The sequence below is a fragment of the Mytilus galloprovincialis genome, chromosome 1, assembly GCF_965363235.1.
Source record: "Mytilus galloprovincialis chromosome 1, xbMytGall1.hap1.1, whole genome shotgun sequence".
In the NCBI taxonomy this organism is placed as follows: Eukaryota; Metazoa; Mollusca; class Bivalvia; order Mytilida; family Mytilidae; genus Mytilus; species Mytilus galloprovincialis.
The window spans coordinates 88,609,293-88,753,471 of record NC_134838.1 but is presented as its reverse complement, the minus strand read 5'-3'; the positions used below and the strand labels follow the sequence as shown (position 1 = coordinate 88,753,471).

The following is a 144,179-nucleotide window of genomic DNA, read 5'->3' as shown; positions in this document are numbered from 1 at the left end:
AACAAATATACGCAAAACACTTCATGTTCTATTTATATTAATTAAAAAAAAAATAAAAACTGTCATAATTTATTTTCTGTATATGCCTTTATAATTGCACCCAGTGTGATGACCATTAATAATAAACCAAATCTTTTCACAATTTGTTTCGCATTTCTCTCTGAGAGGACTCAATATTGCTTAGTCACCTTTGCCATTTTTTTAATTTTGATAAACATCTACATCCTGTTTATTCATTCAAATAGTAAATACAATAAATAAGCAAACAACTAAACTAAACTTTCACGAGTGTATTTGGTTTACAGTTTGATTTAGAAGAAATACCGACATAGCTAGATAATACAATCAATTATTTAATGACTAAGACAATTTTATATTAATAGTATTGTTATTTTCATTATTATTAAATACATCGAGTATCATTATTACTTAACTTATCTTGAATTAATTATATCTTATTTTTTGGATTTGTTTTTAAAAACTACCATTTTCTACATTTGAAAATGCCTGTACCAAGTCAGGAATATGACAGTTGTTGTCCATTCGTTTGATGCGTTTTATCATTTTGATTTTGCCGTTTGATTGGGGACTTTCCGTTTTGAATTTTCCTCGGAGTTCATTTTTTTTTTGTGATTTTACATTTTTACCTGTGACGTCACTTTTGTTCGTCTATCTAGTCGGGTGACATATTGGGTGTTTCGGCTGTGCTGTTTATGTGCTGACCTAGGTTGTTTCACGTGTTCGTTTTTATTATGTAGTAAGTTACGACTTCGGTGTTGACATATATATCAATTATATGGTAATTTTTATAAATTTACTGTTTGAAAAAGTATGGATTGTTCTAAAGACGAAAGATTTTCTTATCCAAGGCAGATAACCAAAGACGAAAGATTTTCTTATCCAAGGCAGATAACCATGATAACCGTAGCCGTACTTGGCACAACCTTTTGGAATTTTGGGTCATCAATGCTCTTCATCTTTGTTTAGCTTTCTTTTCTATTTTGAACTGAGCGTCACTGATGAGTGTTATGAAGACAAAAAACGTGACTGGCGTATTATTTATAAGCCTGATACCTTTAATAAATATAAACATGTCGTATTGTTCTATTGTATTGTTTATTTGTGTATTTCTCTGTCCTGTATGTTTTTCCATTTATTTGTATTTTAATCCTGTCGTGTTATGTTGTCATTTACTTTGCCATAAAAGCAGGAGTTTTGACTAGCCACAAAACCAGGTTCACCTCAACATTTTTCTTCTTAAAATGTTCTGTACCAAGTTAGGAAAATGGCGATTGTTATCTATAGTCCGTTTTTTTGTGTGTTGCATTGTGACAGTCGTTTGTTTTTTTGTTGCACTTTAGTGTTTCTGTTGTTTCGTTGTTTTCCTCTTATATTTGATGCGGTTCCCTCAGTTTTAGTTTGAAACCCGGATTTGTTATTTCACAATCGATTTATGACTTTTGAACGGCGATATACTACTATGGGAATTCGCCTTTATTTATTTCTATTTATTTTTGGAAATAGGTGTATGCTAGTATTATTTATAGTTCCGTAACTCTTTCTCCCGAGACCGGCATATTATATTAATTTAACGGAAACTTGTGTGCTGAAACCATATATAGATATAAGAAGATGTGGTATGAGTGGCAATGACACAACTCTCTATCGAAGCACAATTTATAAAAGTAAACCATTATAGGTCAAATATATATGTCTTTTAAATAATCATCTTGTTTATATTATACGTAGTTACTTGTCCAATAACCCAGAACTTAGGTAGACAACGGGAAGACAAGGAAGTCATAAGGAAAACGAACTCCCGTTACACACATGGTACGTAACTGAACGCGTGGCTATAAGCCATTTATAGATTTTTGACCTTGAAATAATAGACTGATAAATGTCAACTGTTTGACGAAATTAGACAACAAGTATCCCAGCTAACACATAATATTTTCATGATGTTATTGACTGGTTATATATATGTTTGTCAAAAATATTTACCAAAAAATATTCTAAGGCATTTTTTTTACATCAGAAATTATGCATGAATGATATTTTAACAATAATATTTCATCCCAATGTTTGATTGCTAATATAAAAACATTTTTTGTAAATATTTTGTTATAATAAATAAATAAATATTCTTTGCTGATGTTTTTAAAACGTTAAATAGACAGTTTTATAAATGAGAGCAATTGTATGTCGAGGAGATATTTCTTTGCAATACTCAATCAATATCTGACGGACATTTTTATATTACATTTAATATATTTATTTTTTAGATGTGTAAAAGAAATATTTATAAAACATTTTTGATTAATATCTATGTAAAGCATAGGTTTGATGTATAATAAAAAAAAAAATTTGATGTAACATCAATATAATTTTCTTGTCCTAATTAAAAATATAAAAAAGTTGTAATATCTAATAAATATTTCAATAACATCATAACAATATATTTTTTCTATTTTATTTAGAAAATATTTGTTAAAGACTATTTCATAAACGTTTTAAGATAAAATGTTTAATAGATATTTGTAACATGTATGATAGAAATGTTTTCCAAATTTTTGTTAGTGATATTTGAGTGAAGCACATGTTTGATATGAAAAAAGAAATATTTTATAAACATTTTTACATAATATTTCTAATTGATATTTGTAGAATGTACGACAAATGTTTTTCTAATGTTTGTAAGTGATATTTGTGTGAAGCCCATGTTTGATATGAAAAAGGAAATATTTTTTATATAATTTTTTAAATCAGATTAACATGAATGTCTCCTCATTTTTGATAGAAAAGTTTTAACAATTCTAATCTATTTTACATGAAAATTCCAATCAAATCAAAAGAAAAATTATCTAGCGAATAACGATTATGTTTGAAGAGCATTGAGGACTCAGTAAAAAAAATCAAATGATAAAGTCATACCAAATAGGACTACAATAATCTGTGCCTAGAACTAGAAAATTCTTTGTATTTTGCCTAATTCAAAGTTTAAAAAAAAGTCTTTATAAAAAAATATCATTGATATTTCATGCCAATAAAGAATAAGCCAACATTGTGCCAACAATACGCCAACGTATTAGGTACTTATTTGCCCCCTTCATACCACATAATTGAAAAATTATTTTTATATTATTCCAACTTCTAACAAAAAAAAAATGTGCTCTTCTTCTCTTTATCTAACATTTTCAAATCTGTGTACTACTAGTCATTTAAATGTATTTACCTAAATGATTGAATAATTTTATGCACAAACAAAACACATTTAAAACCAGCCCAAAACAACAAATACAATTTGAATATACATTCATTTTTTTCATCATATTTCAAGTCAACAGATGATTGACACGAGTGAATTTTCTTGCTCTCCAATTGACAGTTGTGAAACTACTGAATAGATTTATAATATTATATCTACTAGTAGGTTTTAAGAGTTGACTTATAATCATTCAATTCAATCATTCAATTGAAGGCATCAACTTTTCATTAAATGGGTATATGGTTGACAGACTATTTAAAAAAACATTTGGTAGACATCCATAAAACATATCCTAGACATGAGAGGAATATTTTGTCCAGATGTTTGAAATATGTTGTCTGGATATTTTCAATTGACACTGAATAATATCAAAATTATGTTATTTCAATATACAATCAAGATATTTAGAAATAATGCTCTTTAAACATTCAGAACAAATATTTCCAGAAAATATGCTATTCACATGAGTAAATCCAGACATATCGCGTCAAAAACATGTTTTTGAATGATATTTTGGTGCCATTTTGCAATATATTTTAAAAATATCAATAAAATGTTTTTGTGCTATAAATCGAAAGTGTTCTCGCTTTGTAGATTAATTCATTTAGAATAGCCACGTGCACCAATCAACAAATTTTACCACACACTTGCGGTCACACGTTATGAAGTATATATCGTTTAACGTTGTTGTTTACATAACTCCAGAAGATTCGGCTATTTATAAATAAAGTTACATGTGTACCAATATCATGAATATGCATGATTAATGACCAGGCAAAATCTAATTGCTAAAATAGAGAGGATACTCTACGGGATTGAAGGTAATTTACAAGGTTTGAATTGTCCTAACCAATCAATAAACTTTGATTATTCACGTCTCGTAATATCTTCCAATCAGGTCGTAACAAGCATTCACGCACTGACTGTCCATCATTCAATTCTTAATATCGTCTCCGAGGAGAAAAAAAAATGGCCAACGAAGATACAAGTATCTTGTCTTAGGAAGGGATAAATCTTACTTTGTAAAGGATCACTCTGATTTAAACAAAAAAATCTCTGAAAGTGACATTATCAAGATGCTTGATTTCTTGATTGACAACATATTTGTTACGTTCGGATGACGTGTTTTTCAACAGACTATCGGCATTCCAATGAGCACGAATTGTGCCCCTCTTCTTGCCGACTTGTTTCTTTATTATTATGAGGCTGACTTCATACAGGAACTTCTTAGGAAAAAAGATAAGAAGTTAGCAATATCCTTTAACTCTACTTTCCGCTATATAGATGATGTTCTTTCACTAAATAATTCAAATTTTGGTGTTATGTCGAACTCATCTATCCCATTGAACTAGAGATAAAGGATACAACATATACAGTTAAGTCGGCCTCATATCTTGACTTAAGTCTAGAAATTGACAATGAGGGTCGATTGAAAACAAAACTTTACGACAAAAGAGATGATTTCAGCTTTCCAATTTTGAACTTTCCATTTCTAAGTAGCAACATTCCAGCAGCACCTGCATATGGTGTATATATATCTCCCAATTGATACGATATTCCCGTGCTTGCATTTCCTATCATGATTTTCTTGATAGAGGGTTGTTACTCACAAGGAAGCTATTAAATCAAGAGTTCCAAATGGTGAAGTTGAAATCATCTCTTCGTAAATTTTACGGACGCCATCACGAGTTGGTTGACCGTTATGGAATAACCGTTTCACAAATGATATCGGATATGTTCCTTACGTCGTAACTGCAATCCCCTTCCCTTTCATGAATGTGACCTACCGAATTAAGACTATTTACCGGATTTGTTATATCATAAGCAACACGACGGGTGCCACACGTGGAGCAGGATCTGCTTACCCTTCCGGAGCACCTGAGATCACGCCTAGTTTTTGGTGGGGTTCGTGTTGTTTTTTCTTTAGTTTTCTATGTTGTGTCGTGTGTACTATTGTTTGTCTGTTTGTCCTTTTCATTTTTAGCCATGGCGTTGTCAGTTTATTTTCGATTTATGAGTTTGACTGTCCTTCTGGTATCTTTCGTCCATCTCTTTAATAAGTGTTCATCCTTGAAATATAAAACTCAAACATTTAAATTTTATCAGTGCAGTAACAACTCATTTGAAACCCCTTCCGTCACAAATAATTGGTAAACCGTTGGCTAGACCATGCAAAGCTTCAAATCTTTTAGTTTCTTTGCATACAACATTTTCTTGTCTGATCAACTGTCAGATTCTTTTCTTTAGACTTAAGACGATTTCGTTCGAGTGATTCCCTCTGGGATTTGCATTTTTGGTTAACTGCATGATCAATATACTGACTGTGCGATTTTTTCATGTGTTACCATGTCACACTAAATCTAAAAGAAGAGAGCAAGAGAAAATGTTTAAAATAAAAAACAAATGAAAAATTGAAAATCATAATTACAATTTATAATTTGGGAGTGTATGAAATTTGTTTCTGGATGAACATTCATTAGGCACTGTTTATATCATTTTTCATGTACAACGTACATTCCGAATAAAAGAAGTTATAAATATTGATGAATGTGGATTTCACCAATACTAAAGTACGATAAGTATTTGGTAGGGTACGAAATTAAGCCTTATAAAAGGTTACTCAAAGAATATCCAAACAGTGAAGCTTTTTGTGTTGGTGCTTTGAATTTAATGGCAAATGGCAAATCACAGATATCTCACAAAGTCATCAGGTCTCTAAATTGTAAAATTAATTCATATCCATTCTAAATGGTTAATTAATGTCAACTATGGCCTCTGCTTTATGAATGAAAATAAGGTCATATTAAAAATATAATATCATAAGGGTGTTAAAAGAATAATTTCATTATGAATAAAGGCACTAGTGGTATACCGCTGTTCAAAAGTCATAAATCGATTGAGAGAAAACGAATCCGGGTAACAAATTAGAACCGAGGGAAACACATTAAGCGTAAGAGTAAAACAGAGGAACAACAGGAACACAGAGGTGCAACAAAAACAAACACTAACATACATAGAAACGAACCATTTAGCAGCACCTGCGATATTCAACAAATACACCGCGCGTTTTGACCGACACTATATGTTCGAGATATATGAACATATAGTCGGTTTTACAAATGTTATAATTGTTCACCATTCTCGCTGACATATTTTTGTACTCGTATGAAATATTAAGCAAGATGTGGTTGGATTTTGTGGTTTTAAGCGTTTTTTGCGTACAAATGTATTCTGATCTTCCCATTAGTTTAATCCAGCGCAACTGAGTTTAATGTTGACGACACGTGTATCTGCTGTTCTAAATGATAAGCCTGGTATCTTTGATGATTTGTTTCGATTTTGTTCCAGTATTCTATAGGATATAATGATTGCATGTTGGTATACTGATGAGAAAAAAAAACAGTGGCGTAACTAGGTTTCAGTGTTCAATTTATCAATCATAACATCATGCGGGTATATTACTACTTTAAATCATTTAAATTTCTTGCGATGTTATTGTTACCTGCAAATCATTTCACATATAGTTTTAGAGTAAATTAGAAATGTGACTTTATGAGCATCGATTATAGAGACATTATCAACAAATACAGCGGACGTTTTGATCAACAATATATGTTTAAGATGGTTAAATGATATTTCAACAGACAGTCGATTTTACATTATGTGTTAATTGTGCACCCTTCTAGCTGACATTTCTTTTGTACTCATATGAAATAGAATGCATATAGAGCTTTCTCAAAGACAAAAGTCCATCTTGCTTAATACTTTCACCAAGTCGGAAAAACGAGAGTTGTTTTCCATTCATTTGATGTGTTTGACCTTTTGATTGTGCTATTTGATAAAGGACTTTTGTTTTGAATTTTCCTTGGAGTTCGTCATTTTTGTTATTTTATAAAATTGAGAATGGAAATGGGGAATGTGCCAAAGAGACAACAACCCGACCATAGAAAAAAAAAACAAACAAAAAACAAAAAACAACAACAACAACAACAACAGAAGGTCACCAACAGGTCTTCAATGTAGCGAGAAATTCCCGCACCCGGAGGCGTCCTTCAGCTGGCCCCTAAACAAATATATACTAGTTACTTACCTTATTTAAATATACTTATTTAGTGTTTAGTTTTCTATGTTGTTTCTTGTGTACTATTATTTGTCTGTTCATCTTTTTGTCTTTTTAATTTTTAGCCATGGCGTTGTCAGTTTATTTTCGATTTATGAGTTTGACTGTTCCTCTAGTATCGTTCGCCCCTCTTTTATAATGTACTTTCACAAAATGAACACATTTACGTGAGATATTGTATCTCATACATCCAGTGAATTTGAGATTAAAGAAAATACCAAAACCAGAAGGTCTACTTTATATCTTGATCTTTTCTTCGATATTGACACAGAGGGACGAAAGTAAAATCACAATAATACAGAACTCCGAGGAAAATTCAAAAAGGAAAGTCTCTAATCAAATGGCAAAATCAAAAGCTCAAACACATCAAACGAATGGATAACACCCTTCTATCTATGAATACGTTATTAATGAAACTTTCCATTTTTCAAATTTCCATATCCTTTGGTGTTAACATATTTCATTTTATTCAAGACTATACGGACTTCACATTAACAGGGTGGTCTACTAACAAAAAACCATATAACGGTACTCAAACAAAGTTATCGAGGAACGAATGAAATCGACATTTTTGATAATTTTCCGTTGTTTTTTTTTAAATGATGATGTTCCTTTTACACCATCTTATGGTGTTTATACATAACAATTCGTTCACTTTGATCGTGTTTGTAGTGAGTTTTTGGATTTTAATTAGCGCAGCCTATGTTTTCATGGCTAATATCAAATTATTAAAATTAATCCTTTTTCAACTGTTTTTATAGTTTGTTGTATTGTTACACCAATGTCCCAGGTTAGGGGAAGGTTTTGGCGCCACTATACCAGTTTGAACCCCGCCACATTCTATATGTGCTTGTCCCAAGTCAGGAGCCTGTAGTTCAGTGATTGATATTGGCTCTTGTCTGTCATATTTGTTTTTTGTAAATTGTTCTTTTATAAATAAGGATGTTTGTTTTCTAAATTGAATTGTTTCATATTTTTCATGTCGTAGCCTTAGATAGTCAACTATACGGTATATGACGTACTTTCATTGTTGAAGTCCGTACGGTTTTCGATAATGGCTTAGATCTACTTTATTTGAACTTTGATTGATGGTTGTCTCATTGGCAATCATACTACATCTCCTTGTCTCAACTCTCTTGTGACAGAAAATGTCACATAATCCATAACTTTCCTATTGTGTCGAATTTCTGATTGTGACACGCTTACAGTGTTATAAAAAGTAAATCACAAAATACTGAACTCAGAGAAAAAATAAATCGGAAAGTCCCTAATTACATGGCAAAATCAAATGACAAAACACTTCAAAATCGAATGGACAACACATGTTATATTCCTTACTTGGTACAGGCATTTTCAAATGTAGAAGATGGTGGATTAAACCTGGATTTATGGCGCTAAACCTCTCACTTTGTACGATAGTCTCATCAAATTCCGTTATATTTACAACGATGCGATAATTTATTGGCGGGTGATACATGCATATCAGGAGACGCTTGTCCATGGTAATATACATGTATCTGATCCCCGTACCTTTTGGAGTACATGCAATTCACGTTTTAAATTTACGTTTTTTGATTGATTTAAGCCTTCCAATTGATATGTTATCGTGTGTTTTTCTATGTTGTTATGTTATACTATTGTTTCAGAAAAAGGGAGAAGGTTTGGTACCATAAAAACGTTTAATCCCACTGCAAGTGTTTGCACCTGTCCTAAGTCAGGAATCTGATGTACAGTAGTTGTCGTTTGTTTATGTAATTTATACGTGTTTCTCGTTTCTCGTTTTTTATATAGATTAGACCGTTGGTTTTTCCGTTTGAATGGTTTTACACTAGTAATTTTGGGGCCCTTCATAGCTTGTTGTTCGATGTGAACCAAAGACTACGTGTTGAAGGCCGTACATTGACCTATAATGGTTTACTTTTATAAATTGTTATTTGGATGGCGAGTTGTCTCATTGGCACTCACGCCACATCTTCCTATATCTAATTCCCTCAGGTTGTTTGGTTTTACCTTGATATGTTGCTTATTATTAATTAATATGATGAACCTGAACATTAAATCTTCATTTTCCAAAATACATCATTTGACTGTATCAAATAATGAAAGGATTAGATTGCCCTGTTATCTTTACAAAACAGGACCAGTAGAAGTAACTGTTACTGATTTTCTCAAGTATAATGAGACATTGCAGTCAAACTTGGTACTCATTGTTAAGCATTTTACTTAGGATAGTTTTGGTAATCTCGTATTTTGTTTGCCGGTGGTGCATACACGAGAGAAAAAAAAAAAAAACTGTTGGTTAGACCGTCAACCATACGAAATAGTTCCTCTTATTCGGTTGGTTCAAAGAACTATTAAAACATATAAATTAGGAAACAGTGATGTCAAGTGCAAAAGTAAGTTCCTTGCGATTAATATAATTCTTTGTGAAAATAATATTTGGCAAAATAACATTACATTTATTTAGTCATCATTTGAATTTTATTTTATTTTGCAATGCAAGAACTAGCATGAGCTGTAGTCGTATTCTGAACTCTGGACATTAGAACAGTGGTTTTTCCAACCATACCTAAAAAATAGACCTAAAGATTAAAAATGTAGGCGTTATTTAGATTTTATTTGAAAATACAACATGTCATATTACAAATAAATAATTGAAAGGGTATTATGTTATCTTTTTACACTTGATAACAAAATAGCTATGGTAATTCAGTGTTCCTAACAGTACATATATAGCGAAATGGCCCCTTATAAGATCGTCTTCCCTATTACATTGTATTACACGTTTCAGACTCTGTTCTAATATGACGACCTATATGTCGTCATCCAGAATAATCATACTAAACTTTTAGTGCAGACGCATTAATTCAGGAAATAAGCTATTTCGGGTTACGGCCATATTAATAAAACGACACGGTTCACTCAATTTTGGCAATAAAAGTTAAACCTACGTTTACGCAGGCCAAGTTTCACATGCAATACGGTTTATTATACAAAATAAACAAATCAGTCCGTTTAAGTCAATTTTTCGATGTAAATAATAAAGAGAAAATTCCGGGAATGTCAACGAGCGTTTTCAAGCTTCGTGTGCGCCTCAGACTGTAATAAAATCAGTTGAAAATAACACTTTTATTTGAAAATGTGAGATGTTTAAATTTTTTTTTATTAAAGAATGTAATATTACTGATATTATAATATCGAGTGTGAAACGAAAAAGCAGATTGAGAAGCAGTATTGTGTGTATACATCGAAAAAATTAACGCATGTGTCGTACATGAATCGAATAGAATTCATGGCAGCTGTAGATTTGATAAAAAAAAAATATTGGTTTAGCTCGGTGTTTAGAATAATAAAGATACTTGTATTATCCAAAAGATCCGATTTCGTGACGGGATTCTCATTATAGGATCCAGGACTTAGAACTAATGAACGTCCTTGAGGAAATGTTATTAACTTATTACACTATATACCCAAACTTACCATTTGCCAAACCCTCCACAATTTTTAACCCTTACTGCACAATTTGCATCGTTTGATATGTCAGAGTTCTTGAATGCTGCAAAAAGAAAACAAATATAAAAGTTTTCATAAACTGGTCCACCGTTCATCTTAATCTTCGCTCCGAAGGATCGAGTTGGGGCCATTGTCAATTCTGTATTTATATGACAATACTGAGTTTGCCACAAAAGTAGTCCGTGTACTGTCAAAACATTGCAATACAATCATATTCAAGAAATTTAATGAAAAAAAAATGCTCAAATGAATAAATCAACAGTTGAGATGCATGTTACTCTACATGCTTAATTGAATATTTTAGACATATATTTGCATAGCGGTTGATGACATGTTGTCAACTATCAATCTACAGGAGTACAATACATATTATATCGTCACTATAAAAAAAACCCGGATATGTCATAAGGGAATTCATATTCAGTTATTAAACTGTTAAAGTCATATGAGTGACCGGTGAAAAATAATGTCAATCCAATTATTGAACCAATGCATACATATATCAAAAACTTAGTCTCCTGTGTACGATGTTATCATTTTTATCGCATACATTTCGTATGATCGTCGAAAAAATTATTTCAATGGGTCAGTGTTGTTGTGAAAATATGGCAGTTAATTAGTGGTCGTGTTTTGAAACCAAAATTTAACGATTATCCCCGGTTATAAACAATCAACAAAGAAGTATGGATATTCAGCTAAAAACGTGTATTATAGGTACAGTAAGATACAAAATTGAGAAAGGAAATGGGGAATGTGTCAAAGCGACAATAGCCCGACCATAGAGCAGACAACAGCCGAAGGCCACCAATGGGTCTTCAATGTAGCGAGAAACTCCCGCACCCGTAGTCCTTCAGCTGACCCCTTAAAATATATGTATACTAGTACAGTGATAATGGACGTCATACTAAACTCCGAATTATACACAAGAAACTAAAATTAAAAATCATACAAGACTAACAAAGGCCAGAGGCTCCTGACTTTGGACAGACGCAAAATTGCGGCGGGGTTAAACATGTTTATTAGATCTCAACCCCCCCCCCCATATACCTCTAGCCAATGCAGGAAAGGAAACGCATAACAATACGCACATTAAATTCAGTTCAAGAGAAGTCCGAGTCCGATGTCAGAAGATGTAACAAAAGAAAATAGATGAAAGAACAATAATACATAGATAACAACAGACTACTATCAGTTACCTGACATGCCAGCTCCAGACCTCAATTAAACTGATTGAAAGATTATTTCTTCATCATATGAATATCAGGCACAATCCCTCCCGTTGGGGGTTTAGTATCATACTATCATGAAATATATGAGAAGAACATAACCCGTGTCATGCCAACAACTGTTTTTTTTTTTAAATAAATGTGTTTAGTCCCGATGCAAATACCTTATAAGTGAATCAATATTAAAGCCAAACTATGCAATCTTTAATGACCTGACAACAGTATCGTTACTATATCCCTTCTTAATAAGTCTGTTTAAAGGTTTTGTAAGCTTTTGCGGTGAATACTGACATTTTTTTGCTTTGTAAAGAATATTACAATAAAAGATTGGATGTGAAATACCTGAACGTATAAGATGTCTACATGTTGAGTTATATTTACGAATTATTTCCTTATACCGATGATAAAATTTAGTAAATGTTTTGACTAGTTTGTGATATCGAAAACCCTGGTGTAATAATTTTTCAGTAATACATAAATTTCTCTCGCTAAAATCTAATACGTTGTTACATACACGAGCGAATCGTAAAAGTTGAGATATATAAACACCAGAAGATGGTAACAAGGGAACGTCACCATCTAAAAATGGATAATTAACGATAGGAAGTGAAAAATCATCTCTTTTATCATAAATTTTTGTATAAAGCTTCCCGTTAATGAAATAGATATCAAGATCGAGGAAAGGCCAGTGGTCATTGTTAGTATTAGCTTTATCTAAAGTAAGTTCAACAGGATAACTTTTTTTAGTATACATACTGAAGTCGTCATTATTGAAAGCCAATATATCATCCAAATTTCTAAAAGTATTTTTAATTTTTTGTATCATATGTTGTTTCGATGGGTCTTTGCTAATTTTAGTCATAAATTGCAACTCATAACAATACACAAACAGGTCCGCAATAAGTGGTGCACAGTTAGTCCCCATTGGAAATCCAATCCCCAAAGCGAACAAAGATTTTATCAAGTAAACATGCAAGCGCATATATAGTATCAAAGCATGTCCAATTGCCATAGTCCTTTTGTTTATTTCTAATAAAAAATGACCTGAAAGAGTTTGAAAATATGTACTCGCATTCTGACTTTTAAATGCCCAGTTAATTAGGGATGTTAATTTTTTCTTAATAAGAATATGAGGCAAAGTGGTATATAGGGTAGAACAATCAAAACTTTGAACAGATTCAAAATCACCATTATATGCATGCAATTTACGAGTTTTTGGCACTCCAAAAGTAAATAATTCCACTATTTTCAAAGGCCTTATTTGAACAATTAATTATCAGGTTTTTTATTGTACCAAGTGTACTAGTAAGTAGAATAGACAATTTAGTAGTGGAACAATGGCTTGAAGATGAAATAAATCTATATTTGTAAGGTTTTTTGTGTAGCTTTGGAAGCCAGTACATAGTTGGGACTTTCATTGTATTTGGTTCTGCTTGTAAAGAAGTAGCTAAAAGTTTGTGTTTATTACAGATGTCGTTTTCTGAAAATGAAGTCAGTTGGTATGTTGGTGAATTCGTGATTTCCTTTTGCAGAACCTCAATATAAAATTTACGTCAAGCAATAATGATATTATTAGCAGCTTTATCAGCCGGGACAAAAACAAATTCCTTGGCTAGTTATTTAAGTTTATGTTTGATACGTGAAATAGGGTTTTTATGGTTGTCCTTTGCTGAGGAATGATTTTAACTGTCGGTCGCGAACGATGTTTAGGTCTCCTGTTAAGACATGGGAAAAGGGGCCATAAGACAAGTGTATTCGGAATTACTGCAATTACATGACATAGGCGTATTTTTAATGATATTTACATCTTTACACAATGGGCTATAATTAAACTCATATTTCCGGGTAGATTTCTTGTAAATATAACAAATAAGAGGGAGTCCAGTATAATCAAAATATCCAGGAATTTGGTCTTTAACAGAATGGTCGTTAAAAATACCGGCCATATTTACAAAATCTAAACCTTTATTGACATACTTTATTTTAATAAAATGTTTTTTATGATCTTCAGGGCGATCAATCTTGGGAAACAGTTTAGAATAACAATATGCCATTATAATTTGAACGATTTTATACTTAGGACTGTAATATGAAATTGTGTTGCAATCCTCTAAAATTTTATTTATAGGTAAAGAACAGAGCTTGGTTAACAAATAATGTCTGCCGTTGTTTTTGGAAATAAAAATTAGGTCCGAAATATTTGAATGGATGGTCCGAAATTTACTTTGATTGCTATTTTTTCTACGTCGATGAGAACCATTTTTACGAACAGTTTTAGAAACTATATCCAAAATGTTAACAGAATCGGGTCCATTCGGTTTTGATGCGTTTTGTTATTTGATTTTGCCATGTGATTATGGACTTTCCGAATTGATTTTCCTCTAAGTTTAGTATTTTTGTGATTTGACCTTTCTTGATATATTACCAATTCCCATGATATTATCATTAAGAACGAGAGGGTAGACTGTCTGTAATTTTTTAATCCTATTTAATTCAATTATTTTCCGTGATCATACAAACTTTGAATCTGATTCACCAGGCTGCTTATTTAATACTTCTAATGGTTGAACTGTTAAATATTTAATAGGATGATTGTGCTTTTTAAGGTGTTAATAAATGATACTTTTAAATTTATTGGGTCTTTTAAAACGATACAGGTGTTCTTGCGTGCGTTTAGATAAATATCGTCCAGTTTCACCTATGTACTGAATACCGCATCCCGGTTTGTTTCATGTGAGTAAATTAATAATACTGTTTGTTTTTCAAGTAATATCAGTTTAAAAATTTAAAGAAAATGTGCGACCATTAAACGTGGACCTTACCGTATTGTTGGTGGAAAGACGAGGACATGTAAGTCATTTTTTGGCATGCCACTTATCGATAGAAAGGTAACCACGATTTTTGTTGTTAAAAATGTTAGCGATGGTAGTATTTTTAGATAAGCGGTTTTGAAGATTGAGACGAACCCTTTGAACGAGTTTAGTTTTTAATATTTTTCCATTTCTAAGCTTCATATTTGTTTTTTGGTATGTGGATTTTATTAGACCTTTTCAACATCTCTCGACACCTACAGTTGAGAACGACTACGACAGGTAAAATGTGATGGGTCGTCTCAAAGATAAAAAAAAAATTGAGATCATTATTGATTTTATTGCTTTCAATCATTGACAATGATAAAACTTTCCTACAGAGTCCAAATGACATGTTTTTTTAAAAATTTATTATAAAGAAAATGATAGACTTTAAGTCACATTTCATCTTTTAGACGTTTAGCTCCTAGCTGTCCTGGTTGAATTTGGAAAACGAAAACAACAAATCATGTTTTATTGTAGTTGATATTTAATTAAACAATGATTATGTCGGTTGACAAGGGCGGCACATGTCTGTTAGTTTTGGCCTTGGATGCCTCCATGATGTACTCAATACTTTGTATCATTTCAATTCACTAATTTGGTGTTCCACTTGAATTCTGTATTCACCAATCACTGATTAAATGTTGTAACATTGAAACGAGGGGTCAATTATATTTTTTTTCAAAATTCATCAAGGAAAAACTTTACCTCGAACAAGATATCTTGAAGCGGAGAGAACCGTCGTTGTGAAAAAAAAAACCCAAAAAAAACGTGATATTTTCCTTCGACCTAAAAAAATCAATATGTAATTATGTAAAAATTGAATATGTACATCAAATCAGGTGAAGATCGGTGGAAAAACACAAAGTTGGTCGTGTTCACAAGCTTTTTGAAAAAAAAAATCATAAAAGCTTTTACACCAAAATATCAAATCGTATTTGGCATGCTGCAAATATTTGGCGAAAGACTCACATAATCACAAAAGTGAAGAGAAAATGGGTTAGGATTTTGAATGATTGAAATATTTGTTTAATCAATTCAACATGAAATGTCGTGGAAATACATACGAAAAAAGAATATTATATGACAGAGACATATGTATGGTGGACGGATGTGGACGTTTCTCCTTTTCGTGTTTTCGGGGAAATCCAGAAATCGAGAAAGCAAAATCGAGAAATTGAGAAATCGGGAAATCGAGAAATCAAGAAATTGGGAAATCGAGAAATAGAGAAAGCAAAAATTCGTGTTTTGGCGTTTTTGCTTTTTTGATTTCTCGATTTCTCGATTTCCCGATCTTATCTATTTCACAATTTCTCGATTTTCCTATTTCTCGATTTCCTGATTTTCCCGATTTCTTAATTTCTCGATTTTGCTTTCTCGATTTCTCGAATTCCCAATTTCGTGTTTGCAAAATGAAAGGAGAAGTCACGAAAACGCGAAAAGGCGAAATAAATGGCCGCATCCGGACACCATACATATATTTATTTATTTATTTGGTTGATATATATTCTTAAACTATATAGTCAAAACAGTATAAAACCGCCAATCCAATATGTTACGTAATGATAATCATGATGGTTCTTGTCTTTAAGACATTTTACCTGTAAACTGTAGGTGTCATTAGTCGGTGTCGAGAGATGTTGAAAAGGTCTAGTAGAAAGGAGCAAACACTGGCGTCCAGAATATGAACCAGCACACAGTAAATTGAATAATGTAAAAACGAGAAAACAGTTCGGCTAAAGACGTCAAACGCTTTTTGTCATAAATTACCCGACAAATTTAACAAAAGATAGGGTATATCAAGGTAGCGACTGACGTCTGACTAAATAGATGAATGGGACTGAATATTAAAATATTACTTTTTGATAAATATTCCTAAAGTAATGAACATAGAGAAGTTCTCGCTCGGACACACACTCCATAATCTAGTATAATATAAGAGCATAAACCTAAAGCACGGGAAGACACTCTACTGTCTCCCCGTTATATAGTAAATCTTGGTGGCAGAGCGATGATAACGTGTGGTTTTCTATTCGCACTGGCGTATTGCGATCACCAGATTTTTACGAGAAATGTCACGTTGAGTTAACTGCATACGGAATTAATATCGACGAAGCAAGCAATTAAAAAAAAGTAAATTTCTTCGAAATTTGGACAAAAACAGAGAAAAAAGTATAGTACAAAAAATTTATAGTAAAAAGCAGGTATTTAGTTATAATAAAATTTAGCTATTTAGTTCTTTAAATAACCAACATATGCATGTTTTTAATTTGAAGTTTTAAATGACTTTAAGGTTCCGACCAATATTCAATGCATTTAAACTCTACTAGATATATTTTTACTCAATATATAAAGTTTATATAACTATTGTTGTACTTACAGTTGCAAGAGTCGGCACAGCCGTAGGTATTAACTCTCCAACACGTGGAGGAACTTGTGCCGCTTGGCCTTCCGCAAAAGTAGTTACTGTTCATCTGGAATATACCATAATCTTTCGAACCATTAGAATTTGTACCTACTGCATCATATTTGTAGTTACTTTCGTGTTTTACCAAACACAGCCCTGAAAAAGTAAACATTGATAACTTTACTATTTGTGCTGGTAAATCAATTATGAAGTTATGTAATATGAAACATGAAGAAAATATCACTGGTATTATAATAATTGACAGTACCACACCAGCGACTAACATACGTCTCCTTCTGAAAAAGACGCATAAACGTCATAAAACTACATATGAGGTAAACAGTCTGACGTTGGTACATGCACAAAATGTGATTAGGATAAGCCAGTTTTACACAAGGACAGACAGACAATGTATACAGCATGACCTGCATATGTTAGAAGAGAAAAGAAATTGTCTTATTGCAGGTAAACGCATGGTTCAAACTGAAATATACTGCGTTTATAAATTCCATGTTTTAGTCATAATGTGTCCAGGTTTATTTGTAGATGCTGCATTTTGTATGAAATTTTGAATGCAAAATTATTCAAGGAGTAAAAATTCTGAAATTCTATGTTATCACACTTAATTTTGACAGTTAAACCTATTATTCTTTTGATATTGCTCACACGTTGTCAATATAATGGAATTCTATGCGACAGTCATAGTGAGAGGTTTAGCTAGCTATGAAACCTGGTTTAATCCTCCATAATCTACAGAAGTAAATAACTACACCAAATTAGGAATATAGCAGTTGTTTCTTAATGCATTTGATGTGTTTGAGCTCTTGATTTTGTCTTGATAAGGGACTTTCCGTTTTGAATTATCCCTTGAGATTATTATTTTTTTGTTATTTTACTTCTTATTAAAAAAAATTGTTAAATTGCAGTGAATAGGGAATATGTTTTTGGTATTGTGAAAATCGTTCTCGACAATAAACTATTTTGCTTGTGTTTCAAAAAATAAATTATGGATTCAAAAATTTTCAAAACCGATACACTGTAATAAGATTTGCAATGACTTTTAACAGCTGATCATACTCACAGTCTCTAAGATCACTGTCTGGTACATTCTGATTGCGTAGTGCTTGTACAACTTGGCACTTCGTTTTGGTAGCTCCATAGGAATACCCAACTAGTGCAAAGGCAATTAAAATTGGACACAAACAATGCATCTTGTATTCACTGACCTGTAAAAACCCATGTAATAACAAAAATAATCTAGATTGTTATTTCTCGTCTCGATTTGTTAAGAGCCACATCAAAATTTGATTTTAATTTCTGGCTTATTTCTTTATTTTGCTTGAAGTTATTCGCCAAAACGGTAAAAACAATATTGTCAAAATAGTCTGCGTAGAATTTTGATTTTTTTCAATTAGCACATATAGGCAGAATCATGTAATCGACTCTTGTTTTCGTTAAGAAAATAAAATTAATATACAAAATATATCTTTATGCGGCAGTTTTACATTATAAATGCACTTGATTTGTACATTTTTCTTTAATATTTAGGCATGTTTAAAATAACATCGTTTCACTTACCTTGATGATTCTTTTAGATATAAAATCAAAGATTTTTCCAGACTATATATATTGTAAATATATCCGGTAGTGGAATTCCCCTAAACCTTTACACCGGATCACAATTGCCTTTAAGTCCCATTGGTATGTAATTTTCTTGAACAACATGATGTTGATGTAATTGATTGTTTCACTTTATCGTAGGGGTTTGGGAGGGGGTAATCATTACTGTGATGTAACCTTTTTTCTGTCTTCTTAAGTATTTAATTTCGTATTATTTTGGATAGTATCAGAAATGTTTACCACTATGGTAAATATATGTATATTCTTGTAAGATCGTAATTTATATAAGATAAGTTCAGTTTAAGATCAAATTAACTCCACAAATCAATGACCCTAGGTTTCCAAACTATATAACACTACATTATAGTTACATTATAGTTACATTTATAATACAGTAAGCACTACTTGTAATAATTACAAAGGCATAATTTTGGACCTTTAAATTGCGCATTAATTTGACTTGTTCCATGCAGTCGCAATTACATACCAGTTATATACCGACAATATAAAAATGTATGATAAAGTTATGAAAGAATTAAGTGTAAGTGATGAAGTGATGTGACGTGTTTTTCCCACTTCAACTTCGTAAAATAAAAAGAACAATAAGATATACTGGGAACAGTATTTCAAATATATGTTCCTGGATATACTAATAACATTTGAAAAACTAAAAATGTGGATTACGCCTCATTTCAACAAGTGCCGTTAAAATACAAATGAAAATAAAAGCAAAAACAAAACATCTAAAATCCTACGGAAGCCGTAAGGGGACACACAAAACGTAAGAAAATATTTTTTTTAATTCGAGATCACGATAAAACATTACCGTTTTACCGAGATCTCGATAAAAAATATATCGTTATCGAGATTTCGGATTAATAAATCGTTATCTCGGATTATTAAATCGTTATCTCGATTTATTATATCGTTATCTCGATTTATTATATCGTTATCTCGATTTCTTATATCGAGATCTCGGATTATCATATCGTGATCTCGGATTATTATATTGTTATCTCGGTTTAATATATCGTTATCTCGAGAAAACGAAACGGTTATATCGAGATCTCAGATTATTAAATGGTTATCTCGGTTTAATGTATCGAATTCTCGATAAAAAATATATCGTTATCTCGAGAAAACGAAACTGTTATATCGAGATCTCGGATTATTATATCGTTATCTCGAGAAAACGAAACTGTTATATCGAGATCTCGGATTATGAAATCGTTATCTCGGTTTTATATATCGAGATCTCGATAAAAAATATATCATTTTCTCGAGATAACAATATAATAATCCAATATCTCGATATAACAGTTTCGTTTTCTCGAGATAACGATATAATAATCCGAGATCTCGATATAGCAGTTTTGTTTTCTCGAGATAACGATATATTTTTTATCGAGATCTCGATATATTAAACCGAGATAACGATTTAATAATCCGAGATCTCGATATAACAGTTTCGTTTTCTCGAGATAACGATATATTAAACCGAGATAACAATATAATAATCCGAGATCTCGATATAATAAATCGAGATCTCAATATAATTAATCGAGATAACGATATTATAAATCGAGATAACCTACGTAATCTACATATGGGATAAGAAACTTACTTATGTAAACAGGAAATTTATAAAAATGACCATATAATTGATATGCATGTCAACACCGAATGGCTGAATATTGGGCTGGTGATACCATCGGGAACGTACACCAACAATGGCAACGACCCAGTCAGATGACGCCAGCCAGTTGGACATGTAAACCTTACAACCTTTCCATACACCAAATATATTGCTTATACTAGTAGTATCTGAGATATGAACTTGACCACCAAAACTTAACCTTGTTCACTGATCTATGAAATGAGGTCGGGGACAAGTGAAAACATTCTGACGGGCATTGATACCTTGCAAGGTACTCACATACCAACTATCCTATTACTCATGAAAAGAGAGAAATTACAAACATGTTTAACCTTTTTATTTAAGTAGTCACTGAAACATGAAAATGAGGTTATGAACAATGGACATGTGACGGATACTTCATAACGCAAGGCATCTATATTCAAAGTATGAAGCATCCAGGTCTTCCACCTTCTAAAAAATAAAGCTTTTAATAAATTGCTAAACGCCGCCGCCGGATCACTATTACTATGTCGAGCTTTCTGTGACAAAAGTCGACCGCTCGACAAAAATTATGCGATAACCCCTTTTAGTGTCTGACTACTGATATGACGAAACTGCTTAGAACTTACAGTCCATCATTAGTAGTTTTGACCCTATGTTAGTTAACACTACTATATAAAAAGAACAGAACCCTTCCTATTCGAAAAAGAAAAGTATATCATACCTTGTCTTAATGCTTTAATTTATAAATGAAAAGACCACATCTTTTCGAACTTATATATCAACGCTTTTAAAAGTTATAATTGTAAGGTTGTTTACCCCTAGAACCATACAGTTATACACAATATCGATATAACAACTGTATCGCCCGAGGGAAATGCAGGGCTTTTACTTGAAAATACTTATGTAATGTTGACCATCAAAAGAAACCAAAGATAATGTAGTGCTACCAAAGATAATTACCAAAAAAACATATTTGTTACTTAAATACTAATCTAACGGTAACCACCAACAGAAACCACAGCTGATGTAGTATGTATTTATTTAGACAAATATTGTTTGTTTTGTATAAAATTCTTAACGAACTTAATGTACTCTCTTTTTCACATGCTGAAAGTCATAAACACATGTTTTTTCATAAAAAATCCATCATTTGAATACAATTTAATGATCACGCGGTTGTTATGTCCGAATAAAACGTTAAATCAGTACCACACATATTCATTGTAAGAACGTTTTAACAATGCATATAGTGAAAATTGATCTACCTTAATTCATCATTAAAATTACAAACTGATATAATACCGATATGTAATTCTTCGGTTACAAAAATTGTTCTGTAATTTCTTATTCTAACAAGGTATTAAATAAAACTGGAAATCAACATCAAGTTTAGAAAACCTCCATTTATTTTTACCGCCTAATTTCATGATGTTAGTGCAATTATTTTTTTAATTCGATGTAACTATCTTTTTTTTCTTTTTAGTTGATTTTTTCAACCTATTTATTATGATTTAAAGACATATTGTGCATTATAACTTATCTTAAGAAATAAAATTCACAAATCCATGGACAAAAAACAAAATCGGGGCAACAAACCAAAACCGAGGGAAACGCATTAAATATAAGAGAACAACGACACAACATCAAAATGTAACACACACAGAAACGGACTAAGCACCAGACAAAATCCCATGAGAATAACAAATATAACATCAAAACCAAATACATGAATCTGGGACAGACAAGCACCGTGACACGTCTTATAGTAATGTGAACTCACACTCAAAAACAATAGAAAACAAACGACACAACGGAAACACAACGTTAAAATGCAATACACACAGAAACGAACCACAATATAACAATGGCCATATTCCCGACTTGGCACAGGAAATCCCCAAAGGAAAAAAATAGTGAGCTGAACCTGGCCTTGTGGCACGCAAAACCTCCCTCTCCTATGGCCATGCGAAACACAACACCAAAATGACAACACAACACCACAGGACCACAATACAAACAAACAGGAGAACACAATTGAACTTGTTGACTTTTGTTGGCTGTTGTTCGTGTGATTCTTTGTCAATTGTGTTCTCCAATTTATTTATATTGTAGTCCGGTGTTGTCATTTTGATGTTATATTTCACATGGCCATAAAAGTGCGAGGTTTGGCATGCCACAAAACCAGGTTCAACCCACCATTTTTTCCTTTAAAAATGCCCTGTACCAAGTCAGGAATATGGCCATTGTTATATTATAGTTCGTTTCTGTGTGTATTACATTATAACGTTGTGTCGTTTGTTTTCTCTTATTTTTGAGTGTAAATTCACATTGCGATAAGACGTGTCACGGTACTTGTCTATCCCAAATTCATGTATTTGGTTTTGATGTTATATATATATATGTTATATTTGTTATTCTCGTGGGATTTTGTCTATGTGTGTTACATTTTAGTGTTATGTCGTTGTTCTCCTCTTATATTTAATGCGTTTCCCTCGGTTTTAGTTTGTTACCCCGATTTTGTTTTTTGTCCATGGATTTATGAGTTTTGAACAGCGGTATACTACTGTTGCCTTTATTTTTCAATCTTGAAACCAAGGACTTAAACATGTACAATTTGGTCAGTGAAGTAACAACTCATTATGAAGGCCAGTTTCGTAACAGGATATTTGAGGTGCTTTTAAGTTCATGTAATTTCCTCTGATTTTTTTAAATAACAGCTAGATCTCTTGGCTGTGTGATCATTTATGTGTAACTATGCCACACTAAGTTTAAAAGCCATGAGTAACACGAAATGTGTAAAATCATAAAGCAAAAGATGGAAAATGAAAAATTGTCATATATAATTTTGGTGCGTATGATACGATTTTTCGGGATAAACATTCATTTTTAAAAACTATGTGGAGCATTATTTCATGTATATTCAGTATGGAAAGATGTTATGAAATATTGGTAATTGTGGTTGACTGGGCAGAGGGAGCATTTATTGACTTCAACTTAAGTACGAGAAATGTTTTTAGGGTACGAATTTTAGACTTATAAAAGGTCATTCATCGAATTCTCCAAATAGTTCTGGTATTTAATGATGTCGTGTTGGCGCTTTGAATTTAATTAAATCGCAAATTACATGAGAACCAACCGTCCCCTTCTTGCTGACTTGTCCATTTACTTTTCGCTATATAGCTGCTGAATAACCAGATAATTCAAAAATTGTGACTTTGTTGAATACATCTACATCTATCATTTCAAAATTGAGATAAAGAATACAATAGATGCAGATGAGTCGGCCTCATATCTTGACTTACATATATAAGTTTACAACGAGGGTCGGTTCAAAACAAATCTATTTTTCGTTAACCTCTCGTTTCACAGAAAGTTCTGACTCTTAATCTTAAAATTGATTAAAATCTAGGCCAAATGGATAATTAATGTCAAATAGGGGCTCTTTTTTTTTTTTATTGAAATGAGATCATATATAAATCGTTCTCAGAATATCATTTGGAAATAAAAGAAACATTTGTATTATATAACAATATGGGTTTGTTTTAAGAAATAAGCTCCTATCGTTTGATTTTGCCATTTGATTAAGGATTTTCCGTTTTGAATTTTCCTCAGAATCTGAGTGATATTACTTTTTTCCTACGGATAGTTTTCAATTGAAATCCCAATGAATGTCTTTTCAGCAAAACATTACATTTTGTTTTGCTACAGCAATTGTGACATGGATATACACACAATTGTGTAAAAAAAACCAAAGAAACGAAAATTAAAAGCAAAGCAAGAAACAAAAGTCATACCTTCCAGAAGTATTGGTCACCAGCATTTAGTTTCATCAACCACAATTTACTTTTTATAACAAAAATGTATAAGCAAATGTTTTATCCGTTAAACATGTGTCGTTTCTAACATTCTGTTAAAATAGGATTTACATTTTTGTTTTGTTTTGTTATGCATTTGTAATCGCTTGCAGTTTGAACATGACGTTTTTGTATAATTGTTCTATTATTTCATGCTGTATCAAATATGTTATGTAAGTTTTAAGAGGATTAGTTTCGAGCATCTGCTTTAAATGTATTTAACACAGATTCTTGCATAATATATCAACGCTATAATCTAAGAATAAATTAAATAAAAGTGCAGTACACTAAACGTTGAAAAGACAAAACGTGAAAAACCACATTATGATAAACAATAGTACACAAAACACAACATAGATTACTTAAGAATTATTTTGTTGTTTTTAGGATTCTGATAACAACGATTGTCATCTGTAAAACAGATATTCAATAACGCTCAACCAACTCGTTATGTTGTTCGTATAATTTGCAGAAGAATAGATTCACCTTCACCTCTTGGAATCGTGTTTCAATAGCTTCCCTGTTTTTATTACAAAAGTGTTTTTGTACTATTGTTTTATATTCATTTTTATTTCATCATGAATGTTCAGATGAATATGTAGCATCTACAGTATGATCGTTTTCTGAACTATGGATATTGAAACAGCGGTTCTTCTATTCATTTCTAAAACTAAAGATACGAAATAATCAGCGTCTTATTGGAATGACAAAGTGATGTATCAATAAAATGTTAGATTAGTGACCCCTTGACGTTATCGGGGTCAAATGTTAATTCTAACGGAAAAGAGGGTGCAAATATTTATGCAACTGTTAACTAAATATCACGACCTAATCACAAAGTAAAACATGTAAACAGAGCAAAATACCATGATAGGACACGATCAAATAATCTTCATAACTTAGCAATGACACATATTACAAATACAGAAACAACTGCGTACCAAATATCATTGACTAAATGCTACTGAGTGGTTCTACATAAACTGACGTGAAACTAAACTACACCAACGGGAGCAGCATGCTTTCATCTTTTTTTGAATTATTGTTTCAATAGTATTTATACCGGCTATCCATAGATCTGGACAACAATCAATTTTAATATGTGTAGTTTGTTATCGTGCAAGGTCAAATATCAGTAAAGAAAAACCGAGAGTCGCATTACAATGTCCTCTTGAAAAGAAATGATAGACCTTAACTTATCATTGCCGAAAATTAATGCAAATATGAATTCTGACAGCACTGTTTGATCGTTTGATATATTTAAGTCTTCGAATGCCGCAACTAAAAAAACCGAGACATGTATTCAATCAACGATCGATGTAAAACAGTCTGATATGGTTAATGTTACTAGCCTTACTAAAGCAATATATTATTTTAGGTACCGTCATTTGACTATGTATACAATTCCAGAGTATAGCAAAAGTAAAACAAAAATATGCCAGAATATATTTTTATTTCCTGAACACATAATCGTTTGTTACGAACCAAATCTAATGTGCAATATATTATGGATTTGTGGCCTTAAAGTTTAAATTGAATCTCCTAAAGACTCGCGTACAATGAATGATTTAGAAGCTAGAGCTGTTGAAAATGCTTCAGTTTAAAAGAAATACAACCATAAACAAATGACTTGGTGGATGCCACAGCTGCTGAAGATTTTCTTCATAGGGCACCACTAGCCTAGTAGTAAGAATTCTGTGTTGACTTGAATTATCATTGATATGATCATAATTCATAATAAATCTTCAATTTCGTACTTTATGTTTCAGTTTCTCGATTCTAACGCCTTTTGGTGAGTAGTCAATCCTGAGACTACTATAACACGTTATAGTAGTCTTAGTCAAAACGTACAAAATGTTAATCATTATATGATGTGTTTATTAAAATAAACTAAACGTTGGCACGTTTAACAAAGGAACAACACTGTCGAAAAGGGGGGGGGGGGGTGAAATATACCTGAGGGACATTCAAACTCGTATAACTCGCATGTTTTATTCGCCGTTGTCTATGTCTTTGGAAACTTTTAAATTAAGAAATAATTCATGGATGCTTGAATTTATACTTTTTTTTACCATGGGGTGATTATTTATGCTTAATAGTTTACTAAGAGTGTTAGTGAGGTATGAAGTGTCGATATATAGATCCAATTCATGGGGAAATCAGTACAAATTCAAGCCCGGATATTTTATTCATTCTCACAGGCACTTGTCTCAAAAATTCTGAGACAAGTGCCTGTGTTCATTCTAATAAGAAAAGATCGGCATTTTTTTTTGCATTCTAAGTGGCGGCAAATATTTTCTATTCCTTAGTTAAACACGATAGGGCGAAAAACAACCTTATTAAACCACGTACATACTCAAACTATTCACAACTATAATATAAGAAAATGCATGGGTATCCAACAAATTCTTGACTTCGTTTGATTATCTTTTCATATTTTGATGACCTTCCAATTCGTGTTTTACTTGTACAATATCCATGTTATTTTACGTTATAATTCGAGCCAATCGTCCAAAGGCGTCATTTGACATCGGATAACTCGTTCATTTGAAAAGGCAAACAATGTGGTAGGAGAGTGATTGGAATTGCCAAAAGACATCACGACGATGCCGATCACGGCTGACAACCAATGTATTCGTATTTACCAAGAGTGTGTACTCACGACATTTAAAGAACGTCATTTTATAATTCAAGTGTGTTAGAAGCACTTTTATAGATGGGCCAGGGAACAGGGTTACGTTTTTGTGGTCAAGTCCATATCTCAGGTACTATAAGCAATACACTAGTATAATTAAAAACCAATTGTTCAGAGAACAATTGAAAGCCTTTCCACATCAAAGAAATTTTGATAAGATAGTTTCTTCATACTGATGCGATAAATAATGGTTTAATTGTATAATGAGTGATATAAGGGAGATAATATGCTACTTCCGGTGAAAAGAATGTCACTTCCGGTCTCATATGAGGCCCAAGACCACAATTAATGATCCCGCTTTTCGTTGTCCACGAATATAGGTTCCCTTTATATTAGTGTATTTTTTCTTAATTTTTATCTTTCCCTTTCTCATACATTTCTTAGTTTTTCTGGGGTGGAAATGAAAGAAGAGAGCTGAAATAAAATTTTAGATGTTTTATTTTAACTGATTTTAATATGGAAAGAGTGATTAGGCCAGGTGCAAAAAGGTGATATTTACAGTTTTGGAACATCTCTTGACTTTTCCATAGGGGTATGGATGTGTATTGGCTAAATTTGTAAAATACAGCAGTGCAATCTTTCTGAATGTTGAATATATATTTGGACTGGAACTGTACTTTACACACACAAAAAATTTGACAAAAAGATTAGGTGCATTTTTTTTAATTCAACAAAACGTTATAAAGAACTAATAGAGAATTTAATTGTGGTCTGTGGCCATGAAAGCTTCTTTCACACTGATTCCAAAAAATATATAGTTTCTATATACTTTGGTATGTAGAATGGGAGATAATTGGCAACTTCCGGTTGGTTTGAAGTCATTTTTAGTCTTCATTAATCAGTTTATGTATCTATATGACAAAATATACGGATTCCGAGTACTTTCCTATGAAAAAATTACAAAAGACCACTTCCGGTTTTCTCAAGGTTACTTCCGGTTGTCATTTTTCAAGGTCATGTCACCTAACCTTTGTACAAGGTCAAATGGCTTTATAATGAAGTTAGTTGAAGTTATATTCAAATAAGTTCATGTCAAGACATTTCAGGGGCACTAACTCCTATAAGATGCCATTAAATTGCATAAGACTAAATGTAGCATATCTTCATTACAATAAAGCAGACATTTTGCACTTGTTCTTTTATATGTATCTTTCAAAGTGTCTGAGAAAATGCAAAAACAAGCAAAAGTCACAATTGAGAACTTGACCTTGACCTCATTATCTAAGTTAGGACATAGGTGTCTCAAATAAAAATATCCCAGGCTTTACTGTTAAGGGTTGATGAGTTGAAAACACATACCGAAAATTTAATGTGTAGGGGTAGATAACTCCTATAAAATATCATCGAATCGCTTCGATCCAAATTAGCCAAAAATTCCTGAGGATGTAACGAACAATTTGTAAAAGGAATTTTGTCGCTATCTTTTTTTGTTAGGAAGGAGATGCACACACATGATAAACAGTGAATAGGAAGATAACTCTTACAAAGGAAATGGTTTGCCTTAGCAGGGTGAAATTTAAAAGCGCATAAACTATACGATACGATATGAGAAATATCTAAGCGACATATTGCGAAACAAACATTTATCGCAAGAACAAAATTTGGCGGGAAGAAAAAAAAAATAATCAGAAGAAAAACAATAAGTCTTTCCACAGAAAAGTGGAAAGACTTAATTATTCTCATGATAAGAGAGAAATATAGGTTAAGGCAATTAAATTGTTATACTCATTAAAATTAAAAAAAACAAAACTGCATGTTTCTTTGAACATATATGCTGCATATATCTAATAAGACCTTAATGTTGCTGTCCGACTACATGATAAATACGTAATATTCCATTGTGTAATTACCATAACAATATATACCATTCTAACTGCACCAGATGCACATTTTTATAATTTTGTCTCTTCATTGAGGCCATAATAGTTGAAGTTCAAAACTTAATACAAACAATGGAGAGCTATATTAAAATTAAAAGGGATCAAAAGGGTAACATATATATAACTGGATTGAAATTGCTTTTCAAAATTTTATCAACAGCAATTTCAATAAAACAATATACAATATTGATGCCAGTACGAAAGTAATGACTTTTTGGCCGGTGATACAGTCTTGGACAAACAGTCTCCCAGCAGAGGTATCGACCCAGTGGTAGTAATAACGATAATGGTACCACTTTTCATGTACAAGATGCGAATTTCAAAAATCAATCTCCCCTCAGTGATGCTCCAGGCCAGACCATTTGAAATCCGAAAAACTTAAATTAAACAATGAAGAGCTAATAGAACTATTAAAGGGACCAAAAAGTGTCAGGCTAAATTCGGTTTAGTAATCCGAGCCATGCATGAGGAACATGAATAAAATTACATAAACTGCTTGATATCGGAATTATATATTGAAAATTTCATTTTGAAACTCAACATATACTCCTGCATTATTTACAAAAACGAAATTCAGTACAACCATAGGTCCTTTACATGTTCCTTCGTATTTTCAACCAATGATAAAAAATATGTCTCCATTAATGTAGTTGTAAGTGAAATTGAATCAGTCCTGTTCTGGCATAAACAATTCTTATGTTGGTATCTGGGATGAGTTTATTTGTCAACTTTCTCGTTTCTTAAAGAGGCACCTTCGTATCAAAGCTTTTGAAGAAAATGAAAAGAAACAGGTCCTTCTGATATACTAATATAGATGATGCCCTTTACTGAAATAGTCAAGAGTTTGGCAATGACTATTATTCCTATTAACCCCATTGAATTTGAAATAAATAAAACATCAGAAAAACATAAGGTCTGCTTTTAACTTGCACATACAAGTTGACAATGAAGATTTGTTGGCAACTAACTTTACAACAAAAAAACCCCAAAAAATTTGAATTTTCATATTAATCGTTACATTTTCTTTGCAGTGACTTTTAAGCACTGCATATAAATTATAAATCTATCAGTTGATACAATATTCCATGATTTAGTTAACTGTTTTGGAACATATGTAAAACAGTTGACCACTCATCATACCTACAAATTGGTTCCCAAATTATGACTAAACTTGATGTGACTTGTCACTTATTAGTTACAAGCAATGAGTATAAATAACTAGAGGTACAGTTACTACTTATACTTACAGAATATCAGATTGAACCAGGTTTTGTTTTTGTGTAAACTTTTATTCTTCAATGCTTGTAAATGAAATAAAATACATGTGTTAGCCAATGTGAATAGTAGTAAATGTTAGTTGTTTGATTAATACACCATTTTCTACATAAGGCAATACTTGTAGCAAGTTAGGTATATGACAGTTGTTTTCCATTCATTTGATATGTATAAGCTTTTGAATTTTCCTTAGATATGGGTATTTTTATTATGTTATTTTTACTTTCTGATATCAAATATCAAGAATATATAATTTGTATTTTAATGCATTATAATTTCTTATATACATGTTTAGTGTATGTAACCATTTAAACAAATGTTTATGACAAACAAATGTAATGTCTCAAACCAATTAGCTTACAAATATGAAGCTTTGAACCAAATATCAAGTACCTCTGAATTGAGGTAAAGCAAGTTGTAAAGAAACGTCTTCTATATTAAGCAATGTAAATTACATATATATACATTATATGTATGCAGAAAACAGGAATGAATGTGAAAATATGTAACAATGTGTAGCTTACTGATATGAATTGTATACCATATATATCACAAACTCTGCTTTTTAATTGCTGATAGAAATGCAACAGAAATATTAGACAGACATACAGATGTAGACAATTACACCCCTACTCAGTTTGAACAGGGATTTTATTAGTTCAGTCTCAAGAAAATGTTTTAAAATCAACCTGATGTTAAGACTGTATCTATAAGTTTTACTTACTCAGTCACCAAATTTAATTTGGCTCCTGAATAATTATTGGAAATCTCAAAATTTAACAAATTAACAAACATGTTTCTAAAAATTTATTTGTTTTATCCCATAAATGTCATGTAACCATATCAACAATGTAAAAAGTAAGACTACTCAGTGTATCTATAAAATATAATAAAACTTACTATCACATAAGCATAAGCAAGATCTGGTTCAACAAATCTTTTGGTTATAAAACTCCTCAGCAATGGAAATCAAGGGAAATGAAAGCAATACCTTTCATTAGAAACATTATAGAAAACTACTATTTAATTTTTAAACTGTGAGGTGGATTTTATTTAAAATAGATTTGTGTTGGAAGAATCAGTGTAAGATATAAAATATGGACAATAATACCAATTCAATTTCATTTAGGGAGTCCAGAAAATGTCTGTTCAAATTGTAGTTTTAGGATGCATTAGTTATAAAACTATTTTCAATGTAGTTGATAAATGTGTGATTCAATAAAGCCGCCCTCATAGCTTAAGGATATAATATACAGCATGAAAGTAATGATTCTTAAACAAAACACACTGAATATTCCTTATCATCAAATTTAAGGAACTTCAACATTTGCCATACAAAATTAAGCCTTGAACAAGTAATCACTTCAATTTAACATCTAATGTTCGTTATTGAGGAAGAGTTCATAAAAAGACAAAACAATATTTAACAAAAATAAAAAAAAACAAATTTAATTCATTAAACATAATATTTGGCATCTTATAATTGTGGACGGAATGAATCATTGTATAAAAAATGTCTAGTATAAAATATCTTTGACACACCACCTATTCATATAATAGTAACAATAACATGTTTATATATGTTTATCTATACACACTTACAATGTATTTATATATCATTCTAGGACATACAAGGTCATGATATCTGAGCGAGTAATTAATCAACAATAAATACACACACACACATAAAAAGACAAACATTAAGTAATGCATCTGCTTCAAGAATCTATATTAGCAACAGCCTTACTAAATATCTTTTGGAAAGTGTCATCAAATAAATTAATAACTCATTTATAATGCAATGAACAAATGCTCTGAAAGACACACATGCAGCAAAATATATAAACTACCAAAATTTAGTACAATTATTTCCAATCATAAAAGCATCAAATTATTATTTGTAAAAATTGAATGACATCTATTCTACATTATGAAATTTGTCATGTTTTAATGTATAAAATATATAAAAACATTCAAAAAGAATGTATCATTCCACTTCATATTTTCAAAGCAATGAGGTCTTCTTGTGATTTACAGAATACAGAACAATGGGCTAAAGAAGTGAGCCAACAAAAATTCAAAGAATCTTAACTAAGGGGGTATTAAAACATAAAGAACAGAGAATTATGGTCCAAATTTTTAAAAAAGAAAATGGACTCAACAATTAAAAAAAACATAATTAAAGATCCTCAGTATGGATTATAAAAAGATACTGAAATTTAATAAAACACTATTCAATATCACAATGTGGACAGTCACACTTATTGACAAAAATATAAATAATGTAAATAAAAAAAAATCCATAAACTTGATAAATTTAGTGCTTGAATATATAGATGATAATCATAATTTTTTTAATTTGTTTTAATGAAGAAGAAGAAGAAGAAATACCACAATAAAACAGGTAACAAATTGATGATAATATTAGAGATTAATGATCATCATAATGAATTGATGAGGTATTTTTAAATTGGCACATCTTGTAGAGTAGGAGTTTCTGCTCTGGAACAGAGTGCTGTATCTTCCGTCTCAATGATGCAGTCTAAGTGTAGAATCTTTATAGGGCTATTGGCACGAGGACTGCAGGGGGGTGTGCTGAAAGTATATATACATCTTAAAATATAGGTTTGAGCTGTATTTTCATGCATCAGCAGAGTCAAACCTTAAAAACATCAAATATTTGTGATTTCAAATATTTGAGGTAAGATTGATTTGACTGCGTTTCACAATAATTCTGACGATGTGCTTGAAATTCAGTCAGCAAAGAGAATAAAATATTTCTGAAATGTATAATGGTGTTGAAAGTTAAAAAAATATTAACCAGAGACTATTATTTATCTTTTAACGGTCTCACTGGTATTTAGAAAACAAAAATTAACACTTGACAAGTTTTGCACTTCCTAATCACTTTTCTGGATTTTTCTTCTTCAGGTATGCTCAAACCTTTTAAACAGTTTAGAAATTATACCATGTCTTCTTATTTTGTTTACATTTGAAAGCTAATAATGTACAAATATGTTGAAATGCTAGGGGCTATATCATCAAACTAATATTTCAAAAGTTTGACCTTTCTTCTGCTTTTTCAATTATTTGGTGCTTTGCTTTTTCTGTAAATTAATTAAGCCATATTTCACTTTTTTGTCAAAAACTAGATTATTTTTTCTCTACCTTAAAAAGCTTTACATGGTTTCACATGGAATCGCACAGTGTCATATTTGATGCAAAAATCTTTTATACCTACTAGCCCTTAAGCTCATTTCAAGAACATACTTTTACAGGTCTAAACAACTTTTTATGAACTTTCACTAGCCCAAACCTATTTTTATTTTTACAAGCCATAGGCTTAGGGCTAGCATTTTATTACAGTCTTAGACTGCAGTGAATGCCTGCTTAAAATTTGTTTGCATGTTGAAAAGATAGTTCGTTAACTTATCTATTATTTTGCAAGTTGCATTTGTTGAATTTTGTTGCAGTTCTTGTGAAAAATAAGATAAAACTGTTTAGTACCTTGCTACCTATGACATATCAACAGCACATTTATATTTTTGCAGCCAAGAAAAATACTCATTCAATAAAAGAAAAACTAATTATAGAATTGTTAGTTCTGAAAGTTTCAAGAATCATGCTTTCTAAAAAAATGTTCTCGATAGTTGCCTAATATCAAACTGTGTTGCAGAATACCTTAAATAAACATCTGTATTATATTAATACAATAATACTACAAACATGCTTACCATTGATGGATAATGAAAAACTATCTGATGAAGAAATGACAAAGGCACAGCACTCGGTACAAATTGCAGATCCCACCACCATAGAATTCACAGTCAGGCACACACCAACACAAGTTAACAATGTCAATAGGTTAAGCTAAGAAACACATCTGGTCAAATGTGACCTTAATGTTGTGCACAAATACTCTTCATGGTTTCATGTCGCTTGAATTTAAGTTCATAGCAAATAAACTGTACTCATGCTTTTTCTTAATATTCAAATATTTCAAAATATTTTTTCCGTCATAGATTTCAATTTGAGCAAGCAGCCAGTGATTATCAAATGATACTTTAAAAATTAAAAATCAATAAATTTCAGAACTGCTTTCTCAAGGCTTCAATCCAAGTTTCTTACAGATTCAAGACTATTATATCTAAAACAGTGTACTTATACAAAATAGTAAGCTATAGTTTAATCAAATCCAAATTAAAAACTATAAAATGCAGCATAAGACAGGAATATATATAATCATATTTAAAAATAGTGATTATCACAAATGAAATTAACACAGCTAAATTAAATGAAAATCATTTTAGTACAAAATTTTGCATGACTAGATGTATCTTAATGAAAGGCATTAAAATATGAGGAATAATGCAAGCATTACTACAAAATTATTATTCACTTATATTTGCTTTTAAAAAGTCAAATGCAAATTTGTCAGTATAAAAAAGCGTCATGATTTAATATGGCACAACATTATTGATGTGACTAGCTCTACCTATAAACTGTATCTTGTGGTGGCGGGTTATAGAAGTGTGATTGGCCTATCTGTGGTGATGAACCGAGCATCCGTGAAAGGTGTTGTTGATGAGGGTGATAGTAATCAGAAAGATCAGTTAATTCAGGTAGGGAGCCTTGAGGGGAACGCCAACCTAGTGAGGAAAAAAAGGAAAATTTATTAGTGTTTGTGCAAATCTCGAAAAACCCAGTAACTCAAACTTGACTTTTTTCATGATTTTCCATTCAGTATTAATTCTGTGTTATAAGGTGTCATACCACCAATTACTCCGTCAAATTTAGAACGTATGTGAAAGTAGGCCTACTCGGACAAAAAATAGTGCATTTGATGTCATTGTTCACCTAAACTAACCAACAAATTTGCAGAAATGAAACTTTTGTTGAAAGAGAAATATATTAAGACCATTTTGAGCTAAAATTTACTTGTCTATGAGTTTGCATTAAAAATTGAGGATTAATGCGCTCCATAGTATACTAATTTAAGATTTCCAGAAAACCAGGGGTTATTTTTTGGGGTACCTCCTTTTGGAAGCTCTCTTCTTTCTTATATGATTTGGAATGTATGTTGAAAATTGGCATGCAGAAAGGTGAGACCTGTACGATTCAGGATATACCTAGTTTCTATGAAGTTAAACGTAAGGTAAAATATTTAGAAAGCTGTGAAAATTGCAAAATTTGGTTGAACAGATAGGGACTTTTAATTGGTGGTATGACACCTTATAACCAATTCCTGAATTGCCTGAAACATCAAATTGAGGATTTTTTTTTACATTTATTTCAGTAAAATTTATGGGAGACTGTCAAGTTTGAGCTACCTATGCTCTGAAAAGATTTTATTTAGATGTGAAATGTGCTTTCAAAAAAAAACCTTTTAAAACTAACATGTGCATTTAGGTTATAGTATTTAGTACAATATCTTTCTTAAAAACTTTCAACTCTTTAGCATAATAATACTGGTCCACATCATTATAACATTCAAATGTTTAGATGCAATTTTAGTGTGTTTTTTTTTTATCTAGACAATTTCCAACCTTTCAATTGATATATAAAACTATAACCCCAAAAACATTCTGCTTAGTTTCCAGCAAAAGGGAAAAAATGTAATTTAATAAATTATAATAAGGGAGATAATATCAAAAGTGCCAGTGCCTGGTGAATATGAGCAAATGAGTATATAGTTGTAATACTTATCCAAAGCCAAAATCCAACATAATATGTTCTTGTCATGCATAAATATAATAACTGTAACTGTAACCAGTGCTGTCCATGTATTCCAGAAAATTAATACAAACTTATAAGACTTACAATCGAAAAATATCAGTTTTCTGAAACAATGGAATTTTTAAATACTGTTATTCAATAAAGCATTTCCTTTGACATATACACAAATAACAAGATGGAATTTAAAATGACCAACAAGACAACCTCCTCAATGGTCAGAATACTAGAATGTAAGCTTTAAAATATTTTTACAGGGAAGATATATATGGAAAAATTTATACACAAATAACAAGTTGGAAGTTAAGTTACCAACAAAGACAAGACACTTCAATGGTAAGAATACTAAAATGTAAGCTTTAAAAATAGTTTTACAGGAAAGCCATAAATGGAAAATTTCACTATTGTCAAAGTTAATTTGAAAATGTCTAATTAACTGATTTCATACTGTAAATTATAGTGAATAATAACTTTTAGATGGCTTCTTTGAAGATTAAGACATATACTTAATTCAAGTTCTCTCCCATTTGTATTTAAAAAAAAAGTCTTAAGATGTTCAGGGTTATTTCAAAATGTAGTACTTTGTTTGATTTTATGTGCTTTATTTATTTCAGACAGTGCTACCCTCTACAACACCTAAAGTTTAATAATGTATAACTTTTTACTTCCACTACTATTTTTTATTTATGATGATAATGAGTTGATGCAAGCATATACTGTGCATTCAGCCAAAACAAGTTATGATATGCAAAGAACTAAATTTATCCTCTAAACTGTATCCTACTACAACTAAATCTACCCCATTACAAACTTATGAAGTACCTTCCATTCAAATTTATGCTTTAAAACTGTAACTTGCTGAAATATGAAATTATTAAGATTAACTTCCCTTTATTTTTATATTAAATCCTGAACTGTATACTGCTCAATGTTGTTTACAACACTATTTCATACAGTCAAAATCCTGAATTGTATACTGCACAATAATGTTTACAACACTATTTCACACAGTCAAAATCCTGAACTGTATACTGCACAATAATGTTTACAACACTATTTCACACAATTAAAATCAGGAACTGTATACTGCACAGCATTGTTTACAACATTATTTCACACATTCTATACTTAATGTCGCCGGTGCTATGGTCCTAACCAATGAAATGGTTGCATGCTGTCAAATCATTTGTCAATTCTGGTGCATATGTCAAGTGTTTTTATTGTCTCCGTTCAGTGACTAAATATTTAGGAGATAACTGTATTGTATTTCAGCATCAATTGGTGATTTGATGGTCACAAATAAAGTTTACTGGCGAAGCATTAGCAGAGAGAGTAAACGGGTATTTGCGACCATCAAATCACCAATTTGATGACGTTGGAGCTTAAAATCGATATTGTTATCTCCTTTCTTATGAAACTGACTGAAAACAACGTTAAAACATGTATTCAAAATTTGTCATATATCGTCTGCGCTTGCGCATACATTCCATAGCATCAACTGTCAATTTTGGAAGTTAGTGACTTTATCCAATTAAAATGAATGTTACAAACGCTGTTGCATTAGAATGCATTAAAAAATGACTGTGCACAGATTGAAAGAAATTATTACTTCTAGGTAAAATGTTAACTCTGAAGTTTGTTCAAGACCAGCGTTAGCCTTTGAAAGTAAAGCAAGCGACTGACAAAAGAAGCAATCATGACAAAAAGTGCAGATATGAGGAGCACAGACCAGGGAGAAAATTTAAGAATGAATATAAACAACACAAGCTTAATTAATAGATTTTTGTATATGGACAGACAAAAAACTGTTTGGTCAGACACAACCTACAATACTGTCTTACCGATTGTCAGACAGAAACAACTAGAGGCTTTAAAGAGCCTGTGTCACTCACCTTGGTCTATGTGAATATTAAACAAAGGAAGCAGATGGATTCATGACAAAATTGTGTTTTGGTGATGGTGATGTGTTTGTACATCTTACTTTACTAAACAGTCTTGCTGATTACAATTATCTCTATCTATAATGAACTTGGCCCAGTAGTTTCAGTGGAAAATGTTAATAAAAATTTACAAATTTTATAAAAAATTGTTAAAAATTGACTTAAAAGGACAATAACTCCTTAGGGGGGTCAATTGACCATTTCGGTCATGTTGACTTATTTGTAAATCTTACTTTGCTGAACATTATTGCTGTTTACAGTTTATCTCTATCTATAATAATATTCAAGATAATAACCAAAAACAGCAAAATTTCCTTAAAATTACCGATTCAGGGGCAGCAACCCAACAACGGGTTGTCGGATTCATCTGAAAATTTCAGGGCAGATAAATTGTGACCTGATGAACAATTTTACCCCCATGTCAGATTTGCTCTAAATGCTTTGGTTTCTGAGTTATAAGCCAAAAACTGCATTTTACCCCTATGTTCTATTTTTAGCCGTGGCGGCCATCTTGGTTGGTTGGCCGGGTCACGCCACACATTTTTTAAACTAGATACCCCAATGATGATTGTGGTCAAGTTTGGTTAAATCTGGCCCAGTAGTTTCAGAGGAGAAGATTTTTGTAAAAGTTAATGACGACGACGGACGCCGGACGCAAAGTGATGGGAAAAGCTACACGCGTTATTCAGTGTGCACCAATTTTTTTATGTTATTTCTTCATAGACAGAAAAAATATTACAGTCATTCCTTAAATATTGGTTAATTTCAGACATAAAATCATAATTCAGAGATATAGACTTACAGATATCATATCATGGTGTACCTAAAATGTATTTAAAGTCATTTTGCTGTAATGTTTAGTACTATTAAAGAGTCCATTGTAGTCTTGTTTAGTACTATTTTTTTTAGTGAGATATTTACAGTGGTGACTTTTTAATATATAGCAGTACATCTTTTAGATGCATATACATCCCCTTGCTGGATTTTGACCTAAAATATTTCCAAACAAGAATGTGTCCCCAGTACACGGATGCCCCACTCGCACTACCATTTTCTATTGTTCAATGGACCGTGAATTTGAGGTAAAATGTTACTAAAAACTCTAATTTGGCATTAAAATTAGAAAGATCATATCATAGGGAACATGTGTACCGGTACTATGTTTTAAGTTGATTGGACTTCAACTTCATCAAAAACTGCCTTGACCAAAAACTTCAACCTGAAGCGGGACAGACGGACGAACAAATGGATGAATGAACGAACGAACGGATGCACAGACCAGAAAACATAATGCCCCTCTACTATCGTAGGTGGGGCATAAAAATATAAAACTTTACCAGTGTTGAGGCATAATATATAGGTTTTGTGAACTAGGAAAAAATTAATATGCTGAATTAGGAAAATAAGAAAAAACAGGATCAATGTCTTTTGTTTCATTAAAGAACAAGAATTTATTCAAATAGGGAGAAGGTAAAGGGTTATAATTTCAATGAGCCTAATGCAAAGCTTAACCACACTGGCTGAAGCATAAAGAGCAGGAATCAAAAAAACACAACATCACATCTAACTTTACCTAAGAAATGATGTGATACAATATAATTCTTATACTCATGAAACTGTCTACAGACAACATCCCCCTTAAATAGTACTAAGTTATATCTGTGAGAACATAAGTACCTAAATGGACTTGGTGTAACATAAATGATTAGTAACTTATTGAGGAACAGAATATATTCATAATTTAACACACTTAGTGTTACCTTCTTGAATGTACAAGTACAAATCATTTCCTATACTTCTGCTCTCTTTCTCACTCTCAAAAAAGGTGTTTGAAGATTTCATGTACATAAGAATAAAAGTAGGTTATATTTTTTGTGCAGTAAAATTAATAAGTGGTGACTTCTAAGTAAGCTTAAAAGTTTATCAGCATGTAAACAGTGGTTACTTCTATAACATTTCAAATTTTCAAATATATGTGTCAATTTAACTTTTTCAACTTCCATTTAAGGTCTTAATACTATCGAAACTTGCCTACCAATAAACCTTATTCTGGTAAAGGGAATATATAAATACTGTCCCAAGAGTGCTAAAAATAAATTATTCATAAAGAGGGGCAAAGTTTAATAAACTAGTTTGATGCATTAACAGTAATAATATACAGGTAACAAAAGTAATTCCTATACAATCATAATAAATGACACAAGTGTTTCAGCCTGTCTAATTGTTACTTTGGGTATAACTTTAGGGTTAAAACATTGGGATTTATCTTATACAATACCAACACAGTAATGTATACATCTATTAAAAACAACCACTGTTTAGTGCTTTAGTAATACTAGTGTGGTATAACAGGTGATATTTCAATGTGAAATTACTAAAGGTTATCAAATACCAATTTTCATTGATTTTAAGTGAGTGAATTCTTTTAAAAAATCCTAAATATTTATCAAATTGATCCAAATGAAGTTTAAGAATAACTTCAGATAGAAAAAACTCTTTAACGCCAAAAACAAAAAAATTGTGAAAAATGAAATTATGTCAGACATAGTGATTGCTTATTCAGTTTTCTTCCCCTCATTTATTTTATTCAAAGCCTTATACATTGTATCTCCATTCACTTGTTTATCAATGACAACTGGTATATGTAGAAAATTATCAAGAATAAGGTAAAACTTATACGTAAAAAAATAACAAAACATCTGCTACTTACAACATTCACAGACTAAAAATACAAAATAAATGGACATCTTTATACATAAGCTTCATAAATAACCCATTGCTCACCTTGCATATACACATTTTTCTGAATTGAATGGGGAATTTTTGTCACCTCCTGTTAAAACATTGTTTTAAAGTATCAACTTCAAGTACCTTAGGTTTTGATTTTACCATATAAATCAGCTTGTGTAATGGTGGCCATATTGCTTGCTGTACACTATTATCTGAATGTTTAGGATATTGTTGTCAAATAGACTTGTGATAAAGCCAACACGAAAGCAAAAAAAGCTCAAAAGTAGCTCCTCTACAAATAGTGGAAGGTTTCAAACTCTTTATCATATTTGTTAGGCAAAGTGACTAAAATGACTGTTGCATGTTGGCTTTTGACCAATAATAAATTTTGAACCTCCAGGAAAATTTCAAATATGGTCATATCCTACCCAATTAAGGTGAAACCTCAATTCCAGCAAAACAACAGGAAAAAAGTGCAAAGCTAATAACTGGAAAACAACCCCTCTCCCCTAAACTATAAATAAATAAACAATAGTTATCAAGGCACCACTACTCATAAAGCTTTGAAATAGTCAAATTGTTCTATTAATAGTTTCTGTACAAAGATTATAAAATCTTTTAAAACAAAACTGGAAATAAAAATAGAAATGCTATTAAAATAATATCTATGGCGTAAACAATGAAAGGAAAAATTAAAAAAAATGTGATTTTCCATAGTGAAACATAAACCTCCATTGCCATAAACTGTACAGTGCCAAAACCCTATCATAACTGGTCATAGATAAACCAATGCAAATCTAAAATGCATCTACATCAATGCCCAAACCAAAGCAGTAAATTCCATACCAAAGTTTTTATTTTCATGTCTTCGTCTACTTCAACAGATTGGTCAGCTAATGAGCAAGAATCATATTTACATGGTTAGAGCAATTTTCACGTGATAAATACACCATAATAAATATTCCAATATGCAAATAATTTTTTGGTTCTTCTGTATTCAACAATAATCACAATTTGATTAAAATATACATCCTGCATCCATGCTTTGCTTACAAGGATTTTATAATGATCTGTTCTTCTTTCTGTTCTGGCAATTTTTAAATCAGGTGATGAAATTACTGCTTCTTTTTAAAAAAAAATTCGTAAGGGTTCCACGGAACCCAGTGTCTTCCTACTTTTGCTGTTAATCGCAGACTCAACAAAAATGAGGAAAAACATCAATAAAAATTTCCCTCTCGATACTGTCTTTTGATTGAAAGAAGCTTCCAAGTTTGGTAAAAAATCCAGGATAGTTTATGAATCTAATAAATGTTTTATAAACTTTAACTGCAGAATAGCTGTATGTAATGTTAACTGGAAGAAAAACTAAGTCCATTTATAAGTAAAATACGGAAAAAGTGATTTTTTTTTTTACAAAATTTACTTCTGAATAATATCTTATGATCAGAAACAAGCTTTTGTCTAAGTTTGGTAGAAATCCAGGATAGTTTAAGAACATTATAAAAATTTTGAAAACTTGAACCACAGAGTGAATGTTTTGTTTCTGGCAAAAAAACTAAGTCCATTTATAAGTAAAATACGGAAAAGTGGAAATTTATTTTTACAAAATTTTCTTCTTGATACTATCTTATGATCATAAACAAGCTTCTGTCCAAGTTTGGTACAAATCAAGGATAGTTTATGAAAGTTATTAAAATTTTAAAAACTTTAACCACAGAGTGAATGTAATGTTTCCTCGCAGAAAAACTAAGTCCATTTATAAGTAAAATACGGAAAAAATGGAATTTTATTTTTACAAAATTTACTTCTGGATACTTTCTTATTATCATAAACAAGCTTCTGTCCAAGGTTGGTAGAAATTCAGTATAGTTTAAGAAAGTTATTAAAATTTCAAAAACTTTAACCACAGAGTGAATATTTGTGGACGCCACCGACGACAACGACGGAATGTAGGATCGCTTAATCTTGCTTTTTCGACTAAAGTCGAAGGCTCGACAAAAATGAGGAATGTGTCAATGGGACAAAGATGTTGCCCCTGCTTGCATATCATATAAAGTTATAAAGGGACATAACTGAAGAATGGTTAGAGTGAGCAGCCAAATTTATACTTAATTATTCCAATTTTTCCATTTGTAAATGGGCATAACACTAGAACAGTTAACGTGACACCACCAAAATTCAAACTTCACATGTATATAATAGTAATAAGCATTGTGTATAAGTTTCATAGCAATTAGTTGAGGCAAACTAAAGTAAGAGAACAGAGACACATTTATCAATTTTTCAATTTGTAAAAGGAGCACAACTCTAGAACTGCTAAAGTGATGCCACCAAAATTCAAACTTAATCTGTGTTTAGATAGTACTGAGCATTGTGTACAAGTTTCATAACATTTGGTTAAGGCAAACTTAAGTTAGAAACGGCAACCATCTTTAGGACGTACGTACAGACAAGGGTAAAACTAAATGCCCCTTCTGCTACTGCGGTGGCATAAAAATATGTGCTTTTTTTTAAAGAAAGAACCAGGCAATGCCAAAATGTCTTTAACACAGAGAGTACGTCGGAGCATTGACAGATCCTTGTAAGCAAAGTGTGAACACAGGATATGTATTACAGAGTGTAATAAGAAGGATTTTTTTTAAGACAATTCACATATAAGATTCATTGCTATAGTGACAATAAACTTGAATAATTTACAGGAAAATATTGTTTATAAATTATTCCTATTTAAATGACTTTTTCTTACAGTGTATTCTATCTTACCATGTATCATATTATCATAGGCAAGTGATGATGGTGTGACTGGAGTTGAGGCCCTTGATCTTTTACTGAAGTAAAAAAAACAATATTAAACATTTGATACATATAGACCAATTAACCATTTAATCAACAAAAACTTTCTTTTTTTTATCATGTGGTAGCATGTTGATTTTTAACACATACAAATATTTAATTTGATATCATTATGCCAAGAAGCCATACCTGTCAACTGACCCGTATTCTGCGGGTGTGACCCGAGATTTTCACAATTCTGAGGGATCACCCGGAACACCCGCCGGGTCATTGAAATAACCTGGGAATTCCGAAAATGACCCGATTTCTCCCGTATTTCTTAGCCTTAGCCTTGAGATTGATTTCATAAGTAATTTCCTTTGAAATACCGGCAAATTCGTAATTCTTCCATGAACAGGAAGTTCATCTAGCTATGTAAACTGTCAAATTAAGTGACCCATTAAGTGCATGGCTTCACTTGACAGCTTTGGTGTCAAACACACTGTTAATTAACACCAATTACCTTAGCTTTAGGTTGTAAATAAATTGCACCATTGGTTTACAAACTGAACTAGAGTTACTTCCCCTTATTTGTCACCATTCAAAATTATTCCTTATATTTACGTTTTATGGGTGAAAAAGATTAAATCATAAAAATACAAAATTCAAGTACATATTGAAAAATAACTTTTCATTATTTTTATACCTTTATACAATTTTTTAAAAAAAGTTGAAAATTATTTTTTACATTTATACTTCCTTTAACTGTATTACTATATTTTATCATAGTCTAATTTCCTTGTACAATGAAAAATATTATGGTTCAAGGCTACATAGTCAATAGTCTCAAGCATTTAAGAATTACATTAAATTCTAGTGTTCCAGCTCTGATGATTGTAGTTTTTTTCTCAAAAAGTAAAGCACATAAGACTGAGTTACACAAATTTATAAAAATTTTAAAAGTGCAATGAAATAATATTTAATAAGATTTAAAATGACTTAACAAAGTGAACATGCATTGATGTTTTGGTATCTTTGATATACATTATAAGAAAATGTACCATAAATACTGAAATTCAGCTCGAAAAAGTTCGTACACGTTATGACCTGATATTTGATTCTTCAATGCAGGTCATGACCTGCATTTTCATCGTCACAGGTTGACAGGTATGCAAGAAGCATAAAATGCTTGATTGATTGAAAAGGATATGCTGCAAATTCTGTGAAGCAGATTATCAATAAAAAATGAAAATATAACACTATCACAATTTGAAAAGAACTAGTTTTACTGTTGTGTTATTATTAGTATAAACTGAACCCATATTCAAAATCATAGACATACTAAGTCCTATTGGCAACAGCTGATCTTGGCCTTTGAAAATTATCTGGTAATCCATCTTTCCAGCCAGGAACATGTGAATTTCTAGGTCGTTGTGACATCTTTTCCCAGTGAAGGTCACGTCCTCCAGCCAACCATTCAGTTCCAGCTCTGACCTGTAGAACAGCACTTTTAGGTCTGTGATGAGGAGGTATTCCACGGCTAGCAGGAGAGGATGGTCTTTGAGGAGGAGGTGACTTTCTTCTTGCTGTAAAACACAATTTATCAATACAAAAAGCTTAGAGAGAATTATTGCCTAAAAGCATGATTATTATAACGGTGAAATACAGATGACTTGCTGTAAACTTTAAAGAAAGGCTACAGCTTGTTTCCATTTCTACTGATAGATGTGATGGATTAGATAAATGGCAAAAGCAGCAGATATGATTCAGCAGATTCAGTTAATCATGACATCTTAAAATAAAAATACATTTGTAACAGTGAACAAAGACTCTTCTGTACAATTTAAAAATTGTACAGGAATGAAGGAATAAATATGTTTACCTGTACATACTAGTGACATTTTATAGACAAATACAAGACCTACACCTCCAAACATGTTCTGTTTACATTAAGGAAACAAGTGAAACTGCGAGCTACTGCTCACTGATGATACCCCCGCCGCAAGTGGATAATATTAATAGTGTAAAAATATGCAAGTGTTCGGTAAACAGGAAGTTGTCGAGTGATGAATGTGAAAACGCATCACACGGTATAGCTGACTTATATAAATCCTGAAACCAAATTTCAGAAATCCTTGTATTGTAGTTCCCGAGAAAAATGTGACGAAAATTTTCAACTTGGCTATCATGTGTAAAATCATACAAGTGTTTGGTTAACAGGAAGTTGTCGAGTGATGAATCTGAAAAGGCATCACACGGTATAGCTGACTTATATAAATCCTGAAACCAAATTTCAGAAATCCTTGTATTGTAGTTCCTGAGAAAAATGTGACGAAAATTTTCAACTTGGCTATCATGTGTAAAATCAGACAAGTGTTCGGTAAACAGGAAGTTGTCAAGTGATGAATCTGAAAACGCATCACACGGTATGGCTGACATATATAAATGTTGATACCAAATTACAGAAAGGGTGGATGTGTAGTTCCTGAGAAAAATGTGACGAAAGTTTCATGGGACGGACTGACTGACGGACTGATGGACGGACTGACAGACAGAGGTAAAACAGTATACCCCCCCTTTTTTAAAGCGGGGGTATAATAACAACACTAAACTTAAAAGAAAATTGTTCTTGATATAGCTTAAAAATATTTTACTTGATAAAGTTTTTTTTTATCAAAACACACACAACACACATTTAATAGTACTTTGAGGTATTTTATCAGGTGAAAGGAATAAAGATGCATGTTTGGAAATGGAAATTATAACATTGGAGATGTTTTATTATTAAGTGTGATAATTATTCAAAACTTAAGTCAAAAAGAGAAAAGATAATGTGACATTAAATTCTTATCAAGTGCATATCCAAAACCTGGTCCCACATCCGTGATATAACTCTCACACATCTTACCAGCTCTCCCACGGAATCCAAGGGCTGGCATGATCACTAACATTATAAAAATAATTTTCAATTTATATTACTGACAATATACATCTATGATAGAACTTTCATTTTGTAGTTAAAAGTTGACATTATTATTATTTTTTAACAACAATAGACCCTTTCGTTTATCATAACAGTGACCATACAAAAATTGAATTCTAAAGAAGAGATAAATTTTACATACATTTATTTTAATATTTTCTCATAACTTTGTCAACAATTTTCAATTATTAAATCAATTTCCATTGACTTTCAAATATTTTCTGCAAACAGTTTAAAAGGAAGACAGTTAAAAGATTATTCAAGTCATTGTGCCATTTATGTAATAAGGAGATTCAAAAAATAAAACAGATGAAGTGCATCTAAAATGGAAAACAATGTAAACAGTGTGCTGGTCTAGATAGTGACACTTCTGTATCAAAATATAAAAATTTCACTTATTTGTGAATGTTGCTTTTTACCCAATTACACAGCATTTTGATGTGATATTTAAAGATTATCGTTGATCATCTCAACAAGATTGATTTTCTCGCTTGAGCCGATACAGTGAAAGTAAGAAAAGCAATCGAGTTGAGATGATCAATGATTATCTGTTGATTACTATTTTACCTATGATGACATTGTCAATTTCATTAAAAAAATAAAGGTTACATCACTATTCTAACTTTCCCCTTATCACTCAATAATGAAATGTTGGTCATGATGATCAAAATGTTCAAGTGTGCTATACAGTTCTGTGTAAGAGAAATGATATAGTGAAATTTCAGCATTCTAGGATTCTAATAACCAAGTCAGATACAACTAGATGTGTCAAAGCGACACGAACGGCCCCGTCTCAAAAAGTTGAAAAATCTGCAATTTCAATAACACATGCATGACATGTGGACATAAACATGATGGTAGTCTCACATATCAAAAATCAGCTCAAATCTGGAGGCGTATAGAAAAATGTTTATATAACTGTGATTTTCAACAATTTTCAAAAGTTGTAAACCCTTTATTTTGTCAAAAATTAGCAGAGGGGAACAAAACTTTAACTTGATCTGTAACTCATCATGGTTAGCTCACATACCAAAAATTAGCCCAATATCTGAAAGCATTAGAAAAAAAGCTCTGTATAACTCTGATTTTCAAAAATTTATCAAAGTCCAAAGCCCGAAATTACAGCAAAAATTAGCCGAGCAAAATGAAACTTTAACTTGATCTGTAACTCATGAGTAACTCATATACCAAAAATCAGCCCAATACCTGAAAGTGTTTAGAAAAAAAGTTTGTATAACTGTGATTTTCAACAATTTATCAAAGTCCATAGCCTGTAATTTCGGCAAAAATTAGCCGAGCGGAACAAAACTTAATCTTGATCTGTAACTCATCTTGGTTAATGCACATGCCAAAAATCATCCCAATATCTGAAAGCCTTTAGAAAAAAAGTCTGTATAACTGTGATTTTCAACAATTTATCAAAATCCAAAGCCCGTAATTTTCGGCAAAAAATTAGCAGAGCGGAAAGAAACTTAAACTTGATCTGTAACTCATCATGGTTAACGCACATACCAACAAGAGGCTGTCACAACGACAGCAAACCAGATTTATTAACATTTATTTGTGTCCTGGCAATATCACAAGAACCATTACTGATGAATGGTGAAAGTGAAAATCGTCAATATCAAATTTGACCTCCATTTTGTCATCAGTATCAACATATTAAAATTTGAAAAGCTTAGATTGAATGGTTCATGAGTAAATGCAACAACCTGAATGGAAACGCCATTTTACGATCTTTCAAGAACCATAACTCCTGAACGGTAAAAGTCAAAATCGTCATTATTGAACTTGACCTCTATTTTGTCATCAGTAACAACATATTAAAATTTCAAAAGCTTTAGTTGAATGGTTCATGAGAAAATGCACGGACACGACGGGAAAAACCATTTTTCAATCTTTCAAGAACCATAACTCCTGAACGGTAAAAGTCAAAATCGTCATTATTGAACTTGACCTCCATTCTTTCATTAGTAACAACATATTAAAATTTGGGAAGCTTTAGTAGAACAGTTCATGCGTAAATGCACGGACAACTCCATTTTTCTATCTTTCAAGAACCATAACTCCTGAACGGTAAAAGTCAAAATCGCCATTATTGAACTTGACCTTCGTATAGTTGTCAGGAATAACATATTAAAATTTTAAAAGCTTTGGTTGAACGGTTCATGAGTTAATGCACGGACAACATTTGATTGCCGCCCGCCCGCCCGGCCGCCCGCCGTACATCCCCAAATCAATAACCGACATTTTTGTCACAAAAATCCGGTTAAAAATCAGCCCAATATCTGAAGGTGTTTAGAAGAAAACTCTGTATAATGGTTAGTTGTGGAATGATGGATTGACTGAATTACAGAATTTGAGAATTACTTCGTTGTGGAGCCATAAAAAAGCTTTTAGATTGTTACCATATGGTGTATGGAAAGATTGAAACTGAAAATTTAGAAACAAGCAAACTATCAAACTAGAGTCTAATGAAAAAAAAACCAATTTCAATGTAATATAAAATTTCCTTAAACAGAAGACAAATGATGATTTTACTTATTGCATTGTAATTAATACCTAATTGATATTGTGTGTATGCAATGAGTGTGTAATTTTAACTCTTGTGTACATGTCACACATATATATTACTTACCACTAGGAGCAGGTGTTGCGATTATACTCAATAAAACATCTATATAATATATAGGTTAAATAATCGCTTAGTTCAACAATGCAATACTTGCAGGCATACACAAATTGTGACAATTTTTGAAATCAATGGTTTAACTTTACTGTTGGCACAGTTTTGTCAGTTCTATTTCAGTTTTCCAAAGATATACATGAAATGAATGAAGAAAGTGTCCATGGGACACCAATGACCATACTTGAAAACATCCGTCAAATTCTACAATTTTTCAATTTACAAAGGTACATAACTTGTGAAAGTGAATGTTGAGTCACCCAAATTCAAAGTTGATCTATGTTTGGCGGTAATAAGCATTTTGTATAAGTTTTATAACATTTGGTTGAGGCATATTTAAAGTCCTTCACCTTTCAACAGATACCTTACATACTAAAATATTTGCTGCATAGTTTAAGATTTATACTTGTGTGTATGAACTATATGTTTTAAATATGTACTACTTTCCAGAATGATTTTTTTTAACCAGGCCCGATTAGTAGGTGTTACATCTTACATAGTCTATCCAAATTATTTTTGCTAAGATCTCACTGTGACTTTGAGATGAAGAACAGCAATAAAAGTGCTGTTCCTTTTCTTTTTGTATGTTTTCTTGCTGTGTATTTAATTATTTTGTGTCATGGATGAATATCCCATATCCTTTGTTTTTCTATTAAGATACAGAACAAAAACTATTTTTGGTTCAAACAGACATACAGCCAGATAAAACAAAATGCTCCCTTCACTTATCTTACTTATCATATTTGGCACAACTTTTTGGAATTTGGGTCTTCAACTCTCTTCAACTTTATACTTGTTTGGCTTTCTTCCTATTTTGATCTGAGTGTCACTGATGAGTCTTATGTAGACGAAATGGGCATCTGGCATATCAAACTATAAGCCTGGTACCTTTGATTACTCATTATACAGGTTTTAAGATCAACCCATTTGAAGCCAACAGCAGATACTTAAAAAAACATGAATACCTTTTACAGTTTAACTGTAACAAAGGGTTTAATTAATCATGTGTTAGATAGATACCTGTAGAAGGTGCAGTAGTATTAGGACGTGCTGTGACATTCTGTTTCCACGATTCTGTTCTCTGTTGCTGGTAAGATGTTGAGAAGCTATTCTCTGTTGACCCTGTCGTCTGTCTTATAGGGTGAGCCACAATATACTTGTATGCATCAACTGCTGAGAATGGTCTTGTTCCTGTTACAGGCTTAGTACTAAAATAAAAAACATCAGCATAAAAACATTTAAAAAGTTTCATGGGTGTCATCATGATTGGTTACCATTTAAAAAAGCATATGTGTGACATGAATATCTTCCATTTGTCATAGCCACAATAACATCCTCTTTTCCTTAATATTGTGCTCTTTCCTGGTGGTCAGATTTTTTTTTATGGAGAATAATAAAACAATCTGCGATCATTTCAAAACTTTGGTCAGTAGTTTCTATATTCGATAAATTAGTAATTTAAACCCAGTTCTGCTATTTCAACACCAACAAGATAGAGGTATTGGTCAGTGTTAAAAAGAATAAGAAGATAACTGCAAAACAAACTGTCAAGAAGATTTGAATGAAAGATTTTCAATTTTTACAAACAAGTTCACTTGGCTATGTATCATTCTGCACATCATGTTCAATCAACGTTTTTTTTTTTTTTTTTATGGTGGTCTGTACACTGTTATGAAGTGTTATGAGTGATGGGACTCAGAGATACTGAAAAAGGCTAAAAAACAACCCCACCTTGTATAGATTATAACCATGAATTGAAGAAAAAAAGTATATATTTATTAAGTCTTATTGGTGTTTTGTAGATGAATACATAAACAGGTCATATATTTAACTTGAAAATGTTGTTCGTGCAAAATCATGCCCTCAGCTGTCATTGGCAAGTATTTTGTTGTCTCATGTACAACTATGCCATATATCCTTTTATTTCCAAGTAACGATAATTACCCTGAAATCATGAATGCTGCCTTTCCTCTGCTGGATGTTTGTGGATGAGTACTATCAGGTGACAGACCCTCAGTTGGTGGGATATTACTGGCTCTTGTAACCTCTTTAGATGGACTTCTCCCTTCTTTACCTTTGACCTCTTCCTTGATATCAACTGAAGATGGAATCTGAATCTGTAAAGTGGGAGCACTTGTACTTTCCCGTGCTGAATCAGTTGTCTTAGTTTCTCTTGGTGTGATTTTGGATTTTTCATATTTTTCTTTAAAAGTTTTTGGTTCCTTGTTTTCTTTGTTACATAACTGTTCATTTGTCACATTTTCAGTTGATGAATTATGTACTAAATTTTCTTCTGATCCAATCTTTTCCTTATCCCTGTAAATACAAGAACTTAAATTTCCAAAACAGATTTCATTCATGAAATATTTCATACACAGGATTTTTTTCTCCTAAACAGGAGGACGGGAGGAGACCCCTGAAAATGGGCTTATTGTACTCCCGTCGGGAGGTTCACATGTATGTTCCCGTTTAGTGATAAACATTTTTCCTATCAATCAATTGTTATTCAAAAATATTCTTTTTTTGGGGTTAAATTTGAAGACTTTAAATCTGCATTAATAACAAGATTGAATCCAAATTAGATGGTTGTTATTCTAATGTGTTTCTGTTAGTCAACCAATCAAATTTCATGCTATAAATGTGATTTGTTATTAAAAGTGGTGATACTAAAAACATACTAATTTTTGTTTATTCTAAAGGGTTTTTACTATGCAATGTGTTACAAAACATATGACAGTCTAATTATTACATCTAATCCAAAAAGAATTCCCAAATCTTACTTTTTCTCTTCCTTTTCATCTTGTTTATGATCATGATGATGATGTGTATGGTGATCTTCTGGTGAGGATTTAATATTCTGAAAATAGGCAAACATTATGAATAACATAGTTATTACATGCTGACATCTGATTTCACTTACAATTTTTTTTTAAATATATTTACTCTTTTCAGTTCATGATAGTCAATATGCATAAATCATTTGATAGTAAAATCTTCTTCTATTCATTAATATAAACTAAAGGCTCTAATGAACCTGTGTCCCTCACCTGCATCGTAAAAATGCCAATTTTTACTAAAAATCATCATTAAAGGGGAATAATACTATAAGAATTGAACTAACAATAGACCTGTCAAAAATCTATATATAACGCAGTCAAAAATCGGTAAAATGGATATAGTTTATTTCAGTCATATTGACATATTTGTAGATCTTAATTTAATTATTCTGCAGATAATATTTCCCTTAAAAAGTTTCTGTTTATGTAAAAAAAATATCTCTTCAGAACAATAACTCCAACAATGAGTTGACTGAAGATTTCAGCCTTAAGTGCATCTTGTCTTTCTTATCATTTGTGCTATATCAAGTTTCTATACATCTATTACAGTTTTCAAGATAATAGGAACTTGATCAGAGTTTGTAGAGGTGAATTCAAACTGTAATAGCATGGGTAAACTTTTGTTAGTAATTAGCATTTTGAAACGACAAAGACTTCCGAGTAAGTTGAATCGAATGCTGGTACAAAATGACTTTTTCAGGGTAAAAAATTCCAATGCTGGTACAAAATGACTTAAAATTCAATACTGTATCATGGACTTAACCTAATATATACATGAATAAAACATAATGACATTTTCAAGGTAAAAAAGTGTGTTCTAGTAATTTAGGATTTTTTTGGATCCAAATTTTTGCTTTAACAATACATAGACATGACAATCCCCACTATGTACTGTCAAGTTAGGGTAGAAACATACAAAAACATATAAAATGTCTGATATAGACTGACAGCTGAATATGAAATATGTTTTCAAAGTACCTATATTAGTATGGTACATGTGTGTTGATATAAGATTTATCATTTTTACAAGCTTTATTATTAAATCTCTTGTCTGAAACAACAGTTAAACATCATATGTATGCTGGTATTTCAGATTTAAAAGGACTTGTTAAATCTTAATAGGTAACATACTGTCCTAAGGTGACATATTTAACTTTACCAATTTGAATATATTTATAGTGTCAAAATATTATTTAAACATATAAAATAACATTTGATTTATCAAATGCGTCCTCGTACAAACAATAACTGTGAGACTTAAGAAGCTTTTGGTATAAAACCTATGTTAATTTAATTTTTTTCTGCTTCAAGAATTAACAACTATACATTTTTCATTCATGCACACTTTAGAAGAAAATTAATTATAACAAATTAATTCAAGGCCACTTGGACTTATTTTCTAATTCTTTAAATCAGATTGTAGGTGTAATCCCGATATAACCACTTTGACCTTTCAATTTTAATAGTTAAAGTCATTCGAATAATTTTCAATATTCTCAAGTTATGCCAATCTTTTATTCTTGTGTATATGAAAGTTTTCTATAATAATTCAGTACAAATAACTAATATGAAGATCAAAAGAAAGTCGCTAGATGAAAACCCTTAAAAAGTCAGCTATTAAATATATGAATATAAAAGATCAAAAATAAACCATTCAAAAATTTATTTAAAATTGAATAAATGATGCATATGTTATCATGGATTCATTAGTTTAACAAAAAAGCTTTAAATAAAATTTGATTTCAATGGATTCGAACTTGTCGGACAGGATATCATACAGAAACATCCTATCTTGTTACGGAATGATGTATCGTCACCAAACAACCTGTTTTGTTTAGGTCAGAAAAATTGAACAATCTGTCAAAAAGGGATAAGTGAGCCAGTTTAAATACCTGAAAAATAACTGCAAATTACGAACGTTTATTGTATGTGTTATTAACTTGATACAAAGATTAAATGCAAACGAGATAAAGAACTAATATCATGCTGGATTATGACGGTAGATTTATGTACTGTCTAACATTCAATATTTACAATGGAATAGAATGGAGACATGATATTCAAAGTTAGTCACTAAGGAAAGGAATAAAGCTTCATAGAAACTTACGATTGTAATCAATTTCAATTCAATATTTCTTATTTACCTGATAAACATATATGCAATCCTGTAGTTTATTGATCTAATATATATATATGACATATAAAGATCAGCCATTGAGAGAGAATAAAAATTAATACCATTAAAATCTTCATTCAGATTAAAATATGAATATATAGAAGTGTGATATCTAGAGCATATCTGGAGAAAAATTGTGATGAAAAGAATTAAAATGATAATGGAAAGTTCTATTGGAATCTGAATTATGAGAGAATACAGTTTGGATTACACACGGAGACTAATGGATGTAAATTGTAAGGATTTATTGAATCTATTTTGGAACATTCATTAAACATACTTATATTAATCTTTCTGAATAGAAAGGAAATTTTATTCAAGTATTAGTTTTTAAATGGACAAATATTTATAAACTGTACAATAAAATTCAACCGTGTCATTATTGGAAAGCCGTAAAACAACAATTACAGAGAATAAAACTCTCTACTGTTAAGAGTGAGTAGATGATAGCAACACAGAAGTACCATCTACCTGTCTACCTATAAAATATATGACATCTATTTAATTTGTTTACAATTTTCTTCAAATCCGTCACTTTGCCTTTCACTCCCATTTGTCAATTGGGAGTTTCTTTGGTAAGTTTGAACAGCGTGTTAGTATACTGGATTATTTAAAAGGATTTCATTGTGTAAAAAGGACATAAAATTAGTTTTGATTGTGCTTTGATAACATGTTAAATAACTATACATAAAAGGAGCAGGAAGCTGAAAGAACTGACTTGCATCAAAATGACAAATTACGAAGTTTTAGATAAGGAAACTGATAAACTAATGGAAGCTGTATTATATGGAGATGCCTTAGATGTAGTCCGTGTTCTTCAAAAGAATAAGGATAATTGTAATGACTTGTGTACAAATATTAACAGTGAAGGAACAACCATTTTACATGCGATGGCACAGAGGTTCCGTCCTAATGTAGTTAAAATTCTAATAGATTTTAATATAGACATAGACTGTCGTGATCTTGAAGGAAACACTCCACTTTTCAATGCTCTGTGTCACAATAATCTCTGTGGTGCTAAAATTCTCATCGATCATGGAGCTGATGTTAATCGTACTGTCAACAGAAGAAGTGGAATAACAATTCTTCATAAGATTGTCAAAAGTGATAAAATCCGTGCCTCTAAACTTTTACTTGATGAAGGTGCAAACGTGAACATTACAGACAAATCCAAAAGAACACCCCTGCATATCGCTCTTCTGAAAAACAATACTAGAATGTCAACATTGTTGCTAGACAATGATGCCGATATAAATGCTGCAGATGAAACTGGAAAAACACCGCTTCATCTCTCTATTATATATCAACATCCTGAACTTACAAAGTTACTAATACAAAAAGGGGCAGATGTTTGGAGTAAAGATGAGGTTGGTATGACACCATTACACTTAGCTGTAGCAGCAGGGTACACAGACATAGCTAAATTGATACTGAAACGAAGTAATGTTAGCATTAATTTGAAAGAGAAGAGAATGGGACGTACTGCCCTACATCTATCATGTGCAAATAACCATTTAGCAATAGCTAAAGCACTTCTGGAAAGTGGCGCTGATGTCAACTTAACTACCAAATTTCGTAAATCTCCACTTCACATTGCTGCTGGTCACCAAGCACCAGAAATCTGTTCACTTCTACTTAAGAACAATGCCAATGTTAACATGATAAGTACAAGTAATAAAACTGCTTTACACTTTGCAGTGGAAAATAACCAGGATCAACTGACAAAGGATCTCATTCAATACGGTGCCAATATCAATCTCCGTGATTTACACGGTGGAAGTCCTCTACATTACGCTGCATCCTCAGGAAACAATAGACTGGTCTCCTTACTCATTCAAGGTGGAGCTAACATTAATAGTATAAATGGAAAAAGACAAACACCATTGCATGTGACTGTCCATGAAAAACATATAGACACTGCTATCTTCTTGATGAAGAATGGTGCTAATTTTACTTATCTGGATGAAGATGGTAAGACTGCTATGGAATATGATAAAACTGGACAGCTCACTGCCATTTCCAAAACTCTGCTCAAAGACACTGTTTAATATTTGTTAATTCTAAATTATTATTATTACTATAAAGTTTCTATTTATTGTTTTACAGTCTTTTTTTTCAATTCATTCAATCAAAAATTCTGAAATAGAGGTTCAAAGTATACACTTCTTTCAAAAAACGTTTACATAAAAAATGAACAAGTGTGGACACACACAAATGTCTTGTGTACATTTAAGAAGATGAATTAGTTAAAAGTTAAGGAAGTTAAATGACATTTGTAAAATTATTTATTTTTGTTGGTACTAATATTTTTTTGGGGTAAATATTTGATTTCTTGGTTTTGCCAAGATTTGCATATTATATACATGTAACAGAAATATGAAGATGTGGTATGATTGCCAATGAGACAACTCTCCATGTAAGCCTGCCAGATTGACGATGTACTTTGTACAATCATTTTATACACCAAACCTTGTTAGCCTATTGTTAAAGCATCAGAAAAACAGTCTAAACAAAAACTAAGCAACCAATGAACTGTGAAAATGAGTTAGTTCAAAGTCAGATGAAACCTGCCAGACTGACATTAACATCTAACAATCATTCCATACACCAATTATAGTTGATTTACTACTAACAATATTTGAGAAACAGACCTAATCATGCAACCTTAACTATGAAATGTGGTCCTTGCGGTCAAGTCTAGATGAACCCTGCATGATGGATACATTGTTTGTAGCTTAATACAAATTGTATACACTGCTGCTGGACTTATATGCTCATGTCTTGCATTCTGAGGCAAAAAACATCAGGCCAGATCTGGGGTTGAAGTCATAAAACTTTGCTCAGTGCATGGAGCATAAAAATCATGCTCGAAACATGAAATCCAACATTTTGATTGGTTGATTTTGGAGTACAACGTAAAGTTTTATGACCTTTCATAATTTTAAAAAAATTTGTTGGTCTACAAAAAATCAGTTTGTGACTTAAGTTGGAATCAGCTTAGAGATTTAAAACAAAAGACCAGATTTTACTTAGGATTATATTTAGCTTATTTTCTTGATCCTTACAAAAAATTATAAAAAGCATTAAACATTTTGAAAAGAGTTCATTTATTACATCTTATGAAATCAAAATTAAAAACTACATTTAGGAATGGCAAGGGTAAAACTCAAATGCTCTTAAAAAGTGATAATCTTTGGATATTAATGGTATTAAAAAATAAAAGTACTATATTTGTATTTTTAAACATGGCAAATAATCAGGGAAAATCCCATATCTGGTGTAACTTCTTGAATTAGGTAATGACAAAAGAACTATGATTGTTTGTAATCATGGTTATTGGAAATGTATCATGAAAGACAAAAATTAGGGGTCTGTCCTCCGCTATATGAAAAAAACCCACCAGTTTTGAAGTAAAAAAGGTTCCAGTCTGAACTAAAAACCATTTAAAACTATTGAATATGAATTGAAAAGCCAGTGCATAAGGACAAAAGGCATTCCTTCTCCAAAAAAGAAACATGTGTCTGCAAAGAGGTGTCTCTTAAATAAGAGCCAAATAAGGTAATTTACTGAACTGTTAAGTATCTATATGATATATAATGAAATGCACTAAACTCCATAAACAATTTTTATGTTAAAAGGACAGCTCATATAGTTTTAAATATATGATGTTTGAATGTACTATAAAAGCTCCTCTTCAAGGTTCAACATGACATAAATTGGGTAATGATATTGATGGTAACATACTTCAAATACATTGAATAAGGCAATATAATTATTCTCTCATAACATGTTAATACTCCTTCCATCATCCGGTACAAAGGGACCAAATGTCAATACACTCTCATTTTTAAATGGTGATTTGCATATATATCTGAAAGTGTTAAGTTAATGAATATTTAATGAACAATTTTCCCCAACACAAAGATTTTTCATATAACATGTCCAAACTACTCTCTCTATGCATTTCATACCTTCACTATTGTAAGGATTTTAAATTGACAGAAAAATTTATAATTAATCAAAACAATCTATTATGAGTTACAGATTAGAGGGATACTGTTAGAGAGGTAAACAATATATCCCGTCAACAAAGACCTCACTTTATTTGATTGAAATAGATAGTAACTACAGGGGGTAATAAACAACAGTTTCATTTATGAACCTTTATAAAATATTAATATTTGTGACAAAGAGGATGTAGATACACACATAGCAACTGACTGACTATTTGGGTACACAATATCATATTCTTTTATTTGACATTATAAATCACATAGACAAAACAATGCATGTAACCATGCAATGTGATGGGGAAATTAAAATAGAGTAACTGTAAGCAAAGTCTCCATAATTATACCTACACAAACTCCTTTGTATATCTTTATACACAAAAGTATTGAGTATGTAAACTAACATTTCACTTATTGAACACACACTCTTTGTAGGTGGACAACAACAAAATCAAGTATCACTATATCCTTCCAGCCATTCAAAATGTTCTGAGTGGGACATTTCTTTGTTAAAACAGACAGTAATAACTTAAAATACCTTCTGGCAGTAGTCAACTTTTGTTTAATTTTATTTTTTAAATTCAGTTCTCTGATACTGTATAACCTACACCAAAGTCAAGTGATATATAACTTAAAACTTCCACACATCTTGGTATGCCAATCAGCTTTCCTTCAGATTCAGGTCACACTGACCTACAATTCTTCACTCATTGACTTTTATGAAGATTTATATTAGTGTTCATACAATTCACATTTCAATAACTTTTATTCATAAAATTACTGTCAAATTTTATAGTTTTCAAATATATCTTAAAGTGCAATGTCACTTGGTATCCTTTGAACATATTGACTTATATTTCACTTTTCATTGCATTTGTTAAGTTTTACATCTAACTTCAGTTTTTAAAATACTTTGATCATGTAATTTGGTTAGTTGACACATCAATTAAGATTTAGTTAAAGAATAGTTTCTATGGGCCATAATAACAAAACCGAGGCAATTATGGTTACCAAGCATACTTTGTCATTGTTCTACATATTTAACACACCTTTTTTTAAACTTCAAGGTCAGATGTTAAAATTTATTTCACAAATTTTTAAAAAAAAAATGCACTATACCCTTATTACATATTCTTTTTAACAAGGGTATGACACTCATCTTTCAAAATGAAATAAGCTAGACAATCTGGACATTTGATATTTTGTATTTTGTTAAAGTTTATTGTCCCATTTTTTGACTCTATAAATTGAAGCATATTTTGTTAAATCTATATAGGTGCATTTTTTTTTTAGATCTAAAGCTTAACTATGTGCAGATAGTACCGTATATATTAGAATAAAATCAATTTAATACATGTATAGCTGATCCTACGAAATAGATAACTAGTTCATAATTAAATGTTGCCATTGTTATCTTATTACAGGGGGCAAATAAAAACGCACCAATTAAGATATGATGACCTTAATTATATCAATTATGTCAATTTGTTAAATTAATGAGACATAAGCATGACAAAAGATTTTTTATTACAGACACACTGACCGATTTCAATCAATGAAATACAAGTGTCTATAGGAGATAAGATGATATCAAATTGTTCAGTGAAGTCTTATTCCTGTGAGGGAGAAGAATTTAAATAAGTTCTTCGTGTTTCAGAATCCCTGTATGCCTATAGTATAATTGAAAAAAACTTTTGAAAAAATAAAAAATTGTTTAAACTAATCAAGTCATAATTTACCATTCTCATATAAATATGGAATTTTCATATTTTCAGGGTTTTTTTTTCAAATAAAATGATTATATTATGTATTGTTACAATGCAGATATTTGAGTATAAAAACAAGCAGTGGACTATCAAATAACAATAAATATGTTAGGTATATCAATAAAATATTGATTTTGACTAGAAGTTACACCAGATTAAGGTATTAAAGCTCTATTGCTGAAGTGTATAGCATTTTAATACCATTTTATAGATCTTCATTAGCTAAGTGATATTCTCTTTATTTAACTGTCAAATAAAACTCTTACGCATGTCATATACATTGTATTATTGTGTTTACTCTAAGACCTTTTGTGTGAACCCTATCAGAGGCCGAAGTTTTACATATATTGCTTAACAATATCATTGAAATAACTAAAATGGACAAAAAACATCAACTATGACACCAATTCATCTATTCAGCCCCCCTTCCCCCCCCCCAAAAAAAAACCAAACAACAAACCCAAAAAAAACAAACAAAAAACAAAACAAAACATGCCACTTTACATTTTACAAATCTTCTCTTCTGCAAATCATTAGGATTAAAAATTGTTCTTAAAATTTGAAGACATAAAAATATGAATACAACTTTTGAATGGATGGACAAAATGGTTATAAATGTACATCTATCCCATTAAATCCCTCTAATTTCCTTCAAACTGGTCTGCAAAAAGATCAGGGACTTTCTCCTAGGCTTTACAAAATTCTAAAGCAAATTGGTTCAAAAATAGTGGTCAGGGCCTGAAACAACTCTCTTGAACTTTAATTATCCCAGTAAATAGCCATATACCTACTATCCATTTCAAATGTGACATCTCAAAAGTCATTAGCTATAATGTCCATAAAACTTAAATTCTATAATAAAATAATGACATTCTACTAATGAATAAGCTATAAAAATGTATTGATTTCTGAAAGCTTTCATCTTACAGAAAACCATTTTAAAACCAATATATATGAACGAATTGAAACATGAAACTATACCAATATGCAATTACGGCTTAATTCAAGCTGGAAAATCATTAAAAGCTTTAATTAAATACAATATATCTAGAAATCTAAAATAAATTCAATATACTGTTATTTTATATTAACTTTATTCTTGCATTATAACAATAGTTGACAATATTCCTTTTCACTCCTTTGTCACTGTTTTTTTTTCAAGCTAATACAATACTTTTTGAAATTCATCATATGAAATACTGTTCCATAAATTATGTTTCTGTATGTTCTTTTGAAAGTGTTTCATAAATCCTTCTTCATTGAATAATAACCAATTTTAAACTCTGTCACCTGATCTGGAATCAGAACTTTCTATTGCTTCCAAACTAATTTCAAGAAAAATCCGTTAAAATTTGACCTAGAAATTTATATAAAACTTTCCTTCTTAACCCTATTTCTTTTTAACAGTTTGGTAACTAGCGATGATAGTCCGTCAGACAGAGAATATAAATGACTGACCCTTGTTAAGAGTGAGCCATATCTCTTGCAGGTAAAAGACACCCTTTCAGATTTAGAAAAAGAGCAGGTTAATGCCCCGACAAGGCAGCACTCGCACACCCAAAGTGGAAAGGGATTAATACCTTTAAACTTAACTAGCGAATTCTGAGAGTTACACCATTTTGAGTCATTCTTTACATTGATTTAACATATTTTATATTTGTTCAGAATTTTATAGTTATTAAAAAGGTTAACATCCAATTTAAATGAAATTAGAAGATAAAATAACACCAATTCTTTTGAATTTGGACATAAAACAAGCATTAAATTACTTATCCATAAAACATGCCAAGAAAGTAAAACATGTAGGTCACACAGACCAACTTTAGTCATAATATGTTATGTTCTTCTATGGATCCCTAAACCTAGTTTTTTGGTTATAGGTCATTTAGAACTGATTTTTATTATGCCCCACCTATAATAGTAGAAGGGCATTATGTTTTCTGATCTGACTGTGTCTGTCCATTCGTCCGTCTGTCTGTCCAGCCTCAGGTTAAAGATTTTGGTCAAAGTAGTTTTTGATGAAGTTGAAGTCCAATCAACTTGAAACTTTGTACACATGTTCCCTATGATATGATCTTTCTAATTGTAATGCCAAATTAGAGTTTTTACCCCAATTTCACGTCCACTGAACGCAGAAAATGATAGTGTAAGTTGGGCATCCGTGTACTGGGGACACATTCTTGTTTGCATATAATTCTAAAATTTGACCAAAACAAGTGATTTATGATATTTGCATGACTTGACTTTATTATTTTGGAATATGTCCGAATTTCCAAGATTCATTTGTACACCTTACTCTAATAGTTCCCATTCATATTGCTTGTGTAAATCATTTATTTAACCCTGAAAACAAGATACAAATGAAGAATCAAATAGGCCAAGAAATTAAACCATACAACGTTTTTATCCTAAATTTCAATCCCACCAAAATCTCTATCACTTAAACATATGGATCAATGTCTTCAATCTATACAAACACACTAGTTTCCCAAACAAGGGGAATTTGGTAATGACAAACCACAGACAGGTCCCAATAAAGTCATTTATTTAATGTTATCCCATAGTTATCTCTGTTTATACTATACAAAAGACTAACGAAAACATGACAACACTGCCATGTATGGAACTTTTATTTGGACTAAGAATTAATGCATGAAAGTTTGACAAAGTCAAACACCTCTCTATATAATCCAAAACTATCATTAAAATTAAGGTGAAATTAATGTCAACAAACGTTGATTTCGTGTAGACATTTAAATATCTATGTCTATAATAGGTGAGATTAAGGTTTTCTTCAGTATGGCAATTAAGGCCTTCTAAAATACACATAAAATATTTATGGAACGATTCATTCTATAAAAGCTTTCTCTCCCAATAATGACAATTATATCACCTTAAATGGTTTAAGTATGTGTTATTGATGTAAAGAATATTTACCTTAACTTCCAAATGAACATTTAAAGTTAAAAAGGAATGTTTTGGTTGTATTTTTTTTATTTGTAATAATTAACTCATTAAAGAAAACATAAAATATTTGAAGTTGTATATTATATTTTAAAATTTAAAAGATATTCAAAGTTGCTAAACAAAATCATGATACATGTATATTAAACCGTAGCAAGTACAACAATTATACTATATTAATTTTCTGGCATTTCTAAAATATCTTTTTAAAAGTTTATTATGTTGAATAAATATGACATTCTTTTTTCACTTAATGGTATGTTGACAATGCAAGACCTACAGCCAAATAATTTATTTTTACAGATCAACCTCGTAAGTTTGTTAATGCTAACCTCCATACAAAACTAGTTCTGGTCATTTTTTTTTTATATCATTTTTTGTGTGAAAAATTGAAACGATTTACTGTACTAAATTTATCTTTGATTCTACAGTTGCTATGGTTTTATACACTTGGCAAAGATTCACTCAGGAAAATTTGGACAAACATATTGCCAATCCATTGTAAATTGTCCAATAAAAGAAGCCCTCAATAGCGCCCGCCCCCCCCCCCCCCCCCCCCCCCAAAAAGGAAGTTCTTGAGTGATGAATCTGAAAAGCATCACACGGTATAGCTGACTAATATAAACTCTGAAACATAATTTTAGAAATCCTTGTAGTGTAGTACCTGAGAAAAATGTAAAGAAAAATATTCATGGGACGGACGGACTGACGAATGGATGAATGGACTGACGGATCGACTGACAGAGGTAAAACAGTATACCCCAACTTTTTAAAAGCAGGGGTATAATGATTAACATAAAATTGAAAATGACAAGAACACATTTCTTACATTTTTTGTCAGCATAACCTGATCAAAATTTCATAAGAGATTAAAATTTTATTTAAAGGACTAAAATATGGAAAGATAAACAAAAAATCTTCAGGTTGTTTTTTTTTTTTTATTGATTATGAAGAAGTATGTCCAAATTTCTTTAATTGGTGTATATAAAAAAGATCTCAGACTTTCACCATGTTCAATACAAAAAATAAACTATTATCAGTAAATTTAGGAAATAAATGTATGAAATAAGATATTTTCAGAACTTTGCTCTGGTTATTGTCTTTTAATCAGGAAAAAGCTTATATGCAAGATTCCTAAACTTCCATGAAGGTTTGACAAAAGTTGTTGATGTCTAAAAATCTTCAATAACCACAAACTGAAAACTAGAAAGTTAAATCACTAAGTCTCCCTTTCACAATGTTCACAGGTGAGAGAAAAATGGTCTAATTATACAAACTTACAAGTTTAATTACTGATGCTGGGAAATAATTAAGTATGACGAAATGAGGTAAAAGGTAATATCACACCTGATTTAACATGTACATTATTGATATCCTTTATGGTACAATAATTAGATATCTAAAGGTGTTGTGTGTATTCTGTTTTCTAATCTCATCAAAAACCTTGTGCAACAGGTTCAATTAAGACCTTAAATAAGGTAATCAAAGTGCTTGTAAGCACTGAGGGGTATATGTATACTGGAGCATAATGATGTCAAAAAAACTTGCATGAAGTTTTCCTTGTACATTAAGTATTGTAGAATTTCAAACTATCAGCAAACAGGAAGTGGCTAAATGGCATATGTTAAAATTGCTTACTCACTAAAACTCAATATTTTCAATCTGTAGACCAAATATCAACTCATTCCCTTCAATAGGAGCAGAGAAAACTTTGACAAAAATTCTCCTAGTACAATGAGTATTGACAAACAGGAAGTGGATACATGGCCATTGTCAAATTCATACTTATATTACATCTCAACATTGCAAAGCTGAAAACCACATATCAAATCTTTCCTTTTCATAGAAACCAACTGTCTAATTGATAGAAGGACTGAAGGAGAGACGAACAGAGTTGAGCATTTACTAGACCTGCTTTCACCTTCAGCTGCACAGCCACAGGTTTAAATCTGACATACCTCCTTTTCTTCATTTGTCCTTGCTGCCTCTAGAGCACAATGGTAACATTCACCAGGACCATCTGTCTCTCCTGATATACTCTACAAATATTAACAAAACAATACATATTTCATTGAAAGTAGATTTAAAGGCCAAGGGTATCTAGGGTATAAAAACTAAAACCCTTGATAAAGTAAGGCATACATTTCACTATGCTGGATGTATCAAATTCACAGCAAAGTCTGGTCAGAAAAGGGATGTTAAATCTGATGACTCATGTACACAGAGTGTCATGATCTCTGCACATCAACGACTCTTGCAACAATTTTTTGAGAGGTCTGTATGTGACCTGTTTCAATGCCCAAATTATGTCCCTATCCAACATATTATTGGTTACTAATGGCAGTCAAAATTTTCAGCCCCTATCTCTGCCATCCAATCTGGCCAATCCTACTTACTGTATGTATTGTTAATAGTTTTTCCGTCTTGAATATAAACGGTACAAGAAATGCTTTCTACTACAAGCAAGCAACAACTATTCAATCAATAATGATAAGTTTCAACAACTATAAGGCCAAACAATCATTAAAGTAGTTTTTTTTTCTTGAAAAACTTATATTTTTACGCATTTTGTTTTGTGTTCAATTGCCACAGTTAAAAACTAGATGTCAAAACAACATGAATGGCCCCGTCTCAAAAAGTTGAAAAATCTGCAATTTAGTTAACACATGTGGACACACACATGATGGTAGTCCCACATATAAAAAATCAGCTTAAAATTTGAAGGTGTTAAGAAAAAAAATCTGTATAACTGTGATTTTCAACAATTTTCAAAGTCCTAAACCCTTAATTTTGGCTAAAATTAGCTGAGCAAAACGAAACTTAAACTTAATCTGTAACTAATAGTGGGTAACTCACATACCGTAAATCAGCCCAATATCTGAAAGCGTTTAGAAAAAAATGCCGTATAACTGTGATTTTCAACAATTTATCAAAGTCAAAAACCAGAAATTTCGGCAAAAATTAGCAGAGGGGAACAAAACTTAAACTTGATCTGTAACTCATTGTAGGTAACTCACATACCAAAATTCAGCCCAATATCTGAAAGCGTTTAGAAAAAAAGTCTGTATAACTGTGATTTTCAACAATTTATCAAAGTCCAAAGCCCGTAATTTCTGCAAAATGTAGCAGAGCCAAATTAAACTTGAACTTGATCTGTAACTCATCATGGTTAACTCACATACATAAAATCAGTCCAATATCTGAAGGCGTTTAGAAAAAAACTCTGTATAATGGTTTGATGCGGAATGACGGCATGACGGAATGACAGAATGACGGAATGACAGAACGATGGACAAGGATAAAACTATATGGCACCAACAACTTCGTTGCGGAGCCATAAATAGTGGGACAAACTGACATTTTCAAGCAAGTTATATCACCTAAGGCAACAACTTCCACAAAAAAAAGTATTAACCAGCTAATTCTATGCCTTATTATGTTATGTGATGACTACTGGGGATTGCTTTATTTTTGTGGATACCATTTCTCCATTCAACAAGGAAATATTTGTTTCCGGTTAATTGGTTTATTTGTTTAAACAAATTCTGCAATCAAACCTATAGGAAATTTTAATTCATTGAACATTTAAATCACGGTTTACCACTACCTAAGAATCTACAAATAATTACCCCTGGAATGATAATTAAACCAGAGCTTTTAAAAAACATTTCCAAATGGAACTCTAAACACTGATATGAAGGTTGAAGTCGCTAAAATTTGCGGAAAATCCAAAAAAAACTTGCCAGATGACTGATTTCATAGCGATGTTAAGCCAGTGTAAGGGAAACAACTCTTGATTGCTGTGTACAGGTAAATCAAGATATGACCTCTCATGAAATTCAAGATTTCTCAAGAGGCCAAGGAGTAAAAGTGTAGGTGACTGAATGAAACAAATACCACAGCAACCTTTATACGTCTGCGACCTAAAAAATGAGGAAGCTTGGACCTTTTTTTTAGTTACAATGTTGGAACATTGTGTCATGAGGAAGATACTTAATCACTACATGGTGATAAGTGAGGGATTTTGTCCCAAAAACTAAGCACAGCTGGATACGACCCCAGAGGTCAAACCCTGGTCCGAGTACACAGTTATACTACTTTTGAGACAAATTATATCAAAATTAAAGAAAACTTCATCAGCTCTAACTCAAAATATGGACAATTTTATGTTAAGGGGGTCTTTAAATCTTTTGACAGCTTCCGAAGTGCTAATTTTTTACCTTTTTCAGCTGGACCTAATCACTACTTTACATTAATATTTATGATCCAAATTTTTTTACAGTGTCATTTCACCCCCCTACTTGCTATATGAGGCATAAAACATGGAGAAATAAATTTGGAAGGGGTATAAAACTAGAGGCTCTCAAGAGCCTGTATCGCTCACCTGACTTTTCTTGGGTTTTTGAAATTATATAAAAAAAGATAAAATTTGGCTACAAAGTAACAACACTTGGCCAGCACCTCAAAAGGAAAGGAACAAACATGTTTGGTTTCATTCAATTCAGTGGTTCTCTAAAAGAAGAAATTTGTATGTATTTTCCATAGGGTCCTATGATAAACTAAGTCTCCTGTTGGCGGCCATCTTGGATGACGGATCGGCTACAAAGTAACAACACTTGGTCAGCACCTCATAAGTAACATTCATGCTATGTTTACTTTCATTACATTAAGTGGTTCTCTAAAAGAAGTCATTTGTATGCATTTCCCATAGGGTCCTATGTTAAACTAAGTCCCCCGCTGGTGGCCATCTTGGATGATGGATCGGCTACAAAGTAACACACTGTCCGCACTAAGGACTATATTCGTGGACAACAAAATCAAAGGACGATAACTGTGTACTCAGATCCAGGGGCAAAAATGGACAAAACATTAAAGCTTCATACAGGTCTGAATTTGGATTGCAATTAAATAATTGACACTTTATAGGTTTCTGACACAGAATAAATGTAGTCAGAGAACTTGAAATTGGTTATATGATTTCAATTTATATTCAATCAAAGATTTCTTGCTGTTGTGCAATACACTGTGTTTTACACGATACATAGTAGATCATAGTAAATATGGTTTCAGACTATTTACAAAGACCAGCGAAATAAATTGTGACCCCCAATTTTTTTGGTTGGAAAAATGATAATTTCTTAAATCTTAAGGGAAAACAATTGACCACCCTCCCCCTAGCATCAAAATCAAACATTTAAAAAAAAACAAAAAAAAAAAAACCTGAAACCGTCATCAGACTGTTATGTACTGATAGGAATGCAACATTATAAAAAATATCATTGATCTATAACAACTTCAGAAGTAGTACCTATCAAACTGACTTAAGTAGAAAACTTAAAAAATTGCTAATTAATTCAAAGTCACTGAACCATGAACTAGGGAGCAGGGCTTCAAACAGTTGTCAAACTGATATATATCATTGATAGTGGTTATTGTTACAGACACATACCGTTGGTGGTGATGAAGGTTTAGCTATATTCTCACTGCTTTGTCTGGCTTCCAAGTAACCAGCAGCTGACTCTGTTCTCCTACTCATATCTAATTTTAGATCTAGTTTTTCTTTTAATAATGATGACATTGGCCTTGGAGTGCCCTGATTTGACTGAAAATAATAAATAACTAGCAAATGAAAGAGCCTCATGTATCTAATATGCAGTAAAACTATCTATATATATGCATTTAGTTATACATATACCGGGTACCTGTCAATTAAGGATTTTGGTGTGGGCAAATTTTACCCACTATTACTGATAATTGCTCAAAATTAGTTTTACATGGCTGAGCTTATGAATTCAGTACATTTTAATGCAAAATAATCAAAGTATTCCAATAAAGGTGGTATGGGTGTCTTGGCTTTCTTGGAAGTCAACAACTTTGATGCAAGAATGCAATGTACTAGTCGTTTTTTTTAGCCATTAATTTTCATATATATGATTTTATCTTTTAAAAAATTATATGCTTACAAAGGTACAATATTTTTTCTTTGTCTAAAAGTTTTAACTTACTGTATTAAGGGGAGGTAACTCAGAAATTGCACAATTTAAGGAATCTATAAAGAATTTTTCCATTTTATGTTTAAGGCAGGAAAAACATATGGTAACCATTTTTCTTTTAATATCATGAAAGTACTGCATGACAGCTATCTTCTCATGAATTATTTAAACATTGTATCTATAAGTTTACCATAAATTTACATAATGGTGTTTTTCTGTGTTATCTGTACAAAATGTGTCCCAATTTTCACAATCTGTAGCTTGTTAAATGTTCTTTTTTAATGCAAAATAATAAAATTATTTCATTTAAAGTGGAATGGTTGCTTTGGATGTCTTTAATTAAAATTTATCAAAAACATTGTTCTCTTCTTTGGCAACTGAACTGTTTGACAACATAAGTATTCTTTCCGCTTCAAATGTGAACGCAAAGCATTTTTGGCTATGGGTATGCTTCAGAATTAAAACGAATTGACAGAGAAGACTTTTTTGTGAAGATATCTAGTATCAATAAATTTGGCACTTGTATTCATAATGTCAGCCTCCCTTATGTAAATTTACAATTTTCAGCTGGTTCCTACCCAATCTAATTAATTGATAAATAATATGAGCTGAGTTGGATAGAAATCTAATGCATGTGTACGTAAATATGTAAATGTATAAGACTCTGATTGCTTTTGAACAGTCGTATACATATATATAAAAAAAAAAATGAAATAAAAGGTTGGTCCGTTTTGTAGCATTCAATTAACAATTCAATTTGCAAACAGTCCCAGACTTTCAGTTGAATTTTTTTTCGAAACCAAAATTGGTCAACAGATGTATTGGTGCTGATTTGCATAAGGTCAATTTCTATCAGATGCAGCTCATATTATAATTTGTGATTTGGCACCGGCAAATACCTACTTCTGCAAAATACCATACACAAATACCTACTTCTGCAAAATACCATACACAAATACCTACTTCTGCAAAATACCATACACAAAATCAACAAGATTACCTTAGCCTATATACTAAAGTATTCAATCTAAGGCTATTAAGGGATGGAAACATTCACAATTTGTATGCAATTGTCTACTCTAGCTTTATAAATAACAAACTCAGCAAAACTAAATAGCCAACATTTGACTACATGAAATATATAAAATGTGATTAAATGACAGCTGACATCTGACTTCCATTTGCATCACATACAGAACCAGTCAGCATGGTCAGAATTCAAACAAAACATAGCCTTCTAAAAATAACTTGAATCTGGCCTCAATATTACACAGAATACTTACCATAAAATAATGTTGAAAAAGTCTGTCAGGCAGTATACCCATAATCAACTATTTATATCAAAATCAATATAAAGTTTGCCTAACCACTAAGCTTTCAATTACAATTATGCAAAATGTTATAACTTTACTCTAGTACATCTGGTATATTGAAAGTTATTTATAAAGAATGAAAGATTTCAGCATTTTTACATCAAAACCGTTTTTTTCTAATTATGACAAGCAAATTATCTTGAATCAGGATATTTCCTATTGTATGCTACCTTTTAACATTGTATAAGTACATTTGTTTATGGCTCTTAATTTTCTACAGAAGACCTTTTGAACTGAAGACTTTTCTCACAAAACTTCAGTAATATGCATGTTGTAAGGAATTTCATGATGGAATTTACTTCACTCATGACAATTGCTTACCAAATAAGGCATATTCCATTAAAATGTATGTGGGAGGGTAGGAAGGGAAGTTTATTTATTGAATGTGGGTCATGGGTCTTTATCAGTATGCATCTATTACCATTATGCAAAATTATCTAAAATGGTTCTTGGTTGTAGGGATATTTTGAAAGTCCCTTCCTACTGTCCCACATACATTTTAATGGAATAAGAGAATACAGGAAAAAGTGAATAAATTTACATTATAATATTTGTGCTTCTCATTTTTCATGAAGAAGATTTTTTGATTGCCAACATAATGAGTTAAACTGAAGTGATAAATCAAGGTATTTGTGTGTGTATGACACTTGATTGTGTAAACTTACCTTTGGTTTAGGTGGTGCTGATGAAGGAGTAGGATGTCTAGGGGAGTAAATAAGAGGTTCTGTGCCATGACTCGCCTGCCAATCAGGGGAATTAGGTCTCAACTGTCTGTCTGCCATGTTGGCTTTTCTTTCTAACTCCTTTTGTAAATCTTCAACTGTGTGTATAGTTAACCTTAAAACAGTAAAATGAAAAATCAATGACTTTCTACAATCAAGGAGCATAGCTTAATAAAATTCTACTAGAAAACGTTGTGAAAAAGTGTTAAACATTATAGCACACATATTAAAATAGCCTTTCTTATAAAATACACATCTTACATTTATACACCTTGAAATAACAGCAATGCTGCACTGTTGTAAGTGACAGTTAAAAAGAGTATTTTAAGAGATATTTGATCTGTCTGTAGTAAGAGTATTTCATTATAAATACACATCTTATTCTTCATATCATTTAACTTAAATACAGAATATAATATATAGATGTTAATTGTGCTATATCAGAACTAAAGAATATATTATGTTATTTGTTCTAAATGAAATGAGTTTAAACTATAAGACAAAGATACTTCAAAATGTGTATCAGGAACAAATAATCTGTCTAGACAAATGATTTGTATGTATGACAGAAAGGGGCTTAAGTTAAATATGTATTCTACTGATGTGTATGTACATTCTTGGCTTCTCATATTAAGGTGGTACCTAACACTACAGGGAGATAACTCTATAAAATCAGCTAAACATTTTAATTACATTGTGTTGTGAAGGGAATCTTAAGCTTCTCAATGATCAAAATTTATAGTGTTTATCAAACTGCTATATAACCAGTGTAATTTTTCTGACAAAACGGTTGGTTCAAAATTTTTGAAATTTTTATATTTTTGTTAAAGGGTCAAAGTAAATACCTTGTCAAAATTTTATCAAAATTAAATGAGCCAAATTAATTTTAGTGAAAGTGTTAGGTACCACCTTAAACAACCATTTACTGACATAGCTGACATACATCAATTTGTTAATAATTGTTTGGACTAATAAACAAAAGGAAGTAAAAACAAATGGAGTTCCTTCACATAAGACAACATTATTACAACAGACATTTAACAAATAAAGGCAAACTGTTCTGTCAAATAAATGTAAAGAATATTTCCCCTGAAAAGAGCTTTGTTGTTGGGACTACTGTCATCAGATATATAACAGCATATTTCAAAAACAACACGAAAACACAATTAAATGAAAAAGAGGCTACACCATTATATGGAGGATATACCAGTATAGAGGGGATAAAACATAATAAGTAACACCATTATATAGAGGATACAATCAACAACAGTGTAATTACAGTATACAGCTGTAAATTCAGAACTTACTAAAATAGTTAGGTAAAATAGCATAGGAGTAGTGTGCTAACTGCTAATGATTTGTTCAGATTTTCATTGAAATTAGTAAATTTTTATGCAATAAAACAGTTAATCATTTAAGAGACTTTTTCATTTGAAATGACTAAATACAGCTGATTCTATCTCAAAATACTCATTGTGTTATACAATCGAAGAATTTTATCTTATTCATTAAAAAAAGTTCAAGAATTCCTAGATATGGGAGATAACTCAGATAAATAATCATTTAGTTTTCTTTGGCGAAGCACATTCATGTATAATCCTAAACTAAAAATACATGAGCATTTTGCAATGTAAAAAGCTTAAAAACAAGCATGGTGATATGCACTTTTTATCATATTTTTCAAAAAACTTCAATTCAAACTACAAAAAGTTTTAAAAAATTATATAAAATTATATTTCATCCTTATTAATTTAAGTAAAAATTGTGACAATAAAAAATCTATAATAAAAGTTTAATTTTTGCTGGAAATATTTTACTGAATGCATATTAATATCATTTGCATTTAAGTAGAACACACATACAATTCTAAATTTACTGTCACCAATTAAAAAGGATATAAAGCATAATAAGAACACTGACAAAATCAACAATATTTATACTTAACAATAAAGACATCATAACAATACCTTACAAAACAGCTATATGATACATGGGCTCTAACTGTCAGTAGACTTATGTGATCATAAACAGAAATTTTATTTAAAACAGCAATAAAGTATACTGTAATAAAATATTCTGAATGTTTATGCAACTCAAAAAATTTAACAAAAACTCGTTTATCAATCAAGCAATAATAAGTATTTAGAAAAATTCTTATTTCAAGCTGAACATAAAAGTTAAAAATGAATTTGGGATCAAAACTCTAATTTGGCTTTAAAATCAGAAATATAATACCATAGAGAACATGTGTACTAAGTTTCAAAAGTTGATTGGACTTCAACTTCATCAAAATCTACCTTGACCAAAACCTTTAACAGGAAGCAGGACAGACGGGCAAACCAAAGGTCGCACATAATGCCCATAAATGAGGCATAAAAATCACTACTGAGGTGGCCCCATGATTAAAAAAAAATGTTATCATGTATATTAAAATAGTATAGTGGTTACAGTATTTAATCTAAGGGAGGTAATTATCTACAGGGATTATATATACAGGAAACAAGAATCCTTTAAATGTGCACATATATTTGATGCATTATAATTGATAATGATTAACTATGTAATCATAAACTAGAGGCTCTAAAGAGCCTGTGTCGCTCACCTTGGTCTATGTGAATATTAAAGGAAGCAGATGGATTCATGACAAAATTGTGTTTTGGTGATGGTGATGTGTTTGTACATCTTACTTTACTGAACATTCTTGCTGCTTAAAATTATCTCTATCTATAATGAACTTGGCCCATTAGTTTCAGTGGAAAATGTTAGTAAAAATTTACAAATTTTATGAAAATTGTTAAAAATTGACTATAAAGAACAATAACTCCTAAGGGGGTCAATTGACCATTTCGGTCATGTTGTCTTATTTGTAAATCTTACTTTGCTGAACATTATTGTTGTTTACAGTTTATCTCTATCAATAATAATATTCAAGATAATGACCAAAAACAGCAAAATTTCCTTAAAACTAACAATTCAGGGTCAGCAACCCAACAACGGGTTGTCCGATTCATCTAAAAATTTCAGAGCAGATAAATGTTGACCTGATAAACAATTTTATCCCATGTCAGATTTGCTCTAAATGCTTTGGGTTTTGAGTTATAAGCCAAAAACTGCATTTTACCCCATGTTCTATTTTTAGCCATGGTGGCCATTTTGGTTAGATGGCCGGGTCACCGGACACATTTTTCAAACTACTAACCCAAAAGATGATTGTGGCCAAGTTTGGATTAATTTGGCCAAGTAGTTTCAGAGGAGAAGATTTTTGTAAAAGATTACTAAAATTTACGAAAAATGGTTAAAAATTGACTATAAAGGGCAATATCTCCTAAAGGGGTCAACTGACCATTTCAGTCATGTTGACTTATTTGTAAATCTTACTTTGGTGAACATTATTGCTGTTTATAGTTTATCTCTATCTATAATAATATTCAAGATAATAACCAAAAAGGAGCAAAATTTCCTTAAAATTACTAATTCAGGGCAAGCAACCCAACAACGGGTTGTCTGATTCATCTGAAAATTTCAGGGCAGATAGATCTTGAACTGATAAACAATTTTACCCCATGTCAGATTTGCTCTAAATGCTTTGGGTTTTGAGTTATAAGTCAAAAACTGCATTTTACCCCATGTTCTATTTTTAGCCATGGCGGCCATCTTGGATTGATGGCCAGGTCACCAGACACATTTTTCAAACTACTTACCCAAAAGATGATTGTGGCCAAGTTTGGATTAATTTGGCCCAGTAGTTTCAGAGGAGAAGATTTTTGTAAAATATTACTAAGATTTACGAAAAATGGTTAAAAATTGACTATAAAGGGCAATAACTCCTAAAGGGGTCAACTGACCATTTCAGTCATGTTGACTTATTTGTAAATCTTACTTTGCTGAACATTATTGCTGTTTACTGTTTATCTCTATCTATAATAATATTAAAGATAATAACCAAAAAAAGCAAAATTTCCTTAAAATTACTTATTCAGGGGCAGCAACCCAACAACGGGTTATCTGATTCATCTGAAAATTTCAGGGCAGATAGATCTTAACCTGTTTAACAATTTTACCCCGTCAGATTTGCTCTAAATGCTTTGGTTTTTGAGTTATAAGCCAAAAACTGCATTTTACCCCTATGTTCTATTTTTAGCCATGGCGGCCATCTTGGATGGTTGGCCGGGTCACGGGACACATTTTTTAAACTAGATACCCTAATGATGATTGTGGCCAAGTTTGGTTTAGTTTGGCCCAGTAGTTTCAGAGGAGAAGATTTTTGTAAAAGTTAACGACGACGACGGACGACGACGGACGACGGACGACACCGGACGCCGGACGCCAAGTGATGAGAAAAGCTCACTTGGCCTTTTAGGCCAGGTGAGCTAAAAAAGCTGAAAGATACAAGAATCTGTTCCTTTTATTCAGGATATAGGTAGATTTATATTTGAAGAAACCATACTGAATTAGGAAGGTTTTACAGTGTAGACACCAACTGCTGCACAAAATGATATTCAACAAATAAGGAAAGTTATAATTACCAAGATCAGTGACTTTATATACCTTACAGACTTTAAGTAAAAAACAATTTTAAAATAAGTTATCAATGATAATAATAAAATACCAAATGATCAATGAATAGGTTAAAAGTATTGTGCTATAATTGCATGATAATAGTACAAAAAATACAGGAAAAAGCAAAACATGCATACTAATACATGTTCTTAGAAGTCAATGTACAGCTGAAACACTAAATGGAATTATAAAACTTCTAATTAAAAAGGTTTGTGCAACAACCAGTATGATCATGCTATATATTATAAAGGATTCTTTAAAATGAACTAACTACTGGTATACAACATAGTAACATGAGAATACCTTGATGATGATCTACAGTTGGTTAAATACTCCAACAGTATACTGAAACACAAATCCAGTTAGGTTTAGCTAGCTGTTTATAGAACTAGCAATTGTATGGTAGGATGATACATTTCAGGAGGAGGGGCATAAATTCAACCATAGGGAAGGTTCAAACTCAAATATATGTTAGGGGAAATCATTTTCACAAATTTTTCATTACCTGTTAACTTCACACTGAATGTAATATAAGCTGTAAAATTTATGAGAATATAATATAAGGGAAAATTTTTAACACAACTTTACTGAATTACTGACAACAGCTGTATATGTAAACCAAAGATTTACTTTTAATGATTTTAAAGAAATATTATTAAGCCCAAAACTTTATCAATTATTTAAATGTGAAATATTGGTCATGCTGACCAAATTGTACTGTAAGAGGGGAAAACTATTGAAATACATCACTTTATTCCTGAAGGTTACTGAAAACCAAATACCAAGTTCACAGAAATGCTATTGATCAATGCTGTAGACTTCAAGATAATAATATAGTAGAGATATATCATTGAACCACTATCATTAATTTTCAGTAATGATCTAACACTCAACTAAAAAAAAAAAAACCCAGGACATCTGAATATATATGAAGATATATATCCCAGCAATGTTCATGATATCTAAATATCTATGCCACAGTAACATTCATTATTTGTAAATCTATATCATTTTATATAATGGCATTGAACCAAAAAAACAAACCACACTACAAAACCTATTCCAAAAACAAATATTCTAGTCTAATTAGGAGACCACATTAACAAATGTTTCTGTAAAATTATTACCTGTCACCAATAGCTCCTTTGGGTTTCCAAAAGTGCATATTGTGGTCCCATAGTAACTGGTCCATGTTAACATAAGTATAATGGTCCTCACTACTCTTTAGTTTACTCTGCATAGCACCATTGGCAGCTAAATGGATAAATTCACAATGAGAAAGATCAATGAAACATGTGGCATGGATAAGTTATATAACAGATATAGGAAGATATGGTATGAGCGCCAAGAATTTATTAATTCTGTCCATTCCTTTGATGTGTTTTAACATTTGATTTTGCCATTTGATTAGGGACTTTCCGTTTTGAATTTTCCTCAAAGTTCAGTATTTTTGTGATTTTACTTTTTTCAGAATATAGTTCATGGCTTCATGCTATGATCCCTACATGTGATACATCATTGGAAGGTTGGAATAAGAAAATACACAGGAGTGAAATATTTTTTATACATTCCCCAGATTTTTGAAAACTTGACTGGCAATGATATCAAATGATCTAAGATAAACTTGATTACAACACAACTAGTGAATGGTGCAAAGATTCTCTATGGTTAAAGATGGTATTCTTTGTATTTTTGTGTTGTTCAGCTACAATACATACCCAAGTTTTCCTTTATTCATACTGAGGAATGTTACATGTCAGATCCAATAGGTTTTATTTCAATATTGAGCACAAAGACTCATTGGAAAATATCATTTACTCAAGTAACAACTTACAAACCACTATCTAAATCAGAGTAAACCTATAATTTCGAAAAAATATGAACATTGATAATAACAAAATTTGTAAGGGTTCCGCGGAACCCAGTGTCTCGCCTACTTTTGCTGTAAATCGCAGGCTCAACAAAAATGAGGAGAAAAATCAATAAAAATATTCCTCTTGATACTATCTTATGATTGTAAGAAGCTTCTGTCCAAGTTTGGTAAAAATTTAGGATAGTTAATGAATCTAATAAATGTTTTGAAAACTTTAACTGCAGACTGTATGTAATGTTAGCTGGAAGAAAATCTAAGTCCATTTAAAAGTAAAATACAGAAAAAAATGGAGTTATCTTTTTACAAAATTTACTTCTGGATACTATCTTATGATCATAAATAAGTTTCTGTCCAAGTTTGGTACAAACCAAGGATAGTTTAAGAAAGTTATTAAAATTTTAAAAACTTTAACCACAGAGTGAATGTAATGTTTCCTCGCAGAAAAACTAAGTCCATTTAAAAGTAAAATACGGAAAAAATGGATTTATTTTTTTACAAAATTTACTTCTGGATACTATCTTATGATCATAAACAAGCTTCTGTCCAAGTTTGGTACAAACCAAGGATAGTTTAAGAAAGTTATTAAAACTTTAAAAACTTTAACCACAGAGTGAATGTTAGTTTCCCGCAGAAAAAACTAAGTCCATTTATAAGTAAAATATGGAAAAAATGGAATTTTATTTTTACGAAATTTACATCTGGATACTATCTTATGATCATAAACAAGCTTCTGTCCAAGTTTGGTAGAAATCCAGTATAGTTTAAGAAAGTTATTAAAATTTCAAAAACTTTAACCACAGAGTGAATATTTGTGGACGCCGCCGACGACGACACCGACGACGACGGAATGTAGGATGGCTTAGTCTCGCTTTTTCGACTAAAGTCGAAGGCTCGACAAAAATCAATTCAGGAACTGATTGAAAAAAACAATCAAAACTAAAATTATTTGATCTTACCTGGGACAGAATCCATAGCAACAAGAGCAACAAATGGTTGTGGCAATGAAACAATTTTACCAAGAGTCTGAAAATACATGATAAATATATACAAGTTTATAAAAACTACTTGCAAGAAAATTGAAGAAAAACAAAAGCAAAACACTATCATTACAAACAACTTTTAAGTTCTTTTGTTCTCATTGACTGAAGTTTAACTACAATATCAATTTATTCATAACTAAGTTATAATTTTCCTAATTTTGCCATTTGAAAGTCCTGAAAAAAATCACAATGTCTGATGATATTGCACTAAAGTAAAAGTTGGCCTTCATATTGTCTAGAAATAATCAGACAAGAAGTGTTCAACCTCTGCATAGCATGTAGTGCAATATGTTAGAACACTGAACAGTTTAATTTGTAAATATTTTCGAAATGATTATCAAGAATCACATATCTCAATGACAAACAGAATGCATAATTTGTTTTACCTGTGGTCCAAGTAACAAAGAATCACCAAGTTCTGAAAAGAAATTAAATTACACTAAAATGTAGTTTGAGTTGATAATACAATTTTAAAACATTTCCTTATAATATCATCTTTTTCTTTAAAGGGGCACTAGCTGTCAAATACATGGTCACCGATTTGACTCAAATTCTCATAGTTGATTTATAACAATGTAAAACATTTATCCAAACTATCAGAAGTCGAAAATAAACAGTTTACAGAGCATGGGGTAGATAATATATAGGTTCGTTTCATGTGTATTTTAGTCCAGACACCATCTAATTAACTATCGATTTGACCTCAGATGACCAAATAAATGATGTAAACATAAATAAAGATATGAATAGATTAAATCAACACGTGCAATTGGATATTTATAGGTCGGTTTGATTTTATTTTATAGATTAAAAATAGATGTTTTTCATTTTTTTAACCGTATAAGAATGATTTTATGTGCATCGAATTAGTAATCAAAATTTTCTTTAAATAACCAGTACACGTACAATGCATGCGTTGTCAATCTCTAGCTAGGGGTTAACTGAAGTTCACATGAATACAGATTTAAAGAGGTCGACTCATTCACTTGCAAGTGAATAACTAATTATCAATGTTTCTTAGCGTAATTTGACAAAATTTAACCTTTTTGGCTGTAAAAATCGAATTGTTATTTCCCTTTTTCACTTTCATTATTGATTGAACAAAAAAAAAATCAAACTTTAGATTTTTTATATATCTCGTACCTAGTGTCCCTTTAAGAAATACTACTACTATCTTTGAAATAAGCCCTTTACTATATGTGTTATAGGTCAGAAACTGCTCTTTGGCCACAAGGTTTTATGTTTTTCATTCCTTCTACATTTAATTTGTATAAATTGATTCAAGAGACACAAATTTCTTCTGTTTATGTGTGTGATTTTTTTTTACAATTACTAGAGGAGTGAAGTGTGTCGACTCAGTGACACTACTGTAGAAACTTTCATGGTTTTGTTTTTAAATTTGATTTCATGTGGATTCCTTTTGTGATTTTAGTGTATGTGAAAGTTACATTTTGAAATTTCATTATGTATAATTTTATAGATTATATATTTCCCCAAAAATCAATCAAATTTACTATTAACAAGAATGTGTCCATAGTACATGGATGCCCCACTCTCACTCTCATTTTCTGTGTTTAGTGGACCATGAAATTGGGATAAAAACTAGAAAGATCATATCACAGGGAACATGTATACTAAGTTTCAAGTTGATTGGACTTCAACTTCATCAAAAACTACCTTGACCAAAAATTTTAACCTGAAATTTGCACTATCATTTTCTATGTTCAGTGAACCGTGAAATTGAGGTCAAAACACTAATTTGGCAATTAAAAATGCATGGAAGGACAGACGGAAGGACGAATGGAAGCACAGACCAGAAAACATAACTTGAACCTGAAGCGGGACGAATGGACTGAAGGACAGATTGAAGGATGAACGGATGCACAAACCAGAAAACATAATGCCCCTCTACTATCGTAGGTGGGGCATAAAAATTATGCTTGTATAGTAAGATTAACATTTTTTCTAAAGTCTTATCTACATTGTCTTTTGAATTTGAGTTGTGGATATAGGTTTTATTTTAAAGCAATTGTGAAAATTCTATGTAACAGCTGATGTAAGCATGGCATGTATTAATAAATTATGAAATTTCTTTTCGTATTTTTCTTAACTAAGAATAAATAATACAAGTTCAATTTTGAATCTGAGAATCCTTCAAAAACAACAAAAGTTGTTATTTACATTGTGTCATAGATCAAATTTATTTGTTCAGTGTATGTTCACTTGTGTTAATATGTCTTTTGATTGATTTAAGCCATTTCAATTGGTATTTTATAGTGTGTCTTTCTATGTTGTGATGTTACACTATTTTTTCAGATATGGGTAAATATTGGAACCTATTAAAATGTTCAAACTGCTCAATTTGTTTGCACCTGTCCCAAGTCAGGAATCTGATGTTCAGTGGTTGTTGATTGTTGATGTGGTTCATAAATGTTTCTCATATCTTGTTTTTTGATATAGATTAGACAGTTGGTTTTCCTGTTTGAATGGTTTATCACTAGTAATTTTTGGGACCTTTAATAGCTTGCTGTTTTGTGTGAGCCAAGGCTCTGTGTTGAAGACCGTACTTTGACCTATAATGGTTTACTTTTACAAATTGTGACTTGGAGGAAGATTTTCTCATTGGCACTCATACCACATTTTCTATTTTAAAACTAGAGGCTCTAAAGAGCCTGTGTCGCTCACCTTGGTCTATGTGCATATTAAACAAAGGACACAAATGGATTCATGACAAAATTGTATTTTGGTGATGGTGATGTGTTTGAAGTTCTTACTTTACTGAACGATTTTGCTTCTTACAATTATATCTATAATGAACTTTGCCCATTAGTAACAGAGAACTATATTTGGTAAAAATTTACATAAATTTACCAAATTAATGAAAATTGTTAAAAATTGACTATAAAGGGCAATAACTCCTTAAGGGGTCAATTGACCATTTAGGTCATTTGACTTATTTGTAGATCTTACTTTGCTGAACATTATTGCTGTTTACAGTTTATCGCTATCTATAATAGTATTCAAGATAACCAAAAACGGCAAAATTTCTTTAAAAATTACCAATTGGAGGGCAGCAACCCAACAACCAGTTGTCCAATTCATCTGAAAAATTCAGGGCAGATAGATATTGACTTGATTAACAATTTAACTTCTTGTCAGATTTGCTCTAGATGCTTTGGTTTCATAGTTATAAGCCAAAAACTGCATTTTACCCCTATGTTCTATTTTTAGCCGTGGCGGCCATCTTGGTTGAATGGCCAGGTCATCGGACACATTTTTCAAACTAGATACCCCAAAGATGATTGTGGCCTAGTAGTTTCAGTGGAGATTTTGTAAAAGATTACTTAGATTTATGAAAAATGGTTAAAGATTGACTATAAAGGGCAATAACTCCTAAAGGGGTCAACTGACCATTTTGGTCATGTTAACTTATTTGTAGATCTTACTTTGCTGAACATTATTGCTGTTTACAGTTTATCTCTATCTATAATAATATTCAAGATAATAACCAAAAACAGCAAAATTTCCTCAAAATTACCAATTCAGGGGCAGCAACCCAACAACCGATTGACCGATTCATCTGAAAATTTCAGGGCAGATAGATCTTGACCTGATAAACATTTTTATCCCATGTCAGATTTCCTCAAATTGCTTTGGTTTTTGAGTTATAAGCCAAAAACTGCATTTTACCCCTATGTTCTATTTTTAGCGGTGGCGACCATCTTGGTTGGTTGACCAGGTCACGCCACACATTTTTTAAACTAGATACCCCAAAGATGATTGTGGCCAAGTTTGGATTAATTTGGCCCAGTAGTTTCAGAGGAGAAGATTTTTGTAAAAGATTACTTTAATTTACGAAAAATGGTTAAAAATTGACTATAAAGGGCAATAACTCCTAAAAGGGTCAACTGACCATTTTGGTCATGTTGACTTATTTGTAGATCTTACTTTGTTGAACATTATTGCTGTTTACAGTTTATCTCTATCTATAATAATATTCAAGATAATAACCAAAAACAGCAAAATTTCCTCAAAATTACCAATTCAGGGGCAGCAACCCAACAACCGATTGACCGATTCATCTGAAAATTTCAGGGCAGATAGATCTTGACCTGATAAACATTTTTATCCCCATGTCAGATTTCCTCAAAATGCTTTGGTTTTTGAGTTATAAGCCAAAAACTGCATTTTACCCCTTTGTTCTATTTTTAGCCGTGGCGGCCATCTTGGTTGGTTGACCAGGTCACGCCACACATTTTTTAAACTAGATACCCCAAAGATGATTGTGGCCAAGTTTGGATTAATTTGGCCCAGTAGTTTCAGAGGAGAAGATTTTTGTAAAAGATTACTTTAATTAACGAAAAATGGTTAAAAATTGACTATAAAGGGCAATAACTCCTAAACGGGTCAACTGACCATTTTGGTCATGTTGACTTATTTGTAGATCTTACTTTGCTGAACATTATTGCTGTTTACAATTTATCTCTATCTACAATAATATTCAAGATAATAACCAAAAACAGCAAAATTTCCTCAAAATTACCAATTCAGGGGCAGCAACCCAACAACCGATTGACCGATTTATCTGAAAATTTCAGGGCAGATAGATCTTGACCTGATAAACATTTTTACCCCATGTCAGATTTGCTCTAAATGCTTTGGTTTTTGAGTTATAAGCCAAAAACTGCATTTTACCCCTATGTTCTATTTTTAGCCGTGGCGGCCATCTTGGTTGGTTGACCGGGTCACGCCACACATTTTTTAAACTAGATACCCCAATGATGATTGTGGCCAAGTTTGGTTTGATTTGGCCCAGTAGTTTCAGAGGAGAAGATTTTTGTAAAAGTTAACGACGACGGACGACGGACGACGACGACGACGACGGACGCCGGACGCCAAGTGATGAGAAAAGCTCACTTGGCCCTTCGGGCCAGGTGAGCTAAAAATGAAGCCTTTTTATATTTGTTTACTTGGGAATCTTTCTGCAGGTTTTCTGGCACTGATGACTCTAGGAGGGTCTTTCTCAGGACTAGTTACTCCTCTCATGTGGAAATCTGCTACATCTACGGGGTTGATAGATTTAACAGGAGATAGTTTAGTTGGCTGAAACATTTAAATACAAAACATGATTAATATCCTGTCTACTAATTCAACATTTCTATTCCTTTTCATCTGGTCTTGTATACACATGCATATATATTATATGTAGCCTAACTTTGATGACATTTTATACATTTTGTATAAGAAAAGATCTACGATAACAGATTACATATATATATATGCCTTAAAATATATTGTATAGCTATCTAAGGTATTAATCAAACACTAGTACACATTTTTGTTTAAGAACAAGCTGAACCCAGTCTACGGGCGTGGGATTATCTTGCTGTGTTAGAGACCCATTTGTGGCTTTTGGGTGTTTCCTGCTCTTTGAACAGGTTGATTTCTCTTTGAAACATTCCCCATTTCCATTTTCAATTTTGTCATAATTCATATCTATAATAAAAACAACTTACACTGAGAATTATATCAGATGATGATAGCCGTGGTGATTGATTACTGATATTTTTAGACTGTTCCTGAACTTTCTGCAGCAGAAGAGCAGATAACTCCTCATACATTTTGTTGACATCTCCCTGTAGAAAAATGTGCACATCAGATAAAATTCACAATAAACAAGAATGTGTCAATAGCAAACAGATGTCCCACTGGCACTATCCTTTTCTATGTTTAGTGGACCGTGAAATTGAGGCAAAACTCTAATTTGGCATTTAAATTAGAAAGATCATATCATAGGGAACATGTATACTAAGTTTCAAGTTGATTGGACTTTTAACTTCATCAAAAACTACTGTGACTAAAAACTTTAACCTGAAATTTGCACTATCATTTTCTATGTTCAGTGAACCTTGAAATTGGGGTCAAAACTCTAATTTTGCATTTAAATTAGAAAGATCATATCATAGGGAACATGTATACTAAGTTTCAAGTTGATTGGACTTAAACTTCATCAAAAACTACCTTGACCAAAAACTTTAACCTGAAATTTGCAGTCATTTTCTATGTTCAGTGAACTGTGAAATTGGGGTCAAAACTCTAATTTGGCATTAAAATTAGAAAGATCATATCATAGGGCACATGGGTACTAAGTTTTAAATTGATTGGACTTAAACTTCATCAAAAACTACCTTGACTAAAAGCTTAAACCTGAAGAGGGACAGACTGACGAACAGACCGAAGGACGGACAGACAGACCCACAGACCAGAAAACATAATGCCCCTCTACTATCGTAGGTGGGGCATAAAAAGTTCTTTAAAACAAGAATGTGTCCATAGTACATGGATGCCCCACTCACACTTCCATTTTCTGTGTTCAGTTGGTCCGTGAATTTGGGGAAAAAACTCTAATTTGGAAATTTAATTAGAAAGATTATATATTAGGGAACATGTGTACTTACTAAGTTTTAAAATGATTGGACTTCAACTTCATCAAAAACTACCTTCACCAAAAAAATTTAACCTGAAGTTGGACAGACGGAAGAACAAACACAGACAGAAAAACATAATGCCCCTAGGTTAGGAATAAAAATGTGCATACCGTACTTCTTTATTGTTGAAGACTGTAAGTTTGAACTCAAAATGTTTTGTTTTTTGTTTTGTTGACTATTTGTTGCGATGCCATCTTATTTAACGATGTCTAACATCTTTTATTCATGTTTAAATAGGGCCTGTTTTCATTTGCTAATTGAGCAAGTCTCACAACATTATCATTGTTCCTTTAAAGGAAGAGATGCATTTTTTCCATTGACTCACCCCCTCTTCTTTAACAGCTACAGAAATTTTGTTTATTTTTTCTGTCACATCTTTATCACCAGTTGCTGTTATCACTAAATTCATAACACCTAAAACATGAAATTGTTTATTATATTAATATATTCATCTTAAACCTCGTAAATTTGAAAGCTTTAAATTCTCTCCTTACTGGTGGTTATGCAGTTCATGGCGTTGCATCTAAATGAAATCAAAGTGAAAGTGAGCACTTAACAGTAAAGATTGCATTTATTTCCCAGTTGAAGCTAAATATTTAACATTGTATTGTATTCAGCATAATATATTGAATCAGAGAAATGATCGCTGTTGGTTTAACTACAATTAACAATTCACACCAATTTTAAAATGTTTACTAGTTAATATAATCCACTTAGTATAAATAATATACCTATATCTTTTGTTATGTAGTCAAAGAATGTAGGAACAATACACAACAGCTGTACAACTTCTGAGGCAAGTAAACATTTATAGTCTCTATACCTGAAAATAAAAAGTATACAATGTAGAATAATTCATACACAAATAAAAATAAAATATACAGGGAAATATACTATAACTAAATTAAACAAGGTCACATGTAGCAACATCATCTTATAAGATAGAAGTCCCTCTCAAAACAAGATTCACCATTTATCAAGCTGATGATTTAAATAATTAATTCATTGAAGATTTAGGCAAACCATCATTCAATGATTACAATAATTTCCTATTCAGATGAAGTCATGTTATGAATAAACAAAAGACAATGGGAACAAAATTTATCCTCATGATTAAATTCATTTCTTATCCAACTTATTGTTCTAAATAAAAATATCTACATCTCAGTCTACAGATATTGTGGCATGAAATAGTGTTTTAGTTGTATAATTACAATCAAGCAAAGAAGTATGCTTACTACATACTGTAAAACAAGAAATTATTGTGAATCCTCAATCCTCAACCTCTGGCAAAAATGTGAAACGTAATTGATGCTATTGCAAAAATTTATTAAAATAAGCACTTGTGAGTTTTTGAATGCCACATTTTATTATTTATTCTAATATGACGTGCCCCATCGCTTTGTGAATAAACCAATGCTCTAAATCCAATAAAATTAGTTTGCACATGCATATATTGACTACTGCAGAATAATGAATTTTATCAAATAAGCATGCATTTAGTATATTTGATTAAACTTAAAACACTTCCAGCCTCTTAAAATGATGCACATGTTGTTACTAATTCATTAATTTTGACTGCAACATGTTGTAATTCGAAATTGACATATATGACCTAGATACGACAACCGTTCATGCTGGCTGTTCAAAACTCCTCCCTCTAAAAAAATCACATTGCCAGTCGTTTGCTTGTTTACAAACAAAAAAGGGAGGTTCATGGAAGAGCCTATACAAATGCTCTACACTTGTACAAATCAGACATAGAAATTACTTTAATTGTCCTAATCAGAATCGAAATAATTGATGCAAGCTATACTTTATTGTAGTTTTAACATGGGTAGGCATTATATTCGTGTTATTCTAGCCCTCGCAATCGCTCGAGCAAAAATAATCACGAATAAAATGTCACTCTTGTTAAAACTACAATAAAGTATAGCTTGCATCAATTATTTCTTCATTATTATTTTTGCATTTTTGAAAACACATCAAAATAATTTTTGAATATATAGTACTGTGTACATATATATGAAAGTGTACATACAAATCAACTCATATACCTCATAATATAGGTGCAAAATCTTGCTGTTGTTGCATATCACCTATCATATTACACAAATGTGCAACCAAAAATATATATTACCTTTGCTTAAATAGAATATATAATTACTCACATTCTATTTAACTTGACTTTTGGGCTTTAATAGTTAAAATCAATAATGTTTATGAAAGCTCTTCTACAAGGTGACAGAACTTTGTTAAATTCAGATTTAAGTTCTATTCAAAATCGTCGTTTCATATGATACAACTTACGTTCCTAAGAGTTGAATGTAACTTGTTTGTCAGTGTTAATGCACGATGACAATAATTGCTTACAGATAAAATTAAATTGTGTAGCCTTTAAAGAAATATGCAAACAAGATGTACTAGGAGCTTTTGCTCACTAATCATACCCCTGCTCAAAGTTGTTGACTATTCCTTGAAATAAATTAGAAAATCAATGTAAAATTTAAAAGAGCAAAATTGAGGAAGCCAATTAAATGGTATGAAGACAGCATAAATGTGACAAAACTGTTATATATGTACATGACATAATAAAAATATTAGTTTTTCTTCTTCTTCTTCTTTGGGTCAGCAAGGGTTCAAAACTGAAGAATACACGCTTTTTGACAAACAGGTATATCCAAATGAATCAAAAACAGGTCACATGGCATGGCATAACTAGAACAAGCTTGGTGCAATATATCAAGATAAAATAAATTGCATGCTCCAAGAAAATGAAACAGAAATGTGATAAAGACAAAAAGAGGTAAACCTGGGTATACCAGCTGTCCCTCCTTAGGAGCAGGAATAGAAAATAATCATGTTCTAAAATAAACCATCATGGGATCATAATTATTCAACACATTTCCATTACAAACTTTCTGGATCAAAGAACTGCCAGGTCAGTTAAAAACTAGTTCTGCTTCCAGATCTATTTGTTATACAAAATCTAAAATTAGTCAGTGTCAATCAAATGTTCAAGCAAGACACTTAATACTTGTTGTCTCATTCTCTGTTTTTTTTTATAGGAAAGTGTTGAATACCTTTGTCAAGTTTAATGACTTTTTTTAATACTACTGATCTGTTTTCAATGCTATAAATATCAATCTTCAACAAAGAAAATGGGTATACCTTTATGAAATCATTAAAAAACACTATCTATTAAAAAATTAGAATAAATTACTTTGCATCATTGCAAACAGGCTGGATACATCATATATGTAATGAGTTGTCACAGTTTACAAACCCTAGTTTTTCTAAGTTGAATCTTCTTCAAAATTTTTCTTTTCTTCTTTTGATAAAATATTTCAGAAACTTTAAAAAAAAAATCATTCCTTTTTGCCTAACACTTCATCAGATAATCGGATATTTCCCTTAAAAATTTAAACCAGTTCACATTATGCTTCATACTACTCTTTACAATAGTCTCGTTTTTTTTCAATGTCAAGTTTTCGTATGCAAGAAGGAAATATTAACCTTGTATGCATGTACTTACACAGTATTAAGTTTAGATTTAATGGCACATTCTCTTTTATCAACAGCATGACTAAGTTTGGTAAGTTCTGATATGGTATAAAATAAACACAAATACAACTTGTCATAAAGTCCTCCATCCTATAAAAAAGAAATTAACAAATTAATTAGTTGACTTAATTCTGATTTAGAAAACATGTAAATGTTGAGTAATTAGTCTAGGCATTTTTCATTATCTAAAACACTTAATGAACAAGAATGCATTTGTTTGATTCATTCAACAAAGAAAAGCAAACATTACTTTGGCTTTGAGCAATTTCTGAAAGTTACAATTATCAAGGACAAATATTTTTTGTATTCAAACCAGAATCATATAATTATAGAATAACTAATCGAAGAATTCAAATAGAGAAAAATATTCAATGAGTGACCGAACAACACATTTATTCACGAATGCGCGTAGCGCAGGAGTTAACTATCAATGTTGTTCGGTCACGAGTTGAATATTTTTCGATATTTGAATTCTTTAATTAGTTATTCTTTTTATTACATTGGCAAATGGCTTTTTAAAGAAATTAATGTAAAACATGTAAGGAACTATATCTTTTTTCTACTCATTCACAATTTATTTTGATCTGCATATATCGACGTCTTGACAATGCCTATTGTTGTATGACGTCAGAGAGTGAAATAACCACGTTTATTTCACATGTGAAATTATCGTTTTTTATTTAACTGGGAAATCAATGTTATTCATTGCAACCAATGTAAAAACAACATTTATTAATACATTACATGCCTCTTTGTCATCTTTGTCCACCTTAACAGCTCCCAATAAAATGGACACGATATAACACCGAACATCTCGCGATAATAAAAATATGTCCATGGTAAACACATTCCTGGAAAACAAAGGCACATAATTAAATGTCTATAACTTCATATAGAACAATCTTGCATAATAAATTGCTACTTAAGACAAACATCACAAAAGCACTATGGAACTTAAAAAAAAAGTTTCTGACCAATGAAAGAAAAAGGATATATTACAGTGACTTGCCTATGAGTGTTACCGTTTACCTGTAGCTATTGTTCAACCAGTTTTAAACATTGACAATACAATAGGGACATTTAAATTGACCAGTTGGTTTTGTAAGATTTAAATCTACCTGTAAAAATTTTATTCACTGAACCCAAAATTTCAGCATGCTTTTTTCCTGAAATTTTTCTTGACCTAGGATTATTCTATCAAAAAATTGAAAGGGTAGAACTATTTATGGTTTTCATTGTTTTAAATCCCCAGTATTGATATTATTTCTAAAATTTACCATAAAATCTGAATCAGTAAAATATTTTGTTAACTGCCTATTAATATGTATGAAAATTTAAAATTGTTTTTAAATAATAAATGATTCTTTAAATTTATAACCCTCATACATGGTATTGTCCATTTGTCAGTGACACATGAAAGAGCTATCCAGGTGATTTCAGTTTCAATTTTCATTTGGATTATGTGTTGTGCATTTCTTTAAAATGTCCCTTCAAGATTTTCATTTTGGATTATGATATTTGCGGTGTTCTTCTTTGTAATTTTTTATAAGAGGATTTTTGTGGAAAAAATACTGTGTTTACTGAAGGAAATTCAATTTGCAAAATACGGAATAAGTTATCTAAAAGGATATAAAAAATCAAATTTGAATGCAAGTAGGAGAAATATTTTCAACACATTCATTATAAATGTTGGGATATATTATTATAAGAGTGATTCACCTGTTTAAATGGAATATATATCATGGGAATTATCATGGAAATGAAACAAAATGTTAAATTCATAAAGTGAATATAGTCTAATGTAGTGATAAAGTGAAATGAAAAAGTAAAATATTCCAAAATATTCCTAATGTTGGGATAATATGAATGAGAAATTGGAAATAATCATTGTAAAGTTAGATGATGCAGTGGATCTAATATTGTTTAATTGGAATATGAAATAAAAATTCAATACTGTGGATATAATCAAATCAAGTGATATAGTGAAAATATATGAATAAACTTATCCAAAAAATTTGTAAAGTGAGGAGACTCATTTTAAATGTGATAATGGAAATAATCAAATATTGCAAAATTCTGTACCTGTTTTTAGGGATATATATATATCATGGGAAATTTAACGGAATATTGATATAGAGAGAAAATCTAGTTATACTGTCAAAAGCATGAACAAATATTTGAAAACTTTCATCATGTTTATAAAAATTAGAAAAATGTTATGAATTATTTCAGATAAAGAAAATTGAATACTGGATGAGATATAAGATATGTAGAGTAAATAAAATAGTTTATTCAAATATGATTTTGATATATCAATATGAATATACATTAACAATTTGTACAAGGAACATGTCAAAAACAAATTATTTTGAGTTATTTTCCATTAAAAAGCTAAACAGATATTATTTTTTTTTTTTTCAACAATATACAAGAAATCTAAGCACTCATAGTATTTGGCTATGAAAACATTAAGGAGGAAATGTAGTGAATTATATGATATGCAATTAAATTTCTTTATGAAAACATATAGTCTTGATCTGGCTTGCCTTCTTCTTAAATTTTGAATGACAGTAAAAAAAATTCTCTAAATGTTGTGTTTTTTGGCATTTGAATGATTAATTATTTCAGGGAAAACATCCATTTCCATAACAAAAAGACTAATAGCAATGTTAATTTCTTTACCTGTTTCAGGATTCTCTAATAAAAAAACATGAGAAAAGGATATTTTTTTAATCCAATTCACAGTGTTTAGTTAATGTAAGAACATGAAATAAGCTTGTGTCTTAATGTATCAAATATAAGTGGTAATTTATTCATACCATATAAACTAATTTAGATTGAATGCATATTATATTATTCAACAAAGATAAAAATTGAAGCCTTGATGCCATATAAAAATATTATAAGTTTTAAAAAAAACTATCTCAGTTATACCACAACAGTAACAGGTGAAGTAATAGGATAAAAATACTTCAGGAAAAAAGCATGCTGAAAGTTTTGGTTAGGTGAATAAAAAACTGAACAGGTAGCATAAAGGTAGATTTAAATCTTACAAAACCAACTGGTCAATTTAAATGGGCGTATGACATTTGCGCCGATTTTGAAAATTTTCATTCTTTCATTTGCGCTGATTTCATTTTTTCATTTGCGCCGATTTTATATTTTTTCCTAATTGGATTTACAGGTAAGTTACAATATAAAACTTTTATATTGGCTGAGCACAGAGTATAAAGACAAATCAAGTGACATTGCAATTGGTAAATGGCTATCCCAATGTTTCAGGTTACCATTCCTTTCCCTAAATGAAATCGATGACTGCTTCACGTTTGACATTGTCTGACGCTCTGCTCCTTCTGATGACAAATATCATACATTCTTAGACAACGTGCAAGTACACATTCCATAACAGTCAACTAATTCGCCAAATATAGAAGATGCGAAATCATAAGAAAGGAATATATTAGATGTGTTGCCTAAACATACTCGGCAAGAACAGATTTATGATTTGAATGTATTCCGATTTTATGGATTTGAATGCTGCACATATATTTTTGATTCGTCATTTAGTATAAACAAAGTGCTTTTGTCTTAGGTTTTTACTTCTTGACTTTAAGCAGAAGACAACAGTTTTATACATGTTATGATTGACAATTCATAACATATGTACAACTGGCTAACGGAAGAGGTCTTTAATGATAAATGAAAATAACATTACTGGGATGGAGAGTTGTCTCATTGGCACTCATACCATATCTTCTTATATAATTTCACCTGTAATTTACCTGTTATTTACCTGTAAAAAAAATCGGCGCAAATGAAAAAAAAAATCGGCGCAAATGAAAGAAAAAATCGGGGCAAATGAAATGCAGATCGGCGCAAATGCAAAACGCCGATTTAAATGTCTCTATTGTATTGTCAATGTTTCAATCTGGTTGAACAATAGCTACAGGTAAACGGTAACACTCATAGGCAAGTCACTGTAAATAAGTTTTGTTAAGAGTCGAATAACGTCCTTCTGTATATTTTGCAATGAGAATTTATTAAACTGTCATTTTAATGTGTATTTGTATTTTATTATAGAGAATCATTTGTTACGATACTAACAGTATATGAAACCAAAATTATATATTTTGATGAATAAAGATACTTATGTAGATTAAACCGCCTATTGACTTATCGCCTTATTTGATGTCTTTGATGTGATCCGTTACAATGGCAATAGAAATGATATTTATAGATTATTGATGGTCAAGTTTGATTTTCTCACTTGAGTTTCTTTTTTTTTTTTTTTAAATAATGTTGATATTTTTTATCTGAATATTAACATTAACAATAACATTGGCGACCATCTTAATCAGTAGAAAAGGAGTTTTTACAGAGGAAAAATGCTATTTACTTACCCAACTTTACTAAGCTTCGTTGTTTCTAATGTATCTTTCATTAAATGGGTTGGCATAACAAATTCTAATGAGGCCTGGAAATATTGTAAAAATGTAAAGAATTACTAACAAGGAACAGTGAAGTTTGAAAAGTTTTAATTTCTTTCAGAAAAGTTAGACTGATTGAATTCTTAATATCATCATTTTCAGAAGATTACCTTTCACATGAGGAAAATTCAAATTTACTTTATGCTGAACATTGGCGAAATTATGTTGAATTACTATAATTCATTCATTTCTTCAAGTTCAGATATTTGGTTTTATACTTTTCAATCTTTTACTGTCATACTTAAATGTAATATATTTTGCTTCTTGAGATCTCTAATTCAGATGAAATTTTAAAGAGAATACTTTGTTTTTCTATCTTGGTAAATTGTCTACCTTGATAAAAGTGTTCTAATAATTTTGTTCCAGGACTCTCTTAGTATGTTTGTGTATCTGTGCTTGAAAATATTGAAATATTTACTACTTTGGATATAATTTGGAAATATATTTATTGTGAGAATGATTCCTATGGTGTTTATCTACTAAATGTCGCAGAATCTGGAGAACAAAGGTGAAAAAAGACCAAGATTATCAGACGGCGAAACTCCAAAACCAGAACTGACGATGATGATATAAAAGCTCAGTTCAAAACTATTATATCTATGAATGATATAAAGAAAGGCCAATCGTCTATGCAAAAGATGTTTGAAAGTAAACTTGATAAAATGAAAACAGAACTTATGTCTAGTATAGATGAAAAAGTCAAAGTTTTGAAATCTGATATTGATTTACAATGGGGACAACAACAAACTAAGATTGAACAGTTGTCAAACAGTGTCGAAAGTGTTATGAATAGATTAACGGTAGTAGAAGGAGTTGTTGCCGAAGGCAGCATTAGTGATGCAACGAACGTAAACCAAACAAATCAGTCATACCAAAACAATCAAGTTAATCCGCTGAACAAAGATGAAGTTACGGTTATTGCGTCTGGTGTTCCGTTTGAAGAAGGTGAAGATATTTTGATTAAGGCCAAGCAAATTGTTGCTGAAATTAACACTGAAATTTCTGAAAATGATATTGTGGCAGCATTTAGATTGAAAAGTCGAAGACAAGACCGACCTGGATTTGTTAAAATTATTGCTATGAATGTTGATACAAAAAGACATATTTTAAGAGAAAAACATAAACTCCGCAACTCGACAAATTTCAAAAACATCTATTTACGCAGCAACAAATCTCATGTTAATTAATACAAGAACTCTGTTGAAGGAATTACCACATGGTTCATCGTACAGATTGACTGCTAACGGACGGATAATAAAGAAAACAACGAAAGCAGCTAGTGAGAATGAACGAACTGATGGTAACAAATAGGATTTAAACCGGTCTGTTGAACATTCCTTAAAGTTTTGTCAAATCAATGTTGGTGGTTGGACTGTAAATAACAATAATTTGAGAAGAGCCTTAATCTGTAATATAAATGCAGATATTGTTAGTGTTTACGAAACTCATCTGTCGGGAACAAATGAACTAGATTTAGCAGAAGATGGATATAAATGGTATGGATCTAATAGAACTTTTATTCACAGAAATGCCCGAAAGCTTCCGGGGGTGTAGGATTTCTTGTAAAGCATTCTATCTTGAAAAGTTTTGATGTACGTATTATAGATAAAAGTGTTGATGGTACCTTAGGGTTACTATTTAGAAACAAAGAAACAGATTTCACTTGTGTTGCATTTTCATGTTATCTTCCACCGAAGAATTCACCTTGGGGGCGCGACGCCCAAACGTTCTATTCACATGTTTTTCCCAAATCTACTTGAATTATGATGTTGATGCTATATTTCTGTTAGGTGATTTTAACTCAAGATTAGGAAACCTAAAAGATGTCTCTACCGAATTCGATAATGTTACTACGAGAGAAACTATTGACAAGACTCATAATCAACATGGACAGTCTTTTTCTGAATTTCTAAATGATAGTAAATTTTGTGTTCTAAATAGCCGATCAGGAGAACAGTCGTACAAATTCACATCAATTTCATTAAAAGGAAAAGCAGTTGTTGACTACGTATGTGTTCCGCATGATTAAGTTGAAAATTGTAAAAATTTCGAAATCATCACATGCAATGAAATAATCGAATCCGAAAGAATCCAGCAGAAGTAGAATTCCAGACCATGCATTTTTTAATATTTGATTATGTCGAAAACTTTATAATTAAATCTGAAAATTTGAAACATAATGTTTTGTCGACAAAGAAAAGATTCAGATTTAAAGAAATACCGTTCAACTTTATGTGCTCCGACATCACGAAAGAGGCTATACATATGGTTATTCGTCAAATCGAACTATGCAGAGAACAGCAAGAAGACATTGATACAGTCTACGAAGAATTATGCAAAAGAAATGGAAGAAACAATACCATATCATGAGGCGTCTAGAAAAACAAGAAAACGTTTTAAACACGAAAAACCATTCTGGAATCAAGAATTAAGTGATTTATGGGTAACTATGCAATTGAGGAAATCTAAAACCAGTAAAGGGAAACCTGAGACACGGGACATGTATATCATCTTCCAATTTGGTTTCAGTGTTCAAACGGGGTCCGCCAAGGGGATAATTTATCGCCTACATTGTTTGCTTTATTTGTCAACGATTTAGCTACTGAAATTAAAGATCTAGAAACTGGAATACCTTTTGATAATGAGAAAATCTGTCTTCTATTATATGCTGACGACATTGTTATTCTAACAGAGAACGAAAATGATATGCCACGTTGCTTAGATGTGTTATACAGTTGGTGCCAACGATGGAGACTTCGTGTTAACTGTTCAAAATCAAATGTCAAGCATTTTAGAAAACAGCGTGTCCCACGAAGCAACTTTAATTTCAAGATTGGACCAAACAGTTTACAATATGTAAGTCACTACAAATATCTTGGCATTATTTTCAATGATAAAATGGATTTTAGTATTATTATTATTATTTATTATTATACAATATTTATATAGCGCATTATATAATTTAGTATTGCCACCGAAACATTAGGTAAAGCTGGAGGACGGGCACTAGGAGGGATGATATCAAAGATTCACAATTCTAAGGACGTTGCATTTAAAACATTTGAAACCCTTTTCGAGTCGTGTGTTGTACCAGTCATTAATTATTGTGCAGGTGTTTGGGGATATAAAACATACCACTCCATTGAAGCTGTACAAAACCGTGCTATCAGATATTTTTTGGGATTACACAGATTTGCACCAGTAGTTTCTCTAAACAGTTAACTAGGATGGTTACAGCCAACTTTAAGACGGTGGATTTCTATGGTTAGAAGATGGAATCGGCTTGTTAAAGTTAAAATGGACAATGATAGACTAACGAAAAAGCTTTTTCTTTGGAACTATAATAAATCGGGCCAGTGGAGCTCTCAGATGAAGGAAATTTTTCACAAAGTGGACATGGACAGTTGCTATGAATATGTAAATTTATGCAACATTGAACTTTTTAAAACAAAGATTATGGAATACTGTGAAAACTGATAGGACTGGTAAAATCACTTCTCTCCCCAAATTAAGGACTTACATTACTATTAAACAGAAGTACGAGACTGAACTTTACGTCAAAATGAACATTAAGAAACAACAACAATCAGTTATGGCACAATTTCGCTGTGGTATTCTACCCTTACACATTGAAACTGGACGATTTAGAAATGAGGCTCCTGATGAACTATTTTGCACTTTCTATGACGGATCTGTTGAAGATGAAAAACATTTCTTATTGTACTGTAAAGCTTACCATAATTTAAGACAATTATTATTTGAATCAGTGAACCTTGATAGACATTTTATTGATAATAGAACATTTGCTAATTTAATTTTAAATTCAAATTCAAAGTTTTATTGCCATATAAACTATACAGTTTGTGACATATAACAACAACAAAAACAAATAAAGACAATAACTAAGTAACTCAATATATATACACAAATTCAGGTAAATATTAAAGGGTCCCCTGTCCTCAGTTCCATTAATGACACTTCATCAAAGACAAACTGCTAAATATTTAAATTTATTTTTCTGTAAAAGAAAGGAACTTCTTTATAAGTAACAATCACATTGCGTAATGCAAATTTGAACATTAGGTTTAAAGTGACTTATAGGTCCAACGGGCCGGGTATAAATTTATTTAACTATTGTATTCTTATTATGTAATATTATATATGGACCATAATTTGGTATTCGGCCTTTGGTTTCTTTTTGTATCCTTTTTTATAAGTTCTAAAACTTTAACTTTTATTCTGTGGGTTGTGTTGATGTTAGAATAGTATTAATGGAACAATTGAGTTTTTCGAGAAAAAATTAATACATTTTGATTCACCGTTTACGTGACAGGAAACAAAACAGGAAACCAATCTTTATTTTCTTTATTTTGCACAATATGTTTCAAAAGACATAAATGAACACCATTACTAGTGTTACTTGCTTCATGTTAATATTTAAAATCTATTTTCAATGTTAAATTAAAGTTTTTTTTAAACGCGACAGGAAACCATAAGAAACCGAAAGCATTTTTTTAGTTTTATTTTATTGCAAAATCTGCTTAAAATGATCTGAACAGTATACTTTTTCTTAAAATCCATCTTAAATGTAACAGTATTATAAAACTCCTAAATATGTGCTTGTTTTGAAAACAATTAGTACAATTTATTCAGGAATTTCCGTATTTTCTTCATTGATACAGGATACCATAATCGTTGTATCTTGATGTTTTAGCCAAAAAAATGTATTTATATTTGGTTTTGAAATTCCAGTTATATACAATTTATTCCAAATCATTGGTAATGTAAAATTCTTTACATCCAGTAAAGAAAACAACTTTTAACTTGGAATTAGCATCTTTAAAATAGGCACCATGTGATATTTGTGACCTGTACACCATCTACATGGTTTCCACATTTTAACCTACTTTAGTGGGCTAAAATCAATAAAGTACTTCCTTTCAAGTCATGCATGGTAAAAGTTTACTTTTCCTTTGACAAGTTTATTGCGTTTCTGATAAGTGTTTGCAGAACATGAATAAAAAAAATTAATTAAAAATTGTGACAAAGATACCAACTTTGTACATTCCAAGTGTAACGGTACATTAACATGTATTTTTTATTAAATTATCTTTATTCACTTAAAATATCCAGTAATATTTACTGCTGAAGCTAAATCAATCCAACGAACATCGGCACCATGATAGGAGACGTAATTTTGGTTGAATTTTCCACGGACCCTTTACATCGTTATTGGGAAACAAAGTGTGTTAAAACGTCGGTCAAATCTGAAATCGATTTTGTCAAGTCATTGGGCATTTATTTTCACACAAGATCGTATGTAACATTATGCACATAGGAAAAATAATAGACCCCCGGCGCAATCTCTTTGAAAATTGTATTTTCCTTTTTTAAACAAGACGAAACAAGCCTACAGATTATGTTTGCTTACATCCCGTTGGAAACAAATACAATGTTTAGACCTAGTATTTCGTATATCCGGCTGTATGGGCGTGATCACATGTTAGTCACATGTTTCACGTATGACCAGAAATGATTAGAACTTAGCGACAAAAACAATTTTAATAAATAAATGGACTTCTGTTTCGTGTGAAATGTAACGCATAACGATAATGTCATTTTCTAACTTAATTATTACGAAGAACAAAACAAGAATGTAAATCATCTCTGATTTACCTGTTTGAACATCTCGCGAGAGTTCGTATTTGCATATTGTTGCAAAGAATTCTTTTACAACAAAGCAGATTAAACCATCTAAAATGTGCGTTACGAAATGGGAAACCAAAATAACGACAGTGTTCTTACACCTGCTACAGAAATACTTATAGTTCTCGACATTTTCTTCTCACTATTCTTATTGGTCGATGTTCTTTGTTATTTTAAAGCAAAAATTACGAATTTGCCGGTGACGATTATCTATAAATTAGTCAGCGTTATGCACTTCGGACGCGAAAAGTAACGCGAGAAACGATACACAAATACAGTCGTATGATCTTTGAAATTTGTTAATATCAATTTTTTTTCTAGGGAAGAGTAGCACACACTTGTATGTTGATAAAAATAATGGCATCTTTAGATGTAGTTACAACTTTTCTTACAGTAATTCACATTTTATCACTTTTCTATAGTTATAGGAAACCGAGCCCAATAGCAAATTATGGTCCATATACTACACATGTCACTATAATAAATGATATACTTACTTACTTACTTCTTAGTTATGGGAAATATCAAAATCTGTATTAATAATTTATTCTCAAATCAGTGGTCAATTTAAAAGAAAAAAAACTAGGTCTAGAAGTCTAATCAAAATAAATGTCACAAAGCTACTTACAACTAATAACATTAACAACATATTACATCTTTCACGGTCCTGTGGTCGACTAGACAATATGTCTTCCATGAAGCTTTTGTGATACCGCAAAATCTGATAATCGCTGAAAACAAAATGCAGTTCTGGTTAACTGGGGCAGTTAATAAAATATGCCTTAAATGCCTAAAAATTTCATGAGTACTGAAAATTAAATAATTTGACTAGTATGTCTAAAAATTAAATCAGATTCAAATTTTGTTATGTAACTACATTTCTACAAAGGTTTTGTGTCTTAAATGTTTCCATATTTTGTGACTTCTTAAAAAAGTAAAATAATTTTTGAAGTAGACAGTAAAGTAGATTCAAATTTTGTCTTGTAACTTCATTTCTATAAAGTTTTTTGTATTGTATCTGTATATAACATAAGATGTTTATATGTTTTCTATGTCTTGTAACTTCAATAAAGTTTTTTGTATTGTATCTGTATATAACATAAGATGTTTATATGTTTTCTATGTCTTGTAACTTCAATAAAGTTTTTTGTATTGTATCTGTATATAACATAAGATGTTTATATGTTTTCTATGTCTTGTTTTATAGACTTTGTTCTTTTTTCTCTTTTTAAATGTCTCTGGTATCTTTTACCTCTTTTCAAATGGTATACTTAAAGCTAAACACACCATGAGAAACTGAAATGGTATACTTAAAGCTAAACACAACATGAGAAACTACCAGTTCAAATGGTATACTTAAAGCTAAACACAACATGAGAAAGTACCAGTTCAAATGGTATACTTAAAGCTAAACACAACATGAGAAAGTACCAGTTCAAATGGTATACTTAAAGCTAAACACAACATGAGAAACTACCAGTTCAAATGGTATACTTAAAGCTAAACACAACATGAGAAACTACCAGTTCAAATGGTATACTTAAAACTAAACACAACATGAGAAACTACCAGTTCAAATGGTATACTTAAAGCTAAACACAACATGAGAAACTACCAGTTCAAATGGTATACTTAAAAGCTAAACACAACATGAGAAAGTACCAGTTCAAATGGTATACTTAAAGCTAAACACAACATGAGAAAGTACCAGTTCAAATGGTATACTTAAAGCTAAACACAACATGAGAAAGTACCAATTCAAATGGTATACTTAAAAGCTAAACACAACATGAGAAACTAACAGTTCAAATGGTATACTTAAAGCTAAACACAACATGAGAAACTACCAGTTCAAATGGTATACTTAAAGCTAAACACAACATGAGAAAGTACCAGTTCAAATGGTATACTTAAAGCTAAACACAACATGAGAAAGTACCAGTTCAAATGGTATACTTAAAGCTAAACACAACATGAGAAACTACCAGTTCAAATGGTATACTTAAAGCTAAACACAACATGAGAAACTACCAGTTCAAATGGTAACCTTAAAAGCTAAACACAACATGAGAAAGTACTAGTTTAATTAGCAGTGATGTGGATATTACTTAAGTGAAAAGGAGGAGTTTGAAGTTGTGTTAGGTACCAGTTTCCAACTACTGAGTCATAAAGTAGTTCTTCTTTTTTAAACTTGAAAGTGATAAGTTTTGAGAACATTTTTCTGTCTACATATAATAAAACTTTTTAACTATAGTCAACTTTGAATAATGTTGTGCTGATATTTAATAACATTACCATAGTAATTTCCCTCAAATTATAGGACTAAAAAAAATAAAATAGTTTACTTGTGAGTGTATTTCTTTTCTATGAGTAAATCTTCTTGTAAGCTATAGGCAATATACTTTAATCTTCTCCGGTCTGTTTCTGAAAAAAAGTTAATAACTACATGAATATTGTATGTTATAGGAATAAAAAAATAATCTAAACCTTTTTTATATTTCCATTCAAATACACACAAGTTCATTCCCTTTTTTCTTTCAAAATTTTGTGCTTCAACCATCTAGTTAAACCAAAAGTATCAAGTTCACAAAAATATCCAGATTCTCTTTCATCATTAATCAGCATTAAGCACTTTAATGTGAAAAGGACAAGTTTAAAATGCACATCCTTGTTGAGAATTCTACATTTGAAATATTAGCAAGTGCATCAATGGTCTATTGTTTCTGACAAAGATAGGGAATATATATATTATATATATAAAATTGAGTTTGGTTTTGTAAGTAAGACAGAATGTTTCTGCTGTTGCATGTCAGGTAAGTAATGTTTTATGTATAACCTGGTATATACAAATAACTACAATGTACTTACCAACATTGTGCATTCCATTCACAGGGAATTTTGTCATTACATGAGTTGCCTAGAAAATGAAAATGAAAAGTTTAATAACAATCAAAACAACTTTTTTTTAAAATTCTGTGACCTATTAACTTATTAAAATATAAATAATCATATAAAATTTGTTTACTGCTTACTGTCAAATTACATAAAACTTTACTATCTAGTAAATGTTGTTGCCCATATATCAAATAATTTGACAAAAAGTCATTTTTTGATCATGTAAGTACATAATGCCAAGAGATCAACAAAATTGTATCTCCATAGTGTATAATTATTCTTTTTTTTTTCAGGGAGTAGCAACCATTGTACATAGCATTGTTCCTTTTATTATTTTTATTGATTGATTTTTGGTGTTTTAGTGCCACTTTTTAGCCCCACATTTAGGCTATTTTGTGGCGGCCAGTTTTTTTTTGGTGGAAGAAGCTGGAGTGCCTGGAGAAAACCATGACCTTCGATAAAAATGACAATCCTAGTCAAATAAGATAGGTTGAGTGCACCCGCACGAGCAGGGTTCAAACTCATAACCTCTTGACTGGCTAGTGATTACAGTATTAACTACTTAGACAACTCAGCCATCTAGGCCATTTTAATATTTTGAAGATATAGATTGGACGTTTGAACTAGAGTGTACATGATGAAATGTCTCAACAATGATCCATGAAAATGAGTTCAAGATCAGATGAAATATGTCAGATGGAGATGTTCAGATAATTAGTCCTGTGAATAGCTTACCCTGTTAAAACTTCATAATAAATAAACTAGTAACAACAGGACATTGAATTTTCATTTAAGTGTTAAGTTATCTCCCCTACAACTGATTCTCCTTAATTTACTTTTTAGTCTGATTTAATTTTTACGATTCCATTTCAATGAAACTTAATTAAAATGTTACCTTATCACCAAATATTCCTGTCACGTCTATTCTCTTCATTGCTGTAGGTATGAACCAGTCTTTTGATAATTTGTGTCTCTGAAAATATTAATATAGATATGTATGTATGTGGCTCTATATATCAGTCTTTCAATTAATGTTTTTCAACTTAGTGACTTAAATAGAATATTTAATTAGAATTTCTGATTCTAGTTGTCTTTTAACACTTTTTACTTTTATTAAATTCAAGTGTAATGCATTTTTTTTTAAATAATTACTGATTGCTTTTTATGTCAATTCTTATGATATGAATTTGTATTAACAAAACATAGTACAATGATACATGTATTAATTTATACAACTTGAACTAGTTTAATCAGAGTTATCTTCCTTTATGCCAATGAAATAACTTTGGTAGAAAAAGTCTCACTGAAATCCATCAAAGGATCCGAGATGAGTTAGGCTCAAGTTAATAATAAAAAAAGCTAAGGCCTTATCAGGTCATAGTTACATAACTGTGAGTACTGCTACGGTATAAATGGCATTATAGATAAATTATTCTTTACAGTTAAATGCAATCCTTCATATCCTGTGAAGAGGTGCACTCACTGACCCAGGGTTTTTGAACAGATAAGACTCTGAACATGTACTCTATGACTTTCTTTAATAGGGCTTCATTTATGTCACAATTGTAAAATATATCTGGTACAGATGGGTTTTTTTTCCGCCAGAGATCTTGGATTTCTTGGTGTTTTCCTTTAACTTACAATGGGATGTTCTGTTAATGCAGATTCATGGAAGAAATTCTTCACTTGAAGTCGCTCTCCAGCTGCAATAGAAAAAATTTAAATGTGAAATATTGGTTTTATTATGTATACTTAGTAGTAAATACAGATAAATTGCATGTGTAATACAGTCAAAAGCAATTGCGCTGTATCAGCTATTCCTGATGATATTGATATCAGTCGCAGTTGCAAAGGCTTTATCCCACCTTGGATCTGTATGACGTGACATCATCAATGTCAGTCACTGATGCAAAGGCAAACCCTTAATCTGTATGACACCATGTCACATAAAACAACTACATGTACTTGAGGTATATAATAAAGTGTATATGATATGGCTTTTTCAAATTGCTCAATGTATCAACCCTCAACCAGAGCTCTTTCTATTATATATTGGTGTCTCATTTTGATGCAGATGTGATATTGAAATGGCCATATGATATTCTGTTTTTAGTATTATATACACATGAAAAGGAAAGATAATCTATAATTCTGAAATAAATTCTTTGTGTTCACCCCTCTGACAACATACAACAATAGACACCCAACACTTAATCAAAATTCTGTAATGACAGCAGTGCTTATTGTCAATTATAAGAATTCAATTTGCCAAATAAATCGTGCAATATAGCATCATAGTTTTCCAACCAATTGCTCAACATGGGAACAGAAGCCCCTAAATGCACAAATGAAGTTCACTAAAACCAGAGTTTTTGACGGAAAGGTATCAAACTCAAAAGTTGTCTATTGCTTTACATATATTTACAATGTAAATGGAATTGTGTGACAAATATTATAACATGTATAACAAGACAGCCGGGGGATTTGTATATCATTATTCAGGGTCAGGTAAATAAAATCATGCAGAATTGACAATCATAAGGCTCTAACCTGTCAATTCTTATTCCAAAGTTACCTTATTTTAGCATACAAACATAACAAAATGGCATTAAAAGGAACAATCTTAGAACACACAGTTAAACCTTAGTTGAGGGTTGCCTAATGAGCTACTTAATTATAACCTCTGTTCCATAGCTAGTTCGATTGCCTTGAAATATACACATATTGTGACATAACAACTTTGAAGACTGATAAACTGCTAACAAAAAGGGTATGCAATCTGATAAAATTCTAATGGAGATCTATCATTTCATCGATAACTTTATTTAAATAAGAAGAAAAACACTCAGTTTATACGCCATAAAATGTTGTATCAAAACCTCTTAAGTCAATAGAAATGGATAAATTGTTTATCAATCTATACTGAAACCTAGGTACTTCATTTTGAAAAAGGTTAATAAAACATTGACTGGTTTTTCAGTATTTATTCTGAGTAAACAGGTAAACAGTTTTAAAGGAAGATCCAGTGAAAGGTTCACTTTATCCATTAACTTTTCCATAAAACATTTAAAAGCCATGATTTTTATGGTAATTTGGTCCTGTCAGTTACATGCTAATGATGTCATAAAGTGGACTGAATGGTAACTGGAATTTTATATTGGATGGGAAATATTCCTACAAAATTTTTTCTCACTTTGAAAACATAATCTTCAATGTACAATAGAAAATACCTCTGCCTTGAGGTAAAATGAAATTAACTGATCTGGACAACAATTACAAACAATAACTCTGTGGACACCCAATGTCTTAAATGACTTATAAAATTAAAAACCCATGGTCAAACACACCTTAATTTCCCACAAAGTTTACTATAGTCAATGCTGAATTGCTTTTATCATTATTGAAGCTTTAAATATCATAGTATGCAGTAAATCATTGTATAGGTTTTTCTCATTGTTGAAGACTGTACATTTTAGGTCTAAATTTGGTAAATTTAGGTCATTTGGTTTCTGGTGAAAAGTAGTCTCATTGGAATTGGCATCAAATTTTCATTGGCAGATCTAGAAATTTTCATAAGTGGGGGCCCACTGACTGCCTAAGAGGGGGCCCACTCCAGTCACGCTTCAGTGATTCCCTATATAAGCAACCAATTTTTTTCCCAAAAAGGAGAGGCCCAGGCCTCCTGCCCCCCCCCCCCCCCCCTAAATCTGACTCTGATTTTAATAGCATTACAAAGATGAATTATGGTTAATCAAGTGTAAAAATGTCATATAGGATGTCAATGAAATATTTTGAACATATTAGACATATTTGCATAGATGAACAAAAATGTCCACATAACATTAAGATAATTATGTTCACCAATAAAAAATATGAAAAAAAAACTTTTATCAAAAATAATATTCCTCAAATCAAGGATTCTCACTATACAAATCCTTGCTCAAATCTAAATATTTTTAAAATAAGATGACCTCAAAGAGTGGTAATTTTCACATGGTAGAACAATGTACTGTGATTAATGGACCGATTTTCTTTGAAATATTTGTTATACTGTTACAATTTCAAATTGGAGCTACGAAATAAAAATTCCTTATACAAAAAAGACACATGCCAAAAGAAGTGAAGTAGAAATGAAAGACTGATCCGTAATATGTCAGAACCAGAAGTTAATACTGTCAGATTTTACAATATTGAAATAAGATTTGTGTGTGTGAATAAAACAGAATTATTACAGCATAATCAATAAATCTGGTGTTTTGAATTAATTTATGTACATAGAATATGTGTCTCAGCATGGCATAACATAGAAAATCCTTTTCAGATATCCATGCAATATGTTTAGAATTTTAAACCTAGTGTTGATAAAGAAATCAATATAATCCAAAACCACAGTGTTGTTGGCCTTTCTTCACAAATAATTCTGTTAAAGTAAAATATCTTAAGTAACCAAATAGAATGCAATATTTCAATAACAATATTCAGAAATTGTATTTTTCATTGAAATTATATTCTGTGTTGAATGTTTTAATCTTAATTACATGCAAATGGATTTTTTTTTTTAAATTTGTTTCTTGAGAAGCTGCTTTGTATTATAAAATTTTGAAAAATCTATGGATTGATCATTCTACATTTATCAAATAATTTTTTAATTCTTTACTACCAAATTCAACAGCTTTCAGCACTCAGAAAATTTATTAACCAAATTACAAAGGTTAAACTATTTCTAAATATCTTGATGATATACATATTATATATTCCTTTATCATTGTCTTCTGCTATAGAACAAAAGAAATTTTGATCTAAAAATAACCCTCCTCCCTTCATACAAAGAATCTTGATTATCATACAGATTTGTTTATTTTATGTTTTATCAAACGATAGATTGGATTCCACCCAATATATATATATATATATATATAGTCCTTTAATGAATGTATTGTATCTTAGTATCTCTTTTCAATTCAACAATCTCATTCTAATTGTAAAGGTGTGTAAATATTTACACTTCATATGTTCGGCAGACGACAACCACATTTGATTCCTTTGTACTATTATTTACTCAACATTAGAATAAATTGTACTAGTCAATTCAAATATATAAATTAGAGTAGAAAAAATAAATTCTGAACTCATAAAAAGCTTTGAAAAATTATATAATAAATGAGAGAATTTTTTTTTAACAAAGACAGTACATGGTCTATATGGCAAGGAAATATCATCCTGAACTGTTCACATAGATATCTATATCTCTCTTTTTGTAATTTGAAAGTAAAAGGCAAATGTTCAAATTGAAAAAGTCCCTTCGACTTTATCAGTAGCTATAGGGGACGACTATTTAATATTAGTGGTATAAAGAGATATTTTCACAAAAAAATCTCCATGGAAATGAGATCTGCCAATGATATTAATCCAACTGCATATCAAGTACTGTTAATGTACCACTAGTGATTTGCCATAAACTGACCTAATCACAAACTAATACATGTAAGACTAGCTACAAAATTGGCTGGATCAAAGCATCATGTGGACGCAAGACAATAATTGGTTTGCCACAAAATGATAGTGATTCAAACTTAGAGGCATTTTTTAATCTAAAGTTGGTGAAATTCAGTCTGCATGGTGCTTTAATATGGGATATATTTTTTTTAATTTCCAGACATACTTGCTAAACTTCAAGTTATTCTCATGACAACAATTGAGTATAGAATGTCTTTGTCATTAAAATTATCATTGATATGGTTATATTTATAAATTAACTGTTTACAAAATTTTGAATTTTTGAAATACTAAGGCTTTTCTACCTCAGGCATATATTACCTTAGCTGTATTTGGCAAAACTTTTAGGAATTTTGGTCCTCAATGCTCTTCAACTTCATACTTTATTTGGTCTTTTTAACTTTTTTGGATTCATGCGTCACTGATGAGTCTTTTGTATACGAAATGCGCGTCTGGCGTATATACAAAATTTAGTCCTGGTATCTATGATGAGTTTATTTATAACCACTGGGATGATGCCACTGCTGGCAGAGATTTATTTCCCCGAGGGTATCACCAGCCCAGTAGTCAGCACTTTTGTGCTGACATGAATTATCATTGATATGGCTATATTTATAAATTAACTGTTTACAAAATTTTGAATTTTTGAAATTCTAAGGCTTTTCTACCTCAGGCATAGATTACCTTAGCTGAATTTTGGTCCTCAATGCTCTTCAATTTCGTACTTTATTTGGCCTTTTTAACTTTTTTGGATTCGAGCGTCACTGATGAGTCTTTTGTAGACGAAATGCGCGTCTGGCGTATATACAAAATTTAGTCCTGGTATCTATGATGAGTTTATTTGTCCTGAGTGTTTCCTGACTTTCTAAATGTACTTTTAAATGACAGTAGTGCATGGTTTGGACAAGATTTTACAGTGCACTGATCTCTTACTTGACAAAGTTGAATGACATTTAACTATTTATCTCTGTGTCAATGTCCACAACAATATGTTGCTGTGTATTAATCTTGCCTAGACAAAAGAATGTGATTCAGTAAGCCTCAGTGTATTTCTATATAACACACAGAAAAAAGATGCATATAAGCAGAAACCAGATGGTCTCTTGTACGTACATGTATGTGTTGCATTTAGAAATCCAAGCATACTTGAATGCATGTAATTTAATTACCATTCCCAATTTGTTTACCTCTGATACATATTTATACATCTCCCATTGTTATAATTAGTAGTTCCTTTAGAAACACATACAAAATATTTTTTTTGCCTTTGAGCAATTCACTATGCTGTTGAATATTAATCCTCTCAAAAAAATGTTTGAAGAAATTTTCTTTTTATTTATGAAATCTGAAATGAGAAAAATTAAACCCCCCCCCCCATTTTTTTTCACATCCCCCTTTCCCTTTTTCCAAAACTGATCTCAATTCAAATTTCTAATGGAGTTTGCAACAATAACTACTCATTTAAATACATCATAAAATATTAAAATGTAAAATAAGTGCTTGTTATCACTGAATGGTAAAGATTGTTTTAATGTATCAGTTGGTAGTAAAAGTGAATAGACATTGTATATTGTATAAAACAATGATTTAAGTTGATTCAACTACTATTCTGGACAAAGAAAGATAACTCCAATTGAAAATTTCTTGCTATTGCACAATATTGTGCAATTAGATATTTCTTGCTATTGTGCAATACTGTGCAATTGAAAATATTTGCTATTGCACAATACTGTGCAATTGAAGATTTCTTGCTATTGCGCAATACTGTTCAATTGAAAATTTCTTGCTATTGCACAATACTGTGCAATTGAAGATTTCTTGCTATTGTTGAATACTGTGCAAATGAAAATTTCTTGCTATTGCACCATACTTAATATAATAATTTTGGATCCTGATTTGAACCAACTTGAAAACTGGGCCCATAATCAAAAATCTAAGTACATGTTTAGATTCAGCATATCAAAAAAGCCCAAGAATTCAATTTTTGTTAAAATCAAACTTAGTTTAATTTTGGACCCTTTGGACTTTAATGTAGACCAATTTGAAAACGGGACCAAAAATTAAGAATCTGTATACACAGTTAGATATGGCATATCAAAGAACCCCAATTATTCAATTTTTGCTGAAATCAAACAAAGTTTAATTTTGGACCCTGATTTGGACCAACTTGAAAACTGGGCCAATAATCAAAAGTCTAAGTACATTTTTAGATTCAGCATATCAAAGAACCCCAAGGATTCATTTTTTGTTAAAATCAAACTAGTTTAATTTTGGACCCTTTGGACCTTAATGTAGACCAATTTGAAAACGGGACCAAAAATTAAGAATCTACATACACAATTAGATTCGGCATATATCAAAGAACCCCAATTATTCAATTTTTAATGAAATCAAACAAAGTTCAATTTTGGACCCTTTGGGCCCCTTATTCCTTAACTGTTGGGACCAAAACTCCCAAAATCAAACCCAACCTGCCTTTTATGGTCATAAACCTTGAGTTTAAATTTCATAGATTTCTATTTACTTATACTAAAGTTATGGTGCGAAAACCAAGGATAATGCTTATTTGGGCCCCTTATTCCTAAACTGTTGGAACCTCAACTCCCAAAATCAATCCCAACCTTGCTTTTGTTGTCATAAACCTTGTGTCAAAATTTCATAGATTTCTATTTACTTAAACTAAAGTTATAGTGCGAAAATCAAGAAAATGCTTATTTGGGCCCTTTTTGGCCCCCAATTCCTAAAATGTTGGGACCAAAACTCCCAAAATCAATCCCAACCTTCCTTTTGTTAAAATTTCATAGATTTCTATTCACTTTTACTAAAGTTAGAGTGCGAAAACTAAAAGTATTCCGAAGACGATGACAATGCAGACGACGACGCTAACGTGATACCAATATACGACCAAAAATTTTATCAATTTTTGCAGTCGTTTAAAAACTGGGGGTGATCGCAAGTCATGCCAAAAGGGTAGACAACACTCACGACAATCATGGCAAGTACAAATGTGTTGATGTCACAATCAAGGTAAATAATACTTATATTATAATTCTCTACGTATACTCATTTCTGTAGGGGTGATTACACAAATAAGGTACCTCCTATTCCCATCCAGCCCTCTCAACACAAACATACTATAAGATGGCAAAAATTTAACCTGAAACAGATGGTCTGATGTGGGTTTTTTGGACTAGGAGATGCCTGTTTTTGTTAAAAGATTGTTCCTTCTTACCTGTAATTAATCTTCCGTCTAACATCCAAACATGAGGTAAACAATCTACTATATGAATGCGATCTGAAAACCAAAAAATATACTCCTATAAAGCAATGCTTTGCAACACTATTTTACATTGAGTGTGGCAAGAAGTCGTGGCTCTACACTTTTAGTTCACACGTGACCTATGCATGTTGTAAACAATATTCTAAACAGATTTGAAAAGAAGCAATTGTTATTAGGCACTGTAGTAGTTGACAAATTGAAAGTGCAGCAAGAAAACATGAATCTATTGCAACTGGAGCTAGCTCATATAGTAGTAAAAAGTGTAAGAAAAATAAACTGTTCAGGCAGATATATGTCTCACAGAAAATTCAAAAAAAGACAATCTGATGGACAGCAACATTGCTAATCAATTCAAAGTTGCCAGGCCATGATATGGAGGGCAGTACATCAAAATGACATTAAAATTATATGTACTGATACTAGTCTGATCATGCTGATAGTAATGCAACTTTATAGAAAATATCACTGATCAATCACGAGTAGTTCCTATCAAGTCAACAAACAATCTTTTGGTGCCGCCAGAAAAGTAACATGTCTTGCATTCTGGTACTTTTTATATACATGTAACACAAAATCTATTTTATCTTAATTTCAATAACAACCAATACTTACAATATGGATCTTTCTCCAGCTGTCTATTTCCATGGAAACTGAGATTGAGGATGTGTAAATGTCTGATTTTTCCAAGTTCATGCCATGTCAAGTCATTATTTGATAAATTCAAGTTTCCAAGAGCGACAAATTTTGATAACCCATCTAAGCTCTTCAACTGCAAAAATAAAGAGTTGACCAAAATGTATGCGTTTTAACAATTCTAAATATATACTGCAGTGATACATGAAAATTTCAGATAATAAAATAAAATGATGAGTATGTCATTGTATGAGACTTGAAGTACTTTCTTGCTATTTATCTGTACAAACTTTCTTACATTTTTATTTTAATACTATTTTGCTGCTTTTCTAAATGTATGTCATGCATCATTACCACATATCATGAAAATAAAGCCTCAGTAGCCTTCACACTTTTCTATGTTTTAGAATCATCAACAAGCTACAAAACATAAAATGAACTTTTGAAAAGACCCTTTTTAACACAAAAGAGAACTATTTTGAAATCTATCAGATTGGTATATCATTGACTACCAAGTTAAAATTATGAACAGAATTATGGTCAATACGATGATTATAGTGCCATTGTCCAGGTATTAAACTAAACACTGGGGAATGTAGTGTAAAACTGTCATTGATAATTCACATTGTAACTCATAGTCTGTTTACTTTTAAAATGTAAATAACTCAATAAAAGTTACAAAACTCTAACAATTTGTTGTCATTGTGAGGAATGATTGGCAGAAATTAACACAAAAACAAATCTTCAATACACAAAAAACTCTTATAATCCCTTTAATCATTCTATTCCAATTCTCGTATTGCATTTATTCTATGTTACATTTTATGTATTTTCCTACCTCATTATTACTTAGATCAATATTCCATAATTGCTGACAAGATTCTAAGTTAACCACTTCATATAAAGCATTTCCTCGTAGATTTAAGGTATGAAGTTTGGCACAGCTGTTTAATTTTTCTATTGTTTCTGAAACAAAAATGCAAAAATTGTTAATCTACTTTTATCAAAATTAAGAATCACAAAACTATCCTTTAGTGTTATCTGATTGTCTTTCCTGTTTTGTTTTTCCTTTTCTATTAATGTTAGAGAATTTCATAAACCATTGTCTTTCTGTATGGAGTTTATAAGTACATTGTACCTGTATTGTTTCGATCTATAATTCTTCATATATGTAAACAACTATCTTTGCTTTTTAATTAATTCAAACATACCTGTATGTATCTGACTGTAAAGTGTGAATTTGAAGGGTTTTGAATCATGAGGATGAGATAGTATTTCTTATCCTGTACATTAGAAATGTTTAATCATGATCACACAGTCATACACATGTGCATGTCATAATGTTCAGTTAAGAGTTGCAAAGGAGTAGGGGCGATAAGGCCCTTATTTGGCCCAAAAATTACTGCAAATTTAAAAGTTATCATATGTATTCTTAAATAACTGAAAACCGTACTTCAGTACAAGGTACTCAGAGAAACAAAACAAATTTGACTTTGAACAAGTTTCCATGGCAACAATTCATGATTTATTTTGCATATTTTGTAAAATTTCATGATTTTCCTTGTTATTCATCAAATGCTATGCATATTTTAGATTGAAAAAGTATGTGCGCACCCAAGAAACAACTTTATATTTGGTGGGATCATGTCAATAGTAATAATAAAGCTTCTGTTAAATTATTTTGTTGTTTCTTGCCTGCGCACGATGTTTCCATAACAGAAATATAGATGAAAAACTGCATAAAATCTGTATTTTTCATCGTTTTCTTTTAATTAGTACATATTATGACATAATTGTGACGTCATCAGGTAAAAATCTTGATGTTTTTCTTTTATATTTCTTGAACCTATGCATTTTCTAAACATAATGTGCCAATTTGAAATAGATGTAAAACATTTAATTTTTGTGGGCCAAATCCAGGCCTTAAAAACATTTAATCTAATTCTGAGCTGGCCAGTCTTTGCAGTTACTTTCTCATGTTGCATGCTACAATGTATGAAGAGATGCAGCAACTATAAAGTTTATGTTTTGGTTTGAAATAGCCAGAGATAGAACCCACCACAACCTCACTTGTGCTAAATTTAGAATTTTTAAAGGATTGATTGATTGTTGGTTGCTTAACTTCCAGTGGCAAATATTTCATGCATGGTCCAGACGAGTTGGGAAAAGACCAAGTGACCATATTTTGTTTCTCCAGTCACCCTTTGGGGGGGGGTATTTAAAGAAGGTTAACTTTAAACAGACATATTTATCTTGTAATTTCAAATTTCTAAAAAAAAAAAAAAAGGAACATAAACATACATGACATACAATGACATAGATTATTCTAAATACAAAAACAAAAGACAGGAAGGGAATGTATTCAGACGGACTGAAGTAAAATGGCCAGCTTATGACAAGTGAAACTGCGAGCTACTGCTCACTGATGATACCCCCGCCGCAAGTGGATAATATTAATAGTGTAAAAATATGCAAGTGTTCGGTAAACAGGAAGTTGTCGAGTGATGAATCTGAAAACGCATCACACGGTATAGCTGACTTATATAAATCCTGAAACCAAATTTCAGAAATCCTTGTATTGTAGTTCCTGAGAAAAATGTGACGAAAATTTTCAACTTGGCTATTATGTGTAAAATCATACAAGTGTTCGGTAAACAGGAAGTTGTCAAGTGATGAATCTGAAAACGCATCACACGGTATGGCTGACATATATAAATGTTGATACCAAATTACAGAAAGGGTGGATGTGTAGTTCCTGAGAAAAATGTGACGAAAATTTTCAACTTGGCTATCATGTGTAAAATCATACAAGTGTTCGGTAAACAGGAAGTTGTCAAGTGATCAATCTGAAAACGCATCACACGGTATAGCTGACTTAGATAAACCCTGAAACCAAATTTCAGAAATCCTTGTATTGTAGTTCCTGAGAAAAATGTGACGAAAATTTTCAACTTGGCTATCATGTGTAAAATCATACAAGTGTTCGGTAAACAGGAAGTTGTCAAGTGATGAATCTGAAAACGCATCACACGGTATGGCTGACATATATAAATGTTGATACCAAATTACAGAAAGGGTGGATGTGTAGTTCCTGAGAAAAATGTGACGAAAGTTTCATGGGACGGACTGACTGACGGACGGACTGACGGACAGACAGAGGTAAAACAGTATACCCCCCCTTTTTTAAAGCGGGGGTATAATGAATGAAAAATTAAAAAAAAGCTTACACACTGCCTTTTAACGAAATTGAACTAATCATGTAAGAAAATAATCTTAGAAATGTTCCAACTAATATTTGCAAACATATTGCATTAAAATAACACAAAATGCACTATGAGTGTATGGATGGATTACTACTTCAATTTACATGTATACTAAATATTTAAAATATAATAATAAATAGTCCTTTTTGAAGAAATTTATTTGATTGTAATTTGTTGTCTCTTCTCAGTACATCCATTTTTTATTCAATTGCAGAACTCAATGGAAAAAAAGGATTCACTTTTTTATATTTTGCTTATCTTTAAAAAAGGTCCTTTCAACCTGATTAATATTCGTCATAGGATCTGTTTGCACTTCATGTAATACTTCGCCCTTAGCATGCTTAGTCTGTTGGACCTGATTTATTCTATTTTGTAAATGTATATAAAGAATGTTATTTGAATAGGGTTTGTTTACATTTTGTTGAAAATTTATTTGTATGTATTTAGCATTGTTTAGGTTTGAACATTGTTTTCAATTTAGACAAGTTTATCTATAATTTGATACATTTTAACAATTTCAATGATAATCCACCAAAGACAATTAATACAACCATCAGTGAGATCAACAGTCACTAAAAGTAATTCTAAATAAAAACCACTAATCAATACTCCAATTTTTAAATCTTTTTTTTTCATGAATTTTGAGGAATATATATTATCTTTAATCTTATCATGTTAACAATGTCTAAATAAATTTATTACATCTTAAAGTCATATGAAACTTCAAATTAAAAAAATAATGATACATATTTAAAGCCGGGTTAGTTTTTGTCATACATGATCATGTCATATAACTGATGTACATATACTTTCTTATGAAAATGAATCGTTAATTTGTCCAAAATTTAACAGATTATTTTTTTTAAATAATTTGCTGATATATTTTTCTTATGCACAAACTTCAGCGTGACCTATCTTGAAAAAATCTGGTGATCACAATATGCAAGTATGAATGGGAAAACCAATTTGGAAGAGAGTAAACAAATGTGTTAATTATTACTATTTATAGCATAAGTTAAGGCCCATAAGACTTAGTAATGTTTTTAACTTTTTCCTAAGAGGAATTCAATTAATTCTATTGATATCATTCTAAATGCTCAAGAATTTAAAAGTTGAAAAAGATAGCTATAATGTGTTTGAATTGTTTGCACACAGACAAGTTTGTATCTAATCTCACCTATTCCTGAGTTTGATAAATCCAAATATTCCACTGTTTGCAGAGGCCCTTTTGCTCTGGAACGAATCAGCTGAAAATAAGTTTTAAAACAAAAGTTTAAAGGTAACAAGTCATTTACCAGCGTAAAAAAAGTTATACGAGAGTAAGGAGAAAGTCTGATTAACCTACCTGTGTGTTTAACCTCATCTTTCCGGTTTCATTCACCGACAAAAGCTACATCCATGTTTTCAGCAACTTTTTGGAAGCACTTGCCAGTTAGCATACAATGTAAATAATACGCTATTAAAAAAGTGCAAATTTATTCAGGCGTAAAAAATGTCAAGGAAGCTTTACAAACGTGTGGTGCTTAGTATTCGTTATCTTGACTATTTATTGATTATTTTTATCCGTATGATAAGAAACATTAACGAATACGTACAAAAGAAATTATTACGCGAAAGAATTTCTTGTTGTCCACAATTACTTCCGGGTCAAAATAAATTAGTTTGTTGCTAATGTACACAACATGTGTAAAATGTTTATAAAATGCTATAAAATGATAACTTGGCGCTTTTAATATAGCCTTTTAGATAAAGATAATCATATACAACATTTTTTTAACGATTTTATTGTATCAAAACAACACCAAAGGCTTTCATTTCACTGACATGTATTCATAGCAGATAAAATCTAACAAAGGGATGAAACTCTGACATATTTCAAATTACTTAGAACTTACAGTTATCTCCCATTTATCATTTTTGAGGATTATTTTTGTAATGCTGTGATTTCTTATTTCATTGGATTCGTGCTAATTTGAATATATAAATTGTTGTCGTTGTATATGTTGTATATAAGTAGCCCTCATCCTGATATGCTAATGGGATGATTTTCCTTTTTCGACTCATTTAAAGCACAGTCAGTATCTAAATATTTAATTGTTTTATCTCGTGCAGTTTAAAGTCAAATATAAAACAGAAAACGTAAAACATTGTATATAATATTGAATACATTGTATTGCTGTTCATTTTTGCGGTTCAAGTAACAGTGTATTCTACCAAAAGTATTATAGATTTCTCACAAAACAGGACAAGTATCCTTTCATTATCATCACGAATGGCATTTTACAAGGACGTATAACTAATATACGTCCTTGCATTTTAGTAGGTCTTATTTGCCTGATCATTTTTGCGGTTTACAGTTTCAGCCTGTCTATTTATGTGTTAAAGATAATGGGCAAAACAAGTTTATAAGTAAAAAAGTTAGTCCTTAAAGAAACATTAGATGTCAAATTCATGTTGACCAATTTGACTTAAAATCTCATATTTCATTTATTACATTTTAAACATTTATTCGTGTTATTCAAATTATAAAAGTCTAAGCATTTCGTATATGATGGGCTCGATAATATGTCTCATAGTTTCGTTTGTATTTAAGTTTAGATGCCCGGCAATGTTCTAATTAACTATTGAGTTGACCTCCGAATACTTCCGATGGTCATATAAGCGATATAAACATAAATATAGATAGAAATAGATAGCGAACTTGTGCAATTTGATTTTTCTAGGTCTGTCTAATGGCATATTATAGATTAAAAATATATCTTAATCATCGTTTTTACCTGTAAAGCAATGAACTTTTGTGGATCGAATCAGTCAATCAAATGATTTACAGTTTCTTCACTTTCAATGGATTTACATTTTCTTCACTTTCAATGTTGACATTCTTTTCCTTTTAATAAGCGAACACGCACAGTTCATGCGTTATCCATCTCTAGATATAGTGGTTAAATTTACTGACATGAATACGGATTCAATGGAGTCGAATTATTCACTTGCAAGTGAATAATTCATCATCGATATTTCTAAGCTCATTTTGACAAAACTGTTCCATACTGGCTGCTAAAAAGGGAATTCTTATATCACGATTGCACTCTCATTAATGATTGAAAAAAAATCATATTCAAAATTTCTTACATATCTCGTAGCTAGTGCCCCTTTAAAGGGATACAACTCGAGTCAATAGGGTAATCCAATGTTTCGGATATATTAATTTTTTGTATATTATGTATGTATGCAGATCCGTTTTACAATAAACCGTTTCTTCATTTATTATAGTGTTCAGATATAATTACCTTTACCTACACACTCAATGCATTTTGCTGTAATAAGTAACAACCTTCACCCTTACCTGACACAATAGTGTAACATCACAACAATTTTTTTTCGACTTATAAGTTTGAATGTCCCTTGGTATCTTTCGACTCTCTTATAATACAACATCAACAAATTGATTGACAAAACCTGTTTTAAGGTATACACCATTAATGATTAGGTTGAAATGTATATTTTCCTGAAAAGATATCTTTACTGTTGCTTTGAAATCTCCGCTACGCTCTTTTCGTGAAATTTTCAAAATTTTTACCCATCTGTGTATCAATTTCAAACTGGGAATATCTTATATTTCTTTATCCTTCTACAGAAGAAATATATGACTGATTCATTAAAAGAGGTATTTAGGATTCGCAGTGTTTGTATACATCGAAAGTGTACAAAATGAAATCAGTGTCGGGAGCTAGAATGTCAGTTACTACTAGTAGTACTTTGTTAATTTATATATCATTGTCCTTGTCGTTTTGTTTAGTTTCTTTTGTTACCTTTTCTGACATCACTCTTGGAATTCTTTTAAACCGAGTTTTACTGTGTGTTTGTTTTTCTACATTGGCTAGAGGTATAGGGATCTCACAAAACATGTTTAACCCCGCCGCATGTTTGCGCCCGTCCCAAGTCAGGAGTCTCTGGCCTTTGTTAGTCTTGTATGATTTTTGATTTTAGTTCTTTATGCCTTTGTTAGTCTTGTATTATTTTTAATTTTAGCTCATTTATATATTTCGGAGTTTAGTATGACGTCCATTATCACTGAACTAGTACACATTTTTGTTAAGGGGCCAGCTGAAGCATGCCTCCGGGTGCGGGATGTTCTTGCTTGGTTGAAACCCATTGGTGGCCTTCGACTGTTTTCTCCTGTTTTGTAGGGTTGTTTTCTCTTTGACACATTCCACATTTCCATTCTCATTTTTATTATTACTTTTATATTATCGAACTATTAAAAGGCTGATTTCGTAAATTTAAAACAATATGAATGTAAGTGACACTACAAGGATGTGCAAAATAAAACTGCTCATTATAGTGAGCATGAAATGATTCCAGGCCAATTGTAGTACGCCTGGATTCTGCTGATGGTAGTGAGGCCCAATGATTTGGGGGGGGGGGGGATTATGGACTCTATGCTTGTGCCTTGACACAACTTTACAAACTAGCTTTAAGTATTTACTTATTTAAAAGCAATCACTATTCGGTGAAACACTATTCATTCTGTAATATTCGCAATGAGGTAACATGTATGTCTTAAGCTATAGAACGGGATTTATCACCATAATAATAATAATAAATTCTTTATTTAAAGAGGGTAACTCAATTAGAAAAATTCTAATTTTCATTGAGGCCCTCAAACAAAATACATGCATACAGTTAACATTGATACATTAAATTACAATATATATTACTAGTATATACAACAATTCAATCACTAAAATATACAAAGGGTAATAAATGACAATATTTGATATAGTTTTGTTAGAGAAAAACAAATTATTTGACTTGCATATAATTTTCAAGAAAATGATTATAACTATGTTTCTTGAATAATTCCACATTAGGACATTTTTTTATTTCGAGTGGTAAATTATTCCATACTTTGGTTTCAGAGTAATGAAAAGATTTTTTATAAAAATTTGTATTTGGCCTTGGAACAAAAAGATCATTATTAGAGACAGATCGTAGGTTGTGGCGTTGCACATCATCAATATTTAGAATTGCTAAGTAATCAGGTGTTAGCCCATTTACAATTTTATACATTAAAATTGATTGTTGGTATTTTATTCTTTTGGTAAAAGATAGCCATTTTAAAGAAGAAAACATGAAATTAGATGGAATAGAAATATCGCATTCCAGTATAATTCTTGCTACTCTTTTTTGAAGTTTTATGATTCTATCTGAATCTTTTTGTAATAAATTTCCCCAAAGTGAACTACAATAGTCTATATATGGTAGAATATATGCATTATAAAATAGTTGCCTTGTGTGTATTGGCAAATATACTTTAATTTTATATAAAAGTGATACTTTAGAAGAGATTATTTTACATACACGATCAACATGATCTTCCCAGCTTAAATTTTCATCAATGTCAATTCCAAGTAATTTGAAAGAATGGACATTCTCAATACATGTTTCGTTGACGGTAATGCATAATTCTGATAGTTGTTTAAGTTTTGGTTTTGAACCCAATTTCATACACTTAGTTTTTTGTGCATTGATTTTCATACTGTTATTGTTACACCAAGATTGTATAGCATTTAAATCATTTTGCAATATGCTGTTTATCATGTTTATCATGTTTATATTTTGTTTTAGAATTCGATATGAACAATATATCATTTGAATTACCAAATATTTTCAAAATTAATAATTTATAGTCACATTTATTAGGAAAATTAACAAATTTTAGTCATATTTGTATTTGTTTATTATTTTTATTGATGTTACCTTTATTTTTACCTGAGTTTACATATAAAAAAAATGCGTGCAAAATTTTATTCCCCAAGTGCGCGCAAACCTAATGCGCCAATTTAAGTTTCGAATCCAGCACAAACACATGTAAACAACAAAGAAACACTCATATATAACAGAAGTGCAAATATACAAAAAACTAACATGATTTGGCGAGGACAAATTTGAGCGAATGATGTTTAGGTACACCAGTTTTTATCATTGTTTAATATTTGAAAGTATTTTGAATAATATCAGCCAACAACTATAAAGTTCAGATATCAACAAGAATGCATGACTGTTCGTACGATTGAAGTGTTCTTTTGTAGAAATATATCAGACACTTTGGGTTTCAACTTGTAGAAGTTATAGTGGAGGCAATCTCGCTCGACTGCATGTGGTTGGCGTTATCTTAACTACAAGTGTACGCTATATTTTTTTTAAAATAAATTATTCATTCAATACATATTTACAATGAATGGCGAGGTATTGCTAACTTTCAAAATATTAGTATGGACGAAAAATTTATTGAAATTATGAACTGTGATACGATCCAACAACTATTATGTAAACAACTGCATAGATTTTTCACTCGAAGGAAACTGTATCTAGATATCTGATCTAAAACTTTTGTAAACAACCTTTTATCAAAGAATTAATATTCAAAAGTAAACAGCATATTTTTATTAACTAATTTATCTTGTTTAGTATTTTAAATGACAAAAAGTCTATAAATTTGATTATGGAAATGCTCTGTCAATCACATATTTTTAATATTTCTTTTTTTTAAATTTTTATTTTAAACCTGCAAATTTGTTTTTTAGCCAGTATTTTAAAAAGAATATTGATGAAACAGTTCAATGCAATTTTTAAATGGTTATTAGTATACATGTTTATAACTTTGTAATATATTTTTACAGTGTCTCATAAGTCAATTTGTTTGCCTGGGTGTTGATTATTTTAAATATTGTATATGTTTTACTGTATATTGGTCAGCTGTTAATCAATACGTGACACTTTCATAAAATAATTTATTATTTATTATATATAGACTTGCTTTCGGCGATTGTAAATTGTTTACATGTAAATTGTTTAAGGGGACTTGTGACACTTCTTGGCACATATTTATTTTCAATTCTATCGTTAAAATGTTTTGCTCTTGGGGGTCAAGCGTCCTATGAACGCTTTAGCAATTTTGCCAAACGTCTCACAGTTTCATTAATATCAATGGTGGCTTTCAAAAAGACAACAAAAATAAGACATTTACAACGAATGGGGATCTTTGATTACCATTGTTTCATACTGGTGATGTACCTTCAAGTAGAATATAACTAACTTAGATACAGCTGAGATTTGATGACAAAGTGGTATTTAATTATACATTTGTAGTCCTTGTATTTTTTTCAGTGAGTATCCTATCTCATTATGTAGACAAAGATAAGATAAATATTAGTTTGTTTAAGCGTCACATATTGATATAAAATAAAATTACATGTTATTTGTCTAAGCCTTTATTATTTAACTTTATATGACGTTTATTTCAACTGACAGTGATTCTGAAGTGCATATATTTCAAAGCTAGGCGGCACATTTAAAAGAAGATGTGATATGATTGCCAATGAGACAATTCTTCACAAGAGACCAAAATGACACAAAAATTAACAAATATAGGCCACCGTACGGCCTTCAACAATGAGCAAAGCCCATACCGCATAGTCAGCTATAAAAGGCCCCGAAATGACAATGTAAAACAATTCAAACGAGAAAACTAACGACCTTATTTATAAAAATAGATATATGTAGCACATAAACAAACGACAACCACTGAATTACAGGCTCCTGACTTGGGACAGGCACATATATACATACTGTGACGGGGTTTAACATGTAAGCGGGATCCCAACCCTCCCCCTAACATGGGACAGTGGTATAACAGTACAACATAAGAACGAACTATATAAGCTTGTTTTTCATTCAAATTTGTATATGTTTTCGTTACTTATCCAAACCTGACTCAAAACCTTATTACATCAGTGAACAACAATAAATATGTAATATATATATATTACTAAACCAATATTAGATTTCCCTATAGGCAGTAAGTTGTCTTCTTTATGTCAAACATCAACATAGTTCACCTGAATGAAATTTTTTGATGTTAGCAAACCACGTGATTCTTTTTACCTGTACCGGCTTACGTGTTACTACTTACTCATATATACAAAAATCATATCAATAATTCGTATACCTTTGGACGGAGTACCTGTAACCATTTGACCAGACCAAAATGCCGGTAAGTCATCGATTATCATTTGTTTTTCATATATATATATGTAGACTTGTATTTTTTTTATTCTAATTTCGTCTACACTCATTTTCTTAGTCAGAAGTTAACCGGCTTTACACTGTTACATGTTATTTGATGAGAAACATTAATAACTGGGCGTTGTTCACCATAAAAAAATGTATGCTTGAGGTTGCTGAATTAAGAAATTCCTTAATGAAAATGATTGTAATTTATCTTTTATGATAATGATATAATATGTGAAGAGGTTTCATGCCATTACACCATAAATATATGTAAAGAAGCATCCTTACGGGATGCTGTTCTTTTATGCACATAGGTATAGAGGTAAAAATAATTTCCAGGGGACAATAAGGTCGGACACCAGTATACTTCAACTGTCTACCATCCTATTTATAACCCCGGTAAATCCTGCCAAAATTGTTAGCTTTATCGATTTTCCGTATACTGAAATCAAGGTTACTATACAAATCCTTACTGAATTCTTCATGTTCGTGACGGTAATTGAACTAAATTAAATGTAAATTATTTAGGTAGTTTTTACTTCACTTGATTAATTAATTTGTGCATCTCCAATCGATATATCGATTTTTCTATAAAAAAAAACTTGTCCTATTACAAAACATGGATGATGCATGAATGATGTTGAGTATAAATGGGATTGGTATGATGCATTTTACAGCTTTCAGTTTGGGCGATTCACAAATAAAAACAAAGGACTTTTACATCCGAAATTCTACTCCTTCATTTTGGGGGATTAGAGCACAGTCTTTTGTTTTTAAAAACACTATAAAGTGTTATATTAAGACATAAAAGTATTTTTAAGACAAGTGCCTGTGGGGGATAGAAAGAATAAGACGAGACCATTAATTATATCTGAAAAAAATCAAAACTGACAATCTGTTCTTTTACAACATATAGGGGACTTGTCATTCATTTAACTTAAAATAATCACGGGAATACTATATATGATCTGTTTAGGAATTTTAATCAATAACTTAATGGGCTTATGATATTTACCTAGCGTAGGTGTTAAATATTTCAATGAAGATAAAAAGCATGTAAGATAACATTTATATACACCTACGCTTGATGACGAACTTGTCATCAAAGTCCAACATGGATGGGCAAAAAGGTCAACGCAGATCCGATCCACACATATTTTCGACCTAAGATTGATGCAATGGTCTATAGAATCCCCTCCCCACATAGACTTCAGTCTACTCCAGTTAAGTAACTAGAATGTTTAAACATTTGAGAGTTCCGTCTCGGACCTGTTTAAAGATGACACTTTAGATCAGATAACTTGATAATGCCTAACAATACTACTGATTATAATCAATTTGAAAGCGTTTATTGAGTTAGATAAAATTTTAGCAACATTTTCACATGTTCCAAAAAAACTAGAACGAAATGTTGTCATGTTTAAACCAACTCAAACTCTACTGTAAAAAATGAAACCCCAGAATTAGCGAAAGAACGCCACATGCCTTCCAAATAGTTCTTTGGATACACATTATAAATGTTGAAATCCTGAAAAAAAACCACCTTTGAAACGGTTAGGATATTAACGGGTAATATGCTAAAAGATAAGTATCCAGTCATAGGAGACAATTACTGAGTTTAGCCCCCTATGATCCCTATACATTTTATTAAAATGACAATGATTTTCATTATGAGCAGATCCAACATTCATGTCAATAAAAATCACAGAGTAACTGGCTATATTATGTCACATATCACATAGCATATCAAGTTGCATATATCATTTTAAATATATATACCGATCGCTCGATTTTATTGAATGTTATTCGTTTTAATCTGAAATTATAATGCTATTATCATGTCAAATGTTAATGCCCGTGGGATTCTTTTTTCTTTTTAGAATTATATTTTTTATTTTATTTAGTCTCCCACAATCGTACCAAACTGGAACTATGACGAGGCTGTTGAAGCTGAAGCAGCTGAACAACTGAGAAATGCTATGAAAGGATTTGGTAGGTTATAATAATGTATACTGAATTGGTCAGAATAGTCAAAAGTTTAACTCTCTTCAATTGTACAGTAACAAAAATTAGCACAACATTAACCCCATTAACCCCAATTGTATCTCTAATATACATATCGAATTTGAATTCCTCAGTGTGTAAATAACACAAAAAAGTAAGATACGAAAATGAGTGTGACGAGTGCACTGGAAGATCGTCAATTAGTGAGTGAGAAATAATTATAGTTCATAAGAAAACTATTTATAGTCTGTCTCGTATTATTGACGCCCACGGTAAGTAAACAACCCAAAGCTTATTTTGAAAACAAGAATACAGACGGTATAATGGTTAGATAATTATTAGCATGTAGACATATTAACAATAAGTAGGATGGAATAATAAAACTATGACTTAACTGGTCACTCTATTGTGTAAATACGTATTCGAGCAAAGCAAAACCCTACGAGTCCTAGTCGACATCCTTTGGGTATACTGAACTCCGAGGAAAATTAGAAACGGAAAGTCCATAATCAAATGGCAAAATCAAAAGCTCAGGGCAAACACATCAAACGAATGGATAACAACTGTCAAATTCCTGACTTGGTACAGACATTTTCTTATATATGTAGAAAACCTTCAAGCTCTTTGTTTAAATTCTGTTCATGAGTGAAGCATATTCATTAAAAAAAATTCAACAGTTTTTAGGGCTGGTGATACGTACTTTGTTTTTGTAAAAAAAAGGCTAGACTTGTTCGGGATGTTTTCGGTTAAAGCGGTGTCAACAAGATATAAGTGTGTGATAAGGCCAGTTTAAGGGGAACCATTTGCGCTTGGTCAATGAAATTTTGTATATAGTTGTAATAGCATTTACACTTTGATAATAAGGCCCTATCCCTCATCATGGTTCATTGACATTGATAATAGTTTTCTGCATCCTTTGTGTTTAGGTTAGTGTTAAGGGAACAAGAATAAGTTAAAATGATTGGTATTTGGTGTGTATTAGCATTTCCCCTTCCCACGAAGAGTATTTTCTCTGGACCATCAGTCATGTATCGTTTACTTTGGATGTTTTGCATTATTTATACTTTGAAGTATTGCCAATTTAATTTCAGCATTTGCATGTAACTATCAATATTACACAAAGGCGAGCTCAGAAAATTGCAAAGAAAAAGGACATTTTGTTTCTAATCATATTCTTAGTTAAGATTTTATGTAGTTGACCATAGATTTTGCAATTTTCTTGTGATTTCTGACTTGTGTAGTATATATGATAGTTGAGAACTGTAACATGATACCTTGTTTACCTATCATACTTTTTCTCATATTGTGATTTAGTTCATCTAAACGCTGTTCTGTAAAATCAGTTTGTGTAAAATACCTTACATTTAACTGATGTTATAAGTAATTTAAGACGGACAAAGAAAAAAAGAACGCAATGACATGATATATGTTGCAGTTTATTTTACCTTTAGAGTTATTTCCCTTATTACAGGTACTGATGAAGCAGTGATTATAGAATGTCTCATGAAATATAATACCGAGCAAAGAATAAAAATAGCAGAAACCTTCAAACAAGCCTATGGACAGGTAAACGATGCGATATATTTTTTTAATTAAGTTAATACAAATAGAAATATTCTCATCGACAATTATGATCGAAAAACTAAAATAAATTCTGTTCAATGCCATTACCATACACCATATTTTAGAGGTTTTTTCAGGTGTCCTTCCCCCTAATTGTAGAGAAAATTTGGTTGGTTATTAAGGAATCACTGAAGAATGACGAGATTGGGCCCCCTCTTGGGTAGTCAGTGGGTCCCCTTTATGAAAATTTCTGGATCCACCACTGAAAAGGAATTAATTATTCTCCAAAAACAGCACTTGCTGTCTCCAAAGTTGTTTACATTAACACTTATTGATTCTTGCATGTATAAGCACGATTTGAGAATTTATGGAAATCAAAAGTGCGAATAAAAAACTCTATTTATGGAGATGCCAAGTGTGATAATCTTGAACATTGCATCGATGTTTAATCAACTTAAATGGTATCTCATTATCTGTGTCTCCGTCAAATTCCATTGACTGCAAAGTAAGCTGCAGTATATATAGCAGCAGCCCAACCATTTAAAATTAACTTAAGTGTACCTTATTCTTTATAATACATATTCTGATATTTTTTACAGGACCTAATTGAGGAGCTGAAAGGTGAGCTTGGTGGAGATTTTGAGGATGTTTGTGTAGCTATGCTTACACCACCCAGACTTTTGGATGTAAAAGAGTTAAACAAATCAATAAGTGTAAGTAAACATTCGATCATGACTGTTTTTATAAAGCAATTTTTATTGGTATCTCCTTTAGTCAAACGATTTATAAATGGAATGTTTATCCTTAAATATCTTTCTCCAACAGGGTGCTGGAACTGACGAATCAACATTAGTGGAGATAATGTGCTCTAGGTCAAATGAAGAAATACAAGAGATCAAAGAACTTTACGAGAAAGGTAAAATTACACCTGGAAAGAAATGGCATAAAACGTTACAATTTTGACTAACTTTGATTTAAAAGAAAGTGAAAATGCAGATAATTTAAGACATGTTAAAGTTATGGATATAAATATATATATATATATATATATATATATATATATATATATATATATATATATATATATATATATATATATATATATATATATATATATATATAAACGAGTCTAAATTGAAAACTACGTCCAAACCTATGATTGCTTGGATAAAAACCGCAATTTTTATACGTGTGCATGTAAAACAAATTTCGTTGTAAAAGGGTCTAAAAACAGCACAAACAACATTTTCCAAAAAAAGTGAAAAAGTATATTTAAACAACGCATTTGACTAACAGGTCGAACAACTGATTTTCTTTAACCCTGCTGACTGCCATTGGCGATTGTCAAATAAAATTGATCACAAGATGTAACAAAATGGATCTTAATATAAATTTAATACTAAACAGAAGAAAAAAAATTTAACTTGTGGCCACGATGTTATGCCACAAACATACGGTGTCAATAATTTTTTAGTACACCAGATCCGGTATATATATATACACACTATAGCCACGTTTCATGTTTCAAAATTCTAAACCCCATCTTTAGATTATGTTTAGTCATTTTGCAAAAGTTGATTCAACATGCATAAAAACTTAGCTGAAAGATACGAAAGAGGGTAAAGCAATAAAAAATCGTAAAGCAAAGAATGGAAAGTATAACACTAGGACAAAGAGAAAACAGACAAACACTGTTCCACAACACATTCCACAAAATCTAAAGACTTGAGCATACAAAGCCTACAAAAACGAGGTTCATCTGGTGTGCTCGTGATTGGCAAAGAGATCCTGCTTCATGATTGGCATCCACAATATAAGTGCCAATCTATGATAGAAAAGTTCACCTCTCAAATCTTAAATGTAATTTGTATAACCCTGTGATAGTAGTTGTAGTTGTAACATTTAAAAAAAACATCGGCCATGTTTACAAGAAAGTGATGGTTTGAAACAACGATCTTTACAATTTTTATAGTTAAAGGATTGACAAAAAGCAGAAAGTATAGACGGATTTAACATTAATTACAACGAAAACAATACAGAAAAAAACCCAAGAGCTACTAAGTCACTTTGATCCAACAAAACATGTTGGCGAACTAAGGTGCACTCAAATGGAAATTAAAAAAAAAACGTTCTGTCCCATGACCTTGAGATGTAATTATCTCGACAAAGCTGCTTTGATGACTAGTACTTCTCATTTTACAGAATACGAATGTTCATTGGAAGACGCTTTAATGGGAGATACAGGTGGATACTTTGGCAGACTAATGAGAGCATTGGTACAAGGTGGACGAGACACCGATGACGTAGATTACACGAGAGTAGAGGAAGATGCTCAGAAAATATTTGATGTAAGTCAAATGTAAATACACAAAGTATTCGCTACCTTAACAATCACACAGCAAGTTGGAATTAAACTTTAATTTACAGAGTGTTTGGCTTCAAAATTTTATCTGATATTTCTGACTAACAAACAGGTACTATGAATAGAGTGTATTTTTTCGGAACATTCGTTGATAGGTGTGGTATGTAGTACAATGATTTCTGATATCCAGTTATGTTCTATTAAAGAAAGTTGAGATATAGACAAAACTGTTAATAACATGCACACCTATTTATACATATTTTAGGCTGGTGCCGCACAATTAGGAACTGAAGAGGCCGAAATCAATTCTATTCTGTGTGTAAGAAGTTTTGACCATCTTATTGACGTTTTTGCAAAGTATGAAGAATTGTCTGAGGGTACTTCCTTGGAGGATGCCATCAAAAGCGAGACAAGTTCAGATTTGCAAGATGGATTTTTATCAATAAGTAAGAATATGTTTTTTTTCATAAAAAAAAGAAGATTCACCTAGTTTGTTTAGCGAGAAACAAATTATCATTAATGAATTGCACGTGCCATGGATGTAATCTATTATATAGAATTTGCATTAAAGTTTTGAATTCGAAGAGAGTATAAACCAATGAGACAGATAATGGAAGACATTAAAGGCTATAAACCTATGAGACAGATAATGGAAGACATTAGAGGTTATAAACCTATGAGACAGATAATGGAAGACATTAGAGGTTATAAACCAATGAGCCAGATAATGGAAGAGAGTAGAGGGTATAAACCTATGAGACAGATAATGGAAGACATTAGAGGGTATAAACCAACGAGACAGATAATGGAAGAGAGTAGAGGGTATAAACCAATGAGACAGATAATGGAAGACATTAGAGGGTATACACCAATGAGACAGATAATGGAAGAGAGTAGAGGGTATACACCAATGAGACAGATAATGGAAGAGAGTAGAGGGTATAAACCAATGAGACAGATAATGGAAGAGAGTAGAGGGTATAAACCAATGAGACAGATAATGGAAGAGAGTAGAGAGTATAAACCAGTGAGACAGATAATAGAAGAGAGTAGAGGGTATAAACCAATGAGACAGATAATGGAAGAGAGTAGAGGGTATACACCAATGAGAAAGATAATGGAAGAGAGTAAAGGGTATAAACCAGTGAGACAGATAATAGAAGAGAGTAGAGGGTATAAACCAATGAGACAGATAATGGAAGAGAGTAGAGGGTATAAACCAATGAGACAGATAATGGAAGAGAGTAGAGAGTATAAACCAGTGAGACAGATAATAGAAGAGAGTAGAGGGTATAAACCAATGAGACAGATAATGGAAGAGAGTAGAGAGTATAAACCAGTGAGACAGATAATAGAAGAGAGTAGAGGGTATAAACCAATGAGACAGATAATGGAAGAGAGTAGAGGGTATAAACCAGTGAGACAGATAATGGAAGACAGTGGAGGGTATAAACCAATGAGACAGATAATGGAAGAGAGTAGAGGGTATAAACCAATGAGACAGATAATGGAAGAGAGTAGAGAGTATAAACCAGTGAGACAGATAATAGAAGAGAGTAGAGGGTATAAACCAATGAGACAGATAATGGAAGAGAGTAGAGGGTATAAACCAATGAGACAGATAATGGAAGACAGTGGAGGGTATAAACCAATGAGACAGATAATGGAAGAGAGTAGAGAGTATAAACCAGTGAGACAGATAATGGAAGAAAATTGAGGGTATAAACCAATGAGACAGATAATGGAAGAGAGTAGAGGGTATAAACCAATGAGACAGATAATGGAAGAGAGTAGAGGGTATAAACCAATGAGACAGATAATGGAAGAGAGTAGAGAGTATAAACCAGTGAGACAGATAATAGAAGAGAGTAGAGGGTATAAACCAATGAAACAGATAATGGAAGAGAGTAGACGGTATACACCAATGAGACAGATAATGGAAGAAAGTGGAGGGTATAAACCTATGAGACAGATAATCAGCACAAATAAAATAATTATATGTAAAGGTCGAAATAATGTCTATTTCGTATATTTACCGTAGATGCATTTACATTTATGTATAGGAGAGAAACTACATCCAAATTTTCGCAAGAACGATTTAGTATACATCATTGCATATGTGTATCACGAAATGGATAAAATATTATAATAACAGGACAATGCAACAGTTTTCATTCAAACTAGATCCTTGTGTGAGTGTAGGGACAATTAACATATTTATCACCCTGAACAATTGTAATGAAAGCAAAACAGATTTTAAAATCTTGCTATATATATTTTTTTAGTATTAACAATAAGTATGATGACATGTACAATATTTATACTCCGGAATGTGCATGGGGACGAACCGATTTAGCAGTCAATTATTGAAAATAACTTTCGGTTGCTTAACTGTTAAGTTTCTAATAGAGACAAATTTAATCTATTTTTTTCAGTTCAGTGTGCCAGAAATAAACAAAAATACTTTGCTATGAGACTGAACAAAGCTATGAAAGGATTTGGTACAGATGATTCCGATTTAATCAGACTAATTGTCTCCAGAAGCGAGGTATTGTTTTATTAATTATGGGTGTTATGGCGGAACCTTTTTTCAGTATTTTCAAACAAAAATCATCTTAGGAATATTGGTAGGAATATAACAAGGAGACTTTACCATGTTTTGGTAAATATTAAAGTATATGCCATTTTCTTCATTAAGCCAAGAACGGACAGATGTTGACAATTCTATTGTGACAAACTTCTCTTTTACTTAGCACGAGCAAGCTAAAGCTTTTAATATCTCAGTTCTAGTGTTATTTTTAAGGAAGGGTATTTGACAAACAAACACTTATATTTATAGCGATTTTCATTTTATTTGAATTATTTGCACATCATCTTAACATGCATTGTTTAGTTTTCATTTTGAACCAACAAAGACTCCAAGGATTTAAATGGTTCGTTTAATTTTCTATCCAAAGGTCCAGATTTCACATTACAATGTAATATGATTTAACGTCAATTGTAAACTTGAAGTATGATAGAAGTTTCCATTTTAATTTTTTGAAGATTTACTCATACGGTCCTACCCCAAATAGGAGCAGGAATTAAATTTCAAAATTGGCGTCCTGCAATATAATAATATGGTGATTTTCAATGAGACAAGTCTCCACTAGAGCCCAAAATGACATTTTTCGATATACGGCCTTCAAGAATAAGAAAAACCTATATCACAAAGCAAGCTATAGAAGACCCAAAATGACAAATGTAATAAACTATTCAGACGAGAAAAACCGACAGCCTGATTAATGTACAAGAAAATAAACAAAAACAATTATGATAACAAACAACAACTGATTTACAATTACAGGTTCCTGATTTCGGACATGAAAATTCAGATTGTGACAGGGTTAACATGTTTACGGATGTCCAACCTCTCATATGCTCAAATATTTGTTAAACAGCACAACCTAAAAACACACTATTAAAAGGCTGAAATTGTTCATTAGATCGATACATAGCACAAAGACAACTAACAAAAACAGACATGATAGTACTCAGTAACTGACGCTAGGTCAAAGCCAATAATAGCTAATACATGTAACATAAATCAAAAGCCAATCATATTATCAAAATTATTAATTTCAGATTGACTTGGGAGATATCAAAGATGAATTTCAACAATTATATGAAAAGCCATTGGAGGAAGCTGTTGAAAGCGAATGTGGTGGAGATTACAAAAGAATGTTACTTGCACTTGTCCAGGGAAATCATTAACCAAAATTATCAAATAGACATAATCTATGATTGTTCAGTTTAGTGTTGGAGGCGTCTCCAAAAACAGAGTAATACCCTTTGTCATTTCTCCAGCAAAGTTACTAACAGTTAAAATAATACTGCAATGACTATCTTTTGGAAATTAGCTTTTTCAACTTTTAGTTAACACATGAGACTAGGTTTATTTTTTAAGTTTTTTTTCTGATATAAATTTTATGTACAGAAATTTGTTATTTGTCAGATTATATTACATCGTCAAAGGAAATATTGGGGTAAAGGTCACTGAGATAATCATTGGAATACAATAATCAAGGTCAATGAAAACATCAAACCGACCCAAAGTCTACATAAATATATAAAAGAAGATCTGATGTGGTATGATTGCCAATGAGACAACTGTCCACAAGAGACCAAAATGACACAGACATTAACAACTATAGGTCACCGTACGGCCCCGATATGACAGTGTAAAACAATTCAAAAGAGAAAACTAACGGCCTAATTTATATAAAAAATGAACGAAAAACAAATATGTAACACATAAACAAACGACAACCACAGAATTACAAGAATGGTTTGTAAATTCAACACAAACACTGTGAAATCTAACACCGACCGTGCGAGAGCTGTATAGACAGTCAAGTTCGTTAAATTCACTACTATTATCAAAATCTAACATCAATATAAAACTTCTAAAAGAACAACAACAAAACACCATGAAGAAACCACATAATCTTTACCAATCAAATCAATAATGTTACAAAGAAAAACACATCATACAAACTTGTCCACAAACAATGTTCACTCAGGTACTGATAACTACTAATAACTATCACAAAATGAATTAAAAAGAGAGCACTATGTAGGCAATACCTTGTTACTGTTACACGTCATTGCCTTGTTATAAGACTGTCAACTATAGAATATATAAAGAAAAACCAAGATTTGCATGGTATGATTGTCGATGAGACACCAATGGATCAAAAACCAATTAACATAGATTTAAGCAACTATAGGTTATGGTAAGGTCTTCAACAATGAGCAGTATCTAAAAAATGTATGCTTCATTATTAAAGTCTCAGATATAACAAAATGTAAAACACTTCAAACAAGAAAACCATTTTTTCTTCTTTCTAAAACTGAATAGTCTGATTTATGCACAAAACAATAAACAACAAATAAGCAAGACAAACAACAACAGTATCCAATCAGAATTACGGGCTCCAAAAAAGTCTTGACTTGAGTCTCTTTCGGGCTTTTGATTTTAGTAGGTTTATCGATTTCATCTTTTGAATTTTTTGGGAGTTTTTTTACTTTTGTTACTATGTTTATCCAGAATCTGGTTGGGTTTAAACTTAAAAACGTTTGTGAGGGCTCAACCCTCCACAACCTGGGACAATGGTAACAGCACGACATCATAAGAGCACTCTGTAACAATCAGTTGAAAAGGGCTGATCTCATCAGATCGATATTAACACACACAAATCAGCTAACAAAAAGTCAACAAATTATCGATCTGAGAGTACAAATGTAACATAAAGTCAACAAATTATCGATCTGAGAGTACAAATGTAATTTCATTTAATAAAGTGAATAAGCTAAAAGACAATAAAAACTAATAAAAATATCATTTATGCAAAACAAAATACCAATTAATCTATTGGAAAGCCATAAAAAAATATGCTGTACCTGTCAGAATGACACAAAGCACAGCACACAACAAGGCTCATATGAGCTGTTAAAATTGAAAAAAATAGGCAAAAACCGGAAAAATAATAAGAAAACATCATTTTCGAATTTAAACTACTTCTGAACGGAGTCGTCCTTGATTTGATTATATAGGCATTGTTGTGGTTTCATTATTTCTGATAATGTTTTCAGTTTACAGCTTCGTGACATCATTTATAGATTTGACGATGATAGGCAATCAAAATGCTGGATAGCATCTAAGGGAAGTTTGCAACTGTAGATGTATATTATTTCAAAATTGGTTTATATGGACGTGTATTATTTCAAATATCACAGATTTGATGTCTTTAACTAAACCATTGTCTCTTCAGCAATTTTCAAAATTTTTCCCATGTTTGTCATATAAAATCTAGATTTTTTCTATTGCTACCTTAAACTGTAGATCTCAAATACACAGAAAGCGCTGTTAATTTCTTTCTGTGCCCATGCCATGTGAATTCGAAGGGCTTGTGATTTTAGTATTTATTTAATTGATTTAGGTCCTTCATATATAAATTTGTTTTTAATAAATTGGTTTGTTACTGATTAACCCGTTAGTTTTCTTGTTTGAATTGTTCCAAATGTTTCATATCAGGGCATTTTTATAGCTTACTATATGGTATGAGTTTTCCCATTGTTGACGACCGTATGCATGGTGGCCTTTGGTATTACTCATTTGAACTCTTTTGGATAGCATTGATTTATTTGCAAAAAACAACAACACATCTTTTAAATAAGACAGTTAACTTAAATTAGTGCAACTGTTATGAAAGTGAATTTATATTAAAGGCTTTGAAAAGTAAATAGGGAAGGTCTCAATGGGACACAAATAATGCCCCTACTAGCATTTAACGTTATAACGGATCGCAACTCAAGAACTGTAAAAGTGATGCTACCAAAATTTGTACTTGATCTGAGTTTTGGAGTAAGAAGCATTGTGTATACATTCCTACACATTGAGTTGAAGCAAACTTCAAGTTAAAGAACAGAAAAGAAAAATATCAGCAATTTTTCCATTTGTAACGGGGCATAACCCTTAACCTGTATTATAAATGACTCCACCAAAATTCAAACTTGATCTTGGTTTTATGGTTAAAAGTATTGTGTATAAGTTTCATAACATTTGGTTGAGCAAACTAAAGTAAGATAAAGGAAATGAAAAAACTCAGCAATGTTAACATTTTCAATGGGGCATAACCCTAGAACGGTAAAACTGACGCCACCAAAATTCAAATTTGATCAGTGTTTTAAGGTCATGAGCATTGAGTATAAGTTTCATAACATGTAAAGAACGGAAACTAAAAATTCCAGCAACTTTTCCAAAAAATTGTAAAGGAGCATAACTCTAGAATGGTAAAAGTGACGCCAACAAAATTCATACTAGACCTGTGTTTTGTAGTAATAGCATTGTGTATAAGGGAGCTACCATTTGATTTTTAGGGGGGGGGGGGGGGGGCTAGGATGAAAAATTTTGTCCTGCATTTTTTTTTAGCTGTAATATCTGTCCTGCCTTTTTATTTTTCACTCTGTTCGGTCCTGCCTTTTTTTTTTTTTTTTTTAGTTTATTCTGACTTTGTTTTACCTAACTTGTCGTCCTGACTTTTTTTTTGCAAGCGTCTCATCCTGCCTTTTTTTTTTTAACTCAAAACTCCTGTCCTGCCTATTTTTTTCAAATTTCATCCCATTTTATAACTATAAGATAAAAACAATAAGCACATTCAGTTTAAGTGAGAGAATGTTTTAAGGATCACCTCATGAGTGAGTGCACCCTTAAAGTTGTCTGTAGAGGTTTAATTTGAGATATCTGGTGGTAATTTGTTCCATTCTTTGATTGTCTGGCTGAAGAAAGAAAATTTAAAGCTGTCTTTGTTACATTGAAGTGGTCTATATGTTTGTTGATGAGTATGTTTTATACTGGCTTTTTATAAGTATTATATCTTGCGATGTAATTGCGATTTCATTGTTGATGACTTTGTGGAACATTTAGAGTCTGGTTTAGTCTGCACTAAGGAGTCTGTCATATGGATATGCATGGTCTTTGGGTCAATGTTTTTCTGCGTGATCCAATTGAGCATGCTGACCGAGTGAAGGTCCTGGTATCCACATTGTAATGTGAACCAGCTAGTGTTAACGGAATTATAAGTTATATCAAAGCCGGTAATCACCTTTGGTCATCCTTGGTGTGAGACATAATTTAAGCTATATGATTATCCGGTATTAATTTCTCTGTCACCTATGTATTAATCAATCAAACCATTGTCACTTGTCAAATATCTGACGGCTAATAATTACGGCTTGGTCGAAACATATACATTGTGCATACCAGATTCTTCCGATATTCTCGGGCTTTTACCGGTTTTATAATAAACATTTGTAAATATCGTACGAAGTACATTAAATGCGCGGGAAAATGTTCATTCATGAAAAATTAATGAATGAAATGCTGTCTCGCGTAGATTTCTTTTGATTTTCTCCTCAGCGCATCCGAGAAGTAGATTTTGTGATACTCATTTTCAAAATGAAGTTAAATTCATCTGAATTGTCGGTGAACTTTCATTCCTTTTTTATTCAAGCTGTATTCTTTTCAAAATAGTAGTAACTCAAAATTTCAAAAGCATCTTACTAGAATTAGTATTCAAACACTAGTACTACATTATCTCGGAGCAAATGTGATTTTCGATATACATTTGCAATAGCCTGTCAACCGGAAGTTGAGGCCGAGTCATATGACAAAATTATTTCTATGAGCTGATAGACAAACCAAATGAAGACGGGTTACATCCAAAATTAAATTCTTAAATCCACATTGCATATAAGGATCAGACTGAGTGAAGCTGTGCCTTATTTCATTTAGCGTCTCAACTTCAAGCTGTCTCCTCATGTTGGCTATGGACCCTGTTTCTCGCCCTTTTTTTTCTAAATAATTCGTATACCTTTAAATTTGTATATAACCCCTTTTATATATGGGTTCCCGATGGTTGCGACATATCAACTTATGCATCTTACTAGAGATAAGTACGCGGCTTTTCTACATGCTTTGGTACGTTTCTCAAGTTCCTCCTTAGAAAGCCTACAGTGGCGTTGGCTTTCTTGCTGGTGTTCTTTTGTGTGAATACTCCATTTCAGGTCATTTGATATTTGGAGCCCTATGGATGGGTTCACTTGTACATCTTGTGCTTATTTAGCGTTTAGCATTTGTCTGCTTTTTTGCTTATGGATATTAAAGACATAGCAATTTTTGGCGTCGAATCGCATCCCCCATTTGTGGGCCCAAATTTCTAGTTGGTCCAAATCTATTGTAGTTTGTGTTGGTCTTGGCTAGTTTTGACAATTGTTCTGTACAAGAGGCAAATGTCTGCAAAAAGTCTTACTGATGATGTTTCGCTGTCTGGCAGGTCGTTTATGTGGCACAGAAACATGATTGATCATAAGAAGATGACCTTGTGTACCTCAGAGTCAACAGTATTGTTTCGCCGGATATTTCCCGATCCACAATGGTGTGCATTGATCTGGCAGTTAGGAAGTTTGTTGGCCATTTGTGTGTATTTACTTTGATTTCATATTGGTTTAATTAATGTAGTAAATTGTAGTATGGAACTGTATCAAATGCCTTTGAGAAGTCTTATACGTCGATTTAATGTCCCTTGTCATGCTCTTGTAGGAAAAAAGTAAAATAACAAAAATACTGAACTCTGTGGAAAATTCAAAACGGAAAGTCCCTAATCAAATGGCAAAATCAAATGATAAAACACACCAAACGAATGGACAACAACTTATTGATCGTAGTTATGAGTTGGGTTTCGCATGAGTATCCTGTCCTGAATCCGTGGATTAAGTTGGTAAGGATGTTGTTTACTTTCCATATGTGTTAGGATGTGCCTGCATATGATCTAGTTTTTGCTCGTAACAGATGTTAATGATACAGGTTTGTAATTTTCTGCGAGATGTTTGTCTCCTTTTTCGAAGATACTGGATATTTTTGCATCCCTCCAGCCTTTTGAAAGATCACCTGTGTCTAGCGAGCATTGCAGTTTTTAGATTTGCATAATTGGTGCTAGTTATTCAGCACATTCCTTGAGTATGCGGTTTGGGATGTTGCAAGGTTCAGAGGCTTTGTTTGGATTGGTGTTTTCGGAAGTTTCTCAAGTACCTTTGGGTGTACCGTTATCAGTGTTAGATTAATTTTGGCTCTTCTTGTTGTTGGTAGGTTAGTGTCTGATGTTATTGTGAAGACCGACTTGAATTGTTCTAGTAGTTCAGCTTTTCCTTTACTGTCACTGACCCTTGGTAATGTTCATATTCCGTCTGAGTCCTGGCGTTTTGAATTAATTTATACTTCCAAAAACGGTTTAGGCCCTCAAAGATGTTTTGTTTGACATTTTCGTATTCTGCTTTCTTGAGTTGTGTCTTGCATTCCTTTTGGAAATACTTGTAGTGTGACCATTTGTTTGTTTTCCTGGCTGGTTGATTGCCCTTCAACTTTCGTACTTTATTTGGCGTTTTATACAAATTTTGATTCGAGCGTCACTGATGAGTTTTTTGTAGACGAAACGCGCGTCTGGCGTAAATATTAAATTTTATTCCCGGTATCTATGATGAGTTTATTTGTATAGCCTCTGTTTTTCTTTATCATTTTGCTCTCTTTGTGTTTGATCCATTGGATGTTTTTTCTCGATCTTATTTCTTTATTAGGAATGTTTGTGTTTATGGTGTTTTGGAGCTTACTTTTAAAGGTTTCCCAAAGTTGATGTACCTTATCTCCTTGATGGTTTTTTTCTTCTCTTTAAGAAATAGAGTGTGTTTAAGGTATGTGTTAAATTGGTCCCATTTTGCCTTCTTGTATATGTAGCATTTTCTTGTTGTTTCCAGGTCGGTTGTGATCATGGTCTGAGGTACCTGGTACATTGTTAGAAGATTTGACAAGAGTTGGATGTGTTACAAATACAAGACCATTGAGGTTTTCTAAACGAGTTGGTGACAGTGTGTACTTGTGTCAGATTGTATGTTTCAGCTACTGTATGTCAACTAGTTCCTGTTGGATTTCTCTGTCTGGTCCAAGAGCTGTTGATACGTTCCATATGATGTCAAAGTAATTAAAATCTCCTTTTAGAAAGACACTGGTGTTACCATTGTTCCTGGCCTTCTCGTGTGATTTTTTGCAATTCATTTAGATGTTTTTGATCTCTGTAAGCCATGTAAAAAGATCCTACTATCAAGCCTCTTTTTGTTTTTGACTTTAATCTTTTCCCATTCAATTTCTCCGTCAATGAATAATGATGGTTGTTCAACTGATATGATTGATTTCTCCACGAGTACACATACGCCTCCTCCGAGGGTCCCTCTATCATTTTACTCATTTTAGCCATGATTCGGTGGAACATACTATGTCTGGCTTCAAGTAGTTGAGTGCTGTTTCAATTATTTTTGACTTTTAAGCTCCTGCAGTTTATTGTCATGAGTCGGAGGTTTGATTTTGCTGGTATCTCATAAGGAGTGATTTCCTTTGGTTTATGGATGATCGTGTCTTGCTGTGTTATGATATAGTTCCACTCTTCGGCTGCTTGACTTCAGTGGGATGGAGACTGATGATATCGATTTCATTGTGTGGTCCAATCCTGTTATTTGTTCATATAAAATGATATATGTTTGATGTTTCTTATTCCTAATGTCTGAAGGTGAATGAGCTTATGTTATTGCTTTCACATTTACAGCATTTCCACTGTACGCTGGATTTTTCTAGAAGCTCGTATGAGTCGTAATCTTTTGAACAAAACTCTGCGCAAGAGTTGTGGTGCCATATGATACACCCATTATAGCACAACTCTCGACAATTCCATGTGACTGGATGCTGGCATAGTCCACAGGGATATATACACTTTCTTTTTTTGGTGGTCTATGGTCTTTTTCGATGTTTCCATTAAAGTTAACAATAGTAGGAGCAAATATTTATTTTTGGTGTTACAGATAGATAGGCAAATAGGGGACCCTTCGTGGGGAAAATTTGGTTGCTTATATGGGGAATCACTGAAGCATGACTGGAGCCCCCCTTTAGGTCTGACAGTCAGCGCCCCCCCCCCCCTTTATGAAAAGTTCTGGATATGCCACTGTGGATGTAGTTTAGCATTCAGTATTTGACTAGTTACTGTTGGGCTTATGATTTTGTGTGTTGTGTTGGTATATATTATGAGTAGTTAAAGTATGAAAATAAGGGTCAAAGCAAACATAGTGATTTAGTGTAGTGTGGAAAACCCCATGCTGACTTAATCTGTCTGCAATGATCTTTAGAGAATGGTTAATGTACCACTTCACAGCAGTGTCTGTTGGTCTGTTCCGAGATCTTCTTTCGCCAGTTATTTTGCTGAAAGTTCGCCTGGGTGTATACCGTCCTGGTATAGTCCAAATTCGTAGCTTCTCATTGTTTTGAGCCTTATGTCCTTCCCACAGTGATATTTTCTGGTGTTACTAATATCTGAGGAAGGTTCTGGTGAGTGGCTTCGTAAACATCTGTTTATTTCACGTTTTTCCGGTTTAGTGTGTATAGTTATCTCCCTAGTTCATTATTAGTTGATTACTATTTGACTTCTTTAGTTAACTGTCTTTGCTTAAAGATTTATTAGTTCGGAAGTCAAATAGCTTAAGATAATGGTCTTCTTGGACTCTTGGTCATATTAAATCCAACTTTTTAAATTCAATGAAGAGGTCGAACCTTGGACAGTTGGGGCAAGTTTGGACACAATATGCAAGCTTGATACTGTCTGAAATTTGGATTGTTGACATAATATAGGTTTCTGACACAAAATATATGTGTTCAAAGATCTTAAACAATATATTGTGCAATACTGTGCAATTAAAGATTTCTTCTTAAGCATTTAAAAACTAGTGATGGTGATGTGTTTGTACATCTTACTTTAACGAATATTCTTGTTGCTTACAATTATCTCTATCTATAATGATTGGCCCAGTAGTTTCAGTTGAAAATGTAAGTAAAAATTTACAAATTTTATGAATATTGTTCAAAATTGACTATAAACATTGATAAAGGGCAATAACTCCTTAGGGGGTCAATTGACCATTTTGGTCATGTTGACTTATATTTAAGTCTTACTTTGCTGTAAATTATTGCTGTTTACAGTTGATCTCTATCTATAATAATATTCAAGATACATTTGTAATAACAAAAAACAGCAAAATTTCCTTAAAATTACCAATCCAGGGGCAGCAACCTAACAACCAGTTGTCCAATTCATCTGAAAATTTTAGAGCAGATAGATCTTGACCTGATAAACAATTTCACCTCCCTGTCAGATTTGCTTTGGTTTCCAAGTTATTAGCCAAAAACTGCATTTTACCCCTATGTTCTATGTTTAGCCATGGCAGCCATCTTGGTCGTTTGGCCGGGTCGGCGCACACATTTTTTAAACTAAATACCCCAATGATGATTGTGGCCAAGTTTGGTTTAACTTGGCCTAGTAATTTCAGAGGAGAAGATTTTTGTAAAAGATAACTAAGATTTACGAAAAATGGTTAAAAATTGACTATAAAGGGCAATAACTCCTAAAGGGGTCAACTGACCATTTTGGTCCTGTCGACTTATTTGTAAATCTTACTTTGCTGAACTTTTTTGCTGTTTACAGTTTATTTCTATCTATAATAATATTACAGATAATAACCAAAAACAGCAAAATTTCCTTAAAATTACCAATTCAGGGGCAGCAACCTAACATCGGGTTGTCTGATTCATCTGAAAATTTCAGGGCAGATAGATCTTGACCAGATAAACAATTTTACCACATGTCAGATTTTCTCTAAATGCTTTGGTTTTTGAGTTATAAGCCAAAAACTGCATTTTATCCCTATGTTTTATTTTTAGCCATGGCGGCCATCTTGGTTGGTTGGCGGGGTCACCGGACACAATTTCAAACTAGATACCCTAATAATGATTTTGGCCATGTTTGGTTAAATTTGGCCCAGTAGTTTTAGAGGAGAAGATTTTTGTAAAAGTTAACGACGACGGACGACGGACGCCAAGTGATGAGAAAAGCTCACTTGGCCCTTTTCATGCTTTTGGCCAGGTGAGCTAAAAATTAGAAATTTCAAAAATTTTGAAGAAAAAAATATGACTCCCAAACTAAATCTTAACCTAGCTTCCCTTTGTAGTATATGGAACCTTGTAGTATAATTTTAGAGAGATTCATACACTGAAATCAAGTTATAGTCGGGAAACTACAAATGCTTGTTTTTTGGCTCCTTCCCCCCCCCAAATTCCTGCAAATTTGGGGCAATTATTCCCATACTCAATCCCACCCTTCCGTTTGTGATATGGAAACTTATGGTACAATTTCACAGAGAACAATATACTTACACACAAGTTATTGTCCGTAAACTACAAAAATGCTTATTTTTAGCCCCTAATTCTGTTAGTTTAAACATATTTTATTTATAGTGGATTGGGACACAAGTTATTACAACTTATATCAATCCCTTTCCACTTTGCGGATGCGAATGCTGCCTTGAAGCGGCATTGGCCTGCTCTTTTTCGAAATCTTCAAGGGTGTCTTTTACGTGTAAGAGATTTATTGCTCTCTCTTAACACGGGCAAGCCATTTATTGTCCATATATGAACACAAACAAAATTTAGAGGTCGTAAAAAAATTAGCTTGATATAATCATGATAATATATGGTTTTAAGATAACCATGATCATTGTGAATCGAAGAAAATTTAGGTATGTCATGCCTGAGTATTTTATAAACCTTGTTCAAGTTGTGATCAATGTTGATTAACGAGAGGACACTGCAGGATAGAGTGGGAGAATAGCAGATGCGGAGAGATTATCTGAGTTAGCTCATAACATACATACATGTAGTAAATGTAATCAGCTTATTTCATTAACATTTGTATGGTTGCTCTATGTCCCTGGCAGGGAATCGAACCCTGGTCCCTTGCCAATAAAAGCAAGTGTACTATCCACTGTACTACCAGAGATTTCATTAGGAATTTACAATGTAGACTGTTTTAAATTTTAACAAGACAGCTTTGAACTTTTGAATATGAACAAATTTCTTACATAAAATAAATAAACCATGATTGAATCAACCATGTACATTTTGGGAATCCCGAAAGGAATTACACCTGATAAACAATTAAACACAGGTCAGATTTGCTCTAAATGCTTCGGTTTTTGAGTTATAAGCCAAAAACTGCAGTTTACCCCTATGTTCTATTTTTAGCCATGGCGGCCATCTTGATTTGATGGCCGGGTCACCGAACACATTTTTAAAACAAGATACCCCAAAGACAATTGTGGCCAAGTTTGGATTAATTTGGCCCAGTAGTTTCAGAGGAGAAAAAGATAACTAAGATTTACGAAAAATGGTTTTAAAGATTGACTATAAAGGGCAATAACTCCTAAAGTGGTCAAATGACCATTTCGGTCATGTTGACTTATTTGTAAATCTTACTTTGCTGAACATTATTACTGTTTACAGTTTATCTCTATCTATAATAATATTCACGATAATAACCAAAAACAGCAAAATTTCCTTAAAATTACCAATTCAGGGGCAGCAACCCAACAACGGGTTGTCCGATTCATCTGAAAATTTCAGGGTAGATAGATCTTGACCTGATAAACAAATTTACCCCCATTTCAGATTTGCTCTAAATGCTTCGGTTTTTGAGTTATTAGCCAAAAAACTGCATTTTACCCCTATGTTTTATTTTTAACCGTGGCAGCCATTTTGGTTGGATTGCAGGGTCACCGGACACATTTTTTAAACTACATACCCCAAAGATGATTGTGGCCAAGTTTGGATTAATTTAGCCCAGCAGTTTCAGAGGAGAAGATTTTTGTAAAAGATTACTAAAATTTATGAACAAGAGTGCACACGCTGAAATGTCTCGCCTTCTTTACTAATTATTGATATTATGTTGATAGACCTAAATATAAAGCTTTATTACAACTGTCACATAAACTCAACATTAACCAAGAAAACGAAACATTGATCAATGAACCATGAAAATGAGGTCAAGGTCAGATGAACCATGCCAGGCAGACATGTACAGCTAACAATTCTTCAATACAACAAATATAGTTGACTTATTGCTTATAAATTAAGAAAAACAGACCAAAACACAAACACTTAACACTTAGCAATGGACCGTGAAAATGAGGTCAAGGTCAAATAAAACCTGCGTAATAGACATATAGATCATAAAATATTTTCATACACCAAATATAGTTGACCTAATGAATAAAGTATTAGAAAAATAGACCAAACTCAAAAACTTAACTTTGACCACTGTAACCATGAAAATGAGGTCAAGGTCAGATGACACCTGTTAGCTAGACATGTACACCTTACAATCATTC

General features: G+C 31.6%; 3 protein-coding genes across 16 annotated transcripts; 2 read left to right on the top strand and 1 right to left on the bottom strand.

Moving 5' to 3' along the window:
• Window positions 1-32,725: 32,725 nt before the first annotated feature.
• On the bottom strand, window positions 32,726-115,885 carry LOC143043418 (uncharacterized). 14 transcript variants are annotated; one of them, XM_076215733.1, is made up of 36 exons: window positions 115,668-115,885; window positions 115,500-115,569; window positions 111,898-112,025; window positions 111,039-111,195; window positions 110,379-110,441; window positions 103,292-103,353; window positions 102,546-102,623; window positions 101,624-101,672; window positions 101,101-101,179; window positions 99,384-99,486; window positions 92,963-93,036; window positions 89,311-89,413; window positions 88,534-88,652; window positions 87,170-87,193; window positions 85,730-85,821; window positions 85,324-85,412; window positions 84,027-84,146; window positions 83,481-83,613; window positions 78,897-78,928; window positions 78,427-78,493; window positions 76,725-76,851; window positions 75,901-75,942; window positions 70,981-71,152; window positions 68,399-68,551; window positions 64,908-64,988; window positions 51,977-52,053; window positions 51,141-51,512; window positions 50,217-50,404; window positions 49,149-49,187; window positions 46,436-46,471; window positions 44,870-45,113; window positions 43,519-43,583; window positions 41,602-41,648; window positions 36,908-36,943; window positions 36,173-36,192; window positions 32,726-32,947 (listed from the first exon to the last, which is right to left on the bottom strand). In XM_076215733.1, the coding sequence occupies exons 1-36, from the start codon at window positions 115,683-115,685 to the stop codon at window positions 32,818-32,820; spliced, it is 3,489 nt and encodes a 1,162-aa protein (XP_076071848.1). In that variant the 5' UTR covers window positions 115,686-115,885; the 3' UTR covers window positions 32,726-32,817. The 14 variants fall into 14 exon arrangements, with proteins under 14 accessions (XP_076071848.1, XP_076071888.1, XP_076071858.1 ...); XM_076215773.1 differs by lacking the exon at window positions 36,173-36,192 and adding an exon at window positions 34,087-35,001 and having other exon boundaries at window positions 115,668-115,884; XM_076215767.1 differs by lacking the exon at window positions 32,726-32,947 and adding an exon at window positions 34,836-35,001 and having other exon boundaries at window positions 115,668-115,884.
• LOC143043525 (uncharacterized) lies at window positions 53,759-56,309 on the top strand. Its single transcript, XM_076215804.1, has one exon. It carries the CDS (start codon window positions 54,938-54,940, stop codon window positions 56,255-56,257), a length of 1,320 nt encoding a protein of 439 aa, XP_076071919.1. The 5' UTR covers window positions 53,759-54,937; the 3' UTR covers window positions 56,258-56,309.
• A 6,362-nt stretch (window positions 115,886-122,247) lies between the features above and the next one.
• Window positions 122,248-132,306, top strand: LOC143043406 (annexin A11-like). Its single transcript, XM_076215726.1, has 9 exons — window positions 122,248-122,381; window positions 124,303-124,390; window positions 125,874-125,968; window positions 126,565-126,678; window positions 126,791-126,881; window positions 128,168-128,313; window positions 128,593-128,773; window positions 130,763-130,875; window positions 131,952-132,306. The coding sequence occupies exons 1-9, from the start codon at window positions 122,376-122,378 to the stop codon at window positions 132,078-132,080; spliced, it is 963 nt and encodes a 320-aa protein (XP_076071841.1). The 5' UTR covers window positions 122,248-122,375; the 3' UTR covers window positions 132,081-132,306.
• Window positions 132,307-144,179: the final 11,873 nt, after the last annotated feature.

Bases quoted from the DNA above. Each gene is read 5' to 3' on its own strand.
- LOC143043525 (XM_076215804.1), top strand. From the start codon at position 54,938: ATGACAAATTACGAAGTTTTAGATAAGGAAACTGATAAACTAATGGAA.
- LOC143043418 (XM_076215733.1), bottom strand. The intron at 93,037-99,383 runs GTAAGTAGCTTT...CAATATTTCCAG, and splicing joins TGTTGTTAATGTTATTAGTT to GCCTCATTAGAATTTGTTAT. The intron at 75,943-76,724 runs GTAATAATTTTA...TTTGTGTTTCAG, and splicing joins AAAGGAGCTATTGGTGACAG to TATACTGTTGGAGTATTTAA.
- LOC143043406 (XM_076215726.1), top strand. The intron at 124,391-125,873 runs GTAGGTTATAAT...CCCTTATTACAG, and splicing joins AAATGCTATGAAAGGATTTG to GTACTGATGAAGCAGTGATT. The intron at 126,882-128,167 runs GTAAAATTACAC...CTCATTTTACAG, and splicing joins CAAAGAACTTTACGAGAAAG to AATACGAATGTTCATTGGAA.